Below are 144,179 nucleotides of genomic sequence, written 5' to 3'. Positions count from 1 at the left end.
TTAAAGAAAATAACTTTCAACCCAGAATTTCACATCCAGCCAAACTGAGCTTCAAAAGTGAAGGAAAAATAAAATCTTTTGCAAACAAGCAAATACTTAGAGATTTCACCATCACCAGGCCTGCTTTGCAGAAGCTTCTGAAAGAAGCACTATACATATAAAGGAGCAACCAGTATCAGCCTTTCCAAAAATATATCCAGCTAGCATCAAATGGCAGTATTATACTTATATATATTATTAACTGGATAAAAAGTCAAAACCCATCGGTACGCTGTATCCAGACCCATCTTACATGCAATGATACACAAAGACTCAAAGGGACAGAGGAAGATTTACCAACCAAATGGAGAGCAAACATAAATAAATAAATAAAAAGCAGAAGTTACAATTCTCACCTCTGATAAAATAGACTTTAAAGCAACAAAGATCAAAAGAGGCAAAGAAGGACATTGCATAATGGTAAAAGGATCAATGCAACAAGAAGAGCTAATGATCCTATATATACATGTACCCAATACAGGAGCACTCAGATACATAAGACAAGTTCTTAATGACTTATAAAGAGACTTAGCCTCCCACACAATAGGAGTGGGAGACTGTAACATCACATTGTCAATATTAGACTGATCAACGAGATAGAAAATTAACAAGGATATCCAGGACTTGAACTCAGACCCGGAACAAGTAAACTTAATAAACATTTATAGAACTCTCCACTTCAAATACACAAAACATATATTCTTATCAGTACCATATCACACCTATTCCAAAAGTGACTACATAATTGGAAGTAAATCACTCCTCAATAATTGCATTTTTTTCTTCAAAAAAAAAAAGCAATACTCCCATTCTCTCTCCCTCTTTCTCTTCCTCTTCATTCTTTTCTTTCTTTCTTTCTTCCTTTTTTTTCTTTTTTCCTTTCTAAAAAAAAAAATTGTGCCAGTCATCTCAGCCCCTCCATGGAAGCTGTTCCACTTGTCCGTGTCTAGGCAGCCATCTTTTCCTCATATTCTGGGAAGGTCTTATCAGCCATCTTGTCCTCTGTATTCTGGGAAGGTTTTTATTTCATGCTTAAAGGATATTTTCACCAGATATACTATTTTAGGGTAATTTTTTGTACCCTAGAATTGTATATATTTAAAGTATGACATATTTAAAGTCATGCCACTCCCACCTGGCCTATAAGGTTTCAACTGAAAAGTCTTCTGCCAGACATATTGGAGCTCCATTGTATGTTGTTTCTTTACTCTGGCTTCTCTTAAGATCCTTTTTTTATCTTTCACCTTTGGGAGTTTAATTATTGAATGACTTAAGGTAGTCTTCCTTGGGTTTAATTTGCTTGGTGTTCTATAACATTTTTATACTTCAATATTGGTATCTTCCTCTGGGCTTGGGGAGCTCTTTGTTGTTATCCCTTTGAATAAACTTTCTATCCCGATCGCTTTCTCTACCTCTTCTTTAAGGTGAATAACCCTCAGATTTGCCTCTTTGAGACTATTTCCTAGATCTTGTAAGCATGCTTCATTGTTTTTTATTCTTTTTCTTTTTTTGTCTCCTCTGACTATATATTTTCAAATTACCTGTCTTTAAGCTCACTAATTGTTTCTTCTGCTTGATTAATTCTGCTCTTTAAAGACGCTGATGCATTCTTCAGTATGCCAGTTATATTTTTCAGCTTCAGAATTTCTGCTTGACTCATTTTAATAATTTCAATTTCTGTTTAGTTTGTATGACTGAATTCTGAATTCCTTCTCTGTATTACCTGAATTTCTTTGAGTTTCCTCAAAACAGCTATGTTGAATTCTCTTTCTGAAAGATCACATATCTGTATTTCTCCAGGACTTGTCTGTGATGTCTTATTTTAGTTCATTTGGGGAGGTTGTGTTTTCCTGGATGGGTCTTGATACTTGCAGATGTTCATTTCTATCTGAGTATTGAAGAGTTAGGTATTTATTGTAGTATTCTCGGTCTGGACTTTTTTGTACCTCTCCTTCTTGAGAAGGCTTTCCAAGTATTCAAAAGGACTTGCATGTTGTGATCTAAGTTGTATCTCTTTTAGGAGACATCCCAAGCCCAGCAATACTGTGGTTCTTGCAGACTCATAGAGATCCCACCTTGATGGTCTTGGACAAGATACAGAAGGATTCCCTGGAGTACCAGAACAAGAGAGAACTCCTGTTTTCTTCCCTTACCTTCTCCAAAATGGAGTCTCTCTGCTCTGAGCCACTTGGGGCTAGGGGTAGAGTGACACAAACACTTCCATGGCCACAACTAGTAAGACTGTGCCAGGTCAATCTTGAAGCCGGTACAGCACTGAATCTTGACCAAGGCCTGCTATAACAACTTCCTAGCTATGGCCTATGTTCACTCCAGGCCATTGGGCTCTATAATCAGCAGGTGGCAAAGCCAGCCAAGCTTGTGTCCTTCTCTTCAGATTAGAAGTTTCCCCAGACCCTGAGTTGGTCCAGAGGTGCTGTCCAGAAACCAGGGACTAGAGTCAAAAACCTTAGAAGTCTACCTGGTGTTCCATTCTACTATGGCTGAGCTGGCACTCAAACCACAAAACACAGTCCTTCCCACTGTTCTTTTCCCAAAGGCAGAGGAGCCTCAACCTGTAGACATTGCTACCACAGGCCCATGGGGAGTATTGTCAGACTACTATCAATGTTCCCTTAAGGCCCAAGGGCTCTTCAGCCAGCTTGTAGCAAATGCTGTCTGGTCTGGGACTTACCTTTCAGGGTAGAGGGCTGCCATCTGGCCCAGTGCAGGTCCAGATATGCCACCCAAGAACCAAGTCCTGGAATTTGGAACTTCAAGAGCCCTCTTGATGCTCAATTCCCTGTGGCCAAGCTGGTATCTAAGGGGCAAAACAAAGTCCCCTTTACTTCTCCCTCCTTTTTGAAGTGGAAGGAGGCTCTCCCTGTAGCCACTATAGCTGGGAATGTGCTGAGTCTCACCTGAAGCCAGCAAGTCTCAGAGTGTCACCCAAGGTCCTCAATGTAGTACTTGGACATTGCTCCTGGTTATTTAGGGCCCATGAACTCTTCAGTTAGCAAGTGCTGAATCCTGCCAGGACTGAGTCCTGCCCTTCAAGGCAAGGAGTTCCCTTCTGGCCCAGGGTATATCTAGAAATGCCATCCAGAGCTAGGGCCTGGAACTGTAGAACTGAACTCTGATCAGTTCCATTTTCTGCTCTACTGAGCTGGTATCCTAGATGCAAGACAAAGTCCTTCCTTCTCTCCTTAAGTGGAGGGTTGCGATCTCTTTTGGAATTGTGAGCTGTGTGGTCTGGGGTGTTAGAAGAATGGTGATATCAGCACTCCCTTAGCCACCCAGGCTGGTGTCTCAGTAGTTTGTGTGCCCTCCCTAGCCCACTGTCTCTGGGCCTAGTTCAACACTAGGATTTGTATAGGTATCCAGTTGTTGTGGCTAGACTGCCTTTCAAGTATATTTAGGGTCCCAGAGAACCTCAGTCTGTGATGGGGAGGCTTGCAGAAACTCAAATTTGGACCACTGGGATTGGCAATTCCCCGCTTGCTAAACCTGGTTTAAATGCTCCCTCTATGGGCGAGCATCAGCTAAGTTTTGTTCAGTTTTGTTTTCTGATATAATAGGGCAGCTCTGAGTTCAATGCCTCTCAACTGCTGCTGCTCTCTCTCCCCAGTACACAGAAATGCTCTCTGTACCACACCACTGCTGCTGGGGGATGCAGGAAAGATGGCTTTGGCAATTCAAGACTGGCTTTCCTATGTCTTCCGTGCCTCTTTCAGCAAAATGATATTAAAACCAGGTACTGTGAGTGCTTACCTGATTTTTGGTCTTATGAAGGTGCTTTTTTGTATGCGTAGCTAGTTGTTAAATGGGTGTTATTGCAGTGGGGATGATCAGTGGAGCCTTCTATTCTCCTATCTTGCTTTGTCCCAAGTCCTAAGTAACATTCTAATAAAAAGTATTGAAATTAGCATCAGGGATAGATGAGGACTTTTTTTTTTTTTAAAGTTTTATGAAGGGATTGTATAATACTTAGATACTTGAATAAGAAACACTTTCATGTAAACTAGGAAGGAACTTGAAGAACTAATGTAAAAATAACACATAGCCGTGCCTAACATACATATGCATTTACATTTACTGCTGCATTTGTATCCTCTGCCTCCCCTTCCATTGCTCAATGGAGCACTCAGTCATCAAACTAACAATCTGAACTCTAACCTAGGCTGGTAGGGCAGGGGCACAGTGGATACAAATTTGATTTGGTCCCTGCTCTCAATAAATAAGTATACACAGGGAGAAAAAGTATGTAACTACTACTTCAGACAAAAAAAATACTATTTAACAAGGCAAGGAGATAACTGCCATGAAACAAGTAGAGGTAACTACTACAGGAGTCCAGAACATGATCTGATCCTCCTGCTACTTAGTTTTTGCACAATGAGTTGCCATATTAAAATTTGTGATTTGTAGCCTTAAGAGTACTTTGTTCTGAACTTGCCTATCTATGAGTTAAAAGCATTATAATGGTGATGTAGGGGCCAAGGGAATTTCTCCTTCCCTCTCTGAAGGTTTGAGTCTTTAAGTCTGCTGAAATAAACTGGCAATAGATAGATTAGCAGGAGAACAGACATACACATTTATTACTGTGCACATATGCGCAGAAGCCACACAAAATATGACACTCAAAAAAGAGGTCAGAAGATTGAAGGTTTTATACCATACAGAAAAGAATAGAGGTTTGGAGCTCCTTGGTAGGGGCGGTGACAGGCTGTGGAAGGGTAAGGGAAGAAAGGTATGCTGAACAAAGCCTGTCTTGTTATGCCGTGGAAAGAACAGATGGTAACCTATGGTAACAGTTTCTCTGTCAATTCTGTAAAAGTGTCAGGACTTTAGTCTCCTTTTCCTGTGAGTTGATCTTTCCTAGATTTGGATAGGGCAGATAAGGAGGCCTTCAAGAAAGCCTGTTTGCATCTGCTGTTTACTTCACTAATATAGATTTCCTCTACAGATGCAAATCTCCACAAAAGGACAGCTTTTCAGAGCTACTTGTGTCTGCAGCCCCTCTGAATAGCCATACTAAAATATGCCAAAGAAACATATTTTAGGATGGCATATTTTGGTTTCCCAGTGACAAACTGTTTAATTCTCAGTTGTTATTACTGCTAACATTAGCCTTTATTATGCCATATTGCTTGCAATTATACTCTTTTAGGCCCACATAAGTCTGTTAAAAGGAAGTGTGTCTGCGCGTGCGTGTGTATGTGTGTGTGTGAATTTAGTTCCTTTAAGCATAAAAGTTATATTTCTCCTGAGAACTGAGATTAAATCATAATCTAAACGTGATTTTCATAGTTAAACCATTAATAATAAAGAATATGATTTTAAAATTTAGGTTTTTATAGTCTAGATAGATGTTCATGTAATAGATGTTCATGTAACAGATTTTTCTAGAGTACCATATATTTGTTGTAGTCAAGGAAATAATGTATGAAGTGTAGTCCCGACAAAAGTCAACAACACTAAACTCTCTTCATCAACATCAGGAAGGAATCTGGCAATTATCCATGTATTCAACCATAACTCATTGTTTCAGAACAGAAAGAGGAACTAGTCTGAGAGGCTGATTTGGGAAATAAGCACGGTAATCAGATAAACTGAACAATGAGTCTGGTCTTAAAGACCAACTCAGAGGTAAGGAATCGGAAACTTGGCGGCTGGGCTGTTAAGAGGCTCTGAATACAAAATCTCTGCTGGTCATGCATGGGTCAGACAGGCAGACCAGGCAAGTAGGGGGAGCTTTTTAGGGTATTCAGTCTTAGGAGTTTAGGAAGACAGTTCTGTCTGATAAGCCTTAATGTGTCAAAGAAAAGGCAGAGCTGGATAGTAGTAAAAGTGTTAAAAATATATTTTATTCAAGACTATTGCAATATGGGAAAAGGCGCCTCAGTATAAAACTGGGCTCACATCCACCTAAACCATGGGCAAGCAGAAATTTAAACCAAGGAGCAGGGAAGGTTGGTGGTGGAAAGAAACCATGAGAAAATTACTGAGAGGAAACATCAGAAATGAGGGAGATCCTGGCTTCACCAGTCTAACAGGATTCTTGCTGAAGACAGGCCAGGGTGAAAGAACATCACCTGAGATGGTAAAAGATGAATGCTGTGGTTTGAATGTGTCTCTCAAAGCTCATGTGTTGGAAACTTAACTCCCAATGCAACAGTGTTGGGAGGTGGGACCTTTAAGAGGTGATTAAGTCATGAGAGCTCTGCCTTCATGAGAGGATTAATATCATTCTTCTGGGAATGGGTTAGTTGTCGCCTGAGTGGGTTTGCTATAAAAATGAGTTTGACCCACTCTTGCTCTCTTGCACTCTTTTGTCCTTCTGCCTTCTGCCATGGGATGACACAGCAAGAAGGCCCTCATCAGATGCACCTGGTTCTTGGACTTAGTCTCCAGTACAGTAAGAAATAAATCTCTATTCCTTAAAATTTACCCAGTCTGTTGTGTTCTTGCAAAGCAGTGCAAAACAGACTAACACAATGAGAAACTCAATTATATATTTATTGTCTGAGTCTGTTTTATGCTACTGTAACAGAGCTACATTTATCAATGAGATAGTGAAAGGGATCAAATAAAGAGGATGGGGGTTTCTTGCTAAACTGACTGAGCAGTGTTCTTGCTAAAACTGGGTTTTTACATGGAAGTACGCAGATGGACCTAGAAGAAGATTCAGGAACCTGACTGAAGTTTGGTCAAGCAAAGAATCTTTATCAAATGGAAGAACAAAGTGTGTCAGAATTTGACAATTAGTTCTTAAGGATGGTCAGATTAGTTTATTGAATTTGCAGGGGAGGTGAGAGAACCACAACTTTTACCACACTGGGAAATGCCTCTCCACCTAAGAGATGGTTTTTTCATATTTTTTTCCTCCTAATTTTCCTATATTTTATATAGGAAGTATAAAACAAGAAAATGTTCATAGTAAGCATGTATCATTTTATAATAAAAAATTAACAGTTCTCTGTGAAATATTCAAGTGCTGTGTTTTAAAATTAAGCCCAAACACAAAGAAAGCAAAATATCATATACTATATTTGAACATCATAGCTAAATAATGTTATTTTTGGAAGAACCTTTAGAAATAAACCAATGTAAACTCTTATCTAATTAAGAGAAAAGCACAAACCTAGAGAGTTTATATTTCTCACGTAGTCACTGACATATCTATAACTATTTTTCACTCTTATTCTAGTGCTCTTTCCCATGTATTGTCAAAATCATATTTCAATAAGACAGAGTTTTATATAAATAACTCCATTTGGAATCATTAAATTATGTTTGAAACTAATCTAATACCATTTTATCCTAAAAGATATTTCTGGAAAAGCTAAATTGATATATATCCTTCAAAGAGAATGAGGCAGTAATTTGTCATTAAAATATTTGGAAGGAGTCTGCTATTGCTATATTCCTAAGCATTTTTGAGATGGGGGAAATGACTAAAATAAAAATAAATTGGTCTAAATATTATTGTCAGTTTGGAAATTAATGACAAAGGATCATCTAACAAAATCTTCTGATTGCTTAATAATAGAAATGGGTTTAGCAGTTTCCTTGGTTCTTTTTTTTTTTTGAGATGCAGTCTCACTCTGTTGCCCAGGCTGGAGTGCAGTGGCATGATCTCAGTCCACTGCAACCTCTGCTTCCCAGGTTCAAGCGATTCTTCTGCCTCAGCCTCCCAAGTAGCTGGAATTACAGGTGCCCACCACCATGCCAAGCTAATTTTTTTGTATTTTTAGTAGAGACAGGTTTCACCATATTGGACAGGCTGGTCTCAAACTCCTGACCTCAAGTGATCTGCCTGTTCCAGCCTCCCAAAGTGTTGGGATTACAAGTGTGAGCCACCTCACCTGGATTTTTTTCTTGGTTCTTAAAAATTCTTTTGACTATGGGAGAATTTTTAGATTGAATATTCAAGTTTACAGGGGGATCAAAATCATTAAGGGAGATGCTGAAAATTAAGTTGTATGCAAAATAATTTTGGAAGTGTTATTATTTGTAACTCAAATATCTTTTTAGTTTGGCATTCAGAAGTACTGATTAAAACAAAAAGTAAATATCATCCACAACCAACAATATTTATTTTTACTAAAAGCTCTATATTTTTATTTCAAAATTTTCTCTCAAATCTGTCATGTTTCTTTGTCCTGACCTAATCTTTCATCCTCTTTCCTTTGGACTATTAAAAGTTTGTTTTTTCAAGTGATCTGTCTTTAGTTTATACCCTGCAAAATCCATTCTCTAAACTGTTTCCAGGTTTATCTTTCTTTTAACATGTTTAATACAAGAATTTCCCCAAAATGTGAATCTGATTATATCCTGTCTTCCTCACACACTGTTGATTTCTCACTGCCTGTATCTCATAGTGCCCACTTCAGATGACTTGTGTCACAATCAGGGGAACTCAGATGCAGGCCTTGAAGGTGAAAGCGCTGCCAGTGACTCAATCTTGAGAGTTAGTGTGGGGTGAAGCTGGGTCCAGGATTGAGTCTTTGCTGTCAGTTGGTAGGGAAGTAAGCACAAAAATGGTGTCATCTAAGGTATACTTTTATTTATTTTATTAATTTTAATAATTATCAGGCCAATGTATTACCTAAGACATTGTTGAAGATGATCCTAGTTGGAATGTGCTCAAAGGGAACAGTTTCTCCATTCTCAACACTCCTTCCCATTCCCACCCCAAGTTATCTTTCCTTGAAGGTCATGATGAAAGATCTTTGTCTATATCCTAAAAGCAGTGAACACCCACTAAGGGATTCTGAGAAAAAGCAACTGACAACAGAATATACACATCTATTCTTGATTGGAATCAGATAGATGCCTGATCTTAAAAATTTCCCTAGAACCCTCCTAACTGGTGGTAGTTACTATCACATCTCTATTAAACTCAATTTCAAAAGAAGACTTGGAATTTGTTTCTTCAGAGGCAATCTGCCATCCTACTTTCTCCCATGGCCCCAAATCTTCACATTTTGCTGATTGGGTGATGTTTAGCCAGTTAATCATCAATGTAATATTTATTTATTTATACAATGAAATTCTAACCCCCAAGATGATGATACTAGGAGGTGGGGCATTTGGAAGGTGATTAAGTCATTAGGGCAAAGCCCCTGGGAATAAGATTAGTTCCTTGAGCAGATCCTTCAACCCTTCTGCCACATGAGGACACTGCATGAAGGGACCATCTAAAAGCCAGAAAACAGGTTATCAGACACTAAAACAGGATGTCAGTAGGGCCATGCTACCTCTGAGGTTCTAGGAAGAATCAGTTCCATGCCTGTCTCCTACCTTCTTGTGGTTCCTTGGCTTAAAGCTGCATCACTCAATCTCTACCTCTGTCACCACAGGTCTTTCCTCCCTATGTGTCTCTCTGTCCTTTCCTCTTCTTAAAAAAAAAAAAAAATGCCAGTCATATTGAATTAGGACCTACATTAATCTGGTATAACCTCACTTTAACTACATTTGCAAAGATCCTATTTCTGTATAAGTCCCTGCTATGGTTTGAATGTCTCCTTCAAAATTTTTGTTGAAATTTAATTGTCATTTTAACAGTATTAAATGGTAGGACATTTAAGAGGTGATTAGGTCATAAAGGATACACCATCATAAATGGATTAATGCTGATTATAAAAGGCCTTGAGGTTGTGAGTTTGATTTCTTGTTCTTTCTCATCCTGTCTTTGCCCTTCTGCCATGGAATGATGCAGTAAAAAGGCCCTGCCGATGTCAGAGACCCTTGATCTTAGATTTCCAAGCTTCCAGAACTATGAGCCAATAGATTTCTGTTCATTATAAATTACCCAGTCTCAGGCATTCTGTTCATTATAAGTTACCCAGTCTAAGGTATTCTGTTATAGCCCACAAAATGGACTACATCACATTATTAGTTTCTTAGCAAGAAATCCAGACATGTTCTTTTTTGTGTAGGTGAGTTCTGGGGGGACATTATTCAACTGAGTATAGACCTCTTTCTGTTTACTCCTTCTCTTTTCCCCCATTTATCTCTTTTCTTCTTAGAACTTTAGTCAGTTACAAGATAGGCAGTGAACTGGTTGTGTTCTTACTTGCTATTGATGACCTTTTACAAATCATTCCTTATTATGTTTTTCTCAGTTCTCATAAATTATAAGATCATCAATAACTCATAAAGATATATTATTTATTTTAAACATGCTCATTAGACAAGCTTCATATATTTTCTTGGGCTTTTCGCTTGTCATCTTTAATTATCTTGCATTATTTGGGTTTGCTTGAACTTCAAAGTTCAGTCAATACATTTTTCATAACTTTTAGTGGATGTTTTTAGTTTCATTTTTAGTGTCTTTCAAAGAAGGATAATATCTCCATCAACCTTTTCTTTTCTCATGTTTAAAACAACTGGAGATTCTATGTGGCTTTATTTTTTGATGCAGATATTCATGGTCACCTGATGAAGGGGTAGTTTTGAACAAAAAAGTCCAGTGAGAGAAGTGTGAGATATACACAATATAGTGTAAAAATGGTAATGCCATTTTTACATCAAAGTGAAGAAGGAACCTCACTGGAAATGCTTCTCACCAATATCCCCATAGCTGTAGGCCAAAATTAGACTTCCAAGTCTCTTCAGGTAAATGAAATGAACTATTTGGGGAATTTTTTTTTTAAGTAACCATGACCAGTGTGAACAACGGACTAGAAGGGAATAAGAACAGACATGCTTGAGAGGACACAGCACAGCTCCACATGGCAGACTGAATAACAAACCCCAGAGGGACAGCTGTGCCTGCACCCAGGAAGTGTGTTCCCTCACTCCACCCAAAAGAAAAAGAGGGTTCTAAGACTGTAGAGCCCTGACCAATCACTTTATCCCCTCTGCCTTCCTTAGGACAGACCATGAAAGGCGGTGAAGAAAAATGGAAATGTACCTCCAATATTCCCGACTGGAGAGAGAAGAAACACTTCCCACATCCTGTTTATCTGTGAGGCCTGCCATTTCTATTTTCAAAATATACCATAAATCTATCCCCCATCTTTACCTCTGTCATCTCCACCTTAGGCCCAAACCCTTTCCTTTCTCATTTGGAGTATTGTAATTGAGGCCTCAGCTGCCTAAAATTCAGAGAAGAGGGTATACAATGGCGTATATAGTCTCCAAGTAGATTAGAAGCCCTATATAATGAAGACTTAAGAGATGATGCTTCCTTATTTCCATTTGGCAATTTACCCACTTGTGTATGCCTCAACAGTCAGAAACCTGGAAGGAAGAGAGTTGAGTCATACTTTGAACCCCAATTCAGTAGACGTTTGAATTTGTTCTTAGTACATGACTCTGAAAAGTGCTCACTTTTTTCCTGTTATATGTAATAACTTAGTATTAAGTTGGAGCCCCAATGACATGTCCTGCAACTGACAAGCACCTTGTCATCTTATTACGTCATTATAACTTTTTCCTCTACCCATAATATATCAGCTTGATAATGTATGTAGAATTATCCACTGTTACATATAAATTGCCCCAAAGCTTTGTGGATTAAAACAAAAATAAATATTACTTCACAGTTTTTATATCAGTAATTTGGGGAAGCTTAGCTAGCATTATTATTTCACAGTTTTATATCAGTAATTCAGAAGCAGCTTAGCTAGTTGCTTCTGGCTTAAGGGTCTTTCATAAGGTTTTGGTCAGGATGGGGCCACCATCATCTGAAGGCTTGACTGGGGCTTAAGGATCTGCTTCCAAGATGGTGTCCTCACATGGCAAGTATATGCAGCCTGTTGAAAGCCTCAGTTTCTCACCACATAGACTTCCTCTTAGGGATATTTGAGGGTCCACTCTATATAGCACCTGACTTTGTTTGAACCTAATAATTCAAGGGAGATCTAAGTGAAAGCCACAGTGTCTTTTATAACCTAGTCTTAGAACCTAAACACCATCACTCAGTCTATTCATTAGAAGTAAATTACTCAGTCTGGCCCCTGTGTAAGGTGAGGGGAATTAGACTCCATCTTTTGAAGAGAGGAGACTTAAAATCTCCACCATGTCTCTTCTCTTTTTGAATTCTGGCCTCTCTTCCCCAATTCTACCCTCTAGGCAATTCCAAATCTCCTCCCTTCCCTCCTCTCCAAATACATGCACATACTAACTTTATTTAACAGATTTTCAAATTTCTTTCTGGTATCAGTTAGAATCAGTTTTGGCTGTAGCAGCAGCAAATTATAAAATAGTGGTAGCTTAAATCACAGTAGAGGTTTATTTCTATCATGCATAGAAAATGTTTGTAGGTAGGCAGTCCAAAGCCGATCTGGTGATATTGCTATAGTTTATAACCTTCATTCTCATGGTTCAAGATAATCCTCTGCCTATTCAATTTGGCCCCTAGCCAATTGGATGGAGCCTGCCCATGTAAAAAAACATACATGGATATGGAAACAGGATACCACAGTAAAAACTCCCATTTGAGAAAGGGGAGAAGGAGAAACTGGTAGTGGTCACTGGTCCACATTAATGATCAAATACCTCTGAGCAGAAAGTACAAGCTCCCTCCTAGTAAAGGAGTGCAAAGGAGTGCATTTTTTTTTTAAAACAAAATCTTAGTCTGTCATACAGGCTGGAGTGCAATGGCACAATCTGGGCTCACTGCAACCTCCACCTCCTGGGTTCAAGTGATTCTCCTTAGCCTCCCAAGTAGCTAGGATTACAGGTGCCTGCCACCATGCCCTGCTAATTTTTTGTTATTTTTAGTCAAGAAGGGGTTTTACTGTGTTCCTCAGGCTGGTCTCAAACTCCTGAGCTCAGGCAATCCACCCACCTCGGCCTCCCAAAGTGCTAGAATTACAGGCATGAGCCACTGCCCCCGGCCTAGGAGTACATTCTTTGCTTAGCTATTTGGTAATCCTCAGTTAAGCTCTTGCCCATTGTATTTTGTGGTTCTTTCCTCTGCTTTCTAGAATGTGCATTATATTCCATGGCTGCATGAGAAGGGGCCAGGGGCAGAAGCCCCTTTGTGGTGGTTGTTATTGCAGAAGATCTCTTCCTGCTGGGGTGAATATGGGGAACCAGAAATTGTTTTAGGAGCTTGATGGTCACAGGCCAGGATTGAAATTTCTTTTGAAGAACAATTTCTTTAAAATTTAGTAATCTTCTGGTATATTTACTTTTGGTTAGTTCTGCGTATGTTAGTAGCCAGAGTTCATGATGACTAGACAATTTTTAAGCCTAAGACTTTCTAGTGTGATGTACTGGCATCTAGGCTCTGCCTATTCTTCCTTATCCCAAGCCCAAATACCCTATCCCTCCAAAAAGCGTTGGCTATCTTGAGACATTTTGAAATAATAGGTAAAAATCACAATCTGATCTTTGTCAGTGGACTAGGTTCTACTGACTGACTTACTGGAAAGTATTTGAAAAAGACTAGGGGCCTAGGGTACTTTAATTGGATTAATGACCCAATTTTTGCCCCTATCTCTAATCATACTCTTTGCCCTAAAATATTGGTTTCCTTCTACTCTTGAGGAACATTCTTCCTAGTAGCATACTGATAAAGGTTTCTGAAAAAAAATTACTTTATATATTATGTTATAAATTTTACTGAAAATATGTGTAGCACACGCGGATAAATAAGATAATATACAATACTCTTTACTGTAAGTTCTATATAGCCAATTAATTCTTACTGAATGCTTTGACTTCCACTAAATTCTCATCCATAGCCAATCTACAGTTGTAGTTCATGAGCAAATGTAGTTCTGACATGAATGTTCGTTGATATTCTCATTGTTAGTAAGAGGAAAGTGAAACAATAAAGAGGTAGATGAAACTTCAGTTGTTTGTAAATGAGTTGACATCTTTGCAGATTTGGATAATAGTTTTCAAAGAACATTTCCTCAAAATTTTTTTTGTATTTGCAATGTAATGGCCAAAGACACAACACAGTTTTAAGTTTAATCTGCATTGTTTCCTCTACCACTTTCTTAAGCTAGAAAATTAACCAAAAAAATCAACAAAGCAACCCTTCATTTGTAGCTTCTATCAATTTCTGTGGTATAAACACTTCAACGATGGCTGATTTCAAGCTGCCTGTTTGACACAAATGAAGCATGAGGTAGTGTTTCTATTAGATACACTAGAAACAAATAGCCTTAAGAGGACAGACAATAGTAAAATGTCATAAAAGAAATAGAAAGTCATGAGTTTTGAGTACCTATTATCTTTGTTTTAATGTAAATTATTTAATTAAAAGTACGTAATTTAATTGTAAACAATGGCTGTGTTAACAATCAGCTTGCCAAATTCCTGAAAATTAAACAGTAGACTAGTGGGCTGGTATCAGTTGCCTCCTAACAGCACAGGTTCTGCCTGCCCCTTGACCTTAGGCTTGGAAAAGTGGTTGCACATTATTCTTTTTTGCTCTTATGTTGTAAACATGTGAACATTTCTGGGCTGGCTTGAAGGATGAGACCGTGGAGGGCAGCCAAGTAGTCCACCTGTCTCAGCCAAGACCATCCGAGACTAGTAGAGCAGGTGATCCTAACATGTGCAAGATCCCAGCCAAGATAAAGAGAGCTAGATCCTGCAGCTGACTGAATACAGGTGAGTTCAGCCAAGACCAACATAAACACTCACCTAACCCACAGATTCATGAGCTAAACAAATGTTTATTTTTTAAAATCACTGAGTTTTAGGGTGTGTGTATATACACATACACAAATATTTATACACACACACACACACACACACACACATATACACACAGGGCTATAGTTTCATCCCATAAGATTACCTGCTTGCAGTCACTGCTGATAACAACTTCAGGGGTATATGAACACTTGCATTCTTTACTCTTTAAAAGCTCAAATACAGAACCTAGTCAAACTAGACTGCAGGCCACAGAGTACTTCCTTAGCACAGCTCTGTTTCCTTCCAACTGTACCTGTAGACTTGCTTATTCTAGTCCAACCCAGCTTTTTAGCCTCAATGAAGCCTACAGCATCTACTGCTTGACTGACTCCATCAAAACAATGCCACATTTAACCTTTGATTGGTTAAATGATTGACATTTCTATCAGTGGCCTGAGTAAAGAAGATCCACCCTCACTGACGTGGATGGGCATCAATCCATTCAATGCCCCATATGGAACAAAAAGGCAGAGGAAGGACAAAATTGGCCTCTCTGCTTGTTCTGGGACATCTATCTTCTCTTGCTCTTGGATATCAGTACTTTGGGTTCTCTGGCCATTGGACTTGACTGAATTACACCTTCAGCTTTCCTGATTCTCCAGCTTGCAGATGGCAGATTGTGGGACTTCTCAGCCCCCATAATCATATGAGCCAATTCCTGCAATAACCCTGTCTCTCTCATTCTGTTTCTCTGGGAAACTCCAATATTCCCTCCTAGAGAGAGGAATTTTATCACTCTGATGCCTTGTGTCTGCTACTCATGAACACTTTTACAGCTGTGATTTTCTTGCAGTGTGTAGCCCAGGTAGGTATGTTTCTCTGCTATTGGAGCCTCCTCTTCTCCCCTTATTCTTACTAACTTTTGGCTTGAATTGCATTTTATATAAACCAGGCCCTACCAAAAAATTTTAAAAATGTCTTTCAGTGAGGAAAGGATACGTCCAATGTATAACTTAACAGATGCTATGAAGCAGAAGTTTTTTTTTTTTTTTTAGACAGAGTCTCATTCCATCATACAGGCTGGAATGCAGTGGCACCACCTTGGTTCACTGCAACTTGCGCCTCCTGGGTTGAAGTGGTTCTCTTGCTTCAGCCTCCCTAGTAGCTGGGATTACAGGTGCGCAACACACGCCCAGCTAATTTTGGTACTTTTAGTAGAGATGGGGTTTCTGCCATGTTGGCCAGGCTGGTCTTGAACTCCTGGCCTCAAATGATCTGCCCAACTTGGCCTTCCAAAGTGCTGGGATTACAGGTGTGAGCCCCTTCACTGGGTCAGAATTCTTTTTTATTTTGATAGCTTTGACTGATTTAATAGTTCTCCATCAAGGAAACTGTTCAAAATGAAAAACAGAACATATCTTATAGAAGGACTCTAAGTCCAATATTAGTGAAGAAGATAAGAATTTCTTCCTATAAATAATGTATTTCTATCTTCAGCCCAAGAGGCATTAATTCCACAGCACTAATAGAAACTGTTAATAGTGTAATATAAATTACAAACAATACAACAAAAATGAAAGCAAACTCCACAGAAGTATGTCAGAAAATAAAAAAAGAAATTCCTTAAACCCTCAAGCCAGCATGCTTGATACATATTTAACACTTTCTTTTTTTTTTGAGGTGAAGTTTCACACTTGTCACCCAGGCTGGAGTGCAATGGTGCAATCTCAGCTCTTTGCAACTTCCACCTCCGGGCAAGCAATTCTGCCTCAGCCTCCTGAGTAGCTGGGATTACAGGCACGTGCCACCATGCCCGGATAATTTTGTATTTTTAGTAGAGACTGGGTTTACACATTTTTAAAGAAGGGATACTGATGCAGATGATTTGTGAGCATTTTGATGAGAAAGTGGTATATGCAGGATGTGAAGGATACAGCATAAATTGTAAACGTGCTTATCTAGCTAACCTCATTTGTTTCTGTAGAATAACCGGGATAGGAGATTGGATAGATGCTTAGCATATCTCAATTTTAAGTAATTTGAGCAAATTGTTAAGGTATACACATTGATAAAATGGAGAAACATGACAGATAATGATATAATTAGATAGATTTGTAGGTGGCTGAAATTGTATACAAGAATAGCACTCTGGCCTCTTTCTACTCTCCAACAGCATCAATAATCATTCCCCATCACTCTGCCCCAACCATACTAAATTACTTGCAGTTTTCTAAACACATCATATTCTTATACCCCAGTGCTTTTGTACATACTATTCCTTTGCCTGAAGCAATGTTTTCCTTCTCCTTTACCTCATTCTTACTTGTCCTTTGGCTATCAACTTAACTTTTGTAAGTTGAAAATGCACTTAATACACCTACCTTACTGAACATCAGAGCTTAGTCTAACCTACCTTAAATGTGTTTAGAACACCTGCATTAGCCTACAGTTAGTTGGGCAAACTTATATAACACAAAACCTATAATAAAGTATAAGATATTCAATATGTAATTTCTTAAATACTATAATGAAAGTGAAAAGCAATGGTTTTGTACCATTGTGAAGTCAAAAAATCATCATGGACTTTCTGTAGTTCTCAAGTAAGAGAACTTGACAGCACCATTTGTCACACAGATGACACCAAATGTCACCATTTGTCCCACACCCTAAATTCACCTGGTAATTTTGGTGACCATCTGCTAGTTAATTGCCTTTGTCCAAGGGAAAGTAAATTTCTTTTATCTTTACAACAGAAGATAGGTTTGTAATGGAGCAAAGTGCCTACTAAAGTTAGACTTTTATGTTTCTGGGAAGCTGAAAGATAGGGATACTATTTTTCTCAATGATTAAATTCCAGTGAGATAGCTCCCAGGTCCTTGGGGAATTCACATTCTTGGGTTGTAAAATTAACAAAAGCCTAATTTACTTTTTGGAAAGATTTATAGACATTTCAAAGAGGCACAGAAAAAGCTTACAATTAAGTTTCCTAAAGTAATGACCAAAGAAAAGGACATGGAGGATAAGTCTCTTTCTCTCTTGTTTGCACCAGGCAGAATTAAATAGTTTTATTTCTAAATTGTACTTACCCTTACACCAACAGTGTCAGCATCACCTAACAATTTTACTTAGAGATGCAAATCCTCAGATCCCAATGTAGACCTACTCGATAAGAAGCTCTGGGGATAGGGCCCAGAAATTTCAGTTTTTAAATAAGCTCCCCAGGTGATGTTGCCTAAAGTTTAAGAATCATTGTAGAGGATTATTGATAGCAGGCCGTGTGCAAAGGATCTGGGGGAAGGCAAAGGATTTAATTTTGCTTAAATTAGTAGCTCTCTGAGGTTTGCATAAGCACTCATCTGGTCTGCTAGTATGTTCCCTTCAATTAATTGACAAGAAAGTAGGATATCAGAAAGATATTAGATGAGCCTCAGTTTAGCCAAAACAGTCAAACCTCAAAAATTTATACAACAGAGAACACAAACAAAATCATTATTTTTAAACTGTGCTTATTCAGCTCTAGAGTTCATTCTCTAATTTATGAAGAGTGACCTAATCGAAATCCTTTTATTACTAAATCAAATAAAGCCACACAAATGGATAATCAGAAAAGCCAAATTTAAGTAAAACTAGATAACTGTGCAATTTTCTCAGATGGACTCCTTCTTAAGTCCACCTGGCTCTCTACTGGGGCCCAAATCTTATGTTTCTCAATTATGTGTGCAAACTGGAATCACGTAAAGATACATTTTAAGACAAAAATTGCAGCGGAGACCCTGAGAGCAGCCAGGAAAGAGGTAGAGTGAATTCTTCCAGCGCATGAGTTTATATGACTGCTTCCCCTTCTCAACAGGAGCCGGAGCCTGCCAAGACCTCAAAGAGGAGAGCTTCAGAGGCCCAGCTGAAGTACTAGGCATAGGGGCCAAAGAGTCTACCTTGAGAAAGGTCTTTATAGTTCAAATTTGATCCACTTTTGAAGCTGTAAGAGACTGGTTTCCCAGGCCACTGAGACAAGCAGCATTTGTGATGCTACCATGTGCCTTCCTTAGGAATTCTGCCTGAAGCAAAGCTGGTGAAGTCCAACTTCCAGCGACTCTGGGCGTTCCTGTGATAGGAACGCCTATGTTTTCATTGGCCCTACTGGGGATGTCATGCAGTTTAGCCAGAAAGACCTGGAGGTGGAGGTTAAAGCCACACAAATGGATAATCTAGAATTAAAAGACATGAGAAGCTTTCCATGAAAAATGCCTGGAGGTGGGGAAAATCATGAATGGGACTGTACCCTAGGTGATGGAGGTGGCTCAGAAACAGAGGGAGCTTGCCAAAGCTGAAATCCAGAGGGTTCTGAAAGAAAAAGATCAAGATCAACTTACTAGACATGAACTCCAGGAAAAAAATCTGATCGTTGCAAGGGATTTGAGAAGCAGGAAGCCACTGAAGGTTATTGAAAGAAGGAATAATGGCTACAATTATTATACTGAGCATTACATATTATGAATCAAAAAAGAAGAGATACCAAGCATTAAAAGCCCACACATAAAAGAAACCCAGTCTAGTAAATTAGGAAATTATTCAGGTCCAGAGGAAGACCTGAGTGGATATGTTGGCTCTTCCAGGTAAGCCTGATAAAGAAATAGGTATGGATCCATTCCCTGGAGAGCATTCAACAGAAAAGAAGGACTAAAGAGAATGATAAACCAATCAGAATCTGTAATTACCTGTTTTAAGCAGTATAAAAACTTAAAATCACTGACCAGTGACCTTCTGTTCCTCCGTGTAAATCCATGTCTATAAGCAAGTTTTGTGTACCTTCTCAAAGAAAAGACATCTATATGAGATATTTTGACTTTCTGCATGTTCTGTCTGACTTACAAAATGGTGATGGTGATCTTTCATTAGAAAATGTTTGTATTCTATCAAATGTATGCTCTTGTGAGGTTTATTGAAAGAAAACTTCTTTTGTTGTTGGTGGTGGTATCCTGCAGGGTTTTTACTGTGGGGGAAAAAATGCTGCTTTGAAATTGACAGCAAATAGGACCAAGACTCAATTTAAAATGTGCTGCAAAACTAGCTCATATGAGATGAAGTTAATGGGGAGTTAGGAACTTTTGTAATACTAAATGGCAATAAAATAACTGCTATAACATGTCTTAATTTTTCATCTTCCAAAAACAGTGTTTTCCCCTATAGTCTTTAGGTAGATAAACTGTCCATGAAAGAGGAAGTGATCAATTTATCTTAACATAAAGATTCCTAACTAGGAATTCAAGAAGATGTTTCAGTGGGATGATATCGATCATCAGAATGGCAAACCCATGATCATTTGACGAAAGGCAGTTTCAGATTTTCCTCCTTACAGGATTTCTAGAAACCCCTTGATTGAGAGGAGGGCACGTATCCTCCTCTTACCTTCTTTGGTCTCATAAGAGACTCAAAGAATTGTGAACCAAACTTTAATAATAAAGTAATGTCTCTAATTACATGAGAAAACCGCAGCCAAAAAATGTGAAGTGGTTTACCTTAAGTGAGGAAGCTAATGGTATTCCATTTAGTACAAGAGAATAATGCCAATGGATATAGATCAAAGACTGCACCATCCCCATTATTTTTCGCCATGAGTTATGTGTTATTTTATATTCGAATACCATCTTTGGCAGCAAACATCAAACTGCTCAAGCTGGGCTGTCTACTTTTTAAACTGCATATATTTTTAACACATTAATACTTTAAAACTGGGGTAGAAAGTTTAAAAGGCCATACATAAAAATCATATACGCATTCTTTATACTCTAAAGCATTTTACCAGACCTTAGAATCTGCATTTAGAATTATTTCTCAGAACTTAATAGTGTTTTTGAAGACATATATTTTGTCTTCTAATCTTTGTTTCTTCTAAGCACTACTGTACTAGGCATATGGTAAAGATACACATTTAAGTTTTAAAAGTAAATACTTTTTCCTGGCGGTGTCCAGGCCCTGGGTTTCTCAGACCAAAAGGCGCAATCTGTGACACTGCTGTGATTTCAGAATTGAAATGAAATGCATAAAACGAAGTAGGTCTGGGGAAGGAAAATGTCACAATTTTTCATCATGTTGTCAGACACACTAACCCAGGAAGCTGTCTCTGGGCCTGAACTATACAAATCAGTGTCCGAGGAGGTGTGACAAATGTAGGCCCTTCCAAGTTTGGCCCTGATTCTCAAATGTGGTCAGAAGCCCTCTCTAGAAACGGCGGGGCATGATCCTGGGAGGTCTATTCAATTCCTAACAGGTCCTGGGCAGTGGCCGGTTTGCTGGGCAGTGGAAAGGCATAGAGCTTGGAGAGAACAGGCGGTGATCAAGCTTCCCAGCGAGGGTCCCAGTCCAGCAACCTGGAACTGGAGAACTGGGCTTGTGGGAGCGCAGTGGCTCGCGCGGACCGGGCTGCAGCCGCTCCCCAGACACCAGGGTCCGGGCCCAGCTGTTTCCTACCCATAACAGCCAAAGGCCCGCTTTGGTGGGTCCACGAAGCCCTAGTACTAAGCCAGGACAGGGCTCTCGCTTTCGATGTAGGGGACCACCCACTCCGCCGCCGCCCCGGTGAGGCAGCTGATTACGCCACTTTCAGGATGTCTTTCTAGAATCTAGCCTCGAAGAAAGTCCTGTAAACGGACGTCTGCATCACAAAGTCGGGAAGCCAGGTGGAGTCACCGTCAAACGTCTCGGGAAAGCCACCGGGCGGGTCGGCAGACTCCCTGGGCCAGCACGTTGGCTGTCTCGCATAGCAGCCGCCTCACCCGGGCCATGAGCTAGTCGCTTTCCCTGCGCAGGGCATGGTTCTGGGTCAGGAGGTCCTGCATGACAGCCAACGTGTACATCCCGCGCCGCACGGCACCGCAAGCCTAGCTCCTAGCCGGGTCCCTCCTAGCCGCGGCGTTGCCGGAAGTGCGTGTCAGCGCGGGGGCGGTGAATCCCGGTAGCGGGGACGGACGGACTCCGCCGCCAAGGCCAGGTATAGAATAGAGCGCCCCCGAGCAGAGGTGCTGGGATTAGTGGTCGGGAGAGCGAGAGCCCAGAGGGCTGGAGTCGGCGAGTGGGAGTGAAGGCCAAGCCTGAGGAAAGAGGTTCCCGTTTGGCAAAGAAATCTTACTTTGCGGCTGTGCTCGTTCACTTCCGGAGCTCAGTCCGCGGCGCGGGCCCTCAGGTTCTTAAAGGGAAAGCGTTCCCGCTGCGCAGCGTGAAGTCGCACTTCCTCCTCGCTCGCCTCCACGCTCTTCCCCAAAATGCCTTTGAGTCATAATGTTTATGGTTCCATGGCCCCGGTTCTTACCTGTTTTGCTCAAGGTCCAACAGCTACAAGAAGGCAATTTCTAACGAAGCCTTCCGTGCCTTCCAAATGGACGATTTTGGCGGGCTCCCACCAGGACAGGATGCCCCCCGATGACAAGTGCATGGGAGCGGCTGTCATTTGCGGAGTGCCCCTTGCGCCTCACAGCGCAAATTGTCCAATAATTTCTCTGAAATCGATGCTGGTTTATTCTCCGAAGGCAAATCAGCAGCTTATACAGACACTCGGGCCACAAAGCCGGTGGAACCATGGGAGACGGATTGCTGAGTGTCAGGTCTTCTACGATGAACTTAAACTTCAGGTGGTGGGCAAGCTCGGTAGGTGGGAAAGGCCCGGGTCCAGATGAATGCAGTCCATGTTTATATTGATGAAAGGAACGCACACTATTTGGTCCAGTTCAGTCACTCTTACAGGTGCTGGCTATGAGCACTGGGGTGTGCGGGCACGCATACAACCAGCAGTTTAAGTGATGACCAGCTGCATGATCCCTCAATTTGAGTGGACGAAGTCTGTCAAGAACCACTTTCAGGCTTCTGGGACTCTTGTTTGTTTCCCTGTATCCAACGAGGCATTCCAAAGTTGACTGCATGGATCGTTGCATGTCCAAAATACCCACAGTGAAACGGGGTAAAAAGCTTCAGGAGGTGATATTGATGTGTATAGTTTAGGAACTAAAACCCAATACTTTAAAGAATGTAATTTGTGGCTTTTTAGAGATAAAAATACTTTGACAGTTTTCATTTGTCGTTTACATGGATATAGTATGTTTGACTCTGACTTTTAATAAATTTAGTATTTTACTATGGAAACAACTTTATATTAATAAAATAATGCATTTCCAAGGTTATACATTGTGTTATAACAGTTTCAAACGCAAAATAAACAAGATACGCTTTGATATCAATTATTAAAACGTGTATTTTGAGAAAGAACACAGTCATACTCAAAAAAGTAGTTATCTTTGGGTGGTGGATTGTGGAAAATTTTTACTTTATACATTTCTAGGTTTTTGAAGTGTCCATATTCATTTTATAATTACAGAAACAAGTCATTAAATCCAAAAAACAAAACTTAAGCTTAACCAACTAGAAACTGTAAACCAACTCATAACTAGGGACTTTCCTCTTTAACCAATCAAATATTTTGTTTTGTTTTGTTTCTGCAAACACCTTACAAAAGTTTTCTCTTTTTGCCCCTACAGTGGAGTACTGGACTGCTTGTGGTCTAGTGCTGACCACAAGCTGATTCATGAGTCACTAGGTGCTCAAATAAACTCTTTAAATTAAAAAGTACATTAAATGAAAGAAAAACTTAAGAAAATAGAAATGCTTTCAATTGTTTAACGAATGCTTAAATGGAAGACAAGATGCATGCAGAAGTTAAGACTGCGTTTCAGATTGAGACTCAATATGAAGAACATGTAGTATATGCCTATTCCTTTATAGCTAGAAATTATTTTCTTTGCTGAGGAAAAAGAAACATGTCATTATATTCAACTCTTCTAAAAAAGGAAAGCCATTTACTGAGTCAGTATAAGTTTTTTCTTTTTCTTTTTTTTCTTTTTTCGAGACGGAGTCTTGCTCTGTCCCCAGGCTGGAGGGCAGTGGTGCGATAGCTCACTGCAACCTTTGCCTTCCAGGTTCAAGCGATTCTCCTGCCTCAGCCTCCTGATTAGCTGGGACTACAGGTGTGTGCCACCACGCCCAGCGAATTTTTGTATTTTTAGTAGAGACAGGGTTTCACCATGTTGGCCAGGATAGTCTGGATCTCTTGACCTCATGATCTGCCCACCTCAGCCTCCCAAAGTGGTAGGATTACAGACGTGAGCCACCGCACCTGGCCTGAGTCAGTATAATTTATGGAATTTATCAGGATCTAAAAGTAGTATCAAAATGCCACTTAAATCTTACTTTGCCCTTTATAATTTATTTGAAATATAAAATTTAGGAACCCAAATACAAGACTAGGCAGTCATGCTCAAAATGCTCAGGATGTGCCTGCCATTGACTAATGATAGCTACATATGTTCTTTTGCATGTATATATTAGAATACAAAATTTTAAAACATGTTCCCTGATATGTCCATAGATATGCAATGTCTATTTTTAAGTAATGAAACATAATAAAGCAAACACCCCTGAATCTAAGACCTATATGGAAACCTAGATTGTTGAATTTACTGTTGTTATTCCCCTATCCCATCTTGCCAGAGTTAACCACTAACCTGAGATTTTGGGTTAATTATTATCATGCCTGTTTTTTTTTTTTTAAAGTGTAGTATATCTATCTATCTATCTAGATCTATACATATGTATATACTTCTTCAAACATTGCTTCTCCTTCATCCTTTGTATTTTCTTTGGCTGAAGCTCATATTATCAGTACATTAGATCTTATTCCAATCTGGCTTACTCTTAATTTCCCACAGTTACTATATCTTTCTCTCTCTGCTGCTTTTGGGTAAAATATTTGAGCTAGCTTTCATTTCAGTTATATTATCTACAGTTGCTTTAAATTTGCTGTTTAACCTATCCATTGTATTCTTAATTTCAAGTTATGTCTTTTATTTCTAGAAGCTTATGTAGTTATTTTTAAAGTAAGTCTAGCTATTTTGTTAATCCTATGTCCCATGCTCATTTATTTTTTCATTTTATTGAACTTTTCACAGATAGTCATTTTATATTCTGTATCTGATAATTCTGAATCCTTGAGAATCAAAATCTATTTGTTGTTTCTGATGGCTCTCATAATGGCATGTTTCTGTGTGTGTATCATGAGTTTATATATATGAACAATTTTCTACTAAGTCTTTCACTAAGGGGATACACAAGTTATAATAATCAGCCATCCTTAGTTTCCTGGTCCATGTCACAGTTATTAAGTAGTAGAGCTCAGAATTAAATTCAGGTCAATCTGACTTCAAAAACAAGTTTTGCTCTCTTGGCCTTAGGGCCATCTTCTTGAAAACCTCTGTACCATGAGAGCCAAGTGGAGGAAGAAGTGAATGCACAGGCTGAAACACAAAAGAAAAAAGATGAGGCAGATGTCTAAGTAAACTGCTAGCTGTGCACTTGTGGAGGCTGCAGGAGCAGAAACATGGAATGCCAGAGGCTGGGGATGCTGACACAAGTTGGTGGGCTGCATGCTACTGTTTAGAGCTTGTCTCAATGGATCTAGAACTTTCATCACCATCTGATCAGTGAGGCCACCTCTGAGACCCACTTGCTCATAATCAAAACTGTCCATGTTGGTCCTTTGCCCTGGAACTGTGACATTCTGGACTACTTCTGTATTCACTTGTGGACAAGTGTAACAATCATAAAATAAATCACCTTTTATGCTGCCTTAGCTGAAGAATTTTTTTAAACAAAATCTTAACCAAGTGTCCCAAGGGCAAGTTTGCAACCTCCTTATAGGGCCACAGCTGATGTACTCTTGAAAGTGCCACCTCCTGGCTGGAGGCCAACCAACACAAAAGCAGTGCACTAAACAAAAACACAACCAAAGATTTTCACAGAGACCACTTAACTCCCCTCCTACCTCCACCAGAGCAGGTGCTGGCATCCATAGCTGCAAGACCTGAAATCAGATCACATCACAGGACTCTTTGCCGACACTCCAGTACCAGCCTGGAGCCTGGTAGTTCCACTGGGTAGCTAGACCCAAAAGAGAAAAAACAATCACTACAATTTGGCTCTCAGGAAGCTCATTTCTAGGGGAAGCAGAAGAACACCACATCAAGGGAGTACTTCATGGGACAAAAGAATCCAAACAGTGGCTCTGAATCCCAGATCTTCCCTTTAACATAATCTACCCAAATGAGAAGGAACCAGAAAAACAATTCTGGTAATATGACAAAACCAGGTTTTTTTTTTTAACACCCTCAAAACATTATACCAAGTCACCAGTAGTGGATCCAAACTAAGATGAAATCTCTGAATTGCCAGAAAAAGAATTCAGAAGGTTGATTATTAAGTTAATAAAGGAGGCATCAGAGGAAGGTGAAGTCCAACTTATGATAATCAAAAACATGATACAGGATATGAGAGGAAAATTATTCAGTGAAATACATAGTATAAATAAAAACAATCATAACTTCTAGAAATCAAGGACACATTTAAAGAAATGCAAAATGCAATGGAAAGTCTCAGCAATCAAATTAAACAAGCAGCAGAAAGAACTTCAGACCTTGAAGACAAGGTGTTTGAATTAACTCAATCCAAGACAGAGGAAAGAATTTATAAAAATGAACAAAGCCTCCAAGAAGTTTGAGACTATGTTAAACATCAAACCCTAATAATAATTGGTGTTCCCAAGGAAGAAGAGAAATCTCAAAGTTCAGAAAACATATTTGAGGGAATAATTAAGGAAAACTTCCCCAGCCTTGCTAGAGATCTAGACATCCAAATGCAAAAAGCTCAAAGAACATCTGGGAAATTCATTACAAAAAGATTATCATCACCTAGGCACATAGTCATCAGGTTATCTAAAGTCAAGACAAAATAAAGACTCTGAAGAGCTGTGAGGCAAAAGCATCAGGTAACCTATAAAGGAAAACCCATCAGATTAAGAACAGATTTCTCAGCAGAAACCCTACAGGCTAGAGGTGATTGGGTACCTATTTTTAGACTCCTTAAACAAAACAATCAGCCAAGAATTTTGTATCCAGTAAAACTTAGCTTCATAAATTAAGGAAAGATAGTGTTTTCCAGACAAACAAATGCTGAGAGAATTCACCACTACCAAGCCAGCACTACGAGAACTGCTAAAAGGAGATCTAAATCTTGAAACAAATTTTTGAAATACATCAAAATAAAAGCTCCTTAAAGCATAAATCTCATAGGACCTATATAACAATAATGCCATGAAAAAAAACAAAAAACTCTGAAGTATTCAGGCAACAAATAGCATGATGAATAGAATAGTACTTCACATCTCAATATTAATAGAGAGTATAAATAGTCTAAGTGCTCCAATTAAAAGATACAGAATGGCAGAACAGATAAGAATTCACCAGCCAAGTTTCTGCTTTCTTCAGGAGACTTACCTAACACATAAGGACTCACATAAACTTAAGGTAAAGGGGTGGAAAAAGATATCCCTTGCAAATGGACACCAAAAGCAGCAAACAGGAGTAGCTATTCTTATATCAGACAAAACAAACATTAAAGTTACATCAGTTAAAATAGACAGAGGGACATTATATAATCATAAAAGGACTAGTCTAACAGAAAAATATCACAATTCTAAATATATATGCACCTAACACTGGAGGTCCCAAATTTATAAAACAATTACTACCAGACCTAAGAAATGACACAGACAGCAACACAATAATAATGAGCAAATTTAATACTCTACTGACAGCACTAGATAAGTGATCAAGACAGAAAGTCAACAAAGAAACAATGGACCTAAACTATACCCTACAACAAATGCACTTAACAGATATTTAGAGAACATTCTACCCAACAATTGCAGAATATACATTCTGCTCATCAGCATATGGAACATTCTCCAAGGTGGACAATATGAAAGGCCACAAAACAAGTCTTGGTAAATTTAAGAAATAGAGTATCCAAATAAAGAGGAAGTCAAACTGTTGCTATTTGCTGATTATATGATCGTACCTCTAGAAAATTCTAAAGACTCATCCAAAAAGTTCCTAGAGCTTGTGAATGAATTCAGCAAAGTTTCAGGATACAAAATTAATGTACACAAATCAGTAGCTCTGCTATACACTAACAGTGAACAAGCTGAGAATCAAATCAAGAACTCAGGCCCTTTCACAATAGCTGCAAAAAAACAAAAAACAAAACAAAACAAAAACAAAAAACTTAGGAATATGCCCAACCGAGGACATGAAAGACCTCTACAAGGAAAACTACAAAACACTACTGAAAGAAATCATAGACAACACAAGCAAATGGAAACACATCCCATGCTCATGGATGGGTAGAATCAATATTGTAAAAATGACCATACTCCGAAAAGCAATCTACAAATTCAGTGTAGCTCCCATAAAAATACCACCATCATTCTTCACATAACTAGAAAAGACAATCCTAACATTCATACAGATTTTAAAAAAAGAAAAGAAAAAAGCCTGCATAGCCAAAGCAAGACTAAACAAAAAGAACAAATCTGGAGACATCACATTACTCAACTTCAAACAATACTATAAGCCCATGGTCACCAAAACAGCATAGTACTGGTATAAAAATAGGCACATAGAACAACAGAATAGAATAGAGAACTCAGAAATAAAGTCAAATACTTACAACCAACTGATCTCCAACAAAGCAAACAAAAACATAAAGTGGGGAAAGGACAGTATTCAACAAATGGTGCTGGGATAATTGACTAGCCACATGTAGAAGAATGAAACTGAATCCTCATCTCTCACCTTATACAAAAATCAACTCAAGATGGATCAAAGACTTAAATCTAAGACATGAAACCATAAAAATTCTAGAAGATAACACTGGAAAAACCTTTATACACATTTGGCTTAGGGAAAGACTTCATCACCAAGAACCCAAAAGCGAATGCAACAAAAACAAATATAAATAGATGAGACTTAATTAAACTAAATAGCTTCTGCACAGCAAAAGAAGAGAGTTAGAGTTACCAGATAACCCACAGAATGGGAGAAAATCTTCACAATCTATATATCTAACAAAGGACGAATATCCAGAATCTACAAGGAACTCAAATCAGCAGGAAAAAACAAACAATCCCATCAAAAAGTGGGCTAAGTACATGAATAGACAATTTTCAAAAGAAGATATACAAATGGCCAATGACCATATGGAAAAATGCTTAACGTCACTAATTATTAGGGAAATGCAAATAAAAACCCCAATGTGATACCACCTCACACCTGCAAGAATGGCTATAATCAAAAAATCAAAAAAAATAGTAGATGTTGGCATGGATGTGGTGAAAAGGAATACTATTATGATGTTGGTGGGAACGTAAACTTGTACAACCACTATGGAACACAGTGTGGCAGTTCCTTAAAGAATGAAAGGTAGATCTACAATTTGATCCAGTAATCCCATTACTAGGTATCTTCCCAGAGGAAAAAAAAGTCATTATATGAAAAAGATACTTGCACAGGCATGTTTATAGCAGCACAATTCACAATTGCAAAAATATGGAACCAGCTCAAATGTCCATTAATCAATGAATGGGTAAAGAAAATATGGTATATAGATACCATGGAATATTACTCAGCCACAAAAAGGAATGAAATAATGGCATTCAGAACAACCTGGGTGGAATTGGAGACCATTATTCTAAATGAAGTAACTCAGGAATGGAAAACCAAACATCCTGTGTTCTCATTCATATGTGGGAGCTAAGCTATGAGGACACAAAAGCATAAGAATGATACATTGGACTTTGGGGACTTGGGTGGAAACGGTCAGGGGTGTCAGGGATAAAAGACTACACATTGGGTACAGTGTACACTGCTTGAATGATCGGCACACCAAAATTTCAGAAATTACGGTTAAAAACTTATCCATGTAACCAAACCACCTGTTCCACAAAAACCTATTGAAAACAAAAATAAAAACAATTGTTTTCACCTTTTTTTTAAACCAGTGTTTTCTATGTTTTAGTTATATGAATAGCACCTTTGTAAACTTTGGACATATAAGTATTGCCTTAACAATTGATGAAATAAGTGAATATATGCTAAATAAGTATATTGATTAAATAAATGAGTATATACATTAATATATAGCAAATAATGTGTTTGATAAATGCCAACTATTGTTATTTTTAGTATTTTTCTTTTAAAAAATTTATTTTAAAAACTGATTTACCTACTTTAGCATTATCCTAAGCAATAATATCTGTGACATTACAGTTTTGATGTCTAATATATTTATTCTATTACGATTTAAGGCACATACTTAACAATTACAAATGTTGATATCCTCATATACTTCAAAAATCTTTTGTCTCATCAGTGTTAACTGTACCACACTGATAAACACAACAGGCACTCAATAAACTCTTGACCAAATGTGTTTTTAATTCTGTTGCTATACTAAAGCAAAATTAACAGCTAAGCTCATTTGAGGTCTATTTACCTCCTATTTGACTTGGAGCAATTTAGTCTCTTTGTCTTGTCATACCTCAGATTTTTTGTTTGTTTGTTTTTGGGTTTTTTTTTTTTTTTTTTGAAATGGAGTCTAAAAAGCTAAAGCAGAGAGAAAAAGTGCAAGTCCTTATTGATCTCAGGGTAGTGGGATGCCTTGCTTTTCTGCAGCAGCTTAGGAGAGGGTTGGACCCAACAAACATTAAAAAAATAATAATGGCAATCTATTACAGGTTAGATTTTACAGTAGTTATGGATGAGAAAAAAGGATTATTTGCTTTGTAATTATTATGTTTAAGCATTAGCGCTCCAATAGAGATCTTAATTTTTGACAAAACAATGAAGATTAGTGTGCATTTTCTATTTAGCTATAGCTCATGTATAACTTAAACCACATGTCCTCATTCAGAAAATCAGACTTGCCCTTGCCTAAGAAATGGCTGTAATCAAGTCCAATCATCCTTTAATTACAAGATATGGATGTTTCTCTTTTCTTTGTTTTCTTTTTGAGACAGGGTCTTGCTCTGTCACCCAGAGTGGAATGCAGTGGCACCATCTCAGTTGACTGCAATCTCCGCCTCCCTGGTTCAAGCACCTGCCTCAGTCTCCCTAGTAACTAGGATTACAGGTGTCCATCACCACACCAGGCTAAGTTTTTTTGTATATTTAGTAGAAATGGGGTTTTGCCATGTTGGCCAGGCTAGTCTCAAACTCCTGACCTCAAGTGATCCGCCCGCCTCAGCCTCCCAAAGTGCTGGGATTACAGGTGTGAGCCACCATGTCTGGCCCATATCAGTTTTTGAAGGCAATGATGGATATTATTAAGGAAATAATGTGTACAAAACATTTAATATAATTCCTGGTATATAAGAAGGGCTCAAGAATGTTAAAGAGCTTATTACCTTAGTTTAAAGTCTTTCAGGGGAGAAATTCTGACAGTTCAGAAATATAGTATTTGAATAATCCTTCTGGAAGCTAACAATCTATATAGGGGTATTATTTTAAGGATATTTTGTTTTGTGTATAATTTTTAATATTTCAGGTGAAGTTTACATAAAATAAGATTAACCATCTTAAAGTGAACAATAGTGGCATTAGGTACATTCACAATATTGTGCATTTTCATAACCCCAAAAGGAAACCCTGTACTGATACCAACTGTACCTGATTCTTCTCCCTGCCCCTGGTAACCACTAATTTATGTTATGTCTGTATGGATTTTCCTATTCCGGATAATTCTTATAAATGGCATTATATAATAGGTAAACTTTAGTATCTCCCTTCTTTCTCTTAGCATATTTTTAAGGTTCACATGCTGTAGTATGTATCAGTACTACTTTCCTTTTTATGGCTGATATTCCATTGTAAGTACATATCACAATTTGTTAATCCGTTTTTCTATTGGTGGAACTTTAGGCTGTTTCCAACTTTTAGTTATTGTGAATAATGCTGGTAGGAACATGTGTGTACTTATACTTGCTTAAGTACCTGATTTCAGGTCTTTTGAGTAGAGAACTAGTAGTAAAATTGCTGGGTTGTATGGTAAATCTATGTTTAACTTGTTGAAGAACCACCAAACTGTTTTTCACAGTGGCTGAACCATTTCACATTTCCACCAGCAATGTACAGGGTTTCAGTTTCTCCACATCCTCCCCAACACTTCTTATTTTCCATTTAAAAAAATACTGTAGCCAATCTGTTGGGTGTTGAGTAGTACATCATTGTGGTTTTGATTTGCATTTCCCTAATGACTAATGATGTTAAGCATCTTTTCACAGATGTGCTTGTTGGCAATTTATATATCTTCTTTGGAAACATATCTACTCAGATCCTTTGACCATTTGAAAAATTGGGTTTTCTCTTTGTTGTTGTGTTGTAAGTGTTCTTCATATATTCTGGATTCTAGAATCATGTTAAAGTGGTTTGCAAATATTTTCTAGCATTCTGTAGGTGGTCTTTTTACTTTCTTGATAATGCCTTTTGTGCAGAAGTTTTTAATTTTGATGATAACCAATTTATCTATTTTGTTGTTGTTGTTGTTCATGCTTTTGGTGTCATATCTAAGAATCCATTGCCAAATCCAGCATCATAAAGTTTTTCTCCCATTTTCTTCTAAGTATTTTATGGTTTTAGCTCTTGTACCTAAGTTTTGAGTTAAATTTTGAATTTAGAATGAAGAAAGAGTTCAACTTCATTTTTTTGCATGTGGATATGCAGTTGCTTCAGAAATGCAGAAATGCAAGATGCTGAAGCAACTGCATATGCACATATAAAGGAATGAAGTTGAACTCTTTCTTCATTCCATATTCAAAGAAAAATTGAACTCTTTCTTCATTCCATATCTTTTCTCCCATTGGATAGTCTTAGCACACTTGTCAAAAATCAATTAGCCATAGGTTGGTTTATTTCTGGACTCTCAATTCTTTTCCATTTATTATATGTCTGTTTGTATGCCAGTATCACACTATTTTGATTACTGTAACTTTGTAATAACTTTTCAAATCAGAAAATGTGAGTCCTTTGACTTTGTTTTTGATTAAAACATTGTTTTGGGCTGGGCATGACGACTCATGCCTCTAATTCCAGCACTTTGGGACACCAAGGCAGATGGATCACCTGAGGTTAGGAGTTTGAGACCAGCCTGGTCTTAATGTCTCCATTTTGATTTATGATTTTTGTTACTTGCATCTTCTCTATTTCTTTCTCAGTAGTAGCTAATCTCTGCCAATCTTGTTGATTTTTTCTGAGAACAAGCAGCATCTGGTTTCATTTATTCTCTGTTGGTTTTACATTATCTCTTTAATTTATCTCTGCTGTAATCTTTATTTCCATTTAAAAAAATACTGCAAGCCAGCAAGAAAAGCCTTATCAGAAATCAACTCTGATGGCACCTTGATCTTGAACCTCTGGCCTCCAGAACTGTGAGAAAATTAATTTCTGTTATTTAAAGATGAGTGATTTTCACAAAGGCAATAGACAAAGCTCTGTTGGTCAGAAGAAGCGTGGCCATGTCTCAGAAAAAAAAAGACCTTGCCCCTTCTGTTCCATCTGCTCAGGTGTCCATTTTGATTGCTTTTCTGCCATTTTCAGGTCTTTTTTCAAATTTCGCCTTCTCAGTGAAGCCTTACCTGAATAGTACATAAAATCTCAGACTTCCTTCTAATACGCTCTATTCCCTTCCTCCACTTTTTTTCGATAATATTCATTACGGTGAAAAATATATTTTTTTGTATTTATGTTTTTGTTGATCTCTCCTCAACTTGACTGTAAACTCTATGTGGGCAGGAGCTTTTTATGTTTTGTTCACTTTGCATCATCAGCCCTTAGAACAGTGCTTGTCTCATAGTATATATTCGCTATTTGTTAAATGAATGAATTAATGAATCCAAGTGTGCATAGTGAGTAGGAAATTAGATTTATAAGTTTGTTGCTCAGAGAAGAGTTCTTCACTGGAAAAATACATCAGAAACTTGTTAGCATGTAGATAGGTTGACAATGTATCCATGTTGGTCTGGAACAATCTGGGCATGGTTGCCAATAGTATTCCTCTTTTAGTCTTAAAAATGCTCTCTGGTGTGGAAGATTCCTTCAAAAATACATGATAGTTGAAACCATAGGAGTGGATGAAATTGCCTAGAGAAAATATAGAGAATGAAAACAAGAAAGGACCTAGGAAGAGCCCTTAGGGTATCTAACTTTAAAAACTCATAAAGGAGAAGGACTGAGAGAAGCTGTCAGAGGAAGAGGAGGAAAACCAGAAGAATGTTAAAACAAAAACAAAAAAATGCTGAGAAAAGAGCAGTTCAAAAGAGGGGATGGGCTGGGTACAGTGGTTCACACTGGGTGCAGTGGCTCAATCTCAGCACTTTGAGAGGTCGAGGTGAGAGGATAATTTGAGCCCAGGAGTTCAAGACCAGCCCGAGCAACATAGTGAGACCTCACCTCTACAAAAAAATAAAAAATAAAAAAATAGCTGGGCATGGTGGCATATGCCTGTGATCCCAGCTACTTGGAAGGCTGAGGATTGCCTGAGCCCAGGAGGTTGAGGCTGCAGTGATTCATGATGGTGCCATGGCACTCTGTACTGGGGAACAGAGCAAGACCCCCATCTCAACAAAACAAAACAAAATAAAAATCAACAAACAAACAAAAAACAGAAAGAAGGTGGTCAATAGAATCAGTCTGTTGAGAGATCAAGTAAGATAAGGACTGAAATAGCTGTTAGATATCTTGGAAGTCAGTGATAGCTCTTTTGGTAGAATAATTAGGGTAGAAGTCAAATTGATTAAATAAAAGGAGGAGAAATGAGGAAATGAAGGCAGCAAGTTACAGAAAATTCAAGTGGATGGAGAGAGAATATAAGAGAGCTGTGCATACAAAAGGGAAAGGGAAATTCTGGACCTCCCATTTAGCAGATTGAGTATGTCCTTAAGGCATTAGCAAAGCAGGAACACCAAAACAATGACAACATAACAAAATTTGCAAATAATTTAGTATTTGATAATTTCAAAATGAGGAACTAAAGGAATCATCATCAAAAACTTCATACTTTTGTAGAGTTTTTTGTCAGTTATTTTAATGTTTGAATTACATATGGGAAAGATTATCTCAATACTTAGGTTCTCTGAAGATTCTAATCTGGTCCTGAATATGGTTATAGGCATTGAGAAAAGTTGTTTTCTGTTTTTGTTTGGAAGACGTTTGAGCTTGTTAAACATTGATGGAAAGAATCCACATGGAGGAGGTCAGCTGAATACACAGGGGAGGGAAGAGATAATTGACTGTACTGTTTTATCTGAGAAGATGGGAAAGGATTGGATCTGAGGACAGGCGAAGGACCAATCTGAGGATTGGTTTCTGGTAAGAGGAAAGATACTTCTGTTGTAACCAAAAGAATGAAGGAGAAGCTGGTGCATCTACAGCTGAGTGTACAATTGGATATGAAAGGGAAAGCGCTTTTTTTTTTGAAGACAAGATCTCACTCCGTCACACAGGGTCTCACTCTGTCACCCAGGCTGGAGTGCAGTGGCGCAATCATGGCTCCCTGCAACCTGGACTTCCTGGGCTTGAGTGGTCTTTCCCCGTCAGCGTCCTTATAAGCTGGGACAATATGAGCCACCATACCTGGCTAATTTTTTAAAATTTTGTTGTAGAGGTGAGATCTCACTCTGTTGTCCAAGCTGGAAAAGGACATTTCTAACTAAAGTCTTCAATTTCTCTGAGAAGGAGGCCAGGCCACCTGAGAGTGAGGAAGGCTTTTAGAGCTGAAAGCAGTTAGAAGAGTGTGAAAGTCACTGACTAAGGAAACAATGGTAAGGGCTCTTTTGAGGTTAGTTATTATGAATCATCAGTAGACATTTCTTCAGTTACCCAGGTAATTACAGGAAGTAATAGACTTTTTCTTTGATCAAATAAAAATCACTGAGTGAGAGATACTTAAGAGTGGCATTACTCAAGCGGCTAAATAACCACCACTACTACTACTACTTCTTCTTTTTTTCTCCTCCTCCTCCTTCTTCTTTTTGCTATATAATGGGTCAACAGATGCATGTCAAGAAAAGGGTGCCGATACTTTGGAGACAAACACTCTGGAAGACAGTTTAATGTTTTGTTTTGTTTCTTTTTCAGGAATGAATGATACTGAATATCTTCTTTGCATAGATAAACTCTTCCTTGGACTGCATGAGAATCAAGAGATCTGAGTCATAGTTCCGGTTCTGCCACTTGTTAGGGTTTTTTTTTTTTCCCCTTCCAGGTTTTAGTTTTCTCCTCCAAAAGCTGTGAATAGATGATCTTATTCTTCTTCCACTTTTAACATCTCTGAGTCAATGGGATTCTGTCTCTTTCTTGGCTTCTGAGTGATAGGCAGGAATGTAAATCACGGACTTCTTTTTAAAGTTGAAAGTATTCTTGCAGACCATAGGTGTCTGAATTCATGCTCTAATATACTGGGTTTTGAGGGGGCCTGATGAACTCTTCCTCCTGGCCAGAGTTTTGAGCCAATCAGGAGAAAAGGCAAAGGGGTCAGGCAGACAGATTAGAACACTGCCTTTATTACTGGTAAATCTGATATTGGCATGTGTCTTAGAGCTGCAGACAAATGGGCTTTATAATACTGAATTCCAAAATGAGGCAGACTTACCCACCAGAGTCATAGGCAGCACAGAAAATTGCAGGCTTTCTTACGCTGTCTCTGGTAATTTGCGCATAGGGAAGTAGAAGAGAACACAGGCCTTCTGTAGGCAGCCAGATCCCTTAAGGCAGGAAGAGAAGGAGTGGGACCATCCATGATCAGGTTTTCCTCCAAACTTTCCAATGAATTAAATTGCTCTTTCAAAGAGCAGAAATAAGAATCAGAGAGACACATACAGAGAGAGAAAAGAGGTGGTGGTATTAAGCTACTTCATTGACTGCTTCTCCTGTCTCCTTCATTGGTTTCTCCTCATCTTCCTGATTTCCAAATATGGATATCTTGGGTTCAATCCTTACAAATCTTATTTGTTTTATTATCTTCCCATTTGCTCTCCTCCAGTCTCATGGCCTAGTCTATGATGAACCCCAAATTTATATCTCCAGACTGAAATACTTCTTTGAACTCCAGAACTTCATATTCTCTTAGGTCTCTGCTCAAATGTCCTTTTCTCAGCTTTCCCTAACAATCCTATATAAAATATCTGGAACCCTCTACCCAGCACAGTCTATCTCTTTATTTTCCTCCATAGTACTCTTCACCCCCTGCCATGATATATGACTACTACTTATTTATCATCCATAGACAATGTCTGTATAATGAAAGTTTCATGAAGACAGGGTGTAGAATGTGCCTGGCATATGGTAGTCATTCAATTAATATAGGTTGGCTGATTAAATTAGTAAATGAAAGTTATGGTACTTCTCTGACTGTGAAGGAAACTGGACATTGATCACCACCCACAGGCCTGACTTAGTGTAAGTCCTGCAGACCCTGACTTAGTGACAGATGAATGAAATACACTCTCACACAGCAGAGTACAGCATAAAAGTTGGGCTGGGGGTCATCAGCTGCTTTTAGAGGGCAATAGCAGCTAACTGACAACTACTCCCTGTTCCTCATCACATGTATTCAGTACAGATTTAATAACAGAGGTTCTAAGTCAACACACTTGTGGATAATTAACATGGTTAAAAGAGTGATTTATGAATGATAAAAGGTTTTGGTTGGGGGGGCCAGAGTAAACACCATTAGCCGGTAATTCCCCTTTGACCTCCCCTGAGAGGACCATCAGCACAAAGTTTACATGAGTAAACAGAGTAGAGACAAAGTAATGTTGGGTAAACAGACTTAACTGGGGAAACTTTTATTATTCCTAATCTTCGCTCTATGACCTAATGCTCTAATGTAAGAACTGGCTGCCTTCAGCCAGTATCATTAAAGCTTTTCGGCCTTCCGTAAGATTTGAGACTATAATCTTATACCCTCCCTAATATTTCCCTTAATATTTTGCCAGCCACCCTGAGTGAATCTGAACAGAAACATTAAGAGTAGGGAAGATGCATCTTCTCTCCCAACATCATACCAACAGGAGCCTAGGCTGCAAGATAGTGACTAGGGTCCAGTGGGCATTGGGGTCGGGGAGAGACTTGGCCCAGGGGAAGATAGCTGAGTGCAAAGTGTCCAGGGGTGAGACTGAAGTTGAAAATCAGGTAATGGAAGGAGACTTCCACTCAGGCTGGATCCAGGTACAAGGAAACAAAACACTTAGAAGTGCCTCCAGTCACTATGCTCAAAGACCACCAGCTAAGACATTTTGGCGAGTTTTCCTTTTTCCTCCTTTTCAAACTGAAGGCAAAAAAAAAAAAAAAAAGAAAAGAAAGAAAGAGCAGAACTATCCATGTTCAGGTCCTCACCTAAATTTATGAATCAAGTAAGTCGTCACCTCTCACTGTGATGTCCCTGCCTTTGGGCATAGTAAAATATTTCACCACTTTATTGTGTTTATTATACTGACATCATTATTCCTTTAAAGTTGCTCTCCTCCACCACAGGGTGAACTTGTTGAGTGCAGACTGCCTTATTCGTATTAGTATTTCCAGGGCTTAGCACAGAGATACTCACAAATGTCGTTTAAATGAATGAATTTGGGGGATTATATACTGGAGAGGGAAAAGGAAGTTAAAGGGAAGGAAGAGCTCAATCTTGGGCTCAAAACCTCTATGTGGAAATTCCCCAGAACACAGTAGACCTTTGATTACCCTGACAGCTTGCAGTTTAAGACTTAGTAAATTGAAGCATGAGGCTGTTTACATAGACAGAGAGCCTGCAGAAGACATAAGAAGTGAAATCCTATTTTAAAGATAGACTCTCATTGCTCTTTGAAAGGAATTAATACTGTTCCTTATTCATTTACCTCAATACATTTGGATTGTCCCTTATTCAAAATGCTTGAAACCATAACTATTTCAGACTTCAGATTTTTTTCGGATATTGGAATATTTTCATGTACATAATGATATATCTTGGAGATATAGGACCCCAATGTAAACACAAAATTCATTTATATTTTATATATACCTTATATAAATACCCTTCAGGTAATTTTTATGCAATGTTTTAAATAATTTTGGGCATGAAGCAAAGTTTGTGTTAATTCTACTTATGTGGAAGTTTCTACTTACAATGGCATATGATATGGTTTGGCTGTGTCCCCAGCAAATCTCAACTTGAATTGCATCTCCCAGAATTCCCACATGTTGTGGGAGCAACCCAGGGGGAGGTACTTGAATCATGGAGGCCAGTCTTTCTTGTGCTATTCTCATGATAGTGAATAAGTGTCATGAGATCTTATGGGTTTATGAGGGACTTCTGCTTTTGCATCTTCCTTATTTTCTCTTGCTGCCACCATGTAAGAAGTGCCTTTAACCAACCCCATGATTCTGAGGCCTCCCCAGCCATGTGTAACTGTAAGTCCAATTAAACCTCTTTTTCTTCCCAGTCTCGGGTATGTCTTTATCAGTAGCATGAAAATGGACTAATACATCATGTTAGTGCTCCAAAAGTTTCCTATTTTGGAAATAGGCCATTGTTTGTAATGAGAATTTATTATCTCAAGAGTTCTAGTAGGAGTTGGTGGTGGGGCGGGTGACAATCAATGATGTACATAGTGTAACTCCAGGGATCCAAAGAAGTAAAAGCTGTTTAGAAGTTCTGATTACAAAAACACAGTGTAATCACAGCAAGATTATGGGAGTGGACACTATCCTTTCCAAGATGAGCTAAAGATGAAGGTTGTGTTGGTATAAATGTGAACTCCAAGCAATTTCTGTTCTTTGGCATTGCAGGACAGTCTTGAAAATATAACATATACTCATATAAGTATGTGTAGGCCTGTGAGTTATAAACTCAGTAGACAATAAAATTTTGTTGTTCAAAACAAATACATGAAAATGTTGCAGGTGTTCAGCTTTTCCTCTGTGTTGGGCTACTGTTCAATCAAAATCTTGAATCTCAGGACCAGAGTCAAATCAATGCTTTTCTATGGACAGAGGCACATATATCTATGGATATTTGTCTATTAAAATAAATCTCTACACATTTTTCTGCCTGTGATTCTCTAACTTAAGTTATGTAAAACTCATTTCTATAAAATTGAAAGTAACCTGTCCATTGTCTGAATTCTATGGTCTTTCAGTTATATGGCATTTAATTCTATTCTGCCCTGCAATATAGTGATTTATATGTATTTCTCTCTCCTTTATTAGATTCTAGTAACCTTGAGGTCAGGGATCCTGTGATCCTATGTTATTTTTATATCTCATAAAGCAGTTAATCCTCTGCTTTGTATATAGTAAGTATTCAGTAAAGATTTGTCAAATGAGTATTTAATGAATAATCTTAAACATCATTTATCTATACATTTTAAAGTGATTACATATTTATGTTCAACTAATTTCTGTAAGAAGCAGCTTTGTACACAAAAAAATGTTGCACAGATTTTTAGACTTAAGCCTGGTCATAAAACTTGATATTAAATAAAAACTACTACTATCTCTGCTATGGCTACAAGTACTACTGCCCGTGAGTGCCGTTTATTGAACAAACACTGTATTTTGTCATTTATTGCATCACTTAATTTTCTTCCAAACTCTATGTGTTGGCTATTAATTTTCCAATCTTATCATGTAGAAAATGGGGGCTCAGGAATATGCATTCATTCTTATAGCTATTTAGCCCTGTCTTACTCCCAAGATCTCATTCTTCTACACTACATGGCCCTTTTCGAGTTTGTCATAAAACTCAAATTATATTTTCAATGTGTGTCTTCATAATGTGATAAATAACAACAAATGCTCATTCAAAATGGAAATAAGAATAATATCCTAAAGACAGGATAAAGTTCAGGCCATGAGTATTGCTTTTCTTAAGCACAAAATCTATACTGATTAATATATAAATATATATTAAAATTTAATTGAAAAATATTTTAGGAAGGTGCACAAAAACTTTGGCTTGGCATTTAAATGCTTAGATTAAAACCTGATCTTTGTAATATATCATGTTAATTTAAAAGTAAATAAGTATCTCCTCATTGCCTAGAATGGTCTTGGAACCATGGACTCTGAGTAACATGAAAGAAAGTCTATCAGATACTTTCTAGCAACTTATGATCTTGCCAAGGAGATGGGACTCGGACCCAAAAGCATGAGACAAGGAATGACGGTGTGATGGTTAGTTTCATGTGTCAACTTGACTGGGTTAAAGGACGCCTGGATAGCTGGTGAAACATTGTTTTGGGGTGTATCTGTGGGGGTGTTTCTGAAAGAGATTAGCATTTGAATCAGTAGACTGAGTAAAGCAGATCCACTCTCACCAGTGTGGATGGGCATCAGCCAGTCCACTGAGTGCCCAATAAAACAAAAAGGCAGAGGAAGGGAACACTGGTGCTCTCTAAGCCAAGACATTCATCTGCTCTTGCTTTAGGACATTGGCATTCTGGTTCTCAGGCCTTGGAGCTTGGACCAAGACTTCACCATTGGCTCCCTGGTTCTCAGCTCTTCAGGCTTGGACTGAATTATACCACCAGCTCTCCTGGGCCTCCAGCTTGCAGATAATAGAATGCAGGACTTCTCAGCCTCCATAAGCATGTGAGATAATTCCCGTAATAAACCTCTTTACATTTTTATATATATATGTATATATACACATAATGAATATGTTATATATACACTTCTGTTTCAAAAATATATATATATAATTATGTGTGTGTGTGTACATATATATACATATATATACACACATAGAGAAAAAGAGAAAATAATTATAATTAAATAATTAAAAATTAATAATTTTTCTTTTTCTCTAGAGAACCCTAATACAGGGGGAGTACTTAAGGGCCCTAATGAACCAGTGTTCCCAGGGCAGTTACATTCTGGTCCCTGCTGGCAGGCAGCAATGTTGTCTGGAGTATTTGCAAAAGGAATCTGAAGAACAGGTATGGGTACCATGACTACTATTCCAAATCCTTTTGTTAAACATTCATTGTGTTTATTATATGTATGTTTATATATTTTAGTACCTCATCATCTGAAGAGCCAGAGATAAAAGAATAAACATTCTAGGTAGTTCATTCTTACTTATGCTTCAGATTTCAGACCAAATGTCAGTTCTCCAGGTAAGCCTTTTCAGTCCCATCTCTCTTTACCCTAGAAGTAGGCCAGGTGTCTTGTAATAAGCTCCTATTAAATCCAGTGTCTTTTCCTCCTACCACTTAATCATGATTTACATTGATATATCCAGATGTAAGCTCCCTTGCTAGAATGCAAGTTCCATAAAGTCAGAGATCTTTATTTTGTTCACTGATGAACACTAGATCAGTGCATATCATACAATAGGCACTCCAAAATGTTTGTAGAATACACAGTAAAAGTACAGCTTACTCTCCAAATATCTCTAGCTTTTGTATTGTTTTTGTTTCAAATTGTCATGTTTTTATTATTAACTGCTCACTCTGGGGTTTTCAGACCAAGAAAATGAGACAAAGTCTCCTTTGGTACACAAGCCTTAAGCTAAGAAGTCACTCTTGGTTGTGGAAAAAGCCCTAGTAGTGAAGATGCTTTGTCCTGAGGCTTCACTCTGGATCAAGGCACCTTTCCTTCATCCCTTTCTTGCCCTCACTGTGAGCCGAGGGCTGCTTAAGCAACACATAAGAGGAAAGTGGATGAAACTAAGTCACCGATAACTAAGGTGAGGTCAAGGAGAAGTGGCAGGTCCTACTGAGAGAAGAGGACATAAAGTTCAGGACAGGAGTAACTCCTATGTTAAGGATGAAGACTTTCAAAAGCAGGTGGTATAAGAGTAATAGCATGGATAATCCATTGTCTTCACACTATTCAAGGTAGATACTGTATAGTTGCTAATAGGAAACTTAAACCTAAATTAAAGAACTGTTCTGCCGGGCGCGGTGGCTCACGCCTGTAATCCCAGCACTTTGGGAGGCCGAGGCGGGTGGATCATGAGGTCAAGAGATCGACCAAATGCCCATCAATGATAGACTGGACAGGAAAAATGTGGCACATATACACCATGGAATATTATGCAGCCATTAAAAACGAGGAGTTCACATCCTTCGTGGGGACATGGATGAACCTGGAAAACATCATTCTCAGCAAACTGACACAAGAACACAAAATCAAACACCACATGTTCTCACTCATAGGCGGGTGTTGAACAAGGAGAACACATGGACACAGGGAGGGGAGCACTATACACGGGGGTCTGTTGGGGGGGAGGGGGGACAGTGGGGGGAGTGGGGAGTTGGGGAGGGATAGCATGGGGAGAAATGCCAGATATAGGTGAAGGGGAGGGAGGCAGCAAATCATACTGCCACGTATGCACCTATGCAACAACCTTGCATGTTTTTCACATGTACCCCAAAACCTAAAATGCAATTAAAAAAATAAAAAATAAATAAAAAAAAAAAGATAAATTGTGCACTAGGAGTGGAAACATCTCATTTAGACATGTGCAAGTAGCTGCCTGATGGATCAGCTAAAGGTATTAAATGTGGCTGCCTCTGGGAAGGGGGCCATATGGGGAGAGATAAGGGAGGGGAGTGCTAGATTTTACTTTGAGATTTTTAGGAACTTTATATTTTTTAGATTATAAATTGAACTATTTGAAATTGCCATTTTTATAGGTACAAAATGGTTGAAGACAGGCAATTTTATATGATTCACATTTGTATCTGAATGCATTCATTTTGGTTACATATTTGGAAAAATAATAAAGTCTATTGGATAAAAAAAAAAAAAAAAAAAAAAAAAGAGATCGAGACCATCCTGGTCAACATGGTGAAACCCCGTCTCTACTAAAAAATACAAAAAAAAATTAGCTGGGCATGGTGGTGTGTGCCTGTAATCCCAGCTACTCAGGAGGCTGAGGCAGGAGAATTGCCTGAACCCAGGAGGTGGAGGTTGCGGTGAGCTGAGATCACGCCATTGCACTCCAGCCTGGGTAACAATAGCGAAACTCCATCTCAAAAAAAAAAAATTAAAAAAAAAAACAACAACTGTTCTTCACATACTTCTGAATCCTATGTGTATAATAATCAGTCGGCTCACAGAAAACCTTGTCTTCAGTAATGAATATGCCAACCAACTTCTAAAGTTAAAGGCAAGTTACAGGTGAAATCATACACAATCTTAGCTTTAAGCATAAACTTCAATCTCTTTGCGCCCTTCTGTCTTAGTTTGTCCTATGTTAGAACACTGCATTAAGCAGCAAACAGTTTCGTGCTGAATAATCATAGCAAAGGTGCCAGATGCTTTGTGTCAGGGAAATGTGCATAGTCAGGATTTTTTATACAAACTTGAGAAACAAAGACATTCCAAAGGTAAAAGTGTTAAAAGGTTTAGGAACTGACCAGAATTGAATCATCCCCTGTCTCTGCACATTACATGTGTGAACTGTTGACCAATCTGACATTTTCGGCTATTTTAGAAATAAAGAAGCAAGCATTAGAGGGTTGTGCATGCTGGTTCCCCAATAGTCCCAGAGATAGCTCCTGAGGCCCGACCTTGTCTTCAAAGGGCCAGAATCCTATGACTGGTCTGCCAGCTCCTTGCACTATCCACGTTGTTTCCCACATCAATGACCCAGCCAGAGCTTTGAGCTTTTCTGGAGAGAAAACTCTCTCCCTAGGATGCAGGGCTCTGAGAGAAAGGGAAGAGCATGTACAATTTTCTCTTTGACCACTGTATCCTTGGACATATACTACTGTTTCAAAAGCCTGGGTACTCAAAGTGCTTAATTTAACCAGCTTTATCTAAATTAGGTAAGAAATGAGATCCTATTGATTGTTGAGAAAGCTAAGATTTTATCTGCACACTGGGCTTAGCCTGAGCCCATTCTGAGTGGCGAGAAGAATTTATTCTACTTCTGCTGCTAGAGATGGCACTGATGAGAAACATATTCTGTGGAGGTTATCTGCAGGGCTTTTTTTTCCCCAGTGTAATCCACTCCTGTCCAAAACTAAGAAACAGAGAAGTGGTTGATGTACTAAGAAAAAAATAACAAATCAATCTAGAAACCTGCTCAGTGAAACTGTTTTTCAATAACAGTGGTGGAATAAAGACACTAGATAAACACAATCTAAAGGTTTATTATGAAAAGATCTTGTTGAAGGGATTTTAAAAGTGAGCTATTTGTATATAGGTTAATAAGCAAATATTTATTCTATAAAAACAAGAATAATGTATAATTTTGGGGGAGAATGGCTAGAACTAAAATATTAGATACTAATATGAAAATGTTGAGAAGAGTGCGATCAGAGTTAAAGCATTTTAAAGACATATTATTGTTGAGAAGAATAAAAATACCAATTTGGATTACCTTTAGATACAGTTAAGAATAACTTTTAGAGGCATGATAGTGGTGCGTAATTTTTTAAATGTTTAAATCCTTAATTTGTAGAGATATGTACTGAAATAGTTTCAAGTGAAGTAGTATAATATCAGAGGTGCACTTCAAAATATCTGGGGGTGGGAAGATTGGGTGTAGGTATAGGTACAGATGAAGCAAGATTTGCCATAAATTAGTAAATATCACCACTGTATGAGGAGTAAACAGGGAGGGTGTTCATTATATCCTTTTAACTTTTGCATATATTTGAAAATTTCCATAATAAAATTGTTTCAAATATACATGATTTCTAATAATATATTTATATATACACACATGCATGCACACATTATAAGATAAAACATGTATTTCAGAGACAATGCTATGTATTCACCAAGCCCTGTTTCATTTATTTTATTTTATTTTATTTTTTTGAGACGGAGTTTTGCTTTTGTTACCCAGGCTGGAGTGCAATGGTGCGATCTCGGCTAACCGCAACCTCCGCCTGCTGGATTCAGGCAATTCTCCTGCCTCAGCCTCCCGAGTAGCTGGGACTACAGGCACACGCCACCGTCATTTATATAAACTATCTTAAAAATAACAATATTTAAATGAATTCATCAGAACGTTCATGTATTCAATAATCATTTATTTTTAAAACATTTATAATTTTTACTATGTGCTATGAAAAATGCTGGGCATTGAATCGAAAAGATGAGACATCCTGGAGGAACTCATAGTTTAATTAGGAAGGCAGCAGTTCATTATGGTCCAGTGCAGTACTCACATAGACATGAACACAGGGATTCTTGCAAGACAGGGGAGGGACACTTAACCCTGCATGGAGCAAGGAAAGCTTCCAGAAGGAGGCCTCGGTCTTGCCTGGAAGAATAAGTAGAAATTAGCCAAGTGAAGAGGAAATGTGAGTAGGGAATTCCAGGCAGGAGGAAGAGAATGGTTAAAGATACCAGACCAGGAACATCACGTGATGTGGAAACAGTCAGTTAGAGGAATATGACATACAAGCAGGGAGTGGTGAGATACAAAGTTAGACAGCAGACAGGGGTCGGTTCAAATCTGTAGGACCTGTTTACGAGTTTGGATCTCTCATAGACCAGGATGGATATGACACTATAAATTTAGCAGGTGATCTGGGCTTCCAAAAAGGGAGACTGTGGCTGTATACTCAACCTTGGTTAGTTGCAGGAGAGGTGGGACCTCAAGGAGAAAATGACTGGAGGCCCAGATGAGTTTGGAGAAATCCCAAGACCTTCATCTCACTTCCAAGGATATATACAGCTCAGAAAGACCTTTAGCTTTCTGAAAAATGTCAAGCTGATGCTAGAGAGATAATATATCAAGAGCAGAGAAAGGTGTCTGGGCAGATAAAGTTAAGCCAGTTTCTAGGTCCTTCTTAACTCCAAAGCAGAGCAAGAAGAGAATGTCATAAACCTGGGAGGACTTGGATTTGTAGCCAGTAGGGGTCTTGAGATCAGAATAGGAAGGGCTCTGAGGGGCCAACGACCAGGGTAAGATTTGGACATCTAGATGATAGATCAGGAACCAAGTTCCACAATCAAAGAAGAGACAAAGTCACAGTCGTATCTCGGTGACTGCCGGAGGAGAACAGTGTTGCCAAATTGATTGCTTCACCCCCTTGAGTTTAAATGCAACCTCCGGGGAAAGGCAAAAAGTGGGAAAAAAAAGAAAAAAAAGAAAGAACTCTTACCCTGAGGCACAGAATGAGTTTTTCAACAAAGTAAAACAACATTTCCTTCCTTTGGGGTAGAAAAACTGGCAATGCTTAGTGGCTTTTATCCCCCTACCTCTGTTTCTCTTTGATACTTTATGTTTTGAGCCCTTGAGGTTGGGACTAAAAAAAACCGAACCACTCCTCCTACGCCACACCACCCCTCACTCTGGCTATTATGAAAAGCTTCCCATTCAAGACTTTAGTCTCTGATTTCACGTTCATGTTTTAAAATTCTGAAGCCAAAAATCTGAGTGTTTATTTTCTAAATCAAGCTCAGTCTCTTTCTGAAACAATATATTTCAGCCTAGAAGTCTACTTGTCTACTATTGCTATAAAAACTGGTATAAAAAGGAATTACTGACTATGAAAACCATCAATTTCAATTTCCAAACTTTATTATGCTACATAAACATTGTTAGCTTATTTAAAACGCTTTTAACTCTTTTTATCCTTACATTTATCTGGCAGTAACTTAATATTTATAACTATTCTCCTCCACCCCCATTCATAGAAGAGAATGCTGTGTGTTTCACCATCTTCCGCTCCACCTCTGTGCCCAACCATTATTCGAGGTGATTCAACAGTCCCAACACTTCACTCTCAAGGATCTTTTTACTTCCAAGACTATTCTCAAGACCTTATTGTCATTCAGAAGGGCTATGCATCAGAAACTTTAAACTCAGAAATCCTGCCTGCAGGCCTGCTAACCTTACTTCTTTGTTTTCATCAAACTAAACTTTTGACATCACAACCTCTAGTCCAGAATGACCTTTTATTTTCTTCCTTTAAGAGAGTTTCTTTTGGCTTAATTTCCTTCTATCCCTGATTTGAATCTGTGTTACACTGTTCTTGCACTGTCATAAAGAAATACCTGAGGTTGGGTAATGTGTAAAGAAAAAAGGGTTAATTGGCTTGCAGTTCTGCAGATTGTATAAGCATGGAGCCAGCATCTTCTCAGCTTCTGGGGTGGCCTCAGAGAGACTTTACTCATAGCAGAAGGTGAAGCAGTAGCAGACATAGCACATGGCAAAAGCAGGAGCAAGAGAGAGTCAGGGAGGTGCCACACACTTTAAAATAACCAGATCTCCTGAAAACTCACTCACCACCTTGAGGACAATACCAGGCCATGAGGGATCCGTCCACCCCATTGACCCAAATACCTCCCTGTCACCTCCAACACTGGGGATGACAACTCAACATGAGATTTGGAGGGGACACAGATCCAAACTATATCTGGATCCCACGTGTTTAGTGGCATTTTCATCTGTACCCTGATTTCATGTGATCACACCACCTGATACCTCCACAGATAAATATCTACTGGCTTCAGCTGGGTCTCGGTGTTCTTCCCTCCCTGCTCCTCTCTGGACTCTAAGCTACTTGAGAGTACACCAGTGTCTTATTCCTCCAAATCTTCAGTATCTAATACTGTTTGTAGCATATAATAGGGGATCAATAAATGCTTGCTGAATAAATTAATGAAGAAAAGGGTAATCATTATTCTTAAAATAAGTTGCAAACATATTATCTATTTACTCATTTGTCAATCATCCATATTGGCTAAATACAATAATCCAAAATGTTGAAGAGAAAATGAAATTATTTTAGATTTAGAAAATATGTTTTTTTTAATTAGGAAAAATCGAGTTAGCATACCTTTAAAATTAATGCTAGCTCTCAAAATATTCCGTTTAGGATATTCTCACCCATATTTTTATTTACAAAAATATATAGTGTTATAAACCTATTTTAGATCAAATTTTATAGCAGTGTATTATATAAAATAAAATGCATCCATTATAAGTGTACAGTTCTATGAATTTTGACATTTTGTAAAATTTCACATAAATTGCAGAGCATGTACCGTACTCTGTTGCATCTGGCTTCTTTCGCTCAGCATGCTTTCGATATTTATCTGTGTTGTTGCAGGTATATGCCACAATCTGGGCATCCATACACAGGTTGATGGGCTTCCAGGTTGTTCCCTTTTTGGCTCTGATGAATAGAGCTACTGTTACCCATTCATGTGTAAGTCTTTGTGTGGAAACAGGTTTTCATTTCTCTTGGGTAACCACCTAGGAGTGGAACTAAGGAGTCTTATGGTAAGTGTATATGTTTTCCAGAATGCTTGCAAACATTTTACATTCCCACCAGCAATGTAATAGAGTTCTAGTTGCTCCATATCTCATCAACATGACATCGTCAGTCTTTTTAACTCTCGCCATTCTCCTGGGTAGGTAATTAATACTTCACTATGGCTTTAATTTATATTTCTCTGATGGTTCATGATGTTGAGAAGTCTTCATGTGCTTATAGGCCATTTGTATTGTATTCCTGTTGTGAAGTGTTTGCTCAAATATTTTGGCAAGTTTTAATTTGGGTTATTCTTATTGAGTTGCAAGAATTACAAACATATATGTCAGATATATGTTTTGTGAATATTTTCTCCTAGTCTGTGGCTTGCCTTTTCACTTTCTTAGCAGCATTTTTAGATAGCAGAAATTTTTAATTCTGATGAGGTTCAGTTTATCAATTATTTTCTTCTATGACCCATGCTATTTGTGTCTTATCTAGACAATCTTTGCCTACTCTAAGGTTGCAAAGAATGTCAATGTTATCAGTTGATTTTTAATAGAAGCTTAAAAGTTACCAGTTAGTCACTATTGTAATGATGTTAGCTATCATATTCTAAAGAACAATTCTTCTCCAACACTGAAATCCCTGTGCAGAGTACCATGACTCTCGCCAATTCTGCATGGAGCCCTTGAATAAAAATGCAGAGCTTTGAACAATTGCTTTAAAACTGATAAGTGTTACCAAAGGTAGTGATTAAATTTACTCTCAAACATACAGCCTAAGTGAGCAGGATATGAGAAGAGCATTCAGTTTCTCAATTTGGATTGTATTTAGGCTCTCCTCTTTGTGATACTTTAAAAAAATTATCTTTTTTCTCTTTCTCCTATTTTTTCTTTTCTTTTTTTTTTTTTTGAGATGGAGTCTTGCTCTGTCACCCAGTCTGGAGTGTAGTGACGCATCTCAGCTCACTGCAAACTCAGCCTTCCGGGTTCAAGCAATTCTCTGCCTCAGCCTCCCAAGTAGCTGGGATTACAGATGCCCACCACCATGCCTGGCTAATTTTTGTATTTTTAGTAAAGATGGGGTTTCACCATCTTGGTCAGGCTGGTCGTGAACTCCTAACCTCATGATCCACCATCTTTGGTCTCCCAAAGTGCTGGGATTACAGGCATGAGCCACCATGCCCGGCCTTCTCCTATTTTTTTAAATATCCTTTTTTGAGTATCTCAGTATACATCTTTTCTGTCTTTTATATATTTCTCCCTTATGTATGCTCTTCCTTCTTTTTGTTTCCTGCCTCTTTTCATTCTCCTTTGCTTATTCCTTTTCCATCTTTCAACTTCTCTCTTCACTTCTTTTCTTTCCATTATTCTCTTTTAATTTTAACTATTGTTTCTTCTTAAATTGACTTAGTGTGGAAGCTATAAATAAACATAGATTTATACATTCAGAATTTATTGGATAAATTTTTATAATGTCTATTCATAATTTTGAATGTGAGTTGAGAATTAAGTTAGTTGAATGCTTTATGCTTCTCCTTATAAACTAACCATATAGGTTTTATTTTGAATGTTGTCTTCAACTAATTTTCCATCTCCTGTCATCTAGTAAAATAAATAACATCATTTGGTGATTTGGGAAAAACCTTGCTACAAAAATGAGCACAGGTACATAGTTCTTTGGTAGTGAAAAAGGTCTTTAAAGGCATATTTTTCAAGAAAACATTCATTTTTCATAAACATAATGCAAAATATTAACTATTATAATGAAATTTTTTCAATAAGAAAGTTTTGCTGATGTTTTACTTTCAGAAAATATAGCTCTTTTATATTCTCTTTTAAAGCATCCAGCAGGACTCAAAAACTGCTCATAAAATGCAAACCTACAGAGACATTGTCCTATACTCTTCAAGCCTGCAATACGCTTTAGCATTTTCTATTTTTTAATGTAGTGAGTTATTTTTATTTCCCATTCCTCTGTATCTTACCTTCTATCTTTGTTTTTATTTTCTGTTCATGCCATTTCTCTCTATATATGTATTTTTACCACACTTTTTTAGGTCTTTATAGATTGAATAGCACAAAGATTAGTTTTTCTATGTCTTCTTCCTTATTCAGTTTTTCTATTTCCGTCTCTCTGTATACCACATTCTGTCATTCCTTTTTTATATTTCTGTTTTATTTCACTTCTGTGTCCTCCTTAGCCCCAATTCAACATCTTTTAGCAGCTTTTACAAAAGGAAAATAGTTATTTTCCATCATTTTATTTCTGTAATCATTGAAACCTATAAGCCAAGACATTTTGGAAACAATTTTAGCTTAATGCCTTAAAATGAAAATGCCTTTTTTAAAACCAATTTCAATGGTCCTTAGAGATGCTAAAATTATTTATAAATGTAGTGGATTAAATGATCTATTTAAAATAAGCATAGAGTGGAAAGAATCAGGGAATGGCTGGAGTCAAGGTATGCTACAAATAACTGGGGTAGTGGGAATGTTTCAGAATGGGTTTTCAACATTTTTTATTTGCTTAAACTCTAAAGAGAAAGTAGAATAAATGAATATTAGAGTGAATGGATAGAAATTTGGGGAAATCAGAGAGTTGTAGCTCTAATCTGCCTATGGTGATTTCTTTAGGGTCTCCAATTTAATGTTTATATATCATGTGAATTTTTCATTCTACCTTATAATGTATCCATGCTCACTTTTTAATTTAAAATGTTCCCAAATCTCCTAGTAAAATCATTGGTTCTACAAGAGACTTTTTCCTCCTGTGCCTTCTTATTCATTCAGCACTCTGTTAAGTATCTCAAGGAGAAGTGGTGCCCCAGTTTGATAAGCTCAGCACTGTAGCAAAAAAATTGGGGTATCTGGTGGAGCTTGTTTACTATCTTGCTTCCTATCACTATTTCCAAAAGTGACTAGATATGACAGTGCTAAAAGTCTGAATGGGTAGATGGTGGTGGTAGCTGACTCTCTGATAAATGGCTGTCTTCAAATGCAATGGACTGTTTGAGTAGAGAGTGAGCGATTCTGGGTGGAGGTGTTTAAACAGAAAGCAAAATATTATTGAGAACCTCATTGTGGGATAAGACTGGATAAATGGTCTATCAAAAAGAATCTGGTTCTTATCCTAGTAGAATAAAAGGAGACTTTCATTTTCCTATCAGGCATTCTATTGTTAAATTGATCATTTATATTAAGATGTAAAGACATAAAAAAATCTAAGGTGGGGGGCAGTGGCTCACACCTGTAACTTCAGCACTTTGGGAAACTGAGGCAGGTGGATCGCTTGTTCAAGACCATCCTGGGCAACATGGTGAAACCTCGTTTCTAAATAATGCAAAAATTAGCTGGGCATGGTGGTGTGTACCTGTAGTCTCAGCTACTTTGGAGGCTGAGGTGGGAGGATCTCTTGAGCCTAGGAGGTGGAGGTTGCATTGAGCCAAGATGGCACCGTTGCACTCCAGCCTGGGCAACAGAGTGAGACCCTGTCTCCAAAAAAAAAAAAAAAAAAAAAATCCAGTAGCATTATTGGGGTTCAATAAAACTAACAGAATAATAAGCCAATAGTAGTAAACATTGGAGATAGTACTGTTGACTGTAAAATTTACTAGTGAAATAAATGAAACTGTAAAATAGAAAAATCATTGAAGTGCCTTGGTTTTATTGGAAATAAAACAATAGTTCTGACTAAAATATATGCACACAAAAACTGGATTGGAAATATATTGTCCTCTGGCTAGTGGTGTTAGGCAGAAAAAAATGAAGAGATCATGGGAGGAAGAAGGGCAGAAAAGAGCTGAGGATGGGGCTGAGAAGAGTTTTTACAATTTTTATCTTTTTTCTGTTTTTGACCTGTTGAGCTGGATTCTTAATACCTCCTATTGCTGCCGGAGACTAATCAAATAGCCCAAGGAGCCCCAGGACCATTTTCAGGCATTCTTTCTTTCTACTACCATCTTGGCTACTGTTTATCTAGGGTTTCTATGGGAATCCATCTGGGTTCTTTCTTTGTTTATAACTCAAAAAGACAGGCCAGACACGGTGGCTCACGCCTGTAATCCCAGAACTTTGGGAGGCCCAGGAGGGCAGATCACAAGGTCAGGAAATTGAGACCATCCTGGCTAACACGGTTATATTCTGTCTCTATTAAAATACAAGAGATTAGTTGGGCGTGGTGGCGCGCCCCTGTAGTTCCAGCTACTCAGGAAGCTGAAGCAGAAGAATCACTTGAACCTGGGAGGCGGAGGTTGCAGTGAGCCAAGATTGCGCAACCGCACTCCAGCCTGGCGACAGAGTAAGACTCTGTCAAAAAAAAAAACCAAAAAAAAATGAAACTCAAAAAGATAAGCTCTGAGGTTGGGAAAGATACAAGTAATTTCCTTCTTTTTAAAATGCTGATGCCTCTAATACCTTGCTATCCAAGTTTACTCCATAGACCAGCAGCATAGACAGAGCTTGTTGGAAATTCAGAATCTCAGGACCTAACTGCTTGTATTTGTTCGTTTTCACGCTGCTGACAAAGACATACCCAAAACTGGAAACAAAATAAGATTTAATTGGACTTACAGTTCTATATGGCTGAGAGGCCTCAGAATCATGGCAGGAGGCAAAAGACTCTCCTTACGTGGCAGCAAGGGGCAAAAGAAATGAGAGAAGCAAAAAAGGAAACCCCTGATAAACGCATCAGATCTCGTGAGACTTATTTACTATCCAGAGACTAGCACGGGAAAGACCGGCCCCTCATGATTCAATTATCTCCCCGGGTCCCTCCCACACCACGTGGGAATTCTGGGAGAATTCAAGTTGAGATTTCGTGGGGACACAGCCAAACTATATCACTACTGAATCATAACCTTTATTTTAACGAGATCTCCATGAGATTCTAATGCACGTTAATGTTTGAGAAGCACTGATCTAACACATTTGGTTTGCTTTCCCATAGGGTGTACTCTACTCCCAGGGTGCCAGTGATTTCCTGGAATGAGTTTAATTGAGGCTGTGCTCTCTCTTAATTAATCAATTAATCCATTTCACAGCTAATCCTTATAACAAACCTTCAAGATACCTTAATCCTTATATTGCAGACGAGACAGGACAGGTTAAGTAACTTATTTAAGGTCATGCATCTAATAAATGGTGAAGATGTTGTACCTGGGTCTCAGTCTGATGACTCTCAAGTATTTTCTTGTTGTTCCTATACTATATTGCTTTTCGTTGAACTTAACCATGGGTAACTGTTTATGTATTGGGAGATGAAAGCCCATTTAAACATAAGGGCTGTAAAAGAGAGCCCTTTTGAGTGTGTTAAAAGAAAAATGTCTTTCATTCAAAAATTATTTTAAATACTGTTTTGCACTTTCCATGGGATGAAGCAAAGAAGACAGAGTGAAGCACCATTGGAGAAACTTGGCGAAATGGGAGAACTCCATCCTGTCATGCACACACTTCATCCCGCCCATCAGCTGACTTGCATCTTGTTGCTGCTAGGGTAGGCCCCATATGTTCCAGCCTGTGTTGAACCAGGTGCTAAGAGCAGTACTGATTGTATTATGTTGAGGCTGTCCATATGCCTCCATGCAAACTGTAGTTCAAAAGCTGTAAAACTATTTGCATTTTCATTTTATCAGATGGCTTTGAACAAAACCAGTGCCAATAAGGCTATTTTGATGCTTTATATTTGCCAAAAGAGTGTAGAGCTTATGGCCATCAACCAATTATTAAGAAATACTTAATTTTCAGAATAGTTATATTTTCCAGGGATAGTTGCAAGTGAAGAAACCCCATAAAACACTGGATATGACCTTGATTACCTTTGTTCTTGGAAAACCGTATTTAGCTGGAAAAATTGTGGAGAGGCTGGAGGATTCTGGGTGGGTTTAGCTTTGGGTTTGTAACCCACAGGGACCTGTTTCAAGCTGGGTGACATCTAGTGTGGGCTGTGCACAGTGCACAAATATTACTTAGGTAATAGATACCTAAAATGAACAATGGATTAGGAGCATGAAGTGAGCATGAGGTAGTCCCAGTACCTTTAAGGTAGAACTGAGTGCCTGGTGGGGGAAGGGGATGCAGACAGTTTTCAGCTGGGTAAGGATAGGGGAAGAATTGATATTCCTTGATTGATCTCAGGGCTGTTCTCACACTTGCAGGGGGCTCTGTTGGCTCATCCTTGTAAAAGGTGTATGAGTTCTCTTTCCTCTGCCCTGGCCAGCTTTTTCTAAAGTGATGACCTTTAGAACCTTCAAGCTTAGGACCTTTCAGAACCGGATTTGCCACCTGGGAGTGGGGCCTGATAGTGGCGTCCTCCTTAGTGGCACACTCCTCGAGTGCTCCATAGTCACTCTGTCCTTCCCTACTGCTCTCTTCCTGACGTTATCAGAGGACTGGGACTCGCGAGAGAGGACTTACGGACCTCTAGGACCTATTAACTTGACAGCCCCGCCCCTCTGTTCAAGCCAGCCCAACTCGGAGAACTCAGAGTCATCCTCGAGAGTAAAGAAAGCTCTTAAGAGTTTTTTTTTTTTTTTTTTTAACAAACCTATTTTAAATGTCAGTCCAATATCCACGGGAGCGAGCGACAGCAGGTAATTAAAAGCAATTAGCTGTCCCCTGCTGGGAAGTTTGCCTTTCTCTGTCTTCCTCTTCTGTCCTTCCTCCTCGCGTGAAAGCGGTGGAAGTGCTTTGCTCCCTAAGCAGCGGTGTACGCCGCCGAGCTGGCACAGGAATGAGGGATGGACTGAGCGGGGAGTCGCTCTCCTCCCACCGCCGTGTTGGCCGCGGGTGCAGAGGTGCATTGTGGAGGCAGAGCGCGCCGCAGCGGCTGGAGCTGCGGACCCAGGATCTCGCGGCGGGAGCTGTCCGGGGTGCTGACCGTCCCGTCCGCCGCCCGCCGCCCGCCGCCCGCCGCCCGCCGCCAGGCGCCAGCCCTGCGCGCCCTCCTGCACAGGACGCCGCCAAGTCCGGCCTTTTTCCCATCCTCCGTCTGCCCGTCTTTCTCTTTTAATCTAGGGGCGTAGCGGCTGCAGGAAATCATGGTGTTCGCTCCAGGTACACCGCACGTTGCTTTTTCACCAGGTGCCCAGTAGGGTAGCAAGGTAGAGGACCGAGAGGAGAGGGAGAAAAGGCCTTTACCTTATGGCCCATCTGCGCGAGTCGGAGTTCCTGTCTGTGTTCGGGGGCGGGGGAGTGCCTCGGCGCGTCGCCTTCGCCCCTCTCCCCGGTCCCGCCCCAGCTGTCCTCTAACACCCTCCAGCCCTTCCTCGTACTCGTCCCGCTGCTCCTCTTCCCACCTAGCTCCTCCACACCCCATCCGAGCTCAGGCGCCTTGAGAACTGGGACTTTGGCCAGCAGCACGGGCACCTACACGGGAGAGAGAGAGGAGCGATGGGGCAGAGTGTAGTGGGCTTCGGGCTACTTGTGTGGGAATCTCCTTCACTGCTACTTCCCCCTCCGCAGAATTGGCAAAGTGACCTGGGTCTCCCTGGCCTTCGGAGGAGAAGGAGGCGAAGTGGGCAAAGCCAAGGGGAGTAGGACGAAGGGCAGAGGAGCGATACTCCTTAAGGAATTAGCCCTGAAACTCCAGCCGGAGGCTGCAGCACCGAGGCAGCTACTGCGGCGCCGCTGGAGGTTGCAGTGTCTTTTTGGAGCAGGCAGTGAAGGACCTTAGTCCCTCTGCTGCTCTCCGTGGGTACAAGTTGGCGAAGAGTCAGATTTGTTTGCGGTTGACCGGCTAACTGGCGTGTGCATGCGTGGGCATTTGAGTCCACCGTACTGGAGCAAGGGATGTGTATCAGGGAGGCCAGGCTAAGCGGGGAAGCGGGGAAAAGCGTGGTCATTGTGAACCTCAGACGCTGTTCCTAGGAGTAGATCCAAAGTATTTCTCTTTCATACATTTTAGGGTCTGTTTTCGTTAGACTGCCGTGGAAAACAGGGAGTGGGGAAGGCTGGAGAGGCCTAGAAGTCTCTAGCTTTGTTACGAGGGTCTTTAACTTGAAAGACTGGCATGCATTTGCTGCGGTCATGGGCCGCAAAACTTGAGAAGAGGAAGTCAGTCCCCTCCCCCTCCGTCTCAGGATGCCAGCTAGGGAGGGAGGGATGAGTTTCTGTGGGCTCTGGCTTTACCATAGGCAGTGGTTCTTAGGGGAACGCCTTAAAGGAATACCCAGGAGCTCTTCCCATGCCCATCCTAAATAACTCAAGAGAGGAAATTGTTCCATATAGTGAAGGACATTCAATCAACACTGGAACAAGGAAGTTGAAAAACAGCTCTTTGCTGCATTTATACAGCACTTAACACTTTACAAAGCAGTTTCATGCTGCTCTCATTTGATCTTCTAATTACACTAGGAGTTAAGGAATATCATCCTACTCTACCATCCCCAGGGAGGCTGGTTCCAGATAATCTTGTCAGTGTCAAATGGAGTTTTCTGACTTCATATTCTGTCTTTTTCTCCCAGAGCCTTTCTTCCTGACAAAATGTCTTGCCGGTTTCAGAGATAGATGTTTTGTGGTCCAAAGTCAGATGTAACTAGAGACTCAGCATATCCTTTCCTTTCCAAGGAGGGGAGAAACATGGTGTTGTCCAAGAGTTATGGTTATTGGGTGATGTTAACTAGACATTTTCTAAGAGCAAGATTGTGAGTGATGGCTAGTGTAATGAACAATGGTGAATTTCTGGAGTGGACTGGTTTGGTTTAAAGAGCGCACAATTTGAACAGGACTTTACTTTTCCATTTTGCTTTCAAGTTTTGTATTAGTGTTTTGCTCTGTATGGAAAGTAGAAGTTATTCATAACTGTCAGAGATGGCATAAATTGACCTGGATAGGATAGATACAAAAACCTCTGGGGAAACATTTTTTTTTTTTTTTTTTTGCATCACTTCTTCAATTTTGGGGTTCTCTTGAAAAATCAAAAGCATTTTGGGACAAAAACAGGGTGCTAAAAATACTATGTCAACTTACCTTCTCATCTATGGATCATTTGTTTTCTAATTCATATAGTGACATGTATTATTCTCAAAGAAAAGCAGAACAATGAATTGCTTTTGAACTCTGCCAGATTTTCAGTACTGCAATCTCATTTCTTGCCTATTGCTTTTCTAAATCTCTGTAGTAATCTGGGAATCCAGATGTTTTATAATAGTTAAAGAAAATACACTCCCATCCCTTTCCTCCAAGCTAACCTAACACTCAGAAAGGGAAGAAACAGGGTCATGTGCTAAGATCACTCCAAAATTATTAAAAGGGTGTTATGTAAGCCAAGATGAATATAACAATAAATTAACAAGGAGCTATTCATAAAATTGGGTCAGTGGTACTGTGGCCTTTAAAATATGTTGTAGCTTTTTTGGATTTTAGTGCAGGAGAGCAAGAACCCTGAGGTATTGTTCTGAACATCCCTCAGATGACTGGTCTGCCTTTGAATGATTCTCCTGGCCCTTTACCTTAAAGGCAAAGGTGAAAAGTGACAGATATTTGTAGAACAAGTTCTAGTTCAGAAGTACAATGAAATGAGGGAGAATTAGAATGAGACTTTATTAACCCTAATTAGGATTCAGTCTTATCATATGGCATAACATATCCTTACATTTTCTTGTTTCAGTTAGTCTATAGATTGTAAAGAATACAGCTTAAGTTGGACAGGGTATTTGGGTTGTTTTCAGTTTGCATAGGGCAGACAGCAGTTCACTTCTATTTTTTCCTCTTTTTTAAATTATTAAATCAACTATACTTTAGGAGAGTTTTAATGTTGTGCATGCCAGTTTTCAAACCCCTTAAAAATAAGGGGCATGACTACTAATTTTTTTAAGGACTTAATTACTTGAAGCCCATCACTTATTTATGCTTCCCTTTAAAGGAGCTATACAAAATTATTAATGGTTAAATGAGATATAAAGTATACATATATATTAATTTCTCTTTAAGTACCATATGTACCTAAATAGAAGTTAAACTAAGCTAGGCTACATGACTTTGGCTAAAGACCAAAATGAGGCCCCTTGCTTCCTTTTCCTAAATTGCTTTATTCCTCCTCCTTCCATCCCAATAAACTGAAGATAGAAAATTTCAAGAGCAATATGAGAAAGCTAAGAAGCATACAACCAATACAGAGAAATATATTTGTCCCCACGATACGAAACTGTTCCAGGTTATTTAGGGTGTGGATATGGCAATATCTTCCATTCAGGAGGAAGAACAGTTCTGGGAGGAGTTCTGTACTTCAAATACAGTGCTCTTGGTATTGTGAGGAAATATCAAGGAATTATTACTAATTCATAGACAAAGAATGAGAAGAAAGACCAGTGACCACTGGTAGTAAAGGTGAAAAAATACACAACGGAATGTCAGGATATTTCTTGGCCTAATTCCAGGAAGAGAAAGAGGATATGTTCACAAATCCAAATGTTTTATCAGTGCCATGGTTCCACCCAAAGAATTCTAGACTCTGAACAATCAGGTTCCTTTTCCTAAATTCCTTCTCCCTTGAGGAAGAGCTAATAAGAAACAGAGTATGAGGTGGAAAGTGAGGGCAGAAGCTACCTTATCCCTGGGCCCCACTTGCTTTCATGATTAGTATGTAATTCGGGGATTAGTGTACCTTTCTTGTGGATAGGCCTAATATATACTTGATATGCCTTCAAGTCAGGTGAATTGCCAGCATAAAAATATTTCTTTTCTTGCATGAAAAGTAGTCAAGGTATGATAACAAGGATTTAATGGAGGAATAAAAATGGTGTAATTGTAAGCAAAAAGACAGCTAGTCTCTTGACATCTAAGCTCCATTGGAAGAATATTTAGTATCAATATTTCTAGAAGGAGCTTCCAAAGATATATAAGAAAATATTCATTGCAAGTTATTTATAACTTGTCTTCATTTGTATAAACTGCTTAATAAATTCCTGAGACATTGATAAGTGAATAAATTATATATCTGACTGTCTTAACTGTGAGGTTTACAATCTGCCAACACAATAAATTCTTTTCTGTTAGCCTAGTCTTTCTTTTTTAACTTCAATTTATGTATTATTTTTGAAATTTGTATACAGTAAAATTGGCTTTTTTTGGCATAGAGTTATATGAGTTTCAATGTATGTATATATTCATGTAATGACCACAAAACAGTTTCATTGAATCTGGTTTTTCTCTTGTACTACCCCTTTGTAGTCAGATCGTTCCCCCTTCCCCCTCACCCTGCCAACTCTGGTGACCACTGCTCTCTTTTCTAACCCCATAGATTTGCCTTTCCAGACTGTTGTATAAATGAAATAATACCAACTTTTAGACCACTGGGGCTATTTCAACCAAATCCCATAGATGGAGTGGCTTATAAATGACAGAAATTTATTTCTCACAGTTCTGGAGACTGGAAGTCCAAGTCCAAGATGCTGGCAGATTCAATGTGTGGAGAGGGCCAGTTTTCTCATAGACAGCACCTTCTCACTCTACCCTCATGTGACAGAAGGGCCAGGGGTCTTTCTCAGGCCTCTTTTATAAGGGCACAATCCTTTTCATGAATGTTCCACCTCTGTGATGAAATCACCTCCAAAAGACCCCACTTACTATCACCCTGAGGGTTTAGCATAAAGTATGTAACTTTTAAAGCCTGGCTTCTTTCACTCTGCATAGTGTATTGTGTATATGGAAAGTTATTGCTTTTGACTGTTAAGTAGTATTCCATTGTATGGATGTACCCAAAGCTGTTCATTCCTTCCTTCATCAAAAGGAATTTAGGTTGCATTCAATTTTTGGTGATTATGAGTAAAACAGTATTAAATATTGCTGTACATATGTGTAAACATAGATTTTCATTTGTATAAATACCTAGGCTTGGGACTGCTGAGTCCTTTAGTAAGTACATGCTTAACTGTTCTCCAGAAGGGATGTACCATTTTGCATTACCACCAGCAATGCATAAGAATTTTACCGGTTCTTCATCTTTGCCATTCTAATAGGCACACGGTGGTATTTATTGTGGCTTTAATTTGTATTTCCCTAATGACTAGAGATTATATATCTTTTTATCAGTAGCTTATTTGCCATGTGTATATTTTCTTCAATATAGTGTCTGTTCAAATATTTCACCCACTTTTTGAAGGAACGTTTGTTTTTGTAATGTTGAGTTTTGAGAAAGTCCTTTATATACTATGAAAATATTCTGTTGTCAGATATGTGATTTACAAATATTTTCTTCCAGTTTGTGGCTTGACTTTTTATTCTCCTAATACTGTCTTTTTTACAGCAAAAAGTTTTAATTTTACTGCAATCTAATGAATTTTAAAAAATAGATTGTACTTGCAATGTGATATCTAAAAACTTTACCTAACCCAAAATCGTGATGTTTTCTCATTTTGATTTGATTTGTCTAAGTGTGAAGTATATCAAGTTTCACTTTTTTGCGTATGAATATCCAATTATTCTAATACCATTTGCTAGAAAGACAATATTTCTTCATTGTATTACCTTTACATCTTGTTAAAAAATAACTGGGTCTGGTGTGGTAGCTCAAGCCTGTAACCCCAGTACTTTGGGAGGCCAAGGCAAGAGAATTGCTTGAGGCCAGGGGTTGAGACCAGCCTAGAAAATTTACAACATAGTGGGATCCTGTCTCTACCAGAAAAGAAAGAAAGAATGAAAAAAAGAAAGAAAGAAAGAGAGAAGAAAAATTAGCTGTGTGTGGTTACACATGCCTGTAGTTCCAGCTATTAGGGAGAATGGGGTGGGAGAATCCTTTTTGAGCTACGACTGAGCCACTGCACTCCAGATTGGGAGACAGAACAAGACCCTGTTTCTAAAAAAAAACAACAAGCCCTAACTGACTATATTTATGTGCATCTATTTTTAAACCTTTGAGTCTGTTTCATCATCTATATGAGTGTCCTTTCATTAAGACCACACTGTCTTTATTAATATAGCTTTATACAGGTGGAGCATCCCTAATCCAAAACTCTGAAATCCAAAATACTCCAAAATCTGAAGCATTTTGAATACTGACATGATGCCACAAATAGAAAATTCCACACATACTTACAAACTTAGTTTCATGCACAAAATTATCTAAAATATTGTATAAAGTTACCTTCTATGTGTATAAGATGTATATAAAATATATGTATATCAGCTATGTGCATAAGATATATATGAAATATGAATGAATTTTGTATTTAGAATTGACCCATTCGCAAGATATCTCATTATGTATATGCAAATATTCCAAAATCTGAAAAATATCCCAAATCCAAAACACTTCTTGTCCTGAGCAGTTTGGATAAGGGATACTCAACCTGCAGGAAGTCTTAAAACCAAATAGTGTAAATCCTCCAACTTTTTTTTTTTCAACATTGTTTTGGCTACTGTAGTTCCTTTACCTTTCTATCTAAATTTTAGAGTCAGCTTGCCTATATCTACATAAAATTCTGCCTAAATTTTTATGGAATTTCCCGAAATCTATGGATCAGTGTGTGGAGAATGAATTTCTTAACTATGTTGAGCCCCAATTCATAAACAGATACGTTTCTTAATTTATTTAGTTCTTCTTTATTTCATGAGAATATTGTAGTTTTCAGCATATTGATCTTAGGTATTTTGCTACATTATACTTAAGTGTATCTTTTGAGAGGAGCTATTGTACATGTAATTTAAAAGCAATTTGACTTCTGAACATTCATTGCTAGTATAAAGGTATGGTTCAGTTTCACATGTTGACCCTGTTTCCTACATTCTTGATTCACTGTCTTATTAGTTGTAAGAGATAAGTTGCAGATTCCTTAGGATTTTTTTAATGTAGGCAGGTACTTTGAAAAATGTTTTATTTCTTCTTTCCTAATTGTATGCCTTTTTGTGCAGACTAGTGCACCTACTTCAATATTAAATAGGAGTAGTAAGAAGACATTCTTGCCTTGTTGACAATCTTAGGGGAAAGCATTCAGTCTTTTACCTTTAAGTATGATATTAGTTATAGTTTAATTGCAGATTCTTTTTATTAGGTTAGAGAAGTTTCTTTTTACTCATAGTTGGTTAAGAGAGTTTATCATCAATAGATATTGAATATTTTCAAATATTCCCTCATCACCAGTTTACACATTGAAACCCTAACCTCCAATGTGGTGGTATTTGCAGTAGGACCTTTGGAAGATAATTAGAGTTAGATGAGGTCATGGGGTGGAACTCTTACAAATGGGACTAGTACCTTTATAGGAAGAGACATAAGAGATATTATGTCTTTCTCTGCCATGTGGGAATACGGGAAGAAAGCATTCATATGCAAGTTAGAAAGAGAGCCACACACCAGAAACTGAATTGGCTGGCACCTTGATCTTGGACTTCCCAAACTCTAGAACTGTGTAAAATAAATGTCTAAAGTTTAAGCTACCCAATCTACGGTATTTTTGTTGTAGTAGCACAAACAGATTGGGCTACTATTAGAAAATGGTGTGAATATTTCAATTTTTTCTGCTTGTATAAGATAGATTGTATGATTTCTTCTTTAAATGTTTCCTTCACAAGTAAAACATCTGGTTATAGAGTTTTGTTCATTGGGACTTTATTAACCACAAATTCAATTTCTTTAATAGATAAAGGACTATTTTGTTTATCTTGAGTGAATTTCAGTAGCTTTTTAATAAATTGGCCTATTTCATTTAGTTTTTTGAATTTTCGTGAATACAGTTGTTTGTAATCATTTCTTATTTTCTATTTAATGTATATGAGTTCTATATTAATAGCCCCCTCTAGCATTTGAATATCTCCTCCAAAACTCATGTTGAAATTTAATTGCCATATAACAATATTAAGAAGTAGACCTTTAAGAGATGATTAGGTCATGAAGATTCTCCCCTCATGAGTGGATTACTGTTGCAAGAGTGAGTAATTAGTTATTGCAGAAATGAGCTGTTGATAAAAGGATAATTTCAGCCCCATTACTCTCTCTGTCTCACATGCTTGCTTTTGCCTTCCACCATGGGGTGACCCTTGCCAAATGTAAGCACCATGCTCTTGGACTTCCAGGCATCCAGAATTGTGAGCCAAATAAACTTCTTTTCTGTATAAATCACTAAGTCTGTTGTATGTTGTTACAGCAACACAAGATGAACTGAGACAGAAAATTGATACTGAGAAGTTGGTCTGTTGCTATAACAAATACCTGAAAATATGGAAGCAGCCTTGGAACTGAGTAATGAGTAGGAGCTGGAAGAATCTGGAGGAGCAGACTAGAAAAGTCTGTATTGCTGTAAACAGAGCATTAAAAGTGAATAGAACATTAAAAGAGGGCTGTAGGAAAAGTCTGAAATTTCTCAGAGACTATTTAAGTGGTTGTGACCAAAATGTTGGTAGAAATATGGGTGATAAAGGATAAGGCCTCAGAAGAAAATGAAGAACAAGGTGTTAATTTGAGTTAAAATCATCCTTGCTATAAAGTAGCAAGGACCTTGACTGAATTGTGTCCATGCCTGAGGGCTTTACAGAATGCAGGATTTAAGAGTGATGAATTAGGATATCTGGCATGGTTACTTTTAACAGCATACAGTGAGACATAAGATGAAAGGAATGACTTAAAGACAGAATTTATAATTAAAAGGGAAGCAGAGCAGAATAAATGGAAAAAATTAAGAGCCTGGCCATATAAAGAGTGAAAAAGTGTGTTTATTAGAGAATACTGAGGCCAGAATGCTGTGGCCAAGTCATCATTTCCTAAGGAGATTACAATGGATAGAAGGAAGCCAGGTGCTATCCATAAAGGCAATGGGAGAAAGATTACACAGGCATTTCAAAGATCTTCAAGGTTGCCCCTCTTATCCCAGGTTCAGAGCTCTAAGAGGGCAGAATGGTTTTGGGGGATGGGCATGGTTTGCCCTCTACAGGCTTGCTACCCAGACTTGTCTTGGGTCTCTGGTCCCTACATTTCAGCATAGCTCTCCTTGGCTGCTCCAGCCATGGCTCAAGTGGGCTCAGGTGTAGCTCTACCTGTTGCTCCAAAAGGTACCAGCTGTAAGCCTTGGTGGCATCTACATGATGCTAATTCTGTGAGTGCAAGAATACAAAGCTGTGAATGCATGGCTTTTTCCACCTAGATTTCAAAGAAAGTCATAATTAGCATTGGTGCCCAGGAAGACACTTGCCCCATGGGTGGAACTGCCACAGACTTCCTCCCTAGGGCAATGCCAAGTGGATCCATGGAAATGAGGCCACCCCTGAGACCATAGAACTGTAGAGTTACCAGCATACAATGCCAGCCTGGGAGAGATGCAGGCAAAATACTTCAACATAAGAGAGCTGAAGCATGAACTAAGCCCAGCAAAGCCATGAGGGAAAGGTGGTCTAAAGTTTTGAAGCCCAACTCCTGTCCCAGGGTACATAGGATTCAGGACATTGAGCCAAAGGACATTATTCTTCAGCTTTAAGATTCAATGTTGTTTTCTGCTGGGTTTTGGACTTACATGGGGGTCAGTTACCCCTTTTTTCTGGCCTATTTCTCCCTTTTGAAATGGGAATGCTTATCCTATGCATGTCCCACCATTGTATTTTAGAAGTAGATAACTTATTTTGATTTCACAGGTTCACAGCTAAGAGGAATTTCCTTCAGAATAAATCACGCCTTGAATCTCAGCCATCTTTGATTTAGATGAGACTCTGGACTTTGAACTTTTGAATTAATGCTGGAATAAGTTAAAACCTTTGGGACTATCGGGATGAAATGAATATACTTTGCATTGTGAGAAGAACATGAGTTTTGAGGGGCTAGGAGTAGAATCCTATAGTTTGGATGTCCCTCCCAAACTCATGTTTAAATTTAATTGCCATTGTAACAACAACATTAAGAGGCAGGACCTTTAGGAGGTAATTAAGTTGTGAAATTTCTGTCTTCATGAATGGATTAGTGCCATTTTTATAGGAGTGGTTTAATTATTGCAGGAGTGGGCTCCTGACAAATTTGACAAGTTTGGCTTCATTTCTCTTCTGTCTCATATGCTTGCTTCTGCCTTCCACCTTTCCGCCATGGGATGATCCTCACCAGATGCCAGTGTTATGCTCTTGGACTTCCCAGCATCCAGAACCATAAGCCAAATAAAATTATGTTTTTTTTGTAAATTACCAAATCTGTAGGTATTATGTTGTAGAAGCAATGGACAAAGACATTTCCCTTTCATTGTGGATATTAGTAATTTGTGTCTTTTATCTGGTTTTGTCTGTGTGCTACAGGTTTATTAGTTTTAAAATCTTTTCAAAGATACATCTTTTAGTTTCATTGATTTCTTTATTGGTTTTCCTGTTTTCAATTTTGTTGATTCCTGTTCTTTATTATTTCTTTTTTTCTTCTTGCTTTGACTTTAGTTTGCTTTTTTTCTTGACTTAAGAGAAAACTTATATTGTTTATACGAGATAATTCTGTTTTCTAAAATAAGCATATAATGCAACAATTTCTAACTATGCATTGCTTTAGAGTTTTCTAAAAATTTTGATGTATTTTCATTTTCATTCATTTCAAAATATTTTCTAATTTCCCTTGAAACCTCCTTGTTATTCCATGGATTATTTAGAAGTGTGTTGTTTAGTCTCCAATTATTTGGGAATTCTCTAGATATATTTTTGTTATTGATTTCTAGTTTCATTCTATTATGATCAGATAATAAACTTGCAATTGTTTTAAATTTGGTAAGGGATGTTTATAGGCCAGAATGTGATCTATATCGGTGAATGTTTTACATGCACTTTAAAACAATGTATATTTTGCTCTTTCAGGTGGAATGCTCTATAAATGTCATTTTGATACAGCTAGTTGAAGGTGTTGTTCATTTCTTTTATATCCTTCCTGATATTCAGCCTACTTGGCCTATTGATTACTGGGAGAGGAGTACTAAAGCCTCCAGAAAAAAATCGAGGATTTTTCCATTTCTCATTATGGTTTACCACTTTTAGCTTTACATATTTTGAAGGTCTCTCATTAGATGCATGTATACTTGAGATTGTTCCGTCTTCTTGGTGAATTGACCGTTTTATTATTAGAGAGTGTTCCTTTTTATTTCTAGTAACCTCGCTCTGAAGGCTATTTTGACTGATAATACATCTGGAGCTTTTTAGTTTTATTTAGGTTCAGGAGTACATGCTCAGGTTTGTTACATTAACTGCATGTCACAGGGGTTTGGTGTACAGATTATTTTGCCATCCAGGTAATAATCATAGTATTTGATAGGCAGTTTTTGATACTGTTTCTCCTCCCACCCTCTACCCCTAAGTAGGCCCTGGTGTCTGTTGTTCCCTTCTTTGTGTCCATGTATACTCAATGTTTAACTCTCACTTATAAATGAGAACATGCAATATTCAGTTTTCTGTTCTTGTGTTAGTTTGCTTATGATAATGGCCTCCAGCTCCATCCATGCATCTACAGAGCTCTAGCTCCTACAGTTCCAGCTGCATCCATGTTGCTGCAAATGACATGATCACATTCTTTTTATGACCGTGTAGTATTCTATCGTGCCTACATACCATATTTTGTTTATCCAGTCTACTGTTGATGGGCATTTAGGTTGATTCCATGTCTTTGCTACTGTGAATAGTGCTGTGATAAACATACACCTGGATGTGTCTTTATGGTAGAATGATTTACATTTCTTTGGGCATATATCCAGTAATAGGATTGTTGGGTCGAATAGTAATTCTTGTTTTAAGTTCTTTGAGAAATCACCAAACTACTTTCCACGATGGCTGAACGAATTTACACTCTCACTAGGAGTGTATGAGCATTCCTTTTTCTCTGAAACATCACCAGCATCTGTTATTTTTTGACTTTTTAAGAATAGTCACTCTGATTGCTGTGAGATGGTATGTCATTGTGGTTGTGATTTGCATTTCTTTAATGATTAGTGATGTTGAGCATTTTTAAAATATGTTTGTCAGCCACATGTGTGTCTTCTTCTGAAAGTGTCTGTTAATGTCCTTTAACCACTTTTTATTGAGGTTATTTTTTGCTTGTGAATTTGTTTAAGTTCCTTATAGATTCTGGATATTAGACCTTTGTTGGATGCATAGTTCATAAATACTTTTCTCCCATTCTGTAGGTTTTCTGTTTACTATATTGATAGATTCTTTTGCTGTGCAGAAGCTCTTTAATTTAATTAGGTTCTATTTGTCAATTTATGGTTTTGTTGCAATTGTTTTTGGCATCTTCTTCATGAAATGTTTACCAGCGCCTATGTTCTGAATGGTATTTCCCAAGTTATTTTCCAGGGTTTTTATAGTTCTAAGTTTTACATTTAGATCTTTAATCCATTTTGAGTTGATTTTTTATATGGTATAAGGAAAGGGTCTAGTTTCAATCTTCCACATATGGCTAGCCAACTATCCCAGCACCATTTATTGACTAGAAAGTCCTTTCTTCATTGCTTGTTTTTGTCAACTTTGTTGAAGATCAGATGGTGGTAGGTGTGCAGTAATATTTCTAGGCTCTCTATTCTGTTCCATTGGTCTATGTGTCTGTTTTTGTACCAGTATTATGCTGCTTTGGTTAATGTAGCCTTGTAGTATAGTTTGAAGTTGAATAATGTGATGCCTCCTGCTTTGTTCTTTTTGCTGAGGATTGCCTTGGCTATTTAGGATGTTTTTTTCTTGTTTGTTTCATATGAGTTTTAAAATAGTTTTTTTTTTCTAATTCCGAGAAGAATGTCATTGGTAGTTTGATAGGAATAGCATTGAATCTGTAAATCACTTTGGGCAATATGGACATTTTAACAATATTGGTTCTTCATTTTCTTGAGCATGAAATTTTTTCCATTTGTTTGTATATCTCTGATTTATTTGAGCAGTGTTTTATAATTCTTATTATAGGGATCTTTTACCTCCCTGGTTAGCTGTATTCCTAGGTATTTTATTCTTTTTTGTATCTATTGTGAATGGAATTGCATTCTCAACTTGGCTCTCAGCTTTGAGGTTATTGGTGTATAGAGATGCTACTGGTTTTCGTACATTAATTTTGTATCCTGAAATTAGCTGGCATTGTTTATCAGAACTAGAAGCATTTGGACAGAGACTAAGGGATGTTCTAGGAATAGACTCATATTGTCTGCAAACAGAGAGAGTTTGGCTTACTTTCCTCCTGTTTGATGTCTTTTATTTCTTTCTCTTGCCTGATTGCTCTGGTTAGGACTTCCAGTACTATGTTGACTAGGACCAGTTTTCTTTTGATTAGTGTTTGAATGATATGGTGAATCCTCATTATTTGTGAATATCGTATTTGCAAATTTGCCCACTCCCTAAAATTTATTTGTAACCCCCAAATCATTGCAGCACTTTTGCTGTCATTGTGGGGCATGTGCAGAGTAGCAGAAAATTGAGCCACCTAACACATTTCCAGCTGAGGTTGAATACTCTCTCTTTGTTCCAGCTCTGATACTATAAACAAATGTTCTTTCTGTGCTCTATTAGTGCCATGTGCTTTGTATTTTTGTTGGTGATTTCACTGTTTAAAATGACCCTTGAATGTAGTGCTGAAGTGCTCTATAGTGTTTCCAAGCACGAGAAGGCTGTGATGTGCCTTATGGAGAATATACATGTGTTAGGTCAGCTTGATTCAGCCATGAGTTATAGTACTATTGTTTGTGAAATCAATGTTAGTGAATCAACAGCATATGTTAAGTAAGGCGTCTTTAAACAGAAACACATATTAAACAAGGTTGTGTATTTATTGCTCAATTGTAAAAAATGTTGTGAAAGAGGCTCACAGGAAACTAATCCTGTATTTTTCCTAAGATCAATGGTTTCAATATGATCTAATTAAGTGTTTGCAGTAACTTTATAGAAAATAACTACTGTGAATAACAAGAATCAACTTTGTATCATTTTCCATTGTTTTACTTTAAAACCACCTTTTACATTAAATTCAACATGGTTTTTTTTTTTAAATCTTGCTTTTTAATCAACTGCAAAGAGTTTTAAAGGTGGTTTAAGTTGTCTACTGACTGCCTACATGTCTTTCTTTTCTAATTACTATATTTTCTGATTTCCCATTATCATTTAAAACTAAATTGTATTTCATCATTTGAAAATTTTTGTTGTTATAGTTTTGGAATTTTAGAAAGCGTAACTAACCAAATGAAAATATAAAATCACTCACAGTATCATTCAACTAATCATTACCAATACATTGAATATAACTTCATATCCTTTGTCTGTATGAATGTATCTTTCTCTTTTTGTAACAAAAATTTTATCCTGACATGCAAATTATTTTTTGATGTGTCTGTTTACACAGTGAACTCTTATTTTTTTTATGTCATTCAGTTGTCTTTTAGATATCATTTTTAAAAAAGACGGCAAAAGGTGCCATTATTTATATTTTTCCTTTCAGATGATAAAAGTGAGGCTCTAAATACCTGACCTATTTTAGGTTGCAGAACTAGGATTTGAAAGTTGGGCCATTTTTTTTCTTCTGTTTACAACACAGTTATTAAGTAGGAGGTAACCAACAATTTGCATAATAGACTTAGGGACAAAAAAATATGTGCACTAAATAAAACTGGTCTCCTTAGAAAGAATCTTCTGTATGTCCAGCACCTTTTCTTCAAAGTTAGAGGATATAAGATGCTCTTCTCTCCTACAGAGAAGTGGACTCTGTGTTTGTACAGTTCGTAGATTCTTCATGTATTCCTGGATGCTGCTGTCAGGGATGGAGAGTAAAGAATAGACAGCCAGGATTGCCAAAACTTGTCTAGACAAATAAGAAGACCTAATAAATTCACACTGTGCTTTGTAGTTTTCAAAGCATTTATATTAACTAAGTGCCACAGGCATGAGCTTTCTTGAGGTGAAAATCAATGGAATTGGCTAAGTACAGTCTCTCCTTCTCTATAAAACTGATAAGAATATTTCAGTTATTCCATAGCGATTCAAATATGAGGCAAAGTTGGTTGTTGCAGAAGCTTGGCTTTGCAGATAGATAGGGCAGGGTTCAAACAACTAATTTCTGCCATTTTCATATTTAGTGGCATTGTGTAAATTATACAATTTTGCTGATATGCTTATTTGAAAAATGAAGATCATAATATCTGTTTTCCAGAGTGGTAGTGAAAATAAAGATGAAATGCCTAGCCCACGGTAAGCTAAATAGAAGCTATTACTGATGTAATTGTTGTTTTAAAGAGGAATGACTAATAATGTACCTTTCATATACATTTGCATGTGGATGATCTCAACATTGAACCATCAGTGGGGAGCTAAACAGTTGATTCTTTCTATGGAAAAAGACCAACTTACTGAATCACTATGTTACCTGTGCAGACAGTAAGAAACTTTAAAGCAAAATGCTACAATAAGCTAAGTTGATGATAAAGCAGATGTCTGAGTGCATCCTGAGATGAATAAGTTATGAATCATGGAAAGTTGCTGTTTAAAGGCTAGCAGCTGCATGCTTGAAAGCAGATGGCCATTTTGCTCATCTGAATAATTCTGATCTCTTCCAAATTTAAAAGTTGAATACATTTAGGTATGAAGATGAATGTGTCAAAATACCTGGTGTCCATGAATGACGATTATCTGGTGAAGGTATAGTGCATTATGTTTTTAATACTTAACTACTTAGGTAGGGTCAATTTGTATTGTGAGGTATTTAGATCTACATTACCATCCTGTGGTCTTATGTCATAGCTAGACACATATATTCTTGGATACTTTTCTTTGACCATTATCTTTGGTCTTGAATGTTCTTAGGAAGAAAGCCACAAATCTTGTTGGTGAAACAACCATGCAATCACTAGGTAGGGATTAGGAGAGGGTTGGAGTTTTCTTCAAAAGCACTGACTTGCTGTGTGACTTTGAGTAAGTTAATATAACTCCTGTACCTCTTTTAAAATCTTGATTTTGTTCCATATCATCATCCCCAGAATCCTTGGAGGTTTAGCTTCTTAGCTCTCACTAATGATCTTTACTGGGCAGAGGAGATGAATGTAAGAAAAGGCAGAGAGCTTACATTTGTAGAAGACCTACTCTGTGCCATATGCATCACTTGCACTTTTCAGCAAGGAACAACTTTATCTAAGTAAATGCCAAAGTAGAACTGTCTTTCTTTAACCTGTGGCTAAAATGCTGTTCCATATTCCAAATAGTCTCAACTGATCAGTTTGCTACAATGAGCAGACAAAAGTAAAATGCCTTCTCCCAATTCCTTTAAAAAATTATATGTCTTTTATTCTCTTTTTGAGGTAGGGTCTTACTCCGTCACCCAGGCTGGAGTGTAATGGTGCAATCTCAGTTCACTGCAGCCTCAATCTTCTGGTCTTAATCAGTCCTCTTACCTCAGCCTCCCGAGTAGCAGGGACTACAGACACATGCCACCATGCCTGGCACGTTTTACATGTATTTTTTTTTTTTAAGAAATGAGGTTTCACTCAGTGCTCAGGCTGGTCTTGAACTCCTGGGCTCAAGGGATCCTCCCGCCTCAGCTTACCAAATTGTTGGTATTATAGGTATGAGCCACCTTACCTGGCTATATATTTTTTCAAACTAAGACAAGTGTTGCTGTGGCGCTCAAGAAATACAATGAAATTATGAATGTAGTATCTATATTCAGGACAAGTATGATGAGTTTGTTTGGTATTTAGACAGGAGGGCTCTATGGAATCCACATCTTGTGTTGCCTGACAGAAGTGGTTAATTTTATCTCCATGGAATTTATTTCTAACATTCTAGTGCACTTATTTCTACCTCTTCATTTTATTTTTGCATTTTGGGGGAAATAAAAAATGAAATTATGTGTTTATTGCCATACCACAGATGAGACTTTAATCACTCTCCAACCAGGAAATTTAGAATGAAGTTCCCTACAGCCTTAATTGCAATCTGACTCATGCTTCAGAGTAGATTGTTTCCCCATCTGATTAGGTCATGCTATACGAGTTAATAATTAATAGTTATTTTACTCTAAAAATAACTTATGTCAGGAAGGACAACGTGTAAAGCTTCTCTTATCTTGCCATTCTTTGTTGTGCCTACAGGACAGTGCTAGTTGAGTGGAGCTGTTGGCCATCAGTAGAAGAACCAATATGAGCACCCCTCCTGTACCAGCCTTAGACAGGAGCAGGTCTGTCCCCACGAATCTCTCAGTCATATGCACCTGGCCTTGGAAAAGAGAAAACAACCGCCTTGGTGGGAATGGAGCTGAGGATATCAGTTAAGGCCATAAATATGTGGGCAGTATGGAGGATAAACACTTCATATAATTTGATGCATTTATTTCAGAAACATTCGCTGCCTATCTTCTATGAACTATGCACTCTGCTAGGTAGCGAGCAGAACTTTAATATAAGGAAGGACACTGAAGTGTCAGAGTGCTGTGATTGAAAGGTAGAGAGCAAAGGGGGTTGGAGAGGAAGATGCGTCAGTTGTTTTGGGGAGAAAGTGACTGCCTTGCTCTAGGTCTGAGTCCCCCTGGGAAGCCTATGCTAAAACTGTGTTCCAATAAAGAAACCCTCTTCCACCGACAGTCCCTTAGCACCACCGGGCCAAGCATGGGACTCCATTTGTGAGCGCTGGAATGTGGGATGGGGAAAGAGAAGCTACCGAGGGTGAAAGAGGGTCCTTTTTGTCATGTCCTTTTAGGTACATAAGTGTACCTTATAAAGAAATGGCCTTTAGTACCTTTAAACGGCAATAAAGATGTCCTCGAGGAAGGAGCATATTAAGTAACTGAAAAGAAGCTTTCTAAGGGGAGCAGTTGTATTTGATATGGGTCCTAACTCAGGCCCATGAAATTTATCTTCTACTTGAAGTTATCTCCTTTTAATGAGCACTGCCACCGCTAGGACAGGATGAAGGTGTGCCAGGCTCCCGACTTCTCAAAAGACTAAAACTAGAACTACCATTAGATTCAGCAATCCCACTGCTGGGTATCTACCTAAAGGAAAAGAAGTCCTTATATCAAAAAGGTACCTGCATTCATATGTTTATTGCAGCACTATTCACAAGAGCAAAGATATGGAATCAACCTAAGTATTCGTCAACAGATGATGATATAAAGAAAATATGGTATACATATATATATGTACATATACTCAGCTGTAAAAATGAATGAAATCATGTCTTTTGCAACAACATGAATGGAACTAGAGGCCATTATCAAGTTAAACCACTCAGAAACAGAAAGTCAAATACCACATGTTCTCACAAATGGGAGCTAAATAATGTGTATGCATGGACACAAGGAGTGAGGTAACAGACACTGGAGACTCACAAGGGTGGGAAGGTAGGAAGTGGGTGCGGGATAAGAAATTACTTAATGGGTACAACGTACTATTCAGGTGATGACTACACGAAAAGTCCAGACTTCACCACTAATCAATATATTCATGTGACAAAATTACACTCTTATCTCCTTAGTCTATTTAAAAAAAATGATGCTTTGAGCATGGTTAGACATGTTTTTTCCTTAGTTTCTCTAAGTATAGCTGAGGTTGACTATTATTAAACACGAACAGAAAACCCAAAGAAAATTGGCATACCAATACCTTTAAAGGGTGAGGATTTTTATCTGATTGCAAATATTTTAATTCTTAGTTCCTGTTCCAGCTTACCTCATTACTGTCTGTGGTTTGACTCAGGGATTATCAGTGCTGGGTACACCTGGAAAGCTCAGGGAACCACCCAGGCTGGTAAAATAAAAATTTATAGGGGGCGTGTCCTAAGCATAATTTTTTTTAAAAAGCTCTCCAGGAAATTGATTGTATGGTTGGGTTGAGAAGTTCAGATCTAACTTCTTAAGGGCAGGTGGCTTACCTGATTCTTTATTCTCCTGCTCCTTGTGCATCTCCTTTTGGCACATACAAGTGCTCTGTACATGTTGTATAAATGAATGAACAAAAGCCTATCTTTCTTTCTATCTTACAGTTTTCCCATTAAGTATAAACCAAGAGAAGATTCTAACTCTGCTGCTCACATGGGGGCCTTTTCCCTCAAGCCTAGCCTTGGTTTGAAGAACACACCTTTCTGGTCACTGGCAGCTCTGCAGGATTGTCACTTTTTAGATACCGAGAGTAATCTTGTCCCCCTTCCCTTTTTTTTTTTTGAAGTGGGTGTTACTCTGTTGCCCAAACTGGTATTGAACTCTTGGGCTCAAGCAATCCTCCTGCCTCAGCCTCCAGAGTAGCTGGGATTACAGGCTCCAGCCACCATCCATGCCTGGCTTGTTCCACTTCTTCATGGTGAAATCTCAATCATTCAGTTACCATAGCATGCACAAAACCATGCATATCAATAAACAGGAGGGTCTGTCTGTCCTTAGGCAGATGAGTCCTACCATGGTTAGGCTAGGGGATGAAGCACAGTCCTCCAATATAGGAGGCAGAAAGCAGGAGCATGCAGCCACCCAGAGCGACACCAACCTGGATTGCAGTGAGGACCTTAGGGGCAGTCTTTCTTGCCTGACTGTTTGCTTACAGACATGACTCAGGTGGATAAAGAGTCACAGTTGAGGAAGGAATAAGACAGAACCCACAACATTTGTGCTTAGGAATTCCTCAGGCAGTGTTGACACCATGTCTTCTCCAATGACGTTCTAAGCAGCTTTTGATGTTCCTTCAGACAATCATCTGGGTCAAATGGAGAAATAGGGGCAGTGTTCTTAGTACCACATTTCAGAAGGGCATGGCACTGAAAATTTCAAACAGAAGAAATAATCGAGTGTATTATCAAATCAGTTTTCCCTTAGGCTCAAGGCTTCTATTTTTGTTATATGACTTAACTTAGAAGCAATTTATATATGAAAAATGAAAACAGCATATTTATTATTTATAGAGTATTTATACAGTGCATGAGTCTGAAAATAAATATTTAATGTTATTTAACGTCCTAAGTATTTTACTTTGTTTTGAGAATTCTGAGATTGAATTGCCTAAATGTTTGTCAAACTTCTGCAAAAGGTAATTATAGCTATAGATATCTATGTATATGGAAAATAGAAAATACACATGTAAAATGTCATCTCTTTTAAAAAAATAAACTCAAAGTCAATATGCAGGAATCATGGCATAGGAAAACATTGCTGGGCTTGAAACCAGAACACTGGTTTTAATACAAGGTTTTTCCACTAACCTGCTATTTGACTTGAGGATAGTCTTTCTGAATCTAAGTTTACCTAATTATAGAATAGTAATAATAATTTCTTTCTTTCTTATCATATAGGGTTATAACAACGATTTAAATAGAAACACTGTAAAATCTGCTTAGTAAAGTATACATCATATATAAATTTGTGTTATAATTTGCATTTAAGATTTTTAACTTTAATCGAAGGCCCACCTTGCATAAATCTATAAGAAAGAGGACTCCCTGATATCCTTAGGCATTTTTATGAGCACTCTTACTGAGCTTACTGATGCCATTGAGCTAGCTGAAGTTGTGATTCCATTGGATGCTGGCCTTCGGGAACCACAGTATTTCATTGCATCCCAAGACCAACACACCGTGAAGCTACAGTAGGTGTCTGAGGTGAACTATATGTACCCTTGGAAGTACATGAAGACGTTCCAAGCTGTATATAGGTGCAGGGAGAATTTAAGTGAATTAGATTTTCTGTTGTTATTTTATGTGTTTTTTCTTAAGGTTGCTTGAGAAACACCTGCAGTTTTTATTATCTAGCCATTACTTTTCATAATCGCTCTTTTCTCTTTTTATGAAAGAAAGAGATGTGTCTCATCCTTTTCTAATCTTACGTTGTCCTGACAGAAAAACACCAAACATTGGGAGGTGTGACACATTCAAAAAAGGATCTTAAGTTTAGACATCTTATCATAGAACTTGGATCCTATGGTGTCTACAGGACTTTAAACACTTGACTTTCATAACACTTTTTCATTTGAAGTTGTGTCAGTCTTTGTTTACCAGTTTTTGGTTTTTTTTTTTTTGAGACCGGGTTCCACTCTGTCACCCAGATTGGAGTGCAGTGGCACGATCTCGGCTCACCACAATCTTCACCTCCCAGGCTCAAGCGATTCTCTTGCTTCAGCCTCCTGAGTAGCTGGGATTACAGGCATGTGCCACGACTGCCCTGTTAATTTTTGTTTTTTTAGTAGAGATAGGGTTTCACCCTGTTGGCCAGACTGGTCTCAAACTCCTGACCTCAAATGATTCACCTGCCTTGGTCTTCTGAAGTTCTGGGATTACAGGCGTGAGCCCCGCCTGGCCTATTTACCAGTCTTTATTTGTCAGTTTGGTAAATAAAGACTGTCTAGGGCAGTGGTTCTTAACCAGAACCAGAGGTGATTTTATTCCTCTCTTCCTTCTCCAGGTGACATTTGGCAATGTCTGGAGACACGTTCACTTGTCATGACTGAGGAGTACTACTGGCAGGGCCAAGTACATAATTTGCAGAGTCCAGTGCAAAACATAAATGTGGGGCTGTTGTTCAAAAAGCAGGACAAAATGTCACCAAATGCATTAAAATATAAAGCGTTTTTCTTCTATAATCTCTCTCTCTCCTCTTATCATTGTGTTTTGAACTTGCCATTTCGTGTTTTACTAAGCAAAAAAAAAAAAAAAGCTATAATTTAAAGTTATGAGCATGAATTTCATTATTCATTTTAATACTGTACAATATTAGTTTCAAATACAAATTAAACTCATATGCTGAATCAATAAAATTGTACAAGTTGAGTTTCATAGCTTGTACATGCATATGTATTTCTTACCAGAACAGTGGAAATGCTGCATAAACTTACTGAACTGTTTTTATTTCACTTCCTGATATGCGCATGTTCCACCAACATGGTCTACCTTTGGCTTACTGATGAGTTAGGAAGGACTGAAAGGAAAAGGAACTCAGAGCTTCAATGTCTTTCTCTTGCCTCTATGTCATCATTTTCAGTGTAGATTGTTGGCCAATACAGGGAAGAAACAAGAGCAATAAAGAACGTAATAGGGTCCCTTGGTTGTTTATGTTTCCTAGGATGCCATGATCTTTTTTGTGTGTGTTCTAAGCAAGTTATAGTTCTAACAGAAAGCATGGCCTTCCACCTACCCACAACTCAGTTGTCAATGTCCCATGCTTACCTTCTACTCACTTTGAGGCTTTAAGTCTCATTGAACTCACACGCATCACATGCCAGTGTAGTTCTGTGCTCGTGGGGCATTGCTAAGGCTTTATGCGTGTACAAATGGGGTGACAAGGAATGACAGATTGCACACATCTCCTCTCTGCAGGTGAGGTTCCATTGTTCTGTTGAATTTCACTTATAAAATGCAAGTCTTATGAAGATAAGATCATTAAGAATTTTGAGACAGCAACAGCAGGGCTTTAAACCAAGCACAGAGTGCTTCTGAGTGTGGGGCCCTCTGTGGTTATATTGGTTACTTACCCATGAAGCTGATCCTAGCTACTGGTATCTATTCAGTGGAGGCTAGGGATGCTGCTAATCCTCTTACAGTGCACAGGACAGTCCCTCAAATCAAAGACCACTCTGGAAAGATTAGGATTCTGTCTCTGCAGGGCATCTGGGGCCTACACATGAGGCCAGTTTCCTTCTATTCAGTAGAATTGTTCCCATGATGGAGTCTGCTCTGTTTTACAATGTCATGGTCACTACATCTGAGATGATTGCTTTCTGCCTTTTTTTTTTTTTTTTAATACAGAGTCTCCCTTTGTTGCTCAGGCTGGAGTGGAGTAGCACAGTCTCAGCTCACCGCAACCTTCACCTCCAGGCTTCGAGCAATTCTTGTGCCTCAGCCTCCCGAGTAGCTGGGACTATAGGCGTGCACCATCATGCTTGGCTAATTTTTGTATTTTTAGTAGAGATGGGGTTTTGCCATATTGGCCAGGCTAGTGTCAAACTCCTGGCCTCAGGTGATCCACCTACCTGAGCCTCCTGAAGTTCTGGGATTACAGGGCTTTCTGTTCTTTGAGAGGCTGTTTACCCTGCAAAGAAGGCCACCTCAGTGCTTTATACAGTGGGCAATTTTGCTTATCACTCTTTGCTATCAATTTGCTGATAAGACCAGACAAATTGGCCTAGCTTTCTAAGGTGGACCTTGGCTGCTCCTAGCTGGGGTAAGTGGTCCTCACAGTCCCTATAGGCAGTGTTCCCTTGAAAGGGAATTCTGTTAGCACTGCCTCTTCCACAGCATAGGGCATAGGGCGAGTCAGCCCTCAAGATCTTGGAGCTTCCTAGGCAATGGCACTCAGGATGGTTCTCACCAGCCTGGATCATCTCCAACATCAGAATCCACAGCGTGATTGCAACTTTCCTGCATGTTTGAAAGTCTTAAAAAAGGATGTTCATGGGAGAAAAGGTGACCAGGAAACCCAGGGCAGAGAGCAAAGAGCAGATATGAAATGAATACAGGGGAGGACTCTGGAGCAAAGGCTCAGAGCGTCTTCCTTAGATTTTTGTTGTCACAATCCAGAAAGAGTGCTGGGGTGGGCAAGCAAAGATCCCAGTCAGCCTAGAGTTAATTTTCCACCCCCTTTTTGGGGCTGCAATTCCATTTCTCAGTCTTTAGTTGCCCACAGCAGATGGCCAAAGGGTATCATGCCAAAGATGGCCCAGGGACAAGCACTTCCATAGCACTTAATGCTATAGGCACTATCAATGCAACAGAGTGTTTAGGGATCACCAGCCCCACTGCACTTCTGCACTCCTAGAGGTCAAGATGATTCTTTGAACCTCATCTTCAAATTCTCAGCCACGGAAACAGCTTGGTCATATTGACTATTTGTTAGGCAACCATTATGTGCCACACCTAGGCTAGTGCTAAATAGACAGGACCCCTGCCCTAGTGGGTGCTGAGTGTGTTAAGGCACAAAACCAAGAAAAATGACACCCTGCCAGTTGTCTTGACTGTATTTTTTCCTCCAAAGGACAGCACATTATTTTATTCCAACTAGAATATAACAAAACTCAAACCCTGATTTCTGTTTTGGCTCCCGATAGAGCTGCCAGCTGTCTCTGTTGGGCTTTCAAATCACTGATGGCTGTTCTTCTTTTTGGACATGGAGAAAATGTCAGTTTCTTGAATCAGTGATTTGGAAAAAAATTACAGAAATTTGGAAAGCTATATGATGTAACACAACACAAACACAAAACACCAACAATGGACCATGATTTGATATTTTAAAAGTTTTGTTTAATTCTGCAAAGAGCTTTCAGCAATTGTGTTCAGTTAGTCCCAAGGAAATTTGCATGTATTATGCAGCCGTGTGATGGCCAGTAAAAGCAAATTATCTCCTGGGAAAGGATCTGAGCATTTTCATGGCCATTAGTAATTAGTACAGTTTATTAAGCTGTTTAATTTTCACATTACAATATAAACTTGTGGGGTTTTAATGGGTCTATAATTTTAAACCAATTGTGAAATGAAATATTTCCCATTCACTGTAACTCAAACAATGTTTAAATAAGATTTTTAACCAAATCATTTATTTTGCTTCAAATTATCTAATTATGCTGCAAACTTTAAAACAAAAGGTGTGTAATTTAGATACCACACCTATTTTGTTCCATAGTAACTCTTTTCTTCATTGGCAGAATTTTAATTTTCATATTCAATCTTAAAATGTTCCTTAGAGGGGGGTTTTATAGATATAGTATAAATTAATTGAGTCAGGCTTCTTAGAAATTGCTTCTCCCAGCAGTAAAATTTTAATTGTTTATATATTTTTAATAAACATAAATAGAATAGATCAAGAAACAAACTATTTTCTGATATAGGACTTTTTCCCCTCCCTAAAATATGTTGTTAGCAGTCATTTAGGCTTTGGTAACATAATTTCTTAGCGACAAATACACATAGTTACATAAAAATGATGTCAAAATATATTTTAAGTAATTAGGTTAGCTAAGATGCACATTACAATGTCACAAGAAATCACTATGACTAATTATCAAAGATTATTCTTTAAAAATTTTTTTAAATTTTTAATTTTTGTGGGTACATAGTAGGTGCATATATTTATGGGGTACATGAGATATTTTGATGCCAGCATACAATGTATAATAATCACATAATGGTAAATGGTGTATCCATCCCTTAAACATTTATCCTTTGTGTTAAAAAATTCCCAAATATACTCTTATTTTAAAATGTACAATTAAATTATTGTTGATTAAAGTCACCCTGTTTTACTTTTTGTACCCATTAACTGTCCCCACTTTGTCCCCACTCCCCACTACCCTTTCTAGCCTCTGGTAATGATCATTCTACTCTCTATCTCCAAGAGTTCAATTGTTTTAATTTTTAGCTCTCCCAAGTAAGTGAAAATATGCAATGTTTGTCTTTCTGCATCTGGCTTATTTCACTTAACACAATGTCCTCCAGTTCTATCCATGTTGTTGCAAATGACAGGATCTCATTCTTCTTTATGACTGAATAGTACTCCATTATGTATGTGTACCACATTTTCTTTATCCATTCATCTGCTGATGGACACTTAGGTTGCTTCTAAATCTTGGCTTTTGTGAATAGTGCTGTAATAAACATGGTAGTGCAGATATCTCTTTGATATACCGATTTTCTTTCTTTTGGGTATATACTCAGAAATGGGATTGCTAAATTTTGTGGTAGCTCTGTTTTTAGTTTTTTTGAGGAACCTCCAAACTATTCTCCATAGTGGTTGTACTAATTTACAATCCCACCAAATATGTACAAAGTTTCTTTTTTCTCCACATCCTCGCTAGCATTTGTTATTGCTTGTCTTTTGGATATAAATTATTTTAGCTGCGGTGAGATGATATTTCATTGTAGTTTTGATTTGCATTTCTCTGATGATCAATGATACTGAGTACATTTTCATATGCCTGTTTGCCATTTGTATCTCTTCTTTTGAGAATTGTCTATTCAGATCTGTTGCCCATTTTTTATTGGATTATTAGATTTTTTTTCCCAATAGTGTTGTTTGATCTCCTTATATATTCTGGTATTAATCCATTGTCAGATGGGAAGTTTGCAAATATTTTCTCCCATTCTGTGGGTTGTCTCTTCACTTTGTTGATTGTTTCCTTTGCTATGCAGAAGCTTCTTGACTTGATGTGATCCCATTTGTCCTTTTTTGCTCTGGTTGTCTGTGCATGTTGCATATTACTCAAGAAATCCTTGCCCAGAATGACTAATCATTCTTTCAATAATCACTTATTAAATGGAAGTATAGCATATTGTTTAAGAGTTCAGCCTGTGGACTTCCTTTGTCTCAGTTTCCTCATGTGTAAAATGAAGAGACAATACTACCAGCCTTATTCTGTTACTGTATAACAACTCGCCACAAAATTTTGTGGCTTAACAACATGACTCCATTCATTGCGAGTCATTAATCTTCCATTTGGAGGGCAAGGCTGGGCAGGGATAGCTTGGACCTGCTTCACTTGGCATCAGCTGGGATGACTTAAATGCTGGGGTCTGGAATCATCTTGTTCACTGCCATGACTGGTGGTTGATGCTGTTCATCAGGCAAGATCTTAGCTGGGTTCTGTTGATTGGAACATCTGCATGTGGCATCTCCGTGTGGCCTAGTTCTCCTTGCATCATGTTGTCTGGGTTCTAAGGTAAGCATCCCAAGGGAGAGAAAGCCAGGTATTCCTTTTATGATGGATCCTTGTCATCTTCCTTCTACCATATTCTATTGATTGAGGCAGTCACAAGTGCCCACACTAGTTCAAGGGGAGAAGAAAGACACTCCATTCTTGTAGAAGAATGGCAAGTTTCTGAAGAAAATGAGGAAACAGATATATTGCTTTGGTCATTTTGAAAAACAATCTGCATACTATGGTTTTTATGAGAATTAAGTGAATCAACACACACATAAAATATAAGTGTGCTATTGTTATTAGTGAGGATATGCAACGTGGTAGGGGATGGCACAATATCTTTGCTTAGCAGAGACTCAAAATTCTAGGGTTGCCTCTTTATATAAACATAAGGAAATTGGAACCCAGTGTTTAACTTGCTCAGTTATTCAGTAAAAGAACTGGGGCCATGATATCAAAGTTGCAAGTGCTTATTATAGGTCAGATTATGGAATACAGAAACACAGAGTTAGCAATCACATAAAGAGACCTTGAAATAGTTAATTAAGACACAGAATGAATGCCCTGTCTATAGAGATCCTTGGAACCTTATTCAAGGACAGATGTGAGTATAAAAGGATAGGTCTTTCCTCTTACTTGGAGTACATTTGTGTTCCATTGCAAAGTTGATTTTTTGCCTTTATTTTGTGATTGATAGGATCAAATGAATTTCTGCCAAAATTTCTAGTGCCACGTATTTTACCACATCACACATGATAGGCAGTATTTTTGTTAAAAATCAGAATATTTTTGAATATCCCAAATTTGTGAATTAGTAATACAGAAGGCATTCCAGTCTTACTGACAAGTATAATTGTACCCAGTGTAAAATTTCAAATGGTTATAATTATTAAAATTTTAGGCCAGTATAGGACTGAAAGGCTGCAGGTGAAGAGTAACTGTAACCTGCCAGGCATTAGCTAGAATGTTAAGTAGTTTACATAAACAGGTTTTAATGAGATAAGCGTCATTTTGTTCCTAGACAATTATGTACAGAGATTATCATGAAGTTCTATCTTTTTGCTTGCTCAGAAATATGTTAATTGGGACAAAATCCTTTCCTTGCTTTTAATTTATCTGGATTTCGTAAAATCCGTGTAACTGGAAAACAGTAGTATTTTTAAAATCCAGATGAACTAAGAGAGACCTCAGAAGAGACTGAGGCTGCCACATTAGTTGCTGGCCTCATCAAACATGATCTGTGATAATGGTACTGGACTACATGGTCCAGACTATGGATGACTGGTAGATTTCAATTCATATTCTAATTTTGCTTGGATTTTTGGAGCTGTGCTGTGTAGAACTCACTGGAGATGAGGGCCTTAGCTGATGACTGATGTCTGTCATGGTCTCAGGCGGAGAGAGTGGATACATGTACATGTGGTATTGCTGTGCAGTATTTGCTGTCCTTGCTGTGAATTTCACCTAACCTTCCTGTGATTGTTAATTTTAAGTCAACTTGGCTAGGCTATGGTATCTAGTTGATTGGTCAAACACCTGTCTAGATGTTGCAGTAGGATATTTTTAAAGATATAATTAACATTTACATCATTAGATCTTGAGTAAAGTATGTGACTCTCCATAAAGTGGGTGGTGTCATCTAATCAGTTGAAGGCTTTAAGAGCAAAGATCAAGGTTTCCCAATAGAGAAGATTCTCTTCAAGATTGCAACATAGAAACTCTGCCTGATTTTCCGACATGTTGCCCTGAGGAATTCAGACTCAAGACTGCAACATTAACTCTTCCCTGGGTATCCAGACTGCCAGCCTGCCTTGCAGATTTTAGACTTGCCATCCTCCACAAACACATGAGCCACTTCTTAAAACAAATATTTCTCTCTCTCTGCATTGATTCTGCTTTCCTGGTGAATCGTGACTAAAACACCTCCTGCAGGTCCCTGATGTAGCTCCCCCATCCCTTGTTTGTTGTTGTTGTTGTTGTTATTGTTTGTTTGCTTGTTTATTTTGCAAGTAGTTGCCTCATATGAGGAGACAAGCACCATGTCATCCAAATGCCCCCATTTATTATTATATTATGACCACCGTTGGGTAATGGTTTATGAGTCTGCCCTGTAAAATATCACCTCTGTTATAACCTTAATTATTTTAAGCTCTTGAAGGGATGATATTACCTGGTACATCTGCAAAGTTAACATTTGTGAGTCAAGATTTGGTGGCAGGATCCATAAAAACGGTTCACACTAAGACAAAGATACAAAAAATTTGTAATAGGTTTCAAGATAAAGTAACAGTATAAGCTATAGAAATATGAAGACAGTGTGGTGCTGAGGAGGAACGGGCATGAGTTTTGGATCTGAACTGTGATATGCAACTTAACTGGATGTGTGGCCTTTGGAAAGGTGTTAGCTTTTCTGAGCTCCAGCTTTCCTCCTCTAAGAAACAGTGGTAATAATATCCAAATTCTTTACAGGTAGTAGACAATGTAGGTGTTCAAGCAATGGTAGCAACTTTGGCTGTCCTGGTTATTAAGAAAGGGTACATTCAAGCCATGGCAAAATAATGAAGTGGTTCTGCTTTCCTTTATCGCTCCCTTCTGCTCTGCTATAACTAGGTTTCCTTCAAGTTAGCCTCCTCTCTTTACTTCACTCAGTGCTGCTTGGAGACTATTCATTCACATTGAGATTTGTGACAAATAAAGCACACATTGTTACCTCTTTGGTAACAGGACTTAAGAAACAGCAAAAGTAGCGAAATTCTGGTAATAACCAGAGTGCAAAGGAAGTTTGTTCAGATGGGGTTTGGGTACAGGGAAAGGAAATGGTGGTTTCTTCCACAGCCAGCCCGTGCACCTGTCTCATTCTACTGCCTGCAGTAGAAATAATGCTGTTTCCCCCTACATTATTTCATAAGGCTATTAAGAGAAACAGATGAGATAATTCATGAAAAAGTGTTAATCTGTCAGGAACATAGCAAGTGTTCAATAAAGGTTACTAAGAAACGTGAGCTATTACAGTAACAGCAAGAGCAGCATGAATTTTAGTGCAAAGATTGGCACAGAGCACTGGAGTGGGTTGAAAGTGTGGAAAAGGGCTAGATGAGAAAATAAACATGGTGTGTATACTGGCATCAACTAGCCTGTAGAAAAAAGTTTTCACTGGGGACTAGTGACAAATAAAACATTTAAGATAGGGCCAGGACAGTATCCTAAAACTCAAAGCATTGTTGTATAGTTATTATTACCACTGTTTGGTAATGGCTTATGAGAGTCTGACCTATTAAACACCACCTCTGTTATAAACTCAATTGCTTATAAGAGCTTAAAGCTCTTGAGGGGATGATATTACCTGGTATTTCTGCAAAGTTAACTACACCGATGTGGCAGACATTAATGCTTGCTTAAACAACAGTAATTCCTCCTTCATTCATGTAGAAGAGTCCTGATTTTGTTCTCATATCTACCTTTTGCCCATGTGACTCAGGCAAATGCTCAGAAGTCTAGGTTATAATGAGGTTCTATTTCCATGGCCAGTGATTGGTTCAAGGGCTGCCATATGACAGAAGATATATGAAAGGAAGCCTGATGGTTGGGATGTGTATGTATAGGGGGCATTTCACATTTCACCATTCCCTGCTTCCTATCTGGAGTCAGAGATTTCACAATTTAAAAAAAATCTGTCTGACTCTTTCAGTACATTTCTCTGCTCACTTGAACTGCCATATTTACCATATATCAAGTATCAGGCTTTTAAACCTGTTCCATTTATCCATCTGTGTCTGTTTTGGTGCTATCATCACATTGCTTTAATTATCATATAGTTTTTAACACATTTTAGTATGAGGAGTGAAAAGTCACGAGAAATGTCTTTCATGTATCATTTACTACTCTTAGAGAAGGGAGACCATTCTTTAATAACGTGTGTTAGCATAACGGATTGCTAGTCACCGTCACCTAAGCCAACTATGTGCAGTGTTTTGCAGGTGGTGAAAAATGTTATGGAAGATGTGACTTTAGGAGCAGAAACATGTTTAAAAGAAGTGTCTACAACTGATTCAAAAGGAAACAGATGCTCACATGTTTTTGTGAACTCTGATTTGGAGTTACTCAAGATACTTACTGTGATTAACATTCTTGCAACCTTATATCATGCTCTGTCAACTTGTAAGGAAACAGTTTCAAACGCCTTATTGAGTAATGGTGGAATAACAAGAACTAAATCGGGTTCTGACCTTCTTTTCCTGCATGTTGAATGGACTGTCATATCTGAAATGGACATATTTACCATTGAGATGTTCCCTAAATATGGTTCTCATTTCATGAAGTATATAGAAGTATGATGGCTCTGAGAGTTGGATCTTCTGCTTTTGGACACAAAATGGGGCCTTGTTCTGTGAAACAGCACTGGATGATGGTCCATGTACCTGTGTGGGAGAGGGAAAATAAGGGAGAGAAAGCGTAGCAATGACATTTTCTATGCCTCCGAAGGCAAAATGAGAGGGGAAAAGTTGGTAACTTACTAGTGCCTGAAGAGTCAAATTTATTAATTCAGAAAATAAAAACCCAAACATTTTGTTGTGACAAAACAGCAAAAAAAATACATTGCTCTAAGACTTGAACCTCTTAATGTCAATAATTAGTAATATAATAATGAATTAGAAGAAGGCTTGTATGTAGATGATGATAATATGATACTTTAAGTAATTTGATATGTAATTTGGGGAACCTTCACACTAATAGATGCTTATATTCTTTCCATATACATTGTAATTAATTTGGTAGAAATCAGGTAGTTTGAAAGTCATGAATATAATAGCTTTTTACAATCGTTGCATAGCACATTCTAGAAATTTAAATATTTGAGGGATTTTTTTCCTTCGTAGAAAAGAAAGCTTGAACCCAGACATGAATGTTGAAGTCACTTAGTAGTTAGTGTTGAGACTGGCTGTAAATCTATAGTATGTGGGTTCCATCATACTAGGTACCGTAAAATGCTTTTCACTGTGATCAATGGGCAAAGGCCGTTTAGAGAACTGTGTGAAGTGTCCTGACACAAGTTTTCACCTTAGAAAGAGGAGTGGTGATACATGAGGCCTACCCTTGCTATCCTGATATCATGCCTTCCTTTTATTTTGAGACACCAGTTTGTACCTATTCTTAGCAAATCTGTTAAGGATTCCTTTTAGGCCATATTTGACATCTGAGTCAAGCTCCCTATTACCTGATTTTAGGATCAGAAATGAAAATTGAACAAGTGCTCATATTAGAACCCTGAGTATCTTGCTTTGAAAACTCCCATGTGCACTCTGAAAACTGAGTGTGGTACAAAAGTGTCATTATTCTCTTAATGCGTTTATGGGTTTGAATTCATATTATAATTACAAGGAGGAGATGGGTATGGCGAGGAGATGCTGCTGTTGCTGTTCTTTGTTACACCTTACTTACCGCCTCCTACCATCTTTGGAGTTTTGACAGGAAGACCTTGCCACTGTCCAATTACAAGTTAAGCATGGGATAGAGTCAGGAGCTGAGGGACAATTTTATCTTCTTTTATTAGTTACTAATTAAAATCTTGGGTGATATCTCCCCTTGATAAGCAGAAGATACAGATTGCAACATTCCAATAGAATGTTTTTCTGGGTTCATCTATCTCTTTTAATGGGCCCTTGTAGCAACCCATATTTCCTCTGTTAGTTTTTATGTTCTACTACCTACCTGACCGGCAGATTGGCATAAACATAAGAGAGATAACAATTGTACATAGCAGGGAATCAAATAGAATTGAAAATTATTGGCTGGGTTCAGTGGCTCACACCTGTAATCCCAGCACTTTGGGAGGCCAAGGCGGGCGGATCATGAAGTCAAGAGATCAAGACCATCCTGGCCAACATGGTGAAACCCCGTCTCTACTAAAAATACAAAAATTAGCTGGATGTGGTGGTGTGTGCCTGTAGTCCCAGCTACTTGGGAGGCTGAGGCAGGAGAATTGCTTGAACCTGGGAGGCGGAGGTTGCAGTGAGCCCAGATCGCACCACTGCACTCCAGCCTGGTGCCTGGCAACAGAGCAAGACTCTGTCTCCAAAAAAAAAAAAAAAAAAAAAAAAAAGGAAGATTATTTAATTAATGGCCTAGGAAGGTAACAATAAATTCAAATCATAGAGGAAAATGTTACTTATACATTCAGTTACCTTTAGACATAATTGAATATACATTAGTGGCTTGTACTCCCAACTCTTTAATATTGATTTTAAAAGACCAGTGATGTGACAATTTTCCTTACCTATCATTACCAGAAATGCATCGTCTGCACCAATTTATTTTTATGATATATGAGGGTGATATAATTGTTATGAGCTGCCTTTGTATAGAGAATGACACTAGCACAGTATGTATTACTTGTAAGGCAAGTATTGTAAATATTTTCAAATGTCATGATAAAATTTTGTTAAGCTACTCAATCAACTTCAACCATCCCTTCTTTCATGACCATAAGGGGATACACTGAGGACAACTTGTGTGACTGAGAGATGTTATCTGTATCCCTGGAAGGGACTCAGATTTCTGGCTCATTCTACATTGTAGCAATGACCTTGACATTCTTAGCCCTATAAAAACAGATGAGTTCATTGGTTAGAGATAATGAAGTAGAAATTACAACACATTTTTAATTTATTTTTCTAGAAGTAAATTTATTTTTCAGTGAATTAAACATTCTATTGGTAAAATAAATACAGAACTGTGATATATCTGCAATCCACCTGTGGTGCTAAGTTGTTTTAACTTTACCCCAAGTCACAAGATATGATTTGCTTACTCTTCTATCTTGCTGAATTCTGGCCTGTTAAGGCAAAAGAACTTTGTAATAAGTGAAGGTACAAATCCATGTATTTTCCAACCTTTTTCATCTTTCTTTGAGTTAATTTGTCTATTTCCCTGGGGTAACATGATTTTATATGAAATCATTTCTACATGCATTTTAAATTCAGATATGACTCAGGTTTTTTCACTATACTTTTTTCATCTTGCTCGAGAGTTTTGGCACATGGTTAGAGAATATTTTCCACATACAGGTGTAATATCTACCTATAATACATATTCTAAAGGGTATTGGTCATTTCTGTTCATTTGATAGTTAGAAGTACAACCTTCCCCTAGTTTTCTACAAAGGCATAATAGTTGCATTATTGGATTTTAAAAATAAACTGCCCAGTACATGATGTGATTCATGTAAGCATACCAGATGGATTCAAAAGATATTGAGTCATATTTTTCAGCCTTCTGAATACACGTATTAACAATATTATTTACCAGCATTTCTTTTTTATCATTTGTGAATGTTCTATATCGATTCATCTGTTTTGCTTTATAAGGTTTGGAAGTGTATCTTCTGATTTTCATACTTCATGGAAGGCATTTCAGTTCAGTCCTATTAACTCCAATGAAGTATTGAAATATATTGCTTGGGGGCTGCCAAGAAGACAACATGACTTTAACATACAAATAATTTAAAGTATATATGGGAGGAAATGTTTCCATAGGTAAGAGCTTCTAATTTGACATTGCTTCTGACAGATAATTTTTTGGATTCATGGTAAAGTAGAAATTTGAATAATTTCCGCTTGGTTTATTTCTCTCTCTCAGCAAGCCAAAAATGATCAGAATAGCAGTTCCATTTCCCTTTAATACAAAGTTGTTTTTTATATTGCACATGGACCTGACTGCTTTGACACATTTAATATAATAAAAGAGGAAACCCCGGAAATGATATTTATCTTCATAATCCTGGTTTGAAGTCTGGAGAGGGGATAGATAAGTAACAGCCAGAATTTTGAAATTAATGTTTAAAACTTTGTTGAACATTAATGGTTGACTCTTGTTTCTCTAAATGCAGTGCATATTTGGCAATTAGCTGATTAAGTGCATGGAAAAGGCAGAACTTGTGCTTTGGGGCTTGAATCATCTGCTTGTTTGTGCCCATTAATTAAATAAGCTGTAAAATAGTCACTTAGCTACCACATTTCCTCACGGTCTGTGGGTATAGACTGAAGTTGAGCATTGAAGAACAGGGTGGCTGCCTGAAACCTGCACCAGAATTACCTGCAGTCATGGCTAAATATGTACATTCCTGAGCTTCATCCCAAACCTACTGAATTGGAATCTGTGTGTGGAGCGAGAATCTTTGGTCCTAGATGATTCTTATGTATGCTAGATTTTGAGAGTCACAAGCCAACAAGAAGCTCCATGACCTGCTTGAGGCTGTCACTTAGACCTGCTCTTTCCCGTAACTGGTCACCCTTTTTATCACTTTTCCCTTTGTTCTCTGCTTTTTAATGCCTGTACCAGGGCTGGGTGAGCCTTTTCCTTTTCACACCTCTGGCATTGCTTATTTTTGTTTTTTTGTTTTTGTAAAAAGAAATATGCAAAATGAGAATTTGTAACTCACAGTACCTTTTGAAATCAGCCCAGCAGCTACACACACACACACACACACACACACACACACACACACACACACACAATCACATTGAACTCTTCATAGAACTGGAATATTTACTACAAGTGTTTATCCTTATATTCATCCTAGGCATTTCTATTGTGAATGAAAGATGAGTTAAACTAGGCTAGGAAGTTGAAACTTGCTCATAGTACTCAGATATTCTGTGCCTTTGGTGAACATTTTGAGGACCAGGAAATGTAGATTTTCTTAATACCCCCAATGCCTAACATGTTGCCTGGCCTGTAGTAGACGCTGAATAAATGTTGGAATGACTCCAGGTATTATTTACCTCCTCTGGCAGATCCAACCCTCCAGGACGTGGGCCAAGAGAGCGGTCAGAGCAGCAGGGTACCTAGGTTGCTCAGAATCCTTACCTAGGGGACCAGAAGAGTGAGATCCACCTTTCTCAGCTCTGGCTATCTGATTTCTGGAGTTTTCTTTCTAAGAGAAGATTCTAGTAAATAGGCCAGGTGAGACAATGTGGCCATGCAACTGTATCATTTGTTATTTTCACTGATTTTGACCTAAGTCTCTATAATCTCTTTAACAGTGTATTGACTCATTAGGCCTTTTACACATAAATCCTTCTCATCTCAGTATCCATTACAGTATCAATTGTTTTTGGTCTGTGGTACATACCCCCCTCAGATCTCCCAAAAACCTTGAAGAGCTCCATCTTTTATTACTGTTTCCTTCATTTGCATGTGGCTATTAGCAAACACATCCAGCAATCTATGAAAAGAGTAATAGATCACACCTGAGAGAGTTTAGCCAAAGAATTAAAGATTGGTTAGCATTAGAAAATTGGCCAGTGTGCTTTGCAATATTAATAAATTCAGTGAGATTAAATAATTTGTTTATCTCAATGAATGTGGGAAAACATTTGACAAAATTTGATAGGCATTCCTCCTTAAAAAATAATTCTTAGGTAACAAGAAATAAAAGAATATTCTTACACTGACAAATGGGACCTATCAAAAGCTCCAGAAAATAGCACACTTAATATTGGGATAGGAAAATCTTTTCCCTTGAGATTAAGAACAACATAGGAATCACCACTTTTATTCAGTCTTTTACTAGAGGCTCCAGCCAGCATAGAGAGGTGAATAAGTAGGTAAATAAATAAATAGAAGGTAGCGAAATTGAAAGCACAGCAAGTTATCATCATTGGAAGATGAAATCATTGTATATGGAAGATTCAACAGATTATTAGAATTAAGAGAAGTTGGTGAATTTTCTGAATTTAAAAACAATAACATAAAACATTAATTTCTAAACATTAACAACAAAGACTTAGAAAATACAATTTAAGAAAAAATATAATTTACTATGATGTGAAGTGCCTTGGAATAAATTTAACAAACAATGTACAATATCTTTGTAAACATAGTATTTTTTAATTAAAGGAGACCTAAATAAATAGAGACACTATGGACCATGGAATAGAACAACAAAATATGGAAAGATCTAATTTTCCCAAGTGAAACTAGTGAAGCTCCATGGAAATATGGTTTCCCAACCAAAATCCCAACACACTTTTAAAGTTTTAAACCTGATATTTTGATTGCCAGATTTACATAGGAATTCAAAGGGACAAGATTAGTTAGGATATTTTAAATAAAAACAATAAGATGGAGAGAAGACAGAGAAACAGGTACAAGTCAAGCAGTTCAATGGAAAAGAATAAATAATTTAAAAACAGCCCCCCACATATATGGATACTTGGTTTATAATGAAGGAGCCATGGCAGGTCAGTAGGGAAAGGCCAAATGTCTCAAAACCTAGCTCTGTGGCAATTCACTATCTGTGCGAAAACATAGGAAATCAGGTCCTTACCTCACAACATGCACAAAAATCAATTCCAACAGGATTAAAGTCCCAAATGTAAAAGCAAAATTGTAAAGTTTTCAGAAGACAACGGAGGAGAACAACTTCATGAGCTCAGGTTAGAGAGCTCAAGACCACAACAAATTATTAACTAGAAATGAGTTTAAAAAGACAGATTTGATTACATTAAAATAAACTTCTGTTCATTGAGAACCACAGAAGTTTTTTTTTTTTTTTTTGCCACAGAGGGCCATAGAAGTATCTATTGCACATATAACTGCCAAGGAATATACACAAAATAGTGAGAAAAAGGTAAGTAAGAAAACAACTCAGTAGAAAAATGGACAAATTATCAGGTACTTCATAAAAAGAGGAATCATCATCATAAATCAATCTCTGAATAGATGCTCAACCTCATTAATTATCTGAGTAATGCAAATAAAATCCATGAAATATAATTGTATGCTTATCAGGTTGAAAATTTTAAAATGATCACACATACTGGGTATTGGTTAGGATTTTGAACAATGAGAGGGTTCCTTGCTGAAGAGAGTGCAAATTTGCAGACCTCCTTTGGATAACAGGTTGGCAATACTTGGTGAATTTGAACATGCTTATTATTCTCCACAGTGCAGAAGACCACTCTTACTTCTAGATTCTGGAAGCTCCTGCACACATGTAGGCAAGGCCGAAAATGTTAGAATGATTCGTAATAGCTAAAAAATGGCAATCAAGCCAAATTCTATTACTGGTGGAATGGAAACATTTTGGTCTATTCATTAAATGGGACACTGTATAGCAGTGAAAATGATCAAACTACAGATACAGACAGCCATATAAATTTGTGACAAAATATTAATTGTGAGAAAATGCAGGAGATGATTTATCTTTAACAGGATTAAGGGGACACAATTGGAGAGCAGCACTCAGGTGGCTTCCAGGATCCAGCCAATGCCTAGTTCTTAGATTGAGTGGTGTCTAAACAGACAAACCAACTAGCAAATTATGTTAGAAGAGTTTGTGGCTGGAGAACTTAATATTTCATGAAAAATAAGATGAACTGAAAAAATGCAAAGGTTATTTTGACTAAATAAGGCAAAAATGACAACACAATGACCATGTTGTCATTGTAAGCTCTTTTTTTGTTTTTTGTTTTTGAGATGGAGTATGGCTCTGTAGCCCAGGCTGGAGTGCAGTGGCGCAATCTCAGCTCACAGTAACCTCCATCTCTCAGGTCAAGCAATTTTCCTACCCCAGCCTCCCAAGTAGCTGGGATTACAGGCACGAGCCACCATGCCCAGCTAATTTTTGTATTTTTTAGTAGAGATGGGGTTTCATCATGTTGGCCAGTCTGGCCTTGAACTCTTGACCTTGTGATCTGCACGACTTGGCCTCCCAAAGTGCTGGGATTACAGGCATGAGCCACTGGGCCCAGCCCATTGTAAGCTCTTGCATCTTAAACTAGTCAGTTAGTATATCTTCTAGAATTAATTTCTATTTACCGTAGTTTGCTTGCTAGAAACTTTTAAGCCACTATCTACAATTTTAGTTAGATAATATGTAATGTAATTTTACTGGAGGGTAGCTAATTTGCATCCTCACATATACTGTGTCACTATTCCTCCCTTCCTCCAGCTCTTCTTACCTCCCTCCTTCTCGTCTCCATTTCTGGTTCTCAGACTAAAAGTTCAATACATTTGACTTGGAGTTTTTGAATGTGGCAGCCAAGGCTCCCCGAGACACAGGGTGAAACACGTGACATTAATTTCCTGTCACACAGTTCTAACAAATACTTCTAAAGTCTGGGTTTATTTTTCTTCAGCTTCTTTTTTCCTTCTGAAATATCACTGAAAAAAAAAAAGACATAAAATGTCTGATCTTGTTCTTCACTTCCTTTTCTATTTCCAGCCACCTGTTCTCTCTTTCTAATTAACCGCAACATAGTAAAAAGAGCCAAGATTCTCATTCTAATGGTTATAGAAAAAAAGGGTGTCATAAAAGAAAGCCACATTTACTAGGATAAGGGAAACTCATGGCTGGAGCAAGATTTTTGCCTTTCTCTAACCTATTTCTAGGTGAAGCAATGGTGACTCATATTCTCATTTATCTGCTTCAAAAATTAATCAGAAGTTTTCACCTGTATTTTGTAGTTTAGGTGTGAGAAAGCCGAGGCTTGTTCAGGTGAACTCAGAAAGGTCCTGAAATGGGGGATTCAAACCCAGTGACTCTAAAACAAGGGCTTTCTCAGCACAGGCTCATGACTACAGAGCCTCAGAGTGTTGGCAGGACTTGATTCATTACATACCGATGTGTGCAGGGTTCAGGATGTTTATAAGCTTAAGGAGAATGTTGTCATGGCAAATGGTTGACCAACAGGAACTAAATCATCTGGGAACATCATGGTTGACCAACAGGAACTAAATCATCTGGGAACATCATGGAACATCACCAACTGAAAAGAGCTTATTTTCACACTTCTTTGTTTCCTAGTGTTTGAAACCAAATGAAGGGAGTGGAGAACTGACCCCCTCAGAAGACTCAAAGGCATGCAAAGGGAAGAGGAGGAGAGAGAAAACAAGAAGTTAGGTGATGGCAGAGATGAACTGGGTATAAGATTTTAAAACTGCTAATTGGCCTAGCCATATGCTGCCTGGAAATTGGAGCAGCCTTTCTAATATTCACACTCTAGTGTGTTTTCTGCACCGTCTCTCATGCAGAGGGGCTAAGCTGACGTCAAATGAGTGTCTCCTCAGCTGCTCCCCACTGTGCTGTAACTCTCACTGCAGTGAATCAGCACAACATAGCAAAGGAGGCCAAGAGCAGAAAATTAATGGGAGCAGAGAAAGTAGGGGAAGAAAGAACAGACTGGAAAACAGTGACTTCCACAGTCACTCGTTGAACCATACTTACTGAGTGTGCACTGGGCACATGGGGGACAATGATGAGTGAGAACAAAGGGGTCATCCCTTTGAGAGCAGTTGCTGCAGGGGACACAGGCTGCAACAACCTTGTGAGGGTGTGCCATTATTGTGCCCATTTAGAGGCTAAAAAGCTGACTTGTTCAAGGTCCCACAGCAAGTACTAACAGGTCTGGGCGTGGCGTCTCACGCCTGTAATCCCAGTGCTTTGGGAGGTGGAAGCAGGAGGATCACTTGAGGCCAGGAGTTTGAGACCAGCCTGGACAACATAGTGAGACCCCATCTCAACAAAAAAAGTAAAAACTAAAAAAATTAGCTGGTGGTAGTAGGATGCATCCGTAGTCCTAGCTACTCAGGAGGCTGAGGTGGGAGTTGAAGGCTGCAGTGAGCCATGATCATGCCACTGCACTCCAGCTTGGGGGACAGAGTGAGGCACCGTCTTTGAAAAATTTTAATAATTTTAAAAAATGTTCCCAAGTCACAATTTTTTAAGAAAATTATATAAGTGGTAATGAGTCATACATACATGCATGACTAGATTTTATCTTTGATGAACTGAGTACAGAGTCATAGGAAAGTCCACATCTGATAAGTGAGAGTCAGGGTGAGGCTGCACGAGAGGCAGAGGCTGGTCACACAGGGCCCTGAGGCCCATGGTGAGAGGTTTGAACTTTCTTTTCAAATGCAATGGGAGACCAAGGAAGAGTTTTATGCAGGTGCATGACAGACTGGATTTACATTTTTAAAGTTACTCCAGCTGCTGTTTGAGACAGTGGAGCAAATGGAATCACAAACAGAAGTGAGGGGATATGTTTATGCATTTTCCATTTTGTGCAGAGAAGGAAATAATCTTTGGACTTATGTCTGGACACGAGCTCCTTGCTTTCCTTCCTTATCCTGAAGACAAAAGCTTCAGCAAGAAGCTGTCATGGAAGAGACTCTGGCCCAGGGTGTGGAGCACACAGATCTGAACCAGTGTGTGACTACAAACAATATTCTGAGCCTCCAGTTTTCCACTTGAAAAGTATAGAGTTGATACTTCATCTTGGTTAATCATTTCACATCTTAAAATCTTTCATGATACTTAAAAATTGTGAAAAATCTTAGTTATCACATTGTTCCTGAAGGTGAAACTCAGCCTGCCATATGCAAGCCTGGTGATGCTGGACATTTAATTAATGTTTCTGAGTGACTATTTAGGAGAGGCCAGAAATCGAGGATAGCTGGTGGAAGGCTTCCAGTTTCACACCATGCCCTGTACCCCACCCCCATCACAGCCTTGAAAATTCGTCATTAGGAATTAGTTTACAATATCTGTCTGCTTTTTATTGCTCCTTCAAATGCCTCCAGCCTGGTGTGAGCGCAAGAAACACCCTGAGGGCCATGGAGCTGTTTTAAAGCACAACTATGCCTTACCTACCCCTCAAAGTTTCTGCAGTTGGAATACACTATCTCACATAACTCCTGCAATTTTTCAAATGTACTGGATATAGAGGCTGTTGTGATTAATAGTATTCAAATTCATCTAAAAGCAGTACCAAATTCATAGCCTCTTCCTGTCATTGTGTCATGAAGGGATATGGGAAATATTTTGACATTACAAAGGAATCGTCTTCAAAAGGTTGGGAGCTGTTCTTTCAAGGAGAGTAGAAAGGATTTTACTTTATGGCAGAGGATAGTCTTCCTTTGGTTGGCCTCCTGAGATTCCCACTCTATATTCACTTCCTCCAGGGACTAAAAATTACTTTTGAGACATTATTTAAATTCCAGACTTGCACTTTCTGATGACTTGTCACATCTGGGAATTTGATTCCTTCTTTGGCAGAAAAAATGGTGACTGTGAAGATGGTGCTGTTTATTTTAGGGAGGACAGTGGCATAGGGTGGGGGTGCTTTTTTGTTTGTTTTTGAGGATTCCTTTAAAATCACTCATAGTGCTCATATTGGTTCCCTCCTCCCTTCTTCCCAGGAAGGGAGAGTATGTGGCTCATTTTGCTTGGGAACTCAGAATCTTTTGTTAAATATTTAAGAGATCTGGTAATATGGTCCAGTAATTCTTATCTGAATAAGGACAGGAAACTTCTGGACTCCATTTCCAGCTGCCTCAGAGCTCTTAGGAGGACGAATCTATAAATGGCCTAGTAAGCATTTTTGTTGTCAGAAAGTGCTGTGGATGTACTAGTTACTCTAAGTATGTTTGACAAAATAAAACCAGCCCTTGTCTCATGAGTCAAGGATATTCCCTATCTTCTTACCTCCAATGATCTCTTTCTCCTCCTCCCTTCTCTTTCCTCCCCTTCACTTCCTCCCTCACCCCCTTCACACACACACACACACACACACACACACACACTCCAGGAACCAAGAGCCAAACAATGTCTTCGTCCCCCAGGAGGCCACCACTAGGACACAGCAGAGGCTATGGAAGGTTCTGCAGTGGGGAAGAAGATATGCGAGCCTCTGGCTTCCAAAGTTTGCCTTGCGTTCTATTAGGGCCTTGGTGCTGTGACTTCCTTTAGCACATGAGATCACACAGTGTCTACTTTTGCTGTCCCCTATAAATACCAGACTCCTACATCTGAGAGTCCTGAGTTCAGGCCAGCCTGGTGGTTGGGTGGCTCTGGATTGCCTTTCCTGAACTTTCTGTTTGTCAGCTGAAGAATGACTTGGTTCATACATTTGGAAAGGAGGGCTTGTTTCTCATACAGGGCTGCAGCTTGCCAGGCAGCCATTCTGACCAGCTGGGCAGTGTAGCCAAGGATGAGGCCGGAAACAGGCACTTCCGGGGAGGGGCACAAGGAACAGGAATTCTGGCTGAGCAGGCCAGATATCCATATTCAATAAGCTACAGGAGGAGTCATGAATATTTATGAAAAGAGAAACCTATGCATGCTAAATTGAGATTCATACCTCTCCCTGGTTCCCGAGTTCAAAACACAGCCGAGTTAGCATGAGCCCAAGATGGAGTTTTCAGCTCTCTGACATCAAAAGGTGAAGCAGAAGATGCAAAAACCGTCACTGCACAGCCTGCCTAGACTCATGGGAACCACTCCATGGTTGGTGGTCTCTTATCCCAAAGGAAGCCTTTCTTTGGGAGGTTGAGGAGGATGGATTGCTTGAGCCCAGAAGTTCGAGACCAGCCTGGGCAATCATGGGATAGAAAGTGGGACAGGCCTTGTTATACCTCCTGCCTCGCCAACCCCGTTAGGTTTTCTTTCCTAAGATTTAAACAGAAACCAGCCCTGTGGTGTGGCAAGACACAGTCTCTACAAAAAATACAAAAAATTAGCTGTGCATGGTGGTGGGAACCTGTAGTTCCAGCTAGTTGGGAGGTGGAGGCAGGAGAATCGCTTGAGTCTGGGAGGTCGAGGCTACAGTAAGCTGAGCTCGTGCCACCGAACTCTGGCTTAGGTGACAGGAGGAATGCTGGTTGGTTGTTGTGTTGAAACATAAAAGGGAGAGACAGCGTCAGGTAACTGGTTGACGTTAGTGTGGAGTCTCTTGAAAGGGCTAGTTTCTGTTTAACCCTTAGGGAATAAAGCCTAAAGGGGTTGGCGAGGGAGGAGGTAGAACAAGGCATGTCCCACCTCCCATCCCGTTAGGGCCCAGAACTCAGTTTCCCAGGTTACTCTGGGGTCCCCTTGGCCAATAAGGGGTCTGTTGAGTCGGTTGGAGGGGTTTAGGAGTTCATTCTTATTTCTCATTTCATAGATTTTTCTAGAGTTCCTACTGACTGCAGGAAGGGAGAAACTCTTGGGAGGAGTTTGATTTCTAAGTCTCTTGGGAGTAAAAGGAGGAAAACCTAAATTTCTGCTGAGTTTTTCAGAAATTTATGTGGTGATCAGAACAGCCTTTTAAGTCTCTCTGAACTCATAACACCGTCTTGATTGTTACCTAAGTGCTCAGGAAAAGGAAATATTTAAAGAGTCCAAGATGGTATTTTTACAAGCATTCTCTGTGCCTCCACCTCCAGTGAAAAGTCTTTTTTCAAATATGTGTTTCCCTGATCAAAACCACTTATTTTAATCTATCCCAACTTGTGCAAATTTTTCTTTATGGTTGTGCTTTTTGTATCCCATTTAAGAAATCTTTGTCCACTCTCAGGTCACAAAGATATTTTTCTAAAAGCTGGATTGCTTTTTTTTAAAATATAAATTTATTTTTTTATTTTTATAGAGATGGGGGGGTCTCACAATGTTACTTAGGCTGATCTCGAACTCCCAGCCTCAAGTCATCCTCCTGCCCTAGCCTCCCAAAGTGCTAGGCTTACAGTTGTGAAGCAGTTTTAAGTTCACAGCAAAACTAATCAGAAGGTACAGAGATTTCTTATATGACCCTTCCCCTACACAAGCACAGCCTCCGCCTTTCTGCATCCCTCACAGAGTGGTGCATTTGTTACAGTTGGTGAACCTACATTGACACATCATAGTCATCCATACTCCATAGTTCATATTAACATTCACTCTTGGCGGTGGTGTACATTCTATGGGTTAGGATAAATTGTGCAAAGACGTGTACATCATTATAGTATCTACCATACAAAATTGTTTCACTGTTCTAGAAATCCTCTGTGCTCCAAATTATTTTACTTTTCAAAAATAGATTTGAAATCCATTTGGGAATTTTTTGTGTATAGTATGAAGTAGTCACTTTTATTATTTTTCTGTATGAATAACTACTTGGCCCAGCCCTAAAGATGGAAAATGCTGCCCTTTTCCTACTGTACAACAGTGTCATGTTTTCTGTAAATCAGGTGTTCCATATATGTGTGTGGTTGTTTCTTCACTCTTTAATGTATTGGTCAATTTTTGTATCCCTGTATTATTATCATACTTTCTAAATTGACATAGCTTTGTAACTGGTATTAATAGCTGGTAAATTAGGTCCTTCCTATTTCTTGCTTTGTTTTTATTTTCCTTCAAAATTACTCTTGCTTTTTCTTGGCCAAAATAACTCAGTAAGCATTTGGATTCCTAGAGTAAAATTGTCTTTTCCTTTTCAAGTTTTATTGGCACCATTTTTATGGCTTCCCTAAGGAATCACAATCCAGTAATACTGTATCGTTTAAATTATATTCTAAAATAATTCAGCAGCTCTGCAATTAAAAGCTTTCCATGACCCTGTTCATCAGCCACTTGTCTGCCCTGCCCTTCAAGGCCAGGGAAAAAATTTGCTTCCTTTTCCCCTTGGCCTTTCCAAAGTCCATCTGTGTTTTGAGGCCTTTCCCAAATCTTGCATATTCTTGCCTTAATTGACTTCTGTAGCTATGCTGAGTGGCACAGATATGAGGATACTCTCAGAAAAAGGCCCCAATACTCCCCCAGGACCTGGGCTGCTCAGGCTGGCCTCCTTTCTTCAGGGACATTGCTTGTCTCCCTTCTTGGTAGGCACCAGCCACTCAGGCTGCCTTCAGCTCCTCTCTGGCCCTGTTCCTGTTACACAAATCAGGGACTCGCCATTCAGGGGTGGATCTTTTTGCCTGGCGTGTTCTTCCCTTCCTGCTCCCAGCACCTTCCTTTTATCAGTTAATGTTCATTAATCCTTAAGTCCCTGTCTGGCATCTTTCTCTAACCCCTAAACTAGATCAGTTTCCTTTGTGGTATTGTAATCATAACAGGTTGATTGCCTGATGCACACGTCAAGTCAATACATGGAGACACTGGGTTGCAACAGAGAAACAGGTTGAATCCTAGAGTTGCCGATGAGGAGATGGGAGGAAACCTCCAATCCGTCTACCCAAGGTGATTGGGGTATGGATTTTAAGTGTTTGGAGTGGACTGAAGTGTGTGGAGATAGTTAACTGGTCGAAGAGTGCAGGGTGAAGTCATGGGACAGGAGGATAAAGATGTTGCATTCTCATACTGATCCTGTTCCTCTATGGGAGTTGGCATCAGCTGTTTTGCTAGAATTTGGATTCTGTAAAAGTTCTTAAGTGATCCTTAAACAAAAACCTCATGATTGTAATGTCAGCTGTCCTGTCTATAGGAACAATGGGGATGCACTGGCAGTATCTAGTGCTGAGTGACTTTTGGCAACAAGGAAGTGGGCCAGAGGGCAGCCTGACTGATGCTTAATTATAACTAGATTTCTGTCCAGTACCTGACATTCAATTCCTGTCAACCCTGTGGGGATGGTTTCAGTATGCTCCCCATGCTCCCTTCATAGCACATGTCCTAGTTCCCAGTTATAAACCTATTTGATTATCTGGTTAACATCTGACCCTTCTAGGTTGCAAGCTTACATAGGGCAGGGGCTATAACTGTTCTGCTCAACATTTTAGTCTCCAATACCTATCCTAGTGTTGGTCACGTAGTAAATGCTCCATAATTCTTTTATGAATGAATGCATGTATGAATGAAACATTGGCCTAGTGGCCTGTGTTACTTTCCATAGTACCATGCATGTAGGTCCTCCATAAATATCTTTCTGACTTATCTCATCTTGTTGTCTAGAACATTTTAATAAAGAACTCCATATAATTTCTAAGAGTAGATGGCTACATTCTGAAATAATGTGGCTGGCCATTATAGGTAGAGTCAGGGGTGATTCTTAATTCCCTGTATCTGATTTGATAAGGGTGGTGGTGGTAATAGCCAGTATCATTCAAATATGATTTAGAAGTGTCCTATGCCTGCTGATAGCTGTCTTGCTTTCTGCATCTCAAACCTACATAAAATACTTCTGATTTGGTTGATGGTGCTTAGGGGAAGAGCATGCTCAGTGGGGCTAGCAGCAAGCTGGAAACTCAGGGGCTGTGACTTTTCATTGCTGGAACTCATGTAACTTTAGCTTGTTTGGTAGCAAAGCAGAGCTCCTGAGTTTGCTTTATTTGCAGTTGATGTAGATGAGTGAGATTTAACATCTGGTCCTTTATGGAAAATTCCTGTAGTTCAAGAGCTGGAAGAAAAAACTATCATTCTATTATTAAAGGGCCCAGAATTAGTTCTTGTTCTCTGTGTTCCATATGCTAGTCATTGATAAATGATCATTTTGTCTTTGCAGTCTCAAGCAATCAGAAGGGGAGATAAAATATCTGCTCCCTGGTTACCAGCAGCAGCCCTGTGTATTAGAGAGTGTGTTCAGGGAGTGGTGCTGGAGTCCTGTCTTGCCCTGATAGGGACTTCTGTAATTTGCATATTTAGTGAGTCTGTGGGGAGAGATGAGAGAGATGCCAGTTCGATACAACCTCTGCTGCCCTGCCTGTGCATTCTAGAAAAGAAATCACTAACCAGATTATGTCTCAAAATGGAACACTGACCTTTTCCAAAACCCACCTCACTGGAATATAACAGGGCTAATGTAATAGAAGGAAATGACACTTAGGTTCTGGAGGGAAAACTGATGTAAGTTTTTATCAGGAGGGTCATCCAATGAGATATTGGTTAACCAGCTTCACTCAGGGAAATGAGGGCAATATTGTAAGAAATTCAGAGCAGTAAGATGTAAGGAAGTTAGAGTCCTTAGAGAACCTGTGCAGCGGAGCTATCTACACACTGGAGTACCTCTCAGCTGTTACACCAGAGAGCAGTGAATGTCTCCGTGTGAGCTGTCCTATTTTTGAGTTTCTCTGTTAAACAGCTTAGTCCATTCCCTGACTAACGCATGATGGTGGACACTTACAAATGCTTCCTATGTGTTAGGGACCACACTGAGTGCTGAGTATGCTGTATGTCAGTTAATTCTCCACCAGCTATCCTAAATTAATGCCACTTGCCCATTTTACAGATGTGCAAACAAGCTTACATAGGTGAAGTATCTTGCCCAAGATTGCATGAATGCAAGTGGCAGAAAGGACTTGAAAGCTCTGAAGTGATTCAAAACATACTCTTCATAGCTGTGCCCTCGTGACTCTTCATGTAGAAAAATTTCTGTTCTTCTTGGCCACTTCAAAGTTTCACTTTATTGCAAGTGATGCTTCCAGACTCCTCGGGTCCTGGGGAAGTATTGGGGCCTTTTTCTGAGAGTATCCTCATATCTGTGCCACTCAGCATAGCTACAGTTTGGTGTAGATTGATCATTTTATCCTGTTTTTAAAAATACTGTTTTTTGAATAGGTCTATCTTGTTCTGAATAGGTTTATCTTGCCTTGTTCACTAAATTGTAAATCCCTCAAGGGATGGATAAAAATGCTCAATAAATGATGATTATATGTCTAAATAGATAAGAACTGTCTGGTATTCCAGAATTACTCAATATTATCCTTTGCCGTATTTCCTCATAGGTGTGTAGATTCTGTTGTTAATTAATCAAATGCAGTGAATGTCTTCCCTCCAATTTTAAATACATCTTCATGGTAGTGAGCATATTTGTGTGGAGGAAATATCCAAAAAGATGATTTTGAATTAGAAACCATGCCCATTTTGTTTACCACTATAAATATAAATAGGTGGGATTTAGGGTTTTCCAGATTGCACTTTAACCAAATGTTAGATTCATGATCATTCTACAATGAATGAGTTAGTATTATGTCTGCTGCACAATTTAAAAAAATACAAAATAGCAGTTGCCTTAAACAAGGTATATCTTTTTTTCTAACATAAAAAGAGGCCTGGAGGTGAGCATCTGGGAACTGATATGGTGGCTTCTTGGTCATTGGATCACAAACTCTTTCTTTTTCTTCTGAAATCCCTGAAAACGGTTTCTATTTTAATGGTTCTAATGGCTCTGGCCCTTGTAATAACTATCAGGCCAGAGTTGCAGGCAATAGGATGGGGAGAGGGCAAAAGGCCTTTATCTGACTTTTCCCTTCTAAGTCCCTTTTCCAGAATTTTTACTAAATGAACTTCTACTTCCAACATAGAACTTAGCTATACCTAGTTACATAAGTACTCAAATAAAATTAAGACTTTGTTTTTAACTAAGACAGAAAGTAAAAAATCTGTGCTGGGTAGACTGCCTTGCCTTCTAATTAGAAAATTCCCACTATTCCAGATTGGGGGTTGACAATCTGGCCCATGGGCCAAATCTGGCCTGTGGCCTGTTTTTTTGTAAATAAAGTTTTATTGGACGAAAGCCATATGCACTCATCTGTTGCTGATTTCATGCTACAACAGCAGAGTTGAGTAGTTGTTCCAGAATATGGCCCATAAGCTTAGACTCTCTTCTAGCTGGTTCTTTAAAAAAAAGTTTCTCAACCCCTGCTCTAGATCACAGGAGGTAGGTTCTGATGAAAAGGTTTGCCAAGCCCTGCTCTAGATCACAGGGGGCAGATTCTAATAGCTTCACTAGTTGTGATGCTATTATAGAAGCACAGTTGACCTCAATATGGATTCAGTGATCATCTATTCTCCAGCCCATGAGGTTATATACACTAGGCATGTATTTGGCTGCAAGTAACATAAAACCTGAATAATTTTGGATTAAACAGAAAGGATTTAATTGCATGAAAGCTCAGAACTACACGGCCCAGGGCTGGTGCAGATGCTCAGTGTTGCCTTCAAAACTGGGCTGCTTCTTTCTCCCCAGCCATGCCTAGAATGTTGGCTTTCATCTTCATGCTTACTGGAAGATGAACGCAGTACCTGAAGGTGTTATGTCTGCATTTCCTGAAGGAAATGGGGAAGGTGCAAAAGGGCAAGAGTCTGTTCTTTTCTAGAAACTTCCCCAGAGGCCCTCATTGACCAAAGCTGTCTCTCTAGAAGCTGAGGATCCTAGGATTCAAACAACTGTGGATGGAAAATATTGGGGAAAAAACTCAATAAAAGAAATAACAGTACAGCAGTAAAAAATAATACAATCTTAAAAATACAGTATAACAACTATTTACATTACATTTACATTATATTAGGTATTAAAAGTAACTACAGATGACTTAAATGACTTATGGGAGGATGTATGTAGATTATATGCAAACACTAGGTCATTTTATATCAAGGACTTTCGTATCCACAGGGTGTCCTGAAAGCAGCCCTCCAGTTGCATGTGCCCTAGTGGGCTTCTCATAGTGAACCAGCCCACTCCAGTGTGTTCTTACAGTCTCACTCTTCCCTCCTATCTTTTTCCCCTACCCTTCCCTCTCACATTCCTGAAATTAATTTCTTTCCTTTTCCCCTCCTTTTCATGTTTCTGGCTAGGTGAGAAACCTGGAAATGAGCCTGAAGAGGTGAAGCTGCAGAATGCCAGCAAACAGATTGTGCAGAATGCAATCCTGCAAGCAGTGCGGCAAGTCTCCCAGGAGAGTCAGCACAGGGAAGAGCGAATCAGCGACAGCCAGGGCCGCATCCAGCTGGGTGTTGGGGAGTTAACCAAGAAGCACGAAAAGAAGTAACATGGTGCATTTGGCTCTTGACATGTGCTCGGTTTCTAGCCTTCCTCTTAGTATAGGACGCATCACCAAAATGTTGCCAATAAAGTAAACCGAAGTGTCATCGGCACCTAGATGTAGAATCAATTCGCACTAGCCCCTGGCTGAGAAGCACTGTTTTGAAAAAGTGCATTAGATGATTCTATTCCTATTTATGCAGTGCCTCTGAAACATAGTGGGGCCAAATATGACACTGTAATTGCAAAAGTAGTTTTGCAGGCCAATGGATTTTTAAAGTTCTTTTATTTGAAAAAAAGAATTCTATATCTCATTTATTTACTTCTGCCTTTTATGTGTTCCTTCTGTGAATTTAACAAGCAGTCTTTTTGCTTAAATACTGAGTACATTACTGAGTTCTTTATATTAAAAAGGCATTCTAGAAAAGTGAGGGAATGGAGTTTTAGTTACTTTCGAATGTGAAATTGAAGGTTTTATAAAGTGGATTCAGGTCTAAGATCAAGTCAAGCAAAGGCACATTCTAAGACTGGGTCCCTTGGGATCATACCAAGGCCTATATTAATATTTACATTATTTTAAGAAAGGGAGGAATTTAGGCTTTTCAATAGCTCAGTCTTTTAGTCTCAATTCTCTGAATAATTTAATAATTAATGTTTATGCTCTGTGTAGAAATATTTTGGGAATATGGATTTCTTTTCTCATCTTAAGATTCGATAAAATAAGACAAGTGAGTCTACATGTGTGAGTTGCCAATAACTCAATTCCTTAGAAGCTTCATGGAGAATGGCTAGAATTGTGTATTTCTTCAACAGCTGCCTATCTTTGAGAGACTTATACTTGGGACTGGCTATGGGGTGCAGCATCCTTGGAAGGGATTCTGAGGCCTTACAAATGCTGTTTTGCCACCAGACTATGTATTTGCATTAGGACCTTGCTAACTTTTCCCATTCACAAATTAAAATTATTTTTTTGAGCTTACGAAAATCGTTCAGGTCAGGAATACATGAGAATACAGTGGGCACAGTAAAGCGACAGTGTTGTGAACGCAGTGACAGAGATCTGTGTGTACATTTGTAATAAAGGCAACTGTGCAGCAACAGGATCAATCCCTGCTCCACTTCAGGTAATGCACATATTTCTGGAGTATCTAGAGTGCCATTTCCTGGGCTTCACAAAAGTTATTGAATTGGTGCTCTTGGGGACAGAGAAAGAAGTTGACTGTGGCTAAAAACCCTCTGGTTTCAGAGTATTGATATCTACATTTGATTTCTTTTTAAAGCAAAGTATTAGGGCATAAAGTGTGACTGATATTAAAATATACTTCTAAAATTCCAATACACTACAGTTTCAAGAATAAATATTTGGATAATCGATAATGAATGAAAAAATATCTTATCAGCTTTGTTATGCTATCTCCCAAAGTGCACAGGTGGAATAAATTCACAGGGAACATGGATGGAGAAGGAAGTAGAAGAGCTTACAATTTAAAGATTGTTTACTCATAAGTATTTCTTTTAGCAGAATTTGTGCCAAGTGAAGAATGAGTTTAAGTCGACCAAAAGTCATATAACTGATGTGATATAATTGCACAGCATAGTGAGAATGAAGGTATTTAGGGAAATTATTCAGGAGTGCCACAAAAAAAAAAAATAAATCTAATGCGTGTAGTTTGCAAGTGATCTAGTACTATGCCTACTCAGATGTCTGGATATAACCAGCCTTTGTTTTTGCTGTCATGGTGACAGAAAAATATAAATATGCTATTTTTCCTCTCTGGTGTGTCTGTACTAACAAATTGGGAATTTTTGGAACATCTTATTGACCTCTGTATCTAAATGTTATTTATAAATAAAACATATACAGCTTTGAAATATTTTAAGCCAAGTTTTCTAGACTCTGCTGTTTGGCTCATTTTGTACATGAATTTTATCATTATTTGGCACCATGAGATTTCCAAGGCTGTTTTCAAACCCCTAGATACCATGACCAGGGGAAGTGTTTCTTTAATGGGCCCTTCTCTGTTACTGCCTGAGGACAGCCATGGGATGGTGGATCCTGAGGCTTGAAGGGAAAAGGATGTATGCTAAGAAGTGGCCTTTTGATCTCGAGAATTAAAGGTAAGTGGCTGCCATGTTCTTTGAGACGGAAAATCAACAGCAAGGAGAAGAGATATGGCTGAGTTGTTGGGAGGACAAAAGGAAGTTCAGCAACCCCTGTTCTCAATAGGTAGGTGTCATGTTGGCAAAATTCTAGGAAAGCTCAGTCATAAAAATAAATGAGTTAAAGATCTATAAACTCTTATAGATCTTTGAGTATGAAGAAAAAGTTACTAGATTTTATAAGGGGACTACAGAACTTCGTTTGACACAGGATTAAGGTGGATTTCCACTTGCTTATTATCATAAACCAGATCACAGCTTTTAGTTTCAGAAATGAATAGGAACGTTTACTTAGTGTCTTTTATTTTTCTGACTTACTACATACACAGGATTCCCGTCTCTGTGTGTTCAGCTGTTGTCTTTTGTGTTGCCTGCCCCTAGGGTGGAACTAAAGAAAGAAATCCTTTCATGTTACTTTGTTTTGCTGTAATCATCTGTTCAGTGTAAACAGTATTGTAAACTGATGCAAAATGATTAACTGCTTCCCTTCATTTCTTTTCTTATTTCTTTTTTAGCTAGTTAGGTTTCCTAGCTAAAAAATGGTGGGATTTCAGGTTACAAAGAAATGAATCTATCATTTAAAAATAATCATTGAATTTATGCCATTCAGAGATGAGTTACTGAACATTTTCAAAACTGTTTTAAGGTTTCTACGATAGAACAATGCAAAGAGAGGGACCTTTAATATATCCACTGTAATAGCTTAGTCTAGTAAAATACAACAAAAAAATAAAATCTGTGAAAAATATGAAACTAATTTAGGCTCTATAATACCAAAACAGATGTAGAGACAGGAAAGTGGAAATTATAATATCTTTCTTGAGTATGTGAAAGTTTGCGAAAGATATTAGCACACATTCCCTCATTTATCTCATTGCCACAACCTAAAAATAAGGTGTAGCCTGAAAAGATCTTGATATCTTTGGGTGTGTCCCACCCAAAATTTCACCTTGAATTTAATCCCCATAATCCCCACGTGACAAGGTGGGACCAGATGAAGGTAATCAGGTCATGGGGACAGTTTCACCTATACTGTTCTCATGAACGTGAGTCTCCTGAAATCTGATGGTTTTATAAATATCTAGCATTTCCCTTGCTTGTATTTGCTCCATCTTGCTGCCCTGTGAAGAAGGTGACTACTTCTTCTTTGCTTTTCACCATGATTGTAGGTTTCCTGAGGCCTCCCCAGCAATGTGGAACCATGAGTCAATTAAACCTCTTTCCTTTGTAAATTACCCAGTCTCTGGCAGTTCTTTACAGCAGTGTGAGAATGGACTAATACAAACCTTATTCTCCTTTGCAGATAAAGTCACACTGAGACTAAAGGAGGATAAATATAACCTAGATGGAGAAAGTGAGCACTGTTGTTCACAAAAATACGTGAAATCAGTCATCTTAAACTCTGTGAGCATCTGAACACAAAATTTAAGAATAAAAATTCTAGGGATTTTAAGAATATACATTCTAGAGATATCAATGTTAAGATGTAATAATGCAACCGCTTTAGAGAAAACATTTCTGAGCAAGAAATTTAACAAAAATAGTCAAGGGTCAGTTAAAATATTTGATAGAAAAAACTCACTGCCATTCAACTAAAACTAAGGAAAGAAATAAGAAATTTCAGAGGGAACCAAGTAGAAGACCACAGTAGGATTTGAGAAGTCTACAAATCTTTCCTCCATTCCTCAGAAACCATATTAGTAAGTGAACAAAATCTTGAGCTAGGTGTGAGAAAAATGAAGTGAGTGACTTTGTACTTTGTCTTCTGGCTACAGGGTAGTGGAAATGGCCGTTGGGAAGAAACAGGTGAGATAGGAGACGAGATTCCTCTCAGATGAAAGTAGCAACTTTGGCTGGGCACAGTGGCTCACACTTGTTATCCCAGCACTTTGGGAGGCTGAGGCAGGTGAATCACCTGAGGTTGGAAGTTGGAGACCAGCCTGACCAACATGGAGAAACTGTATCTCTACTAAAAATACAAAATTAGCTGGGCGTGGTGGTGCATGCCTGTAAATCCCAGCTACTCGGGAGGCTGAGGCAGGAAAATCGCTTAAATCAGGGAGGCAGAGATTGCAGTGAGCTGAGATAGCACCATTGCACTCCAGCCTGGGCAACAAGAGTGAAACCGCATCTCAAAGATAAAAAATAAAAAAATAAATAAATAAAGTGGCAACTTTGCCTTACAGAAATTAAGAAAATGGAAGAAAATAAAGGAAGGAAGGAGGGAAGGAAGGAAAGAAAGAAAATAAATACCCACATCATATTCTAGGAAAATAGATACAAAATGCTCAACAGCAATACTTCCAGAATAAAAGAAAACTAATTAAGTTCTGGGCTGAGAGCAAGTTTTTTACAAAGGCAAATTTTCATGCTGGCATCAGATTACTTCATAGCAACATTCAATACTGTAACATAAGGGAGAAAAAGCTATATAGGAGAACTGAACAAAGGAAAATACGAGGGAAGGATATTATTCCCGCCAAGATGTCACCTAAGAACAAAGGCAAACATTAAAAAGACCAAAAAACAAAAAAAAAAACTTAATCGTTACTAGTACTCAAGATATCTCTGTGAAAAATCTGCCTGACCATGAATTTCAGCCAACTAAAAAATGAATATAAATAAAAACTTTAAGAATGGAGAGGCTGCAACAAAAGGACTAGTGAAGAGCAGTATCTTCACCTAAATATTAAAGTGAATAATACATAATTGTGAAAATTATGGCCAAAAGGAAGCATGTAAATTGTTATATTGTGAGAGCATAAAATATAACTAACAAAAATCAGGCAGTAGGCAAGGTCATGCTAATGACCTTATCTGTCAGAGAGAAAAGATGATTTATATGATCTCAAGTTGAATGATTTAGTTAATAAACCCCAAAAATGCCAATCCCTTATTAGATTTTATAATTTGTCTTCTTAAACTTGGGGGAATGTTTTAGAAACTAATATAATATAGAGTTGTTTAAAGTTTAGCAATTTCTTTAGTTTCCACTTGGTATTTTTTTCTTCCACTAAATTGAAAAGAAATAAAGTATTATATCAGTATCTTTTTTTTTTTTTTTTTTTTTTTCAGATAGTGTTGCCCAGGCTGGAGTGCAGTGTCTTGATCTCAGCTTACTGCAACCTCCACCTCCCGGGCTCGGGTTCAAGCAATTCTCCTGAATCAGCCTCCTTAGTAGTTGGGACTATAGGCATGCACCACCACACCCAGCTAATTTTTTGTATTTTTGTAGTGACAGGGTTTACCATTTTGGCTAGGCTGGTTCTGATCTCTTGACCTCAAGTGATTCCCCCCACCTTGACCTCCCAAAGGGCTGGGATTACAGGCATGAGCCACTGTGCCTGGCTTTTTATCTGTATATTTTTACTGTGTCCTTTTCCACTGAAATAATCCCTTGACATCATATGTGTCCCACTTTTAGCACATTCTTCTGCTGAAGCTGACCAGGAGGACTCCTGCTGCATGTGAACACCTGGGGTGACTTTCTTAACTCAAAAAATTAATTCCTTTGATCATTTGACTTAGGCCACAGGTTGTGCATAGTCTAAGTCATAAGAGAATAAAAGAATAGCCTTATTCCTATGGTGTTTTTCAATTTTTAAAGCAAGTTACCATTCTTTCCTTAGCTGATTTCTACTTAATCAATTAACCAGTGCTTTCACTACATGCCTGACACTTGTGTCTAAGAATTGATGCGCTTGCATGAATGCTCCACTAATTGAGTTAAATGTTAATTGAGTTAAACAGCCAGTGTTGTTGCCGTCCATCCATATGCCTTCAGCACACGTCATCCATCCCCTGCTCACAGATGGCTTCTGGCTGCAAATAGCTGTCACTTTTTGCCCGTGGACGTTTTCTAGGCATATCTGTGGCTCAGCCTACACAAGAAGTTGACCAGAAATACCAGGGGGCTAAGGCTCCAGGAAAGCCTTCCAACAATAATGGATGGGAGATGGCGCACAAATACTCTGCCCTTCTCACCCTCCGGTGGGCCAACTCTGAGGTGTGTCCCATGGTCTCTCACATGTTGCTACCTGATGAAGTCCCAGGTGTGCAGCCCCTTTCTCATTTCTCCGCCTTCCCATTGGTGGTTTCCTAGGATGAACTGCCAAATGAGCTACTTTCTCTCAAATTTTTGTCTCAGGATCTACTTTTAGGGGATGAAAATTAAGACAATGGCGTTGCAGTGCTTTCTATCAAAGAAAACTGGGTTACTAATTATTTGTCTCTTGTTGCAGAAAACTTGGAACCGGCTCTCTGAAGAGACAATCTGCCTCAACCAGGTATTGAGCAGTAGCTGGTGTCTTTCAAAACAAATGCCAAAGTAATTGACTGTGAGCTGGTTAAGAAATCATATGTGTTGTGTATTTTAATTTTATTATGGCTATCTTGGCTGGCTTGAGATTGATTTAATCTCAGTTCTGTTTTCCAAACTGGCTAATTTATAACCACTGAATCCACAGAAATATCACATGAATAGGTACTGGAGGCTGCTGTACTGAGGAAAAGTGGTACAGAGACTGTACCACTGACAATTCCAGACAACTGACATTCCAAACATAAGAGACAAATATCAAATCCAGTAATTTTATCAGCACCTTCCCTCCTGAAACTAGATATTTTTGGCAAGTTTTGGCAAAAAGTCATCCCTTTAAATTTATATACTGCTTTGCTTATGTGTTACAAGTAAGTGTTCACCTTTAAAATCAGGAGAAATAAATATATGTAGATCTAAAATTTGTTTCTAGTTTTACAAAATTCAAAGTTTATGGTAATATTTGAGAGTTACAAAAAAGGCAGTATTGTTGAAGTCAAGGGCTCGCTACTTTAAGTCAAGTGATCTGGGTTCTGACTCCAGGTATAATTGCTAAAAATACTCCGTGACAGTCCTTTAAAAAATGTATCACAATAGGCAATTATATCTCTTTTTATATTATTTAATTTATCTTTCCATAGCTAAGGAGTAGGCTTCATGAAAGCAGGTATAGGTCTTTCTTGAGTAACCTGTATCCTAAGCAAAGAGCAAGCACTTGTTGACTAAATGGATGCTACCTGCATGACAGTAACAAGCTTCTAAATTTTTCTGAGCCTTTGTTTCCTCATCTGTGAAACAGAAGTTGGCTAAGGTGGTCACTAAGCTTCTTTCTAGTTATAAAATTAAACGATTCTGGGGCAGGAGGTTGGTATTTTTACTGAGGCTTTACTTCAGTGCACAGCATAATGAATTTTTATATATGAATATAACCAGGTAAATATCACTAGTTTGATATATAACGTTTCCTCCACCATAGCACATTTCCTTAAGTCCCTGCCTGTTGATACCTCCCCAAAACTAAACACTATCTGACCTATATAATCATAGATTTGTTTGTGAACTTCATATAAACAGAACCATGCTGTGTACACTCTTTTGGTGGGGGTATTGTTTCCTGAATATTTTGTCTGAAAGATTCCCTCACGTTATTACAAACAGTGGCTATTTGTTCTATTTGCTCTATTGTTTAAAAATGCCACTACTTATCCATTCTACCATTGACTATTAAGGGTTTCCTCCCACCAATTTTGGCTACTACAAATAAAGCTGCTGTAAATACTCTTGTACGTATCTTTGGGTGGGTACATGCCTTTTCTCTTGGGCAACTTCCCAGAAGTAGAATTTCTGAGTGATAATGTATATATATTTACTTTAGTAGATCCTGCCAAAGAGGTTTCTAATGAGGTAGTTTTAACTTATCGTCCTGCTAGTAATATATGAGAGTTCCAATTGCTTCATAGGTTTGAGACAGGCTTCATGTTTTAAAGGAATTTTGTTTCATAAGCATCATAAGGTTATGAGAAATTTCACTCTGCCTTCAAAGCCCTTGGTTCCCCGGCCTACAATGTGTAGTGCCAGAATTCAGTGAGAGTCCTCTAGGCAGAAACTGGCCTCATTTTGGATACTTTATTTCCACTCAGTCCATCTGCCTGCCAAAATCCTTGCTGATATCATTTCCTTCTGACTTCCCCCAGATAACACCCTGTGGAAGGCCCTCCCCGATGCTGGAATTCCAGTTCATCGAACTTCTATTCCCTCTATACCAATCTGCTTTATTTAAAGCCTGCTTTTGTAATTTATTCATTCTTTTTTCTAGCTGCTGTACTAAGGAAAAGTGGTACAGAGACTATTGCCAGGCCATACAACTTATAAACCTAAAGAACTGAGATTTAAAACATAGCAGACAAAATTGCTTGATAGTCCAGCAATTTTATCAGTACCTTTCCTCATGAAACTAGATATTTTTGGACTACATCCTTTGGAGAACAAAAGTCCTCTGATTCTATGAATTCCTAATCCACACACATTGGTACCAGTGATAACATACCGATTACAGATAACATTTATTATACTGGGATCAAATATAGAAGCTAAAATCTGACTTTCACTTTGATTCGTTTTAGAATCAGAACCTTAAAAGCAACCTTGAGAAACTACTTACTCCACTGATATACTTTCTGATATACAGTGTTTTGTGGTGAGGAAATTTTGCCAGGATCGTAGTCACATAAAATTATTCTTGACGGCCAGGTGCAGTGGCTCACGCCTGTAATCCCAGCACTTTGGGAGGCTGCAGGTGGATCACGAGTTCAGGAGATTGAGACCATCCTGGTTAACATGGTGAAATCCTGCCTCTACTAAAAATCCAAAAATTTAGCCAGGTGTGGAAGTATGCGCCTGTAGTCTTAGCTACTCCGAAGGCTGAGGCAGGAGAATCGCTTGAACTAGGGAGGCAGAGGTTGCAGTGAGCTGAGATCGTGCCACCACACTCCAGCCTGGGTGACAGAGACTCTGTCTCAAAAAAAATATATACTTGACATGGGTACTAAAGGAGCCCAATGTTGTTAGACAATAACTCTTTTCATCTCTTGGGTTTTTTTTTTCTTTTTTTGAGACGGAGTCTTGCTCTGTCACCAGGCTGGAGTGCAGTGGCATGATCTTGGGTCACTGCAACCTCCACCTCTATGGTTCAATCCATTCTCCTGCCTCAACCTCCCGAGTAGCTGGGACTACAGGTGTGCATCATCACGCCCAGCTAATTTTTGTATTATTGTAATTTTTTTTTTAAGTAGAGACGGGGTTTTACCATATTGGCCAGGATGGTCTCAATCTCTTGACCTTGTGATCTGCCTGCATCGGCCTCCCAAAGTTCTGGGATTACAGAAGTGAGCCACTGCACTCAGCCCATCTCTCGTCTTTTTCATCCATCTTCCTGCAGTCCTCCTCTTAATCCCTCTATCTCTACCCAACCTCCACCAAGCTTCTGTCTCTTGTTCATTCCTAAACAATTTTAAATCCAACCATGAAAGAAAATAAGTGAAAGAAAGGAAGAAAAAAAGGAGAAGAATACTCAGATGAATGGGGAAAAGAGTAAGTATTATGCTTGGTGTAGCAATGCGTATGTGTGTGCATGCTCACAAGCGCCATGCACAGGTATATTTATGTGTATTGGGGTATAGCTGCTTTCAAGTCCAAACATGTACATTTGGCCTGAAATTAAGTAAAATTTTCATAGTCTTGGTCTAAATAAAAAGTAACCCTATTTGTAACCACAGTGCATATAAATATTAAAAATATATAATTGACCCTTGAAAAAGATGGGTTTGAACTGAGCAAGTCCACTTGTACATGATTTTTTTTCAACCAAATGTGGATCAAAAATACAATATTCATGAGATTTGACAACTGTGGATATAGAGAGCCGACTTTGTATATTCAGATTTCACAGAGCCTACTGCAAGACTTGAGGATGCATGGAATTTAGTATAGTCGGGAGTACTGGACCCAATCATCCATGCATGTAACTCGGCATAACTGTAATTTGCAGAAAAAATGTGTATCGAAAACTTCAACCTTTTTCAAAGGTAGGCACTCTGTGGCATCAGGACAATTAAAACTGGTGTTCTTCAGACATACAACCATATAATTTCCTGCAAATTCCAGCCAAACTTTTAGAGGATTCTTTATTTGAATTGAGTGATAAAGTCAGTTTTGCTATTGTTTTAGGGAAAAAACAAAACAAAACAAAACAAAATTTCACACAACAAAAATACCCTCCATTCTGTAGGTTTTCTTTTGCAGTAGCTTAATATTCTGGTTTGTCTCAAATTATTTATTTTTATTTTCATTGAATTAAAGCTTTATTGAAAATTGACATTTATGTTCAAATAATATAAATGATTATAAATCACTCTGATGCTGACATTTGTTCAAAACTAATTAGATTTGTGACCTTAAGAAAATAAGCTTACCTTTCTGGTGCTTATTTATATTATTTCAGAGAAAAAGAATCATGATACCAGTTCTGTTTTGGTAGCAGAATATTGGTATCATCAAATTAGGCCCTGTGGAGTTCCAAGCGCTAAATGAATGGAAAGCTGTCTACGCAAATGCATCCCTTAACACTAGCTAGACAATAATTCCAGAATTATTATGTGGTTTCTTTACTTGGTGAATCAATCAGGACAAGCCTCTTTCCTGGACTAGTGGTAGAAAACCTGAATATTCTGCTCTGTATCTGATTTGTGTTTTTTCTTAATTGTTCTTTTTTTCTTGCTGTCCTAGGATAGGGGTAATCTCATACAAGGTCTTCTCATACCATGGGCATAATAGGGTGAGAATTATCAAAAGATCGATTCTATGCAGGAAAGTTACAAGAAAATGTAATGTTTTCTCCAATCCAATTCTCTTTACACTTCTTTCCATGAAAGCTACATACAATCTCTTAAAAGCTGCATCCCTTGGTAAAAGATCTAGTGATAGATCTCTGAGGACTGCCTGTTGCCCTTGACTTAGGAAAAAAAAAAACCTCTTTAGAATTGGAGAAAAATTGTATTGAGCTCCCTATAGAGGGAAAAGCGTGTCATGTTAAGGGAATTCATTTACAAAAATAATTATGAATCGATGTGCTTAGAAAAGTTCAAAATACCTCCACCATCTCAGAGCCGGCTGCCACCACCATCACCTCTGCCACTGCCTCCTTGGGGCCCTCCTCCACCCGCTCTGCCCCTCTACACATCCTAGGCCATCTGTCCTGGAGAAGAAGCTGTGTTCTATCTTCCTAGTGGCCCAGGGCACAGCCATGGAGGTTGGCGGCAGTGGAGCTGGCCAGGCCTAGGCAGGAGTGGTGGCCCTATCAACCTGCCTCACTGTTGCCCTGTGACCCACAGCTCATTGCTCTCACCCTGGAGCAGCTCAAGAGCTGGGCCCCCATGGACACCACACCAGCTTAGCAAAACCTGAGGCAGAAAGCCAAGCATTCGGTGTCCACACACCTGGACGAGCAGTACTGGAATCCTATGATGCACAAAAGTCTAATAGGAAATGGTCAGAGGCAGAGTGAGGTTGAGTCAGGGACACTGGAAGCTGGAGTAGACAGGGTTATTTCTCAGGAAGTGGATCCAAAATTAAACTGCATCCTCAGGCCACCAATGGAAGGAGAAATTCATGAGTTCCTGGAGGCCCAGAATAAAGCAGCAGCACCAGCCCTCCTCTTCTAGAGCCCAAAGGCCAGGACCCTCCAGATCCATCCCAGAGCACTTCCCAAGAGTATCCTTGAGGGCTTTTAAAAGCTCCATTTGATTACTGATGAAGAAGTGGCTTCGGTTACATAAGAGTGTGTAGTAGGTCGGGTTCTTTAGAGGGACAGAACTAATAGGATAGATATATAAATAAATGGGAGTTTATTAAGGAGTATTAGCTCAGAGGATTGTAAGGTCCCACAACAGCCTGTCTGTAAGCTGAGGAGCAAAGAAGTCAGTCCAAGTCTCAAAACTGAAGAACTTGGAGTCTGATGTTTGAGGGCAGGAAGTTCCAGCTGGGGAGAAAGATGTAGGCTCAGAGGCTAAGCCAGTCTAGTCTTTTCACCTTCTTCTGCCTGCTTTTATTATGGCTGCACTGGCAGCTGATCAGATTGTGCCCACCCAGATTAAGGGTGGGTCTGCTTTTCCCAGTCCACTGACTCAAACGGCAACACCCTCACAGATACAGCCAGGAACAACACTTTGCATCCTTCCATCCAATCAAGTTGACATTCAGTATTAACCATCACAGAGTGCAATTTCAGAATTAAAATGGACCGAGGTCTCACTGATTTCAAGATTTCAGCCTTGACTGTTGGGCCGTGTCACATTTGAATGGGGAGTGAGTTTGGCAGTGGGAAGTTGACTGAGTGGTCCCCTGCACTGTGCTACCATTTGGCCAACCTGTCCAAGGGGGCAACACCCAGTAGACATTACAGAGAGACAAAGAAACACTGCGGCAACTTGAGGTTGTCCTGAAACAGACTTTTATACTTGAACATGGAGACTGCACTTTATTTATTTATTTTTATTCTTATTTTTTTAAGATGGAGTTTCACTCTTGTCTCCCAGGCTAGAATGTAATAGTATGATCTCAGCTCACTGCAACCTCCACTTCCCAGGTTCATGCGATTCTCCTGCCTCAGCCTCCCAAGTAGCTGGGATTATAGGCACCTGCCACCACAGCTGGCTTTTTTTTTTTTTTTTTGGTAGAGTTTCACCATGTTGGTCAGGCTAGTCTTGAGCTTCTGACCTCAAATGATCCACCTACCTCTGCCTCCCAAAGTGCTGGGATTACAGGCATGAGCCACCTTGCTTGGCCAAGACTGGGCTTTAAACTGGAGAGTTTAGGGTTTGTGCTCTGGAATACACAAAAGCTACAGTGAAAGAACATAACCAATCCAAAAGATAATTTCAAAGAACAATGACAATAAAGGTTGACTGGGAGTAGTACTTGACAGTCCTTATTTGGTATTGTTTCTCAGAGTTGCAAACCAGATTGTACAAGCTGCATAGCTTTAACGTTGTTGTGACCTTCTTGAACATGAAGCTTCCAGGTAGTTTCCTTTCCTTTGTAAGAGGTAATAAAACATGAAATGCTAAAATGTGTGAGGAAGTTTAGACATATAGGGAAGCACATTTGCAGGCTCTCAGTCCAAGGCTGCTTCGTGTTCCGTGAGGGATAGTGAGTCGTCAGTGTGTTTATTTTATTCTCACATTGGTGTTTTTTAGAAAAATGAATGGTATAAATGGCTTACTTTTTATAATAAGAAAAAATGGCTAAATAGTATTCTGCTGTATGTATATATCACATTTTCTTTATCCAGTCCTCCACTGATAGATACTTAGGTTGATTTCATATCTTTACTATTGTTATACTGGAATAGACATACAAGTGTAGATATCTTTTTCATATATGATTCATTTTCTTTTGTGTAGATACCCAGTAGTGGGATAGCTGGATCATATGGTTGTTCTCCTTTTAATTCTTTGAGATATCACCACACTGTTTTTCATAGAGTTTGTACTAATGTACATTCTTATCAACAGCACATAAAAGTTCCCTTTTCTTCTTCATCCTCTCTGACATCTTTCAGTTTTTGTCTTTTTAATAACGGCCATTCTGATTGTTGTAAGATGGTCTCCTTGTGGTTTTAATTTGCATTCTCTGGTGATTAGTTATGTTGAACCATTTTCATATGCTTGTGGACCATTTGTTTGTTTGTCTCTGTTGAAAAGTGTCTATTCATATCTTTAGCCCAGAAATAGTATTATATCCCCAAATAGTATTATTTGGGGGTATTTCTGTTGAATAGCTTGAGTTTCTTATAAATTCTGGTTATTAGTCTCCTGATGGATGTACAGCTTGAAAATATTTTCTCCTATACCGCAGGTTATCTGTTCACCCTGTTGATTATTTCTTTTGCTTTGCAGAAACTTTTTGGTTTGATGAAGTTCCATTTGTTTAATTTTAATGTTGATGCCTTTGCTTTTGAGGTCTTACTCATAAATTTTTTGCTTAGACTAATGTCTAGAAGAGTTTTATCTAGATTTTCCTCTAGTATTTTTATAGTTTTGGGTCTTACATTTAAGTTTTTAATCCATGTTGAGTGGATTTTTGTGTATGATGAGAGATGGGGTCCAGTTTCATTCTTCTGCATATGGCAGTCCAATTTCTCCAGCATTGTTTGTTGAAAAAAGTGTCCTTTCCCCCGTATAGGCTCATGTCAACTTTGTCAAAGATTAGTTGGCTCTAAATATGTGGCCTTATTTCTGAGCTCTCTATTCTGTTTGATTGATCTATGTATGTATGTCTTTTTAAAACAACAACAACAACAACAACAACAACAGTACCATGCTGTTTTGGTTACTATAGCTTTGTAGTATAACTTGAAGTCAGGCAATGTGTTGCCTTCAGCTTTGTTCTTCTTGCTTAGGTTGCTCTGGTTATTTGGGGTTTTTTTTGGTTTCATATAAAGTTTAGATTTTTTTTATCATTCTGTAAAAAATGACACTGGTATTTTGATAGAGATTGTATTGAACCTGTAGATTGCTTTGGGTAGTATGGCCATTATAACAATATTAATTCTTCCAATCTATGAGTGTGGGATTTTTTTTTTTCATTTCTTTGTGTCATCTACAATTTTTTTTCACCAGTGTTTCGTAATTTTCCTTATAAAGATCTTTTACTTCCTTGGTTAAATATATTTCTAGATATCTTATTTTCTTGTATTATTTTAAGTGGGATTGCTTTATTAATTTGGTCCTTGGTTAGATTATTATTATTGTATAGAAACACTACTGAATTCTGTACATTGATTTGTATATAGAAACTTTACTGAGTTCATTTATCAAATCTAAGAGTTTTTGATGGAATCTTTAGGGTTTAGTAGATAGAAGTTCATACCATCAGCAAACAGGGATAATTCAGCATTATCTTTTCCAATTGTGATGCCTTTTATTTTTATGTCTTGCCTAATTGCTCTGGCAAGGACTTCTAGTACTATGTTGAATAAGAGTAGTGAAAGCGGGAATCCTTGTTTTGTTTCACCTCTTGGAGGGAATACTTTCAAGTATTCCCCACTCAGTATGATGTTGCCTGTTGGGCTGTCATTAATGGCCATTATTATGTTAAATTTTATTATTTCTCTGCCTAATTTATTGAAGATTTTTATCATGAATGGATGTTAAATTTTATCAGATGCTTTTTCTGTGTCTATTGAGATAATCATATGGATTTTGTCCTTAATTCTATTTATGTGATGTATCACATTTATTGATTTGCATATGCTAAAGCATCCTCACATCCCTGGGATCTGACCATGGTATATTATCCTTCTAATGCACTGTTGGATTTGATTTGCTAGTATTTTCTTGAGGATTATGTGTCTATGTTCATCAGGAATGCTGGTCTGTAATTTTCATTTTTTTTGTTTTTTTTTTGTTTGTTTTTTTTTCTGGTTTTGGTATCAGGGTGGCCTCACAGAATGAGTTAGGGAGAAATCCCTCCTCCTTGATTTTTCAGAATAGTTTCAGGAAGATTGGTATTAGTTCTTCATTGTATGTTTGATAGAATTCATACATATATCTGTGAATCCATCTGGTCCTGGGCTTTTGGAGGGGGTGAGACTTTTTTAAATTACCGATTCAATCTCACTATTTGTTATTGGTTTGTTCACAAGTCTATTTCTTCCTGGTTCAGTCTAGGGAGGTTGTATGTTTCCAGGAATTTATCCATTTCCTCTAGGTTTTCTAGTTTGTGAGCATATAGCTGCGCATAAGAGTCTCCGATGATCTCATATTTATGTCATATTAGCTGAAATGTTTCCTTTTCCCATTTCTGATTGTTTTTATTTGGATGTTCTATCTTTTCTTGGTGAGTCTATCTAGTGGTTTATCAATTTTGTTTATCTTTTTGAGAAACCATCTTTTCATTTTGTTGATTTTTTTTTGTCTCTATTTCATTTAGTTCTGCTCAGATCTTTGTTATTTCCTTTCTTTTGTTAGCTTGGTGTTCGAATTGGTCTTTTTTCTCTATTTCCTTGAGATGTGATGTTAGGTTGTTAATTTGTGCTCTTCGTACTTTTCTGATTAGGCATTTCATGATATAAACTTCCTTCTTAGCACTGTGTTTGCTGTGTCCCACAAGTTTTGGTATATCATATTTTCATTTTTATTTACTTTCAAAAAATTTAAATTTATGTCTGAATTTCTTTGTTGACCTAGTGATCATTTGGAAGCATGCTGCTTATTTCCATGTATTTATGTAGATTACAAAGTTTCCCTTGGTATTTATTTCTAGCATCATTCCACTGTGTTCTGAGAAGATAATTGTTATGATTTTTAAAAATTTGTTAAGACTTACTTTGTGGCCAAACATGTGGTCTGTCTTGAAGAATGTTCCAGCTACTAATGAAAAAAATGTATATTCTTTAGCTGTTGCATAGTATATTCTGTAAAAGTCTGTTAAGTCTATTTGGTCTAATGTCAGATTTAAGTCCAACATTTTTTGCGAATTTTCTGTCTTCATCTGTCTAGTGATGTCAGTGAGCCGTTGAATGCCCAACTATTATTGCAATTCTATTTATCTCTTTATTTAGGTCTAGCAATATTTGTTTTGTAAATTTGGGTGCTTTGATGTTAGATGCATATATATTTAGGATTGTTAGTGCCTTTCTTCTTGCTAAATTTATCCCTTTCTAATTATATAATGACCACTTTGACTTTTTTAACTGCTTTTAATTTAAAGTCTGTTTTGTGTTATATAAGTATAGGTATTCCTGTTTGCTTTGGTTTCTGTTTCATGGAGTATCTTTTCTCACCCCTTTACTTCCAGTCTCTATGTGTCTTTACGAGTAAAGTGAGGTTCTTGTAAGCAACATATAGTTAGATCATGCTTTTTAAAATCCATTCTGCCAATCTATATCTTATAAGTGGAGCATTTAATCCATTTATAGTCAAGGTTAAAATTGATATGGGAGGCTTTGTTTCTGTCATATTGTTAACTGATTTCAAGTTATTTTATAAATTCCCTGTTCCTTTCTTTTTCTCTTTCTGTCATTGTTTGAAGTTCTTTCATGTTACCATTTGATTTCTATCTCTTTCTCCTTTGTGTCATTGATTTATAAGACCTATTAGTTTTATATTTTCATGACAGTGATCATTGACCCTTCATTTCTATGTTTAAGACCCCTTTGAACATTACCTATAGATCTGGTCTAGTGGTGTCAAGTTCCTCCTGCATTTTCCTGTCTGGGAAATACTTTATTTCTCCATTTATAAAGACTATTCTTGCAGGATATAAAATTTTTGGCTAACAGTTTTATTTTTTAATTTTTATTTTACTTTAGGTTCTAGGGTACATGTGCAGTTCATGCAGGATTGTTGCATAGGTACACACATGGCATCCATCCCCCCATCACCTACATCTGGCATTTCTTCAAGTTATCCCTCCCTGACCTCCCCACCCTCCCCCACTGTCCCTCCCTTGGACCCTCCAACAGACCCCAGTGTGTGATGCTCCCTTCCCTGTGTCCATGTGTTCTCATTGTTCAACACTTGCATATGAGTGAGAACATGCGGTGTTTGATTTTCTGTTCTTGTGTCAGTTTGCTGAGAATGATGGTTTCTAGATTGATTCATCCATGTCCCTACAAAGTACAAGAACTTATCATTTTTTATGGCTGCATAGTATTCCACGGTGTATATGTGCCACTAGATTCATCCATGCCCCTACAAAGTACATGAACTCATCATTTTTTATGGCTGCATAGTATTCCATGGTGTATATGTGCCACTAGATTCATCCATGCCCCTACAAAGTACACGAACTCATCATTTTTTATGGTTGCATAGTATTCCATGGTGTATATGTGCCACATTTTCCTTGTCCAGTCTATCGTTGATGTGTGTTTGGGTTGGTTCCAGGTCTTTGCTATTGTAAACAGTACCACTATGAATATTCGTGTGCATGTGTCTTTATAGTAGAACAATTTATAATCCTTTGAGTATATACCCAGTAATGGGATGGTTGGGTCAAATGGAATTTCTATCTCTAGGTCCTTGAGGAATCGCTGCACTGTCTTCCACAATGGTTGAACTAGTTTACACTCCCACCAACAGTGTAAAAGTGTTCCTATTTCTCCACATCCTTTCCAGCATCTGTTGTCTCCAGATTTTTATTTTTATTTTATTTTTTTATTGCATTTTAGGTTTTGGGGTACATATGAAGAACATGCAAGATTGTTGCATAGGTACACACATGGCAGTGTGATTTGATGCCTTCCTCCCCACCACCTATATCTGGCATTTCTCCCCATGCTATCTCTCCGCAATTCCCCACCCCTCACTGTCCCTCCCCTATTTCCCCCTGACAGACCCCAGTGTGTGATGCTCCCCTCCTTGTGTCCATGTGTTCTCATTGTTCAACACCCACCTGTGAGTAAGAACATGCGGTGTTTGATTTTCTGTTCTTGTGTCAGTTTGCTGAGATTGATGGTTTCCAGATTCATCCATGTCCCTACAAAGGACACAAACTCATTGTTTTTGATGGCTGCATAATATTCCATGGTGTATATGTGCCACATTTTCCCTGTCCAGTCTATCATCGATGGGCATTTGGGTTGGTTCCAGGTCTTTGCTATTGTAAACTGTGCTGCAATGAACATTTGTGTGCATGTGTCCTTATAGTAGAATGATTTATAATCCTTTGGATATATGCCCAGTAATGGGATTGCTGGGTCAAATGGAATTTCTATTTCTAGGTCCTTGAGGAATCGCCACACTGTCTTCCATAATGGTTTAACTAATTTACACTCCCACCAACAGTGTAAAAGTGTTCCTATTTCTCTACATCCTCTCCAGCATCTGTTGTCTCCAGATTTTTTAATGATCGCCATTCTAACTGGCATGAGATGGTATCTCAATGTAGTTTTGATTTGCATTTCCCTAATGACCAGTGATGATGAGCATTTTTTCATATGTTTGTTGGCCTCATGTACGTCTCCTTTTGTAAAGTGTCTGTTCATATCCTTTGCGCACTTTTGAATGGGATGGTTTGTTTTTTTCTTGTAAATCTGTTTTAGTTCTTTGCAGATTCTGGATATCAGCCCTTTGTCAGATGGGTAGACTGTAAAAATTTTTTCCCATTCTGTTGGTTGCCAGTTCACTCTAATGACTGTTTCTTTTGCTGTGCAGAAGCTGTGGAATTTGATTAGGTCCGATTTTTCTATTTTGACTTTTGTTGCCAATGCTTTTGGTGTTTTAGTCATGAAGTCCTTGCCTACACCTATGTCCTGAATGGTTTTGCCTAGATTTTCTTCTAAGGTTTTTATGGTGTTAGGTCTTATGTTTAAGTCTTTAATCCACCTGGAGTTAATTTTAGCGTAAGGTGTCAGGAAGGGGTCCAGTTTCTACTTTCTGCACATAGCTATCCAGTTTTCCCAACACCATTTATTAAACAGGGAATCCTTTTCCCATTGCTTGTTTTTGTCAGATTTGTCAAAGATTGGATGGTTGTAGATGTGTTGTGTTGCCTCTGAGCCTCTGTTCTGTTCCATTGGTCTATATCTCTGTTTTGGTACCAGTACCATGCTGTTTTGATTACTGTAGCCTTGTAGTATAGTTTGAAGTCTGGTAGTGTGATGCCTCCCGCTTTGTTCTTTTTGCTTAGAATTGACTTGGCTATGTGGGCTCTCTTTTGGTTCTATATGAAGTTTAAGGTGGTTGTCTCCAGTTCTGTGAAGAAGGTCATTGGTAGCTTGATGGGGATAGCATTGAATCTGTAAATTACTTTGGGCAGTATGGCCATTTTCACGATATTGATTCTTCCTAATCATGAACATGGAATGTTTCTCCATCTGTTTGTGTCCTCTCTTATTTCGTTGATCAGTGGTTTGTAGTTCTCCTTGAAGAGGTCCTTTACGTTCCTTGTTAGTTGTATTCCTAGGTATTTTATTCTCTTTATAGCAATTGTGAATGGCAGTTCATTCTTGATTTGGCTCTCTTTAAGTCTGTTATTGGTGTATAGGAATGCTCGTGATTTTTGCACATTGATTTTGTATCCTGAGACTTTGCTGAAGTTGCTTATCAGTTTCAGGAGATTTTGGGCTGAGAGTCTCCAGATTTTTTAATGATCGCCATTTTAACTGGCATGAGGTGGCATTTTAATGTGGTTTTATTTGCATTTCTCTAATAATCAGTGATGATGAGCATTTTTTCATATGTTTGTTGGCCTCATATATGTCTTCTTTAGAAAAGTGTCTGTTCATATCCTTTGCCCACTTTTGGATGGGTTTGTTTGTTTTTTTCTTGTAAGTCTGTTTTAGTTATTTGTAGATTCTGCATATAAGCCTTTGTCAGATGGGTAGAGAGCAAAAAATTTTTTCCATTCTGTTGGTTGCCGGTTCACTCTACTGATTGTTTCTTTTGCTGTATAGAAGCTCAGAGTTTAATTAGGTTCCATTTGTCTATTTTGGCTTTTGTTGCCAATGCTCTTGGTGTTTTAGTCATGAAGTCCTTGCCTATGCCTAGGTCCCGAATGGTTTTGCCTAGGATTTCTTCTAGGGTTTTTATGGTGTTAGGCCTCATGTTTAAGTCTTTAATCCATCTGGAGTTAATTTTAGTGTAAGGTGTCAGGAAGGGGTCCAGTTTCTGCTTTCTGCACACTGCTATCCAGTTTTCCCAACACCATTTATTAAACAGGGAATCATTTCCCCGTTGCTTGTTTTTGTCAGGTTTGTCAAAGATCAGATGGTTGTACATATGTGGCATTGCCTCTGAAGCCTCTGTTCTGTTCCATTGATCTATATCTCTGTTTTGGTATCAGTCCCATGCTATTTTGATTACTGTAGCCTTGTAGTATAGTTTGAAATTGGGTAGTGTGATGCCTCTGGCTTTGTTCTTTTTACTTAGGATTGCCTTGGCTATGTGGGCTCTCTTTTGGTTCCATATGAAGTTTATGGTGTTTTTTTCCAGTTCTGTGAAGAAGGTCATTGGTAGCTTGATGGGGATAGTGTTGAATCTATAAATAACTTTGGGCAGTATGGCCATTTCCACGATATTGATTCTTCCCAACCATGAGCATGGAATGTTTCTCCATCTGTGTCCTCTCTTATTTCGTTGATCAGTGGTTTGTAGTTCTCCTTGAAGAGGTCCTTTACATCCTTTGTTAGTTGTATTCCTAGGTATTTTATTCTATTTGTAGCAATTGTGAATGCAGTTCCTCATGATTTGGCTCTCTGTCTGTTACTGGTGTATAGAAATGCTTGTGATTTCTGCACGTTGATTTTGTATCCTGAGCCTTTGCTGAAGTTGCTCATCAGTTTAAGGAGATTTTGGGCTGAGATGCAAGGGTCTTCTAAATATGCAATCATATCATCTGCAAATAGAGACAATTTGACTTCCTCCTTTCTTAGTTGAATATGCTTCATTTTTTTTTTCTTGCGTATTTGCTCTGGCTAGAATTTTCAATACTATATTGAATAGGAGTAGTGAGAGAGGGCATCCTTGTATAGTGCCAGATTTCAAAGGGAATGCTTCCAGTTTTTGCCCATTTGATATGATATTGAGTGTATGTTTTCATAAATAGCTTTTATTATTTTGAGATATGTTCTGTCAATACCTAACTTATTGAGAGTTTTTAGCATAAAGGGCTGTTGAATTTTGTCAAAGGCCTTCTCTGCATCTATTGAGATAATCCTGTGGTTTTTGTGGTTGGTTCTGTTTATGTGGTGATTATGTTTATAGACTTGTGAATGTTGAACCAGCCTTGCATCCCTGGGATGAAGCCTACTTGATCATGATGGATAAGCTTTTTGATGTGCTGTTGCAATTGGTTTGCCAGTATTTTATTGAAGATTTTTGCATCCACGTTCATCATGGATATTGGCCTGAAGTTTTCTTTTCTTGTTGAGTCTCTGCCGGGTTTTGGTATCAGGATGATGTTGGTCTCATAAAATGATTTGGGAAGGATTCCTTCTTTTTGTATTGTTTGGAATAGTTTCAGAAGGAATGGTACCAGCTCCTCTTTGTACATCTGGTAGAATTCAGCTGTGATCCCATCTGGACCTGGGCTTTTCTTGTTTGGTAGGCTATTAATTGCTGCCTCAACTTCAGCCCTTGTTATTGGTCTGTTCAAGGTTTCAACTTCTTCCTGGTTTAGGCTTGGGAGTGTGCAAGTGTCCAGGGATTTATCCATTTCTTCCAGGCTTACTGGTTTATGTGCATAGAGTTGTTTGTAGTAATCTCTGATAGTAGTTTGTATTTCTGTGGTATCGGTGGTGATATCCCCTTTTTCCTTTTTATTCCATCTATTTGATTCTTCTCCCTTTTCTTTTTTTATTAATCTGGCTAGTGGTCTGTCTATTTTGTTAATCTTTTCAAACAACCAGCTCCTGGATTTATTGATTTTTTGAAGTTTTTTTTGTTTTCTGTCTCCTTCAGTTCTGCTCTGATCTTAGTTATTTTTTGTCTTCTGCTAGCTTTTGAGTTGTTTTGATCTTGCTCCTATAGCTCTTTCAATTTTGATGATAGGGTGTTGATTTTAGGTCTTTCCTTGCTTCTCATGTGGGCATTTATTGCTATAAATTTCCCTCTAGACACTGCTTTAAATGTGTCCTAGAGATTCTGGTATGTTATGTCTTCATTCTTGTTGGTTTCAAAGAACATCTTTATTTCTGCCTTCATTTCATTGTTTATCCAGTCAACATTCAGGAGCAGGTTGTTCAGTTTCCATGAAGTTGTGCGGTTCTGAGTTAGTTTCTTAATCCTGAGTTCTAATTTGATTGTGCTGTGGTCTGAGAGACTGTTTGCTATGATTTCCATTCTTTTGCATTTGCTGAGGAATGGTTTACTTCTAATTATGTGGTCAGTTTTGGAGTAGGTGCAATGCAGTGCTGAGAAGAATGTATATTCTGTGGATTTGGGGTGGAGATTTCTATAGATGTCTATTAGGTTTGCTTGATCCAGATCTGAGTTCAAGTCCTGGATATCCTTGTTAATTTTCTGTCTCATTGTTCTGTCTAATGTTGACAGAGGAGTGTTAAAGTCTCCCACTACTATTGTGTGGGAGTCTACGTCTCTTCGTAGGTTGTTAAGAACTTGCTTTATGTACCTGGGTGCTCCTGTATTGGGTGCGTATATATTTGGGATCATTAGCTCATCTCGATGCATTGATCTTTTTACCATTATGTAATGCCCTTCTTTGTCTCTTTTAATCTTTGTTGGTTTAAAGTCCATTTTATAAGAGACTAGGATTGCAACTCCTGCTTTTTTTTTTTTTTTTTTTTGCTCTCCATTTTCTTGATAAATCTTCCTCCATCCCTTTATTTTGAGCCTATGTGTGTCCTTGCACATGAGATGGGTTTCCACAATACAGCACACCAATGGGTTTTGACTTTTTATCCAATTTGCCAGTCTGTGTCTTTTGATTGGGGCATTTAGCCCATTTACATTTAAGGTTAATATTGTTATGTGTGAATTTGATCCTGCCCTTTAGATGCTAGCTGTATGTTTTGCCCATTAGTTGATGCATTTTCTTCATTATGTTGATGGTCTTTACCATTTGGTATGTTTTTGGAGTGGCTGGTACTGGTTGTTCCTTTCCTTGTTTAGTGCTTCTTTCAGGAGCTCTTGTAAGGCAGGCCTGGTGGTGACGAAATCTCTCAGCAATTGCTTGTCCATAAGAGATTTTATTTCTCTTTCACTTATGAAAGTTAGTTTGGCTGGATATGAAATTCTAGGTTGAAAGTTCTTTTCTTTAAGAATGTTGAATATTGGCCCCCACTCTCTTCTGGCCTGTAGGGTTTCTGTGGAGAGTTCTGCTATGAGTCTGATGGGCTTCCCTTTGTGGGTAACCTGGTCTTTCTTTTTTTCTTAATTTCAACCCTGGTGAATCTGATTTTATATGCCTTGGGTTTGCTTTTCTTGAGAAATATCTTTGTGGTGTTCTCTGTATTTTCTGGACTTGTATTGTGGCCTGGCTTGCTAGGTTGGGGAAGTTCTCCTGGATAATATCCTGAAGAGTGTTTTCCAGCTTGGATTCATTCTCTCCGTCACATTCAGGTACACCTATCAAATGTAGATTAGGTCTTTACACATAATCCCATATTTCTTGGAGGCTTTGTTCATTTCTTTTCACTCTTTTTTATCTATTCTTGCCTTCTCATTTTATTTCATTGAGTTGATCTTCAATCTCTGATATCCTTTCTTCTGCTTGGTTGATTCTGCTATTGAAACTTGTGTTTGCTTCATGAAGTTCTTGTGCTATGTTTTTCAGCTCCATCAGCTTGTTTATATTCTTCTCTAAGCTGTTTATTCTAGTTAGCATCTTATCTAACCTTTTTTGTAGGTTCTTAGTTTCTTTGCATTGGGTTAGTATATGTTCTTTTAGCTCTGAGAAGTTTGTTATTACCCACCTTCTGAATCTTTTTTCTGTCAATTCATCAGATTCAGTCTCCATCCATCTTTGATCCCTAGCTGGTGAGGAGTTGTGATCCCTTGGAGGAGGAGAGGTGTTCTGATTTTTTGTGTTTTCATCCTTTTTGTGCTGGTTTCTTCCCATCTTAGTGGCTTTATCTACCTGTGGTCTTTGTAGTTGGTGACTTTCAGATGGGATCTCTGAGCAGACATCCTTTTTGTTGATGTTGAAGTTATTTCTTTCTGTTTCTTAGTTTTCCTTCTAACAGGCCCCTTTGCCGCAGAACTGCTGGAGGTCTACTCCAGACCCTGCTTGCCTGGGGATCACCCACGGGGGTTGCAGAACAGGAAGAGTTGCTGCCAGTTTCTTCTTCTGTTATCTTCATCCTAGAAGGGCACCCACCAGATGTCGGCCTGAGCTCTCCTTTACGAAGTGTCTCTTTGAGTATATGGGGGTTGGGGAGCTGCTTGAGGAGACAGTCTGTCCCTTATAGGAGCTCAAGTGCTGTGCTGGGAGCTCTGTTGTTCTGTGCAGAGCTGCTGGGCAGGTACCTTCAAGACTGCTGCAGTGGAACTCATAACCACCTCTTTTCCCAGATGCTCTGACCCAGCAAGGTTGGCTTTATTTGTAAGTTCCTGACATGCTGCTGCCTTTTTTCAGAGATGCCCAGCCCCAGATTGAGTAGTCTAGTCACAGTCTGCCAGCAGAGGCATTGCTGAGCTGCCACAGGCTCTGACCAGCTGCTGTGTGAACTGACTTGGTATTGGTGGACTGCCTTGGTAGTGGAGGATGCCCTTCCTCCCACTGAACTGGAGTGTCCTGGATCCAGCTTCACTTGCTGTGAAACTCTCAATCCAGAGCATTTCAGATTGCTTGTTTTGTCAGGGTGGTACCTGTTGAGCCAGATTACCTGGTTCCCTGTCTTAGCCCCCTCCCTTTAGCTGAATGGGCGACTCTGTCTCCCAGGTGTTCCAGGTGCCAGTTGAAATGGCCACCCAGATTTGTGTGAGTTTCTGTGTGCCAACCCACAGCACCAGCCATGCTGAAAACGTGGTGCTTTTCAGCCTGGGAATCTCCTGGTCTGAGGGCAGTGAAACTTATTTGGAAATGCAGTGAGCACTCATCCTCTGCATTATTCTTGCTGGGAACTGCACTCTGGAGCTGTTCCTATTCTGCCATCTTGGATCCTCCATCCACAGTTTTATTTTTTTTCCCAGTGCTTTAAAAATGCATTCCATTTTCTTCTAGCCTATACTGTTTCTGCTGAAAAGTCCACCATTAGTCTAATAGGCTTTCCTTTAAAGTTACTAGATGCTTTTCTCTTGCTAATTTTAAAAATCTTTTTTAAATGTTGACCTTAGACATTTTGAATGTAATATGCTGTGATTAAATCCTTTTTGCAATGCATTTTTCTGGGGATTGCTGGGCCTCCTGTATTTGGACGTCTAGTTCTCTTGATGGACTTGGGAAGCTTTCACTGATTAATTTCTTAACTAGGTTCTCTAAACTTTTTGGTCTCTCTTCTCCCTTGAGAACCAAAAATTTGTAATTTGTTCAAAGACCTTGTTCATTCTTTTTTCCTTATTATTGTCTGACTAGACTGTTTTGGAAGACCTCTCTTCAATTCCTGAGATTCTGTTTGGTCTAGTTTATTATTGAAGTTTTCAAATATATGTTGTATATCTTTTAATAAAATGTTTAGCTCCAGAACTACATCTTTTTTATAAGCTATCTATCTCTTTGGTAATTTTCTCATTCATATTGTGAATTCATTTTCTTATTTCTTTGTATTGGTTTTCAGATTTCTCTTGCATCTCATTGAGCTTCTTTATAATCAATACTTTCCATGCATTTCTGGCATTTCAAGAAACTCTTTTTGATTGGGATTTATTGCTGGACAATTTTGTGGTTTTTAGAAAGGACATTTTCTTGCTCTTTCCTGTTTCCTGTATTCTTCCACTGATATCTATGCATATTGTGCAGAAGTCACTTGTACCATTTTTTTGAAATTGCTTTTGTAGGGGAGAATTTTCCTGAAGATGTGTATCTGTTGTTTTTTGAGTAAGATAGTTTGTGTTTGATTTTAGGTGCCTACAGCAGTCTGATCCTTTTATGACTTCTATGGCAGTCTACAGAACCCGTGGTATTTGTAACTTTGCGTGTGAGTATGTGACATAGTGTATAGTTAGTTTGGGTGCTGATGAAGTTTTGTTGGGGACTTGGATGCCAACTGAGCTTGTCTTTGTTCATTTTTTTTTCTTTATTTTTTTGGAAAGCAAGGTGACAGAAGTGGGCTGAGTGTACCTGTTCTTAGGCCCCAAAGCAGCTTACACTGACTCTGGTGTTAGTGGGTCCTGGATGGCCTACTTTTGAGTTCCCACATGGTTAGCTTAGAAGCATGTAGAAGGAAGTGTGGGCAAGTTCTCAGGCTCTGGTGTGAATGTTGACAGTAGCAATGATGGAGCAACTCACTGGGACCCAAGCAGTCTTTGTTGCTATTGTTGGTAGCTGCTGATGGGTTGGGTGAGTTAATCCCTCTGGGCATGAACTCCTATCCAGCATCCCCACAGAGGCAGGGAATCTACTCATCATTCAGGAGGGGCAGTACTTGGAACTTTTGCAGTAGCTTCAGAAAACCTTGGCTTAGGTTGCCATCTAGTGCTAAAAAGGATAAAGTGATCTAGGGCTAAGGGAATGAAGAGGCAAACTGTTTAGGAAGTCTGAGCACACATATGCTAGAAAGACCAATCTAGCCTAGACAGCAAAGGCGGGAGTAAATTATATTTCAATGTGAAGACATAGAGACATACATCTATAAGAAATGATAGCAATCGAGAAACCATGAATTCTCTGAACGCACAAAGCAAGGAGCCAATGACTGACTTAAATGAAATGGAGCTATGTGAGAGCTAAGATAAGGAATTCAAAATTGGATTTTTAAAGGAAACTCATTGAACTGCAAGATAACACAGAAAAGCAATTCAGAGAATTGACAGAGGTATTTAACACAGAGATTGTGGTTTTTAAGAAATCCAACAGAAATCCTGGAACTGAGAAATACATTGATTGAACTAAAAAAAATGCATCAGAGGTTCTCAATAACAGAATTGATCAAGCAGAAAAAAAATAGTGAACTTGAAGCCAGGCTATTTAAAAATACATAGCCAGAGAAGAAAAAAGTTAAAAGAATAAAAAGGAATTAAAAGTTCCACGAGATCCAGAAAATTACCCCAAAAGAGGAAATATAAGAGTAATTGACCTGCAAGAAAGAGTTGAGAAAAAGCAAGGCATAGAAAGCTTACTCAAAGTAATAATAACAAAAAATGTTTGAAACCTAGAGAAAGATATGACTATCCAGGTACAGAAATGTCAAATTTCACCAGATTTAACCCAAATAAAACTACCCCAAGGCATAGTATGATTGAAGTTTCAAAATTCAAGGACAAAGAGATGATTCTAAAAGCAGCAAGAGGGAAGAAGCATATCACATATGAAGGAGGATTGATTCACCCAGGAAACATCTCTGAGGAAACTACAGGCCAGGAAGAAGTGGAATAACATATTTAAAGTAATGAATAAAAAAGATACCCTGTTAACTGCAAAAACAAAGGGACTATAGGCCCCATGCAAGTCCAGAATTTAGTAGGGTAGTCATTAAATCTCAATGCTCCAGAATAATCTTATTTTGACTCCATGTCTGACATCCAGGTCACACTGATGCAAGTGGTGGGCTTCCACAGCCTTGGATGGCATCATCATGTGGCTTTGCAGGGTAGAGCCCACACAGCTGAATCTGTGGGCTGGCATTGAGTGCTGGCAGCTTTTCCAGGTGCACAGTGCAAGCCGTCAGTGGGGTCTGGAGGATGGTGCCCCTCTTCTTACAGCTCCTCTAGGCAGTGCCACAGTGAAGACTCTGTGTGGGGTCTCCAACCTCACATTTCCCTTTTGCACTGCCCTAGTATAGGTTCTCTATAAGGACTCTGCCCCTGCAGAAGACTTCTTCCTGGATGTCCAGGCATTTTCATACATCCTCTGAATCTTATGTGGAGATTCCTAGGCCTCAACTCTTGCCTTCTGCACACCTACAGGCTTAATACCACATGGAAGCCATCAAGGCTTGGGACTTACACTCTCGGAAACAGTGGCCTGAGATGTATATGGGATCTTTTTACTCATGGTTGGAGCTGGAACAGCTATGACACAAGGGACCATGTCCTAAAGACTGCACAGAGGCAGCAGTAGGGCCCTGGGCCTGGACTATAAAACCATTTTTCCCTCTTATGTCTCCAGGTCTGTGATGGGAAGGGCTATGACAAAGGTCTCTGAAATGCCTAGGAAGCGTTTTCTCCATTGTCTTGACTATTAATATTAGGATCCTCTTTACTTGCAAAAACTTCTGCAGTAGGTTGGAATTGCTCCCCAGAAAATGAGTTTTTCTTTTCTACCACATGACCAGGCTGCAAATTTTCTGAATTTCTATGCACTGCTTCTCTTTTAGATATAAGTTCCAGTTTCAGATAACTGTTTGTTCATGCATATGAGTATATGCTGTTAGAAACAGCTGGGCCACATCTTGAATGCTTTGCTGCTTAGAAATTTCTTCTGCCAGGTACCCTAAATTATCTTTCTCAAGTTTAAGGTTTCATAGATCTCTAGCCTATGGGCACAATGCACCAGTCTCTTTTCTAAAGCATAGCAAGTGTGACCTTTAGTCAGGTCCCAATAAGTTTTTCATCTCCATCTGAGACCACCTCAGCCTGAACTTCATTGTCCATATCACTGTCAGCATTTTTGTCACAAACATTTAACAAGTCTCTAGAAAGTTTCAAACTTTCACTCATCTTCCCGTCTTCTTCTGTGCCCTCCTAACTCTTCCCACCTCTGCCTATTATGCAGTTCCAATGTTGCTTCCACATTTTCAGTTGTCTTTATAGCAATGCCCCAACACCAGGTGCTAATTTTCTGTATTAGTGCTTCACACTGCTGTAAAGATATACCTCAGACTGGGTAATTTATGAAGAAAAGAGGTTTAATTGGCTCACAGTTCCACAGACTGTACAGGTAACATGGCTGGGGAGGTCTCAGGAAACTTACAGTCATAGTGCAAGGTGAAGGGGAAGCAGGCAGATCTTCACATGCCTTACAGGAGAGAGAGAGAGCAAATGGGGAAGCACTACACACTTTCAAACAACTAGGTCTCATGAGAACTCAGTCAATATCATGACAACAGCAAGGGGAATTCTGTCCCCATGACTCAATTACCTCCCACCAGGCCTCTTTCCCAACATTGGCAATTACAATTCAACATGAGATTAGAGTGGGGCCACAGAGGCAAACCGTATAAACAAATACACCAAAACAATAACCACAACTTTAAGGAGATACTCAATATTAGAAAAGCTAAACTGAGACAAGAAAGCATGAAAATGTGAAGGGAATTAGCTTTTTCTTTCTTCTTTTTTTTTTGTATTCATTTTTTTTGTGATCAAAGTTAAGTTGTCTTTTGTACTAAGTAAATTGTTATAGCTATATGACTTTTTAAAGCCTCATGGCAACCACAAAGAAAAATCCTGTAATACATACATTCAAATAAAAAGCAAGGAATAAAAATATACTACCAGAGAAAATTATATAGTTGCATAATGGAGTAGGTAAATGGATAAGAAAAAACGACCCAACTATATGTGGCCTACAAGAAACTCACTTCACCTGTAAACACATGCCTAGACTGAAAGTGAAAAAATGGAAAAGATGTTTTAAGTAAATGAAAAAAACAAGCAGGATTAGCTATATTTACATAAGATAAAAAGATTTTAAGTCAAAAACTGTAAAAAGAGACAAAGAATGTCATTATATCAAGAGATAAGTTCAGCAAGAGGATATAACAATTATAAATAAATGTGCCCCCACTACTGGCACAAACAAAAATATAAAGCAAATGTTAATAGACCTAAAGACAGAGATTGACCACAATACAATAATAATAGTGGATTTTAATGCCCTACTGTCAGTAATGGACAGGTCATTCATACAGAAAATTAACAAGAAACATTAGAGTTAAACTACATCGTAGACCAAATGTATCTAAACCACATTTAAAGACATGTTATCTAACAGCTCTACAATACACATTTTTCTCAACAGCACATAAAACGTGCTAGGCTTCACTGCCGAATTCTATCTTAACCAAAAGGCTGAGAAGCAATTCCACTGCTGAATCTTACCAAATATTTAGAGAACTAATGCTAATCCTACTCAAACTATTTTAAAAAATTGAAGAGAAGAAAATAGTTTCAAAATTATTCTATGACACCAGCATTACCCTGATTCCAAAACCAGGCAAGAACAAACACAAAAAAGAAACTACGGGCCAAAATCCTTGATAAACAGACACAGAAATCCTCAAAAAAAAAAAAAAAAAAAAGTCTAGCAAACAGAATTCAACAACACATTAAAAATATCATTCATCATGACTAAGTGGGATTCATCCGGGAATGCAATGATGGTCAAAATATGCAAATTCAGTTAATGTGATTCCATACATTAACATAACCATGGACAAAACCATAGAACCATTTTAATAGATGCTGAAAAAACATCCAAAAATTCAATATTCTTTCATGATAAAAACTCTCAACAAATCAGGTATGATAGAACATACCTCAACATGATAAAGGCCATATATGATAAGCCCACAACTAATGACATACTGAGTGATGAAAAATTAAAAACTTTTTCTCTAAGATTAAGAATAAGACAAGAATGCCCACTTTCACCACTTGTATTCGACATAGTAGTGGAACTAGTCAGAACAATTAGGCAACAGAAAAAAATAAAGAGCATCAAAATTGAAAAGGAATAAGTCAAATTATTCTTGTTTGCAGACAACATAATTTTATATTTAGAAAAACCTAAAGCCTCCACTAAAAATTGTTACAACCAATAAACAAATTCAGTAAAGTTGCAGAATAGAAAATCAAAATACAGAAATCAGTATGATTTGTATATGCCAAGAGCTAACAATCAAAAAAAAGATTTCAAAAAGGCAATCATATTTATAATACCCACAAATATTTAAATACTTAGGAATTAATTCAACCACAGGAGTGAATGATCTCTACAAATCAAATTATAAAATACTCATGAAAAAAGTCAAGTAGGACCTAAGAAAATGGACACGTATCCTATGCTCATGGACTAGAAGAATTAATATTATTAACATATCTATACTACCCAAAATAAGCTACAGATTCAATGCAATCTCTATGAAAGTACAAGTGACATTATTTACAGAAATAGAAAAAACAACCCTAAAATTTGTATGGAACTAGCAAAGCTCCAAATAGCCAAAGCAATCCTGAGTAAAAGGAATTAAACTGGAAGCACTGTACTACATAACTTCTAAATACATTCTAAAGTCATAATGACCAATACTTCACAGTACCAGCTTAAGCATATAGACCAATAAAAAAGAATAGATAACTAAAAAATAAATTCACACATTTACCACAAACTCGTTTTTGACAAAGTCACCAAGAACATACATTGGGGGAAAAACGTTCTTTCTTCAGTGAATAGTGTTAGAAAAACTGGGTAACTATATGCAGGAGAATGAAATTAGACCCCTGAACAAGATCTCTCACCATATTCAAAAATCAAGTTAATGTGGATTAAATACTTAAATCTAAGATCAAAAACTACAAAACTATTAGAAAAACATTGGGTAAATGCTTTAGGATGTTGATCTGGAAAAATATTTTTGGAGTCAGACCTCTAAAGCACTGGCAACAAAAACAAAAATCGAGAAAGGAAATTACATCAAGTGAAAAAGCTTCTGCACACACAGGAAACAATCAATAGATTGAAGACAACTAACAGCATAGAAGAAAATATATGCAAACCATTCATCTGCCAAGGGATTAGTAACCAGGATACACAGGTAACTCAAACAACTTAACACCAAATATTAATTAATCTGATTAAAAATGGGAAATAATCTGAATAGAAATTTCTCAGAAGAAGACATACCAATCGGCAATAAGGGCTGGCTGTGGTGGCTCACACCTGCAATCCCAGCACTTTGGGGGACTGAGGCAGAAGGAGAGCTTGAAGTCAGGAGTTTGAGAGTAGCCTGGACAACATAGTAAGACCTCATCTCTACAGAAATTTTTTTTTTTTTTAATTAGCCAGATGTGGTAGCATGCACCTGTAGTTCTAGCTTCTCAGGAGGCTGAGGCAGGAAGATCCACTGAACTTAGGAGATGGAGACTGCCATGAGCTATGATTGTGCCACTGCACTGCAACCTGAAGAGCAAGACCCTGTCTCAAAACAAAATAACACAAAACAAACAAAAACAAAACAAACAGAAAATGACCCACAGGTATAAGAAAGAATGGTCACTAATCATCAGGGAAATGCAAATCAAAATCCCAAGGCAATTACTCCAGTAAGAATGACTATTATAAAAAGACAAAAGAGAAGTGTTGGCAAGGATATGGTGAAAGGGGAATTCTTATACACTGTTGGAGGGAATGTAAATTAGTACAACTACTGTTAGTTGCAGTGTGGAGATTCCTCGAAAAACTAAAAACAGAACCACCATATGATTGAGCAATCTAACTGCTTGATATATATCCAAAATAAAAGAAATCAGCATATTTGAAATGATATCTACACTCTCATGCTTATTACATCACTATTCACAATAGCCAAGACATAGAATCAACCTAAGTGTCCATCAATGGATAAATGAATAAAGAAAATATGGTATATGTATGCAATGGAATGTTATTCAGTGATAAAAAAATAATTAAATTTTGCTGTTTAGAGCAAGATTGATGGAACTGGAGATATTTTATTAAATGAAATTGCCAGGCACAGACAGACACATATTGTATATTTTTACTCATATGTGGGAGCTTTTTTAGCCTTTTTAGCTCCCACATATGAGTAAAAAAAGTTGAAAGTTAAAAAAAAGTTAATCCCATGAAGGTAGAGTAGAATGATGGTTACCATTGTCTGGGAAGGTTAGGAGGAGTGAGGGGGTGAAGGGAATTTGCTTAATGGGTACAAAAATATAGTCAGCTCAAAGAAATTTCTAGTGTTCAATAGCATAGTCTAGTGACTATAGTTAACAGTAATTTATTGTGTGTTTCAAAGTAGCTAGAAGAGTTGGAATATTTCCAAGATAAAATAATTTCAATGTTTGAGGTGATGGATACCCCAATTACTCTGATTTGATAATTATTTTACGCATGTATCAACATGTCACATGAAACCCAGAAATAATATGTACAATTATTATGTATCAATGAAAACATATTTATTGGATGAGTAAATGAATTAACTAATACAATCTTTAATTTATTCAGTTATTCGCATTAAATTAATCCCTAAAACCCATGGTTAGATGCACTAACCAATTTAATTCTTATTTTTTTATAAAGCATGTACCATTGTGCCTCTTTTACAATTTTGAAAATTTGGATGTACAGAAGTTAAGTAACTTGCCCAATGTCATGCCTCTAACAAACAGTGAGAAAAGATTATAAGGAAAGCGTTCTGCAGTTTGCAGTTTGTTACCACAGCTTTATTGTGGGACTGTGGGGGGGGGGGCCTGGGCAGGGAGTAGGAGGCACCAGGAGGATGACTAGAGAGCAAAGTCCTAATTCTTCCCTTTACAGGACCTCTGAGCTTTCCCTGCCTTAGTGTCCTCACTTGTCTGTGTGGCTAGTGACAACATTCTTCCCGTCTTTTTGCTGGGTTATTGTGAAGATTGGATTGAAAAGTAAGATAGAAACCTCTAAAGTTCTATACAAAACATATGTGAAATTAGTATATAGAAGAAGGTGATTATAAATTGGCCAAGAAGAAAGTATTTTTGAAATGCTGGGTAAATGCAGATGCAGAGGGTTAGGGTGGAGAGGCTACCTTCTCTCAGAGTAAATGAAACTGAAGAAACCAAGGGCTTCAGGGAGCTTCAGATTTCTCTGGAAATCTTGGTCAGAGTCAGGTGAACTGGAAGAAAGATGTGGGAGAGACAGCAATTAAAAAAAAAAAAAAAACAGATGAATTGGCATTTGCAGAATCTATATATGTACATAGAGATTGTAAATGTTGGTTGGCCTTAGGAGGAGAACTTGATCAATGCTATTTTGTATTTTGCTAATAAGCTTTGAAGTACATATTAGTAATTTAAATGCTTATTGGAGGATGTTTATACTTACAGAACAATATTTTCTGTTTTCTATTCCTTTTGTGTTGTCTCTGGAACATATCTCAGTGTTCCTTTCAAATATAAGAGAAAGCTCAAAGGTTTTTTAAATTCTCTAATTAAGGATGCAAGATTAGCTAACTGAAATAGGCTGATCTCTTTTAATTCCCCACCACATCCTCCTGCTTCATTAATAAATGAATTAACATACAATTTAAATTGAATGAATTATAGCCTATCAAAATATATACTTTAATAGCTCCTAGAACAAAAACCAGTAAGGAAATAAGCTTAACTGAAATTAAAGTTGCTTTAAAATTTAGTTTGAAATTGGATTTTGAGTTACTTAATATATAAGTTCTAGAGTTCTAAAGCATGATGTATTTTGGCTCTTATTGTTTTTATGTTCTTTGTGTGAAACTTTGACACAACATTTCTAAACTATAGAATTTGATTGTAACAATAACTGTATTGATTTTAATAGTTCATAAATAACCATCTATAGGTATAAAATGCTAGAGCTGAGAGGGCTTTTAGCATAGTGTTTCTGAGAGTTCTTCAGAAGCCTAATCCTGTAAGATGCTCTGAAAATAAAAATTATTCTTCAGGCAATCAAGTTGAAAAATATTGCACATAGTGACTCACTCTCAGAAACTTGCAATGGGCATGCACTTACTAAAGACTCTGATAAGTTTTCAACAACAAAACCGATCAGTTTTTGTTCAACTGTTTTCCAATAAATTTCCCTTCCAGACAGACAGCTATTAGTGACTTTGTAATATTTAGTCCCAAGTCAAGTGACTGCCCATGGGCACGTGAACACAGAAATCCTGATTCTACAGCTAGCTAATATCCTTACCCCAAAGAAAATATACATATAGTAGTTATTATAGCCTATTTTCAGAGAATGCATGGTTACTACTAGTGATTGTTTTCAAAATGTTCATAATCATATCTTTGATAACCTGTTCTAAATGTTGCTGGTTATTAATATCAAGTTCATCAATCTGTAGTTACTACTTTTTGAAACTAAGGACATTTGGCAATCTCTAATTCTTTGATGTAAAAAAGTTTGTCTTGGTTTCTCAAATATTATTGACAATGGTTTTATAAACATGTATTCAAATTTCATATGATATAATTAGTATAATTTAGTATTTGAAGTCCTTGAAAACAACAAGTTATTCTCTTATAATTATCTTATATATCTGAGTTTACTTTTCCCTTTAACCATGATTTTGACTTTTCAATTCTTCTCCTTCTTAAAGGAAAGTAAGTGGAATATTACTTCATTTTTGCTTATGGCCAGCTCTATGCAACAACATTAATGGTATGTAATTTAAACCATTATATACTTATATATTGGCTTTTGGAACTTTAGATTTAAAACGTTGAATATTTTTAGAAATTTTGCTCATCATATGCCCATAATTAAATTTAACCCTGGAGTATTTCTAGAATTTTCCCTGAAAAATTAACTCATATATTTGGATTAATTTCTGATTAATTAACACATTACTGCCTGTATCCACCGGCAAAGAGGAAAACTGATATAATAATACTGAATATCACCACCTGAGTTAAAAACAGGAACTACCTTTTCTATAAGTAGTAGTGGGTCCATACCCATGATACTCATAAAATTCTTAAAATAAAGCTTTCTTAAAGGCACACCACAGAGTGTAGTCTACAGGCATGGCAATATAAAATAAGAGAGTTTGAAGGGACCGGCCTCAAATGACATTTATTAGAGCGAATTTATGAAGCTTGAAGCATGGAGGGAAAAACAATGTAAACTTCTGCAGCTTTGAGGAGGCACAGCATGTATAATAGGTTCAGAAAGTTCCCCCTGTGTAGGGAATAGTATAGGAACAATTGCTGTAGTATTTATTGATTGATAGTCAACCAATGGGCAAACTTTTTCTACAGAAAAGTTAAGAGCTTGATATGGTGGGCTCCATTCTGTGTGAAGTGATGAGGCAAGAAGTGAGTGAGACTGGTCTACCCACGAAGGAAGCTGGTGGAAGAGTGGGGAAGACAATGGGTATAGGATGTAGGCTCAGCTTTCAACTAGCGATTTCTTAAGATCTATTGACTCTGAGGTACAATGCAAGGCACAACACCAACTCCAGGTAGCATAACTACACAGTGATAAATAACATTTCCTGAGCTTCTGCTGTGTCCAGGTATTTTCAATTACAATTTAGTTTGATTCTCAGTACAGCCACAATCAGTATTACAATTATTGTTTTGTATAGATGTGAAAACTAAGGCTTAAGGAGTTAAGAAATTTGTTGAAGGTCCTAGAAAGTGTCAGGGCCAGACTTTACATCTGAGTCTGTTGAGTTGTGAGTTCAGGACCTTGGCCAGGTCCTGGCTATGCTGTCAACTGATAGAAGTGTCCAGGCAAGCAGTTGACCCTGATGTCCAGGATATCTAAACAGAATGAGTACAGCAGGATAAACATTTGGCAGAACACTTATTTTGCCCCACATTCTGACCTCTAAGGTTTGGTGTGAATCACCATGGCTATGATGAATTAAATAGAATCCTTGTTTTAGGGACGTCTCAGTCTAGTATGTTTAAGACAAGTCCTTTCAAACCATTTGGATAGCTGCAGAGAGGACATTAAGCATTGGAATTTAAATGCTTGGTGCCAGGTGTGCATTTCTCAGATCCCCACAGCCTTCACTGCTTTCTACTGTTATTTGATTCACCCATTTTCAATACGTTCTAGACCCCTAAGACATTTGAGTTGATAGCTTTACTTCAGAATTTGCTTCACAGGGGAGGGAGGGGGCAGTGTTCATCCACTTTTAGTGAGGCAATGAGTATATAAGCAAAAAAGTAACATCATTTATAAATTTGATATTTAGAAATATTTTCTTCCTACCTGATTATGAATAATTTCACTCCTTGTTTTAGCAAAACCCAGTCATGCTTTCTTTTATTTATTTATTGCAAAAGTGATACATATTTATACAAAAAGAAAGGGAAAAAATTACTCTTAATCCTATTGCTACAAGGAAACACTGTTCCTGTTAATTTCTGGGGATTTATCTACAAGTATACCTATTTCTAAATTTTTTCACAAAATGTGATATTCTGTATATGCTGTTTGTAACATTTTTTTCACTTAGCAGTATATCATAAATGTTTTTTCCATATCATTAAACATATTAATTTTTGACTTACATAGAGCTTTGTTGAAAGGATATGTCATAACTTATTTAATTAATTTTCTATTGAAGGACATTTATTAACCTTTATATTAATAATTTTTATTTACTCTTAAATTGAAATGTACAAGTAAATACCCAATGTTCACTGTCTTATTGTTAAGAAAGTGTTAAGTTTCTCCATGAGTCTTAATGTTGTCAGTGCTGATGACTTGAACAGCGCCATTTACAACTTCCAGTTAATTTTTCTTAGATGAGAAATGCCCAAGAAGGTCCATTTTAACTATCCCTTGACAGAAGGATAAAAAGTAAATGAAGAAATGATTCATGTTGCTCTAAACCTGAGACCTGACTTGCTTCTCTTGCTTGGCACTAGGTGGCACTTTAGCTGTTGAAAAGAAATATCGGATAATCTTTAGAAACGGAAGTTCTTCAGAGTAGATATTTAGGCTGGATTTCTGCCTAACCTTTACAGTGATAGTTACTTACATTCTTTCTGCTTTTTACATTTTTTCTCCTATATGATTACCCTTTAGCAGTACCATTTGGCAGGTTTCATCAGACAGGAAAAGAAGTTCTGCCCTATTTTGTCCACT

General features: G+C 38.2%; 1 protein-coding gene across 2 annotated transcripts; it reads left to right on the top strand.

Moving 5' to 3' along the window:
• Nucleotides 1-55,127: 55,127 nt before the first annotated feature.
• Nucleotides 55,128-107,655, top strand: AKAIN1 (A-kinase anchor inhibitor 1). Of its 2 annotated transcripts, none has more exons than XM_021672404.2 (2): nt 55,128-55,376; nt 105,589-107,655. In XM_021672404.2, the coding sequence occupies exons 1-2, from the start codon at nt 55,340-55,342 to the stop codon at nt 105,780-105,782; spliced, it is 231 nt and encodes a 76-aa protein (XP_021528079.1). In that variant the 5' UTR covers nt 55,128-55,339; the 3' UTR covers nt 105,783-107,655. The 2 variants fall into 2 exon arrangements, with proteins under 2 accessions (XP_021528079.1, XP_012302317.1); XM_012446894.3 differs by lacking the exon at nt 55,128-55,376 and adding an exon at nt 55,754-55,839.
• The last annotated feature ends 36,524 nt before the right edge of the window (nt 107,656-144,179 follow it).

Source organism: Aotus nancymaae, unplaced genomic scaffold (genome assembly GCF_030222135.1).
Source record: "Aotus nancymaae isolate 86718 unplaced genomic scaffold, 86718_ANA_hifiasm-v0.15.2.pri h1tg000020l, whole genome shotgun sequence".
Classification (NCBI taxonomy): domain Eukaryota; kingdom Metazoa; phylum Chordata; class Mammalia; order Primates; family Aotidae; genus Aotus; species Aotus nancymaae.
Note: the sequence above shows the minus strand (reverse complement) of the source record. Positions and strands in the feature narration are given on the sequence as shown.

Coding starts and splice junctions, on each gene's coding strand:
- AKAIN1 (XM_021672404.2), top strand. CDS start 55,340: ATGTCAGTCCAATATCCACGGGAGCGAGCGACAGCAG. Junction 55,377..105,588: donor ACGGGAGCGAGCGACAGCAG/GTAATTAAAAGC, acceptor GTTTCTGGCTAG/GTGAGAAACCTGGAAATGAG.